The sequence below is a fragment of the Guyanagaster necrorhizus genome (genome assembly GCF_019112545.1).
Source record: "Guyanagaster necrorhizus MCA 3950 unplaced genomic scaffold BT62scaffold_68, whole genome shotgun sequence".
Taxonomy (NCBI): Eukaryota; Fungi; Basidiomycota; class Agaricomycetes; order Agaricales; family Physalacriaceae; genus Guyanagaster; species Guyanagaster necrorhizus.
The window spans coordinates 1-132,826 of NW_025064947.1; the positions used below are offsets into that span (position 1 = coordinate 1).

Here is a 132,826-nt window from a genome sequence, read left to right on the forward strand (position 1 = left end):
AGAACTGTATCTAATTATTTTAAACAACTTATCACCATCTACTAGACTCCAGTCCATGCTTTTGAACACTGATATAGTGGTAACGTAATTGTGTTTAGCTATGAAAGAGGCGAGGAGCCGGGATAGGGCACTTAAATGGGACTTGTTTCTCTCTTAACTATCCACCACCATCTCGTCTATCCTACCCCGCCCATACATCCATATGCTTGTACTGCTAGCGTCCATATCCACGAGACAACCACATTCCTTGCCTTGGCACCACATTCCTTCTAACACCCTACTGTCTTTTAATCAACGATGCCCTTATGTCTCTCATATCCTCCCATATTGATAAATCTCTTTTTTATATCTCTCCTAGATATTCGGGGAGTCTTACTGATGTCCTCAATTCGACCTGAAGGGCCACTGGGAGCGTAGGCGCGAGGGTACGGTATATTCGGACCGTATCATGTGACCGTTAAGGTAGCCGTAGTTTTAACCGTTTTCGTACGCAGATGTTTCATTGTCGACATGTTCCATCTTCCAGACACTGAGAGGGGTTACACTATCTCTGATGGCGTTACCCCTACTCCAGCACTCCCGGATGCCGAAACTCAGTATTCGCAGATCATGACATCAAACTCTCAGGACGATACTCAGGCGCCGTCGCCAACTCCAAGGTCGGATGCGCAAACCGAGGAGCCAACAAGTGCAATACCGACGGAATCTCATAGCAAGGATCCGACGGAGGATGCTATATCTGCATTCCTGGCATCGCCTACCACCAGGAGCTACTTGTGGCACTCGCCAAGCTATACCGAGTCGCCCAGTCTGACTCCGACACTGCAAGATGCGGCGAGTAGCATTTATATCCTATCCAGCTCATCTTCGACGGTACAAATGCCTAATAGTACCAACCCAATTCGAGTAGGACCGGGCCTGGTAATTATCTTAACCTCAGTATCTTTGGCGAAGCAGCAACACGACCTTATTACACCTACAACTCCTTCTGCCACTTCCGACCTTTCATCCCCAGTTTCTGTCGGTCCTTCGCACACTGCAACGCCGCAGACTTCACCTAAAGACTATTCTCTTCCGCGCCACCAGCTAATCGTCCTTGTCATTGGGTTCTTCAGTTTTCTCGGTCTGATTCTCCTTGTCTATTTCGTAGAAAGCAGGAACGCTTTCAAAAATGGTTAAATCGAGTACTAGGCATCAAAGAAGGGAAAGTAGTACGGTGGAAATTTGTTGAACGAGATAGCTTGACCGAGGAGAAAGAACAGGAGAAGCGCGAGTGTTCCTTCAGCCTCTGCATCATGCCGCCGACGCCCGAGGTACATCCCAAGGCCGAGCTGATGCCTACAGTGAAATCGCCATGGTTGACGCTCCCTTGGCAGATAGTTCCCAGTAATGACACCAAGCGATCTTTGTTGGGAGCAGCTGATATCAATGGTCGTGTTTCGGGGAGCCGATGGTCGGCTTACTCCTCGACGGGCACTTCCTCTGCCCCCTCTTCTGGCTCCTCAGGGTTGTGGTACGGAGACCACGAGTCAGTGCCGGAGAGAAAGAGTGTGCCTTTGCTATCGCCGGAGGTGTTCGTTACGCTTCCTTCGGGGTATTCGCAGTCTAGGAACTCGAGACAGGAAAGCGCGCCTGGTGACTGCGAGACCAGAAAATTGTTAACAACGATGTCGATGAGGGGCAAAGGCAAATATCGAACTTTGTAGGAGTTCTGACGGATTTATCATATGACTGATGTTCGTTTCTTTCTTTCTTTAGGGTATCTTGATCGGCGTATCCTAATAACGAGTAGCCTTTCTTCGTTCACATACCAGTGGTGGCGATACTTCCGTTTAAACACCAAGGGAAGACTTCACAATTAACATAATGTGGAGTGATGAAAGCTGAACCTGGCGCTAAGCATAGTAGGCGATCAGACTCGTAGACTTAATACACCCGCTCTCCTAGAACTAAGAGCGACTCCTAGTTCGGACGATGGCTGCCTTCTACACCCTTTTTGGAAGAGGCACTCTCCTACCCCAGACTGTAATGGTCGGGACAATTAAAGCCCACAAAGATAGGATCCGATATTTCGTTTCAAGCCTTTGGAAGGATACAACTATATAATATCCTTTGGTTATGTGATTCGTGTTTTTCCGGAAGAACGACTGCAGTAAAGAATGATTTTACAGGAATAGGCAAGGCAGGCTACACGCCAGCGCACACAATTTTCGGTCAAATCTGGCGATGATGTCATTCGAAATGAGGTGGGGAGCGGTACTCCTATACTCTGTATAATTACCAGTTTTGAGAATGCAGAGGTTGTATATATTTATATATTAAAATGTAAAAGTGTACTGCCACTGTGATTCGAGGAAATGTCCTGTGAACATGTCTGGGAATGACCTTCTGAGAATATTGACATCCTGAGAAAAGCTGTGGGTCTGCAGACGAACGGTTTTCAAGGCCGCACTTCCCTGAAATTCTTCATCCAGCTGGTTTAGGACAGGACCTCATCGTTCAGACAAAGTTTTAATCGCGTTGTCATTGCTCAGGCTGTTATTTCAGGGAATATCCAATCCGAACTATTTCAGATACAATGCCATTGGATTGAAGCATAAAAACGATACGGTGAATTATGATCTTGAGAAAACAAGGTTTTTTGAATGAGATAAATGTTGGAATGGATACTAAGAAGTTATAAGACCGATTGTGTACACATGAACTCGCCGATATTCTAATGACCTAGGGTCAAGCAAGTTGGCTTGTAAATGTCCAACGAAGGTGGGAGCTTAACACTGTAAAGTTTCTCAATGTTGCAGGGCTCAATGCCATCCCATCCAGGCTCACGAAGTTCGAATTTCTCTACTGCCGATCTATCAAACAACGATGCATCACTATTAGGACCCTGCAGGAGGAAATAAAAGCTTCGCAAATTCGGCCATACTATACGTGCCAATATCTCGGTAAGTTTCAATTTGTCTCTTTTCATGAAGCGGCTCCCGATCCCATACTCGCATTTGAAGTGGATAAAGATCGCACCGAGCCAGTATGTCGTTAAGCATGGCAGACCACATAGTAGATGATGTCGACAGATTCGAATTGCATGTTGAATATGTCAAATCGGGTGATTTAAGTGAAACATTGTTTTAAGGCTTGTGCAGACCTTTCCTTGTCTCTACCAGTATATGTCGAAATTTAAGATCAGAAACCTTATGAAAAGCTCCAACGATTCGAATACTCGATATTGGGAAATTGTCCGCTCTGAAGAGTTAATGGGGGTTTGTTCTCCATAGAGCCAAGTGCTGCGTTGCTGAGGTTCGCCGGAGTCTCAGACCCAGTTGCCACCGCGGTCCGTGGTATGCGTTCTGTAAATTCTAAATTTAAACGCTGAATGATTTCGCCACGCCTGACGTTTACTCACTGGAGGGTTAAAATCAGAATATCACTTCCATCTATCAGATATTTGAAACGGCGGTATCGTTCAATTCCGAGCCGAGACAAGTCGTCACCACGGTATGAAATCAAGACGGTGACTTCCATTTCGGGAAGGTCGCCAGTTCTCTTCTACCACCAGCCTTTTGTTCTGTTCAGACTTGGGATCGCCGTGGGCCCCACTGCATTCGAAGCAACGACCTCAGGCCGTCACGTCTCAGACGGTAAGCCGCGTGATATTGCAACCACCATAAATTTTTGTCTCACATGTACCCTCTCAGCGCATACAACAGTATGGTACGAATTGCCAATGAGTCATACAGCTCAAAACCAAGTCCCGGCCACCGAACGCTCCAGAAAAAAGTACGAAACTATAAATCATTTCCTGTTGCTGTCGTAAAAAAGGAAGGGCCTTCTGACAACGATATCATCTTCCCTCTTTCGCGCTCCCCCTTGTCGAAACTGGATGATATATATGGTTGGAGACACCCTGCTGAACTCGACTATCTCGACACCGTTGATTGGTCGAAAGCTGACATCATCAAATTCCTCGTCACGCATTGCTTCTCCGTTCCGGGTGGACCGCCCCACCGAGGCCGGTGGACTACCGTCACATTGGGAGACGGATCAACGACGGACATCCCTACTCCATACCGTATCCCTCTCATGTTCGCTGCCGACTTTCAATGGACATCTCTCCAGCTGGTTCTCTCTGTTGACGCAAAGTTTCAGAAGAAGGAATGGGATGAGTTGAAAGGAGGGATACTTCATGTTGCGCGGCTGTGCGATGCCATGCTGAGAGCAGCTCGGAGAGCCATGGGTGTGGGAATGAAGCATACATGGCGATGCAAGACGTTCGACAGGGCGCTCGTGAGATATCATCTGGGTTGGCTTCTTTCTGATCCAGGGAATGTTGAGGAGTTTTGGGATTCGTACGGAAAAGAAGAGTATGAGAAGGATCCCGTTAAGCTTGGTGCGTTCTAAGATAGTCCTTTCTGATAAAATGTTCATATGGTTGCATCTAGACTGGAAGAGATGGGTTTTGAAGGGGTATAAAGGATTTAAGCTCCACGAGGGGCAGATAGAGGGCGGTATCACGCTATACCACTGGACGCGTGGTTTGAAGGAACATCAGGGCGATTGGGTATGGGATCCGGCCGATGAGCTTCCATCATCTCACTCTGCCCTGAAGTATCTTGAACTTTGGAACAAAACAGGGATTTGGGGGAAAGACTTTGAAACAGCGGCATCAACAGATTTGAGCTCATCATCCCGCCTGCCAATCTGTCCTGTGATACTATGGATATTGATCCAATGTCATCAGAGATTTCTGTCCGTTTCCCCTTCTTACAACACTGAAACGCTATCACACGTTATACAGAGTTTGTCTCTAGACGAAATGCATATCTTTTCTCATGCCGAGTTCTTCGAAATTATTTATAGTCGCTTCAAGGAACAGGAACAGCAGATCTCCCTGCTCGAGATGGAAGTTCAGAACTTGAAGCAGGGGACTTTGAATATTACATTCCCATCGTGTCCCTCTCCTCTCCGGAAAACATTCGTACCTGCGCGAAATTTCCCTGATATCCGGGATAAAGATTGCAAAAGTTTCTGGAACCATCCACTTGACCGTTTCCTGGCCCGAGGCTGTTCAGAGGATCCGGAACCTGTAGTGATGTCGAGTTCACTCGCTGAGGGAGATATAGATGAGGCATCTTCAGCTGGACCAATAAAGTCATTGCGGAAACTCCGGAGGACCGGCAAATAGATCGCTGCGATGGGCTTAATTTATCTGTCGTGTGTTACAGTCTCTTCGTAATCAGACGTCATCATTTCTGCCATTGACACTTGGTTAGGATTACTTTCACAGCATTCTGTCGCTACCATAGAATATCACAGTCCCCCCGCTGTCGCAAACAGCTCTTTCATGGGGTCCTCTAACTCGCAAGCGCCGTTTCCGCTTTATCAGCCATTTTTTTCATCATCGAAAGTCTCTTCTCCATTATTCGACAGTCCTCTCTAGCCTCTACTTCCGATCTCCTGCTTTCCGCAAGCTCTCGTTTGATCGTCTTCATTTCATCATTCGAATCCGACAGTTGTCTTTTCATTGATTCGACCTCTGCAGCGAGCCTTGTACGTTCGGCTTGCATCTCCTCGGCAAGAGAATGGTAACCTCCTTTGATATCATCCAGTAATTGGTCGATTATGGAGACAGAGGCTGGGATTCGATTATGTATTGTCAAAGTACTCTCTTGTGAAGCGGAAAGTGGTAGTTCGCCAGAATCATCGTCACGGAGAAATTCAGGACCACGCAATCTTTGGTTGGTACGTGTCTCTTCCTCTCCTGCTTTCTCTTCCTTCTCACGTTTCCATTTGGTGGAAGGTGTGTGTGGCACTCGTCTCGACGAGGAGTTATTCCAACATTGCATTCCTGCATCCCAATCCCTAGATCGAGAAGCGATGCAGTATTTGCAGCGAAGTCCCTTGTACCTTTTGCGTCCTTCTGGGGAGTTAATCGGCACCCCAATCGCTTTTGCTTCGCAGCACAATCCTGCTATCTGGCATTTCTAACACTGTAGGACATGCTTAGCAATAAAACGTAAATGTACGGATGACGTACTGCTTCGTCGAACGTCGGAGCCTTGAGAGACCAATCACTGATATCTACAGGCCTATTCGTTCGACTATGTGGTTTCACACTTTTCTCTAAGGCCTGTACCCATGGGTACTCCAGATACAATAGTTGTTTGAATTCACCATTGGTCATAGCTCTCGCCGCGTAAATAATTTGGTCGCTCTCCTTCAACAATGCCTCTTTGAGAGGGACCAAGACTTCGTACGAGTATTTGTCCCAAGTTTCGTCACCATTCCATGGTCGATACCCAAGCCTCTTCTTCTCTCTATTCCATATTTTCTTGCACACAATATTAGAGAGCGAATGAGTCGAGACTGAAACTTACAATGCATTCCTTCTTATACAAATGGACTTCTGCTTTCTTTCTAGACAAATTAGATACCGGTAATGCTTTCACTGGGTCTATCTTTATATTTGGCTGAACAGTGGAGTTTGAGAAAAGCTGAACATACAACCGAGTAAGAATGAGCATCAGGGCGATTGGGAGACTCACTTCGTCAATATCTTCACCGTTCGAGATCACAGAATTCAAACGGGACATCGGGAACCAATTCTCTGGAATAACTTGGAGAAAGCACTCGTTGTTCTCCCTCTTTTACAAAAAGAGCTGGTGAGATGCGATAGAAAACTTTGCGAAGAAAATGTCGGGTCCATGAGAGAAGAAGCAAGAAGCAGTCCACGAGGGTCCGATCAAAGAGTCAAGAACACAAACTCTGGAACATTGAAATGAGCTCTTTGAATCCCGCACATCCAATGTTTGGGCAAACTCGATACCATATACGATTACCAATATACAGCAAGAAGGGGCTGCGCAGCCGAACAAAGAGGAAAAAGGGGGCCGTGGACGCATAGTGCAATGTTTTCCAGACTTCGATGCGTGAATGGCAATTCTGAAGCTGTTTATATGCATCGATGTAGTAGTAATCACAGCAAAAGATGACATAGATGCTGAAAATCAGCGGAAGAATACTACATCATAGCGGTTTGTCATGCATAGTGATGCTGTAGCCTTAGGTACGCGCGTCGGAGATGAAGTTCAGTGCTAGTTCCGAAATTTGATGGCCCGCTTTGGCCATCACCGCCTTTTTCTGCAACGACGCCTGTCGGATAATCATCGGACCTCTTACCTGACAGGCTCGATTTTGTCATAAAATAGAAACCTTCTGAAGATATCATGAACTCGAGATCGGAACACATTTAAAAGAATACAGCTTCGAATTAGAAATTGAAATCGGCAGGCCTACGAGAATGATTCCTAGTTTCGCTAATAGTGACCTCTATCGGACAGGAAGTATATATTCAGGGAATTGCGAGGTTCATATAGAGAGCCGATAATCCGATCTTTTTTGTCTAGCAAAATCCGTTTGCGCATCAGGTATGTACAGTATCTATTAAATATCTGCTTCAGAGTCGCATCAAAAATATTCTTTGAAACGAGTCGAAGGAAGTGGTTACACATAACATCTGTGGGTGAAAGGGGCACGGGGGTTCTAAACCAAAGGCCTTTATATAGGGTTGAAATAGCTCAACTGGGTTCGGCTCTTATATATCTAGAGAGAATGGAGTTCACTCAAATCCCGAAACGTTTCAGGATATGTGGGAGTTCTGATCTTTCGTTATAGATTCCCATGCAGTTTTGTACCTGATAAGTCATGAGCTGCCTTTAAAAATGAATACCATATGACGAGCAATATATAAATGCTCCGCATAGGGGAGTCCTCAGGGCAACGATTTTCACAGGTGAAAGAAGACGTTAAGGTAAATCCGATATCAAGCATCAGTCGTTCTATTAAAAAAATCAGAGCGACACGAGAATATCTATCTTAACGATATTCAGCTCCGCAGTCACCAATTGTAGTAATCATCCGACGGCCATTTGAACGCTCCAAGACGACATCGATGGCCGTGCGATCCTCTTCAGTCAAATTGAATTCGAAGACACGGCTGTTGTCCACAGAATGTTCGGAAAGACCCAAACGCGCCCCTGGAAGTTGGACCTGAGACCGGATGAAAGGGTAATCGGAAGAACATCAGTTACCGATGATCACAGCTCCAACAAACTGATAATCTAATACCCATCGAGTGGCCACATTGGCGATACTGACACCTCCATGGCGATCACCGATGATACGCAGTACTGAGAGAAGCGACTGGAATAGCGACCAGTCACCCCAGGCCTTCACAATCATGTCGAGGTACTATATTTCAATGGACGGGATGAGCCTGTGGGTAGAAGCGCGGAAAAAGACGGTACCTTTCGTTGAGAGGGCGTAAGATTGCCAGCGTAAGAATCTGGCTCTGGCTGATTAAGCCACTTGTCGGCGAGGAAACCGCCACACTGAATTTAACAAAGCCATCACGACAACGAAACAGAGATCAAGAAGATGCTCACCACGGTTCCATATGTTAAGAGCTTCAGGCCGTGTTTGTCACAAACATCCGACATGCCATGAAGAGGGCGTGTATCAATCAACGAAAACTGTAAAGAGCAACATAAATGGTTTACAGCTCAAATCTGCCGGCCGAAGGGGTATCACCTGAACTTGATTAGATACAACGACGCCCTGCCCCAGTTGAGCACAAATCTCGTCTGTATGAATAGCGTCGAAATTGCAAAGCCCGATCGCCGATATGAAACCATTATTTCGAAGATCTTCAAGGATTTGGAGTGTTGGAAGGTATCCCTTATCCCCATAATCTTGCCAATGGAACTGTGGAGGGAAGAATTAGGCAAGGAGGTGGTGTCAAGAGAGTCCAGCTATACCTGGAGAAGGTCGATGTAATCTGTTTTCATCCTTTCCATGCGCTCCCGCACAGCGGTCTCGACTACGTCTCGGGTGGGCGTGATGGTCTTGAATACGCACCATTTCGTTGCTCCAATGATGTCAGACGGACAACGCTGGCTTTGTCGAAATTGACCCTGTCCGAGGATTATTAGTGAGACATTGATATATCATCGGCGTGAGATTTCCTTACAAATACAATCTCCGCGCTTCCATAGTGGTCCGCTATCACACATTATGTGGCTCAATGATGAAAACATCATAGAGCAAAGTCTCACCCTGTAATATTTGGGGAAAGGGAAGACGGTAAGAGATATCAATAAAAGATCAGAAGAAATATTGTACCATGTCTGTGAAATCCAGATCACTCCCGGGTATCATGAACAGATGTGAAGAGACATACCAAAAGCGGTGTACCCTGATTCGACATAGCGAGACATCGCTTGCCGGATCTTGGTAGCAGACGCAGTTCCCCAGGCGTTACTCGATAATTGCCACAGCCCGGTCCATACTCGAGGAGCCTGGATGGGACCGAGACGAAATGTTTCAAAGGAGGTCATGGATTGAAGAGATCGAACGCAACGCCAGTGTTATAAGTATAGTCAGGGCTCCACGAAGACCGAGAATTCCGCAACTTTTGCGCCGTAAGTATTTATATGAAAAGGTCGGATCGGTCTGCCTCGGGCATGCTTGCTGAAACATCAAGAACAGGTAGGACAAGGGTGATAGTGTCGATTCTAAGAAGGCTTTATCGGAATAGAAGGGGCAGATTTTTGGTTCTGAGATGAATTGCAATACTTACGGTGATCAAAGATTTGGCCGGTTTGGCCTCAGTTCTGCCGCCAGATGATGAAAAGACCCATTTGGGAGGCGAGATCCTTGTGCTCCGGAAGGAGAACTCCGACACAGCGCATTGGTCAACCTTATAAGATGATATGACCCGTGGATGAAACGATATCGGATTCGCAGACTCTTTGAACGAGACAACATGCCAGCTCCAGATGCATCTCTGACCGTCCGACCAGCACTGGGACATGTGTAAGCATTGTTTCAGATGACAACAGGGCTGTGGCTGATGCTCTCGCAGGAACTTGATGGTGGACACGTTTATCGCAAACGCCCAGGTCGACGAGTCAGTACACTTTAATACGACCTCGGGTTAATGACGCTAACTTGTTAGTACTCAGCCTGCGTAGTATCATCAGAAATCTCGTTGGATCCGGAATACCGAACATTGGCTCCACCTTCTCCGAGGCCGCCCGTAACCGTTTGCAACGATCTGGTGCTACCACTGACCCAGTTCAAGGGCCCCTCTTCAACCGAGACGCTCACGATGGAAGTATATATCCATCGGAGTACCTCCAGGAGGCATTGCGTCGTGCTCGTTGCCTCTTTGGTGCCGGTCTTGGCTTCACAAGCTTGGTAATCCTAGCTGTGGTAGTCCGTGCGACCATCGGACTTAGATGGAACAATGAGAGCGAAGTAGCCAATATACTTGTAAACGTCGATGCGGATATTTGTCAAGCTATCCAAGTACGTATTCGTGTCGGAAGGATACACTGATGGAGATGCTGATATCACGGGCTTACAGAGTTCGAAGGAAGAGCTCGAAGGAGGACGTGTCGATGACTATGCCATGGCTTGCGAAGCGGCGAGAGAGCTCCGGAATGCTGTCAAGGAAAGTTTGTTGGATGTTGAATCCTGGGGTGGGGAATACCCTTTCGAGCGTGCCTCATCAAGTTTCGAGTACTGGAAAGTATAGATGGCTATGATATGATATCAGTAACGGTTGATCTATGAATGGTTTCATGGTATGCTCACAACAAGCAGCTGCTACCGGAAGATGCTACAGGCGTGATGATGGCGCCGGAAACGGGGAACATTCTACACACAGAAAGAAACATCTCGTCAGCAGGTTGCAGCACGTGTGATATAGTAAATATTCTACCTTAGGAAAATAGTCGAAGATGTTGAGAAACAATCAGACGGTACCACGATTTGAAACATCGTCGATATTGCAGCCGTTAGAAGCCACAATCTTCCCGGAAAGTAGTGGATACAAGCAGACGATCACATATTGGTTCATCTGAAATCGTGAATCAGCATTTGACAAGACCTCAACAGATGAAACTTTGCCACGCGTGATACTGCTCTCTGTCCATATAAGGAGGGAGCCTATTGACTTGTTCATCGTTCATTTTTCGTTTCGCAACGATCACACCCCCGGCTTTGTGCTTGCTGATCGGAGATATGCTATCTGTTTGCTTTGGTGAATTCATTACTGATAATCAGGTAGTCGCGCCGTTCCAGCAACGAGACGGAAAAAAATCTCCTGTAGTCCCAGTCTGTTGGAAATCTAGGAAGGTAAGGGAATAAGTAGGCCGGACTGTGTAAGCCACGTACTGCGACCTACGACAATAGCTCAGTTACAATGTACGTGCTTCATGTCATTCAAAAGATGATGGTTCCATAGTTTGTCCAGAATATATAGAGTGCGGAGAATCGCATCTTCCAGCACGATCGTGCATCATTTTGATATGCGATAAGAGGCTGTTCATTGATTGTGTCATTCCTTGACATGACTCACGCACGGCCAACGAAGATTTCACCGGAAGATTGATTTACATGTATAATCAAAACCTTAGATTTTAATGGAACAGAAATAGTCAGGTAACATCATTCGTACGCAAAATGAGGACCTACGAAAACAGCGCCGAAAAAAAAGCCACAATCATGAAAATGAATGGGTGATGCACACATTGACGAGTTCCCAATAGATTTGCTGCTGAAAGTTTTCTGTTCGAGCATGAAGTATCATGGATACGTGTGGATTGCATCTATGACTCTTTTCGGAAGGAAATCATTCCGATTCGGATGTATTGGGGACAGAAGAGAACGGCTCACTGGAATCCATCTGATTCACCTCTGGAGTCTGAATTTATCGATGGACATGTAAAATGGAGATAAACGTTATACTATGCGTTACGAGCGAGTCGGAGTAACAGGAACAGGAAGTAGTAAAGCCGGGTGCTAGTAATGCATCAAAAAGAGAGACGCCTTACATCATGTGCTCTGAGCCTGCCACCGGCAGTCACCGCCGGCCGTTAGCTCCGATACTATAATCACTTCCACGCACTTCTGCCTGAACGACTTAGCCTGCACCGCCTGATAAAATGCAAGCGACGGTGGAAGATAGTATTCCACGCCAGGTCTACCTTTGCAGACGAGGCTGCGACATGTAAGTCATTTATCATTTATGACCTTTGATGCTACAGCGCTTGCACTTCCTGTCATTGGGGGGGGGTTACCATTAATATCTATTACCATAGCTGGGGGATATGGACACGTAAGTCATTGTGCAGATGTAATCCTCGATGGTGATGACTGGATACCCGTCTCGAGTCCAAGGAAAACAATGTTTATCTAAGGGTTACCGTTGTACGCTGTATGGAGATCGAATCAAGGTGAGGTGAATCACATTTGGACCAAAAAAGTGAATCAGAAGGGGCGTAATTTTCCAAGAGAGAATTATCCGAGCATGTATTTGTATTGAATAGAATGTGAGGTCCGCAAGCGCCGACGCTGATCATTCAGATGGACGTAACTAGTACGGACTTCGTTGTCGGCGCAACTAAGGCATCTTACAAGATGGTGTCGCTGCATATCAGTTTCAAATCAAAGAAACTACCACCCAAGCATCTGATTACTCACGAACGTTTCACGAGGCTGGGAAATTGCTCAGTCTATGTTATTAAGATGGTTTTGGGAACAAAACACGCGGTTTAATCATCGCTTAATGAGGTAGCCTCAGTCTTGCGAACTTATTAGCATAGCGATGGACTAAGGAACAACGCTAACCGATCAAGAGAGATCTCTACGACTGGTCTTCTCCCGAAAAGAGGATCTTAGTACACAATAAGCTATACGTTTAGAACCAGGCAAAAACATCCACTTCCACCCAGCATAATAACAATAGATGTGGTATCCTCTTCTTCCTCTCGCGTTGGACCGCACTTTCGAAGTCCTTGATGGAAACGCTTTTGGCACCGTTGTCTCAGCGAACGGTCCAAAATATGCAGCCAATCGGAATCTGCGGACGTTGCGCCATGCTAAATGACCTCAGTTCCAGCCAAGAACTGCACAATAATATGATCGAAGGAAGAAAAGGACGAGGACTCATTCGAACTTTGAATCTGATTTAACCTGTTATATTCATACGAACCTGCCGCGGGCGTGAATCAGTAACGCTAAGACAATGAACTGCATATCAGATCTCAGTCGCGGCTCCTCTTGAGAGCTGTTATACGTGATACGCGCCTCTTTTACCAGGCAATGTAGGAAACAGGAAGAAGCGGAGAGACAAGAGACTTTTCTGCAATGATAAATATGAGGATGGATTAGGATCTGGATATCAGTTTACTCATTCCTGTGTTTCCTAGTCAGCGATACATTACTATTCGGAAAGCGGATAGACCTATTGGTGGACAATGCACGGAGTTTACCGACATTCATGAAAATTTAGCTCACTTCCATCCAATAACAATACTAAATGGAATTAGGTGGTCCATTGGAACAATGACTCGAACGTACGCAGACCTGAAATTTACAGCCATGGCTGCAGGTTACCAGCCCAAGTTGTTTATTTGCGCACGCAAGACACTTCGCCAGGGCATGAAAGACTTGCCCATGCATGGAACGAAGGATCAAGATGGCCTTGTCGTTGGCCGTATGCCAAAGAGTACTGCAAAGATTTGGAATGTGGAATGGAGGCCTGGAATATCATTTCTCGAATGAAAGAAATAGATTCAGGAGAAACAAAGACCGAGAACGACTCGGTTTCCGCAGAACAACACAAGATGCCCTCATCAGAGAGAAGAACGGTTATACAAAGCCGACAAATGCACTTGAGTCGTGACAGCGGTCCAAAAAATTAATAGTACGGACGTCACAGGGGCGGGTTCCAAACAATAGAATGAGAATGGACGAGATGGGACCGTATTGTCCGTTCCCGGGCGTTTCCTCGAAGGAAAAAAATGTTCCTTGCGTAGTTTGGCATAATAATCCTTCTGACGGGGCATCATGGCGCTTACCGTAATCATCATTGGTGAACCTCGGTACAAAACGAGATCTTGGAGAGGGGCATACTTTGGGCAGTTTCTGGAGCAAAGCATTAAGCTGTGTTCCTCGCATGCAGAAAGAGAACAGTACGCGATGGCTTCATCGACATTAACTTCTAATTAAAATCTATCCTGAGCTCCATTGTCTTCGTTATCTTCCCCACAAACCTATTTCTGCAAGTCAAATCCATTTATTTAATGAGACTCAAGTCCTGTGTTAGCTTTCAATGCTTCATGTGATACTCAAATCACTCAGAAATGATATCAATATAGGTTTATTCTCTCATCTGAAGTTACAAACTAAACTCAGAGGCTAGAGCACAAGGACATCATAACAATAGGGGTCAGAAACTTGTATACTACTCTTACCCTATGGTATTTAACTATTCTACAGTAGCATAATTTCATACAAACTAATATAATATTATTAACATGTAGAATTCCTTCTCAGAGTTCTACATGAGTCATTCCTGCACATGTCACAGTTTGACTCACATGTTCTGCTCTGACTCAAAATCAGATCCACTGTTTTCAAGTGACTTGACATTAGTTAGCTCACTCACATGTCTCTTTGTCTTTCTTATCTCCTCAGAGTAATTAGACCACATGTGGTATCTGTTCTAGACTGCCAGATTTATCTCTCATGATTGTCACTCTATCTCATCCTTATATCTCTCAGCCAACTGTCCAAATATTTGTGTTTACATTGCTGCACATTATTTATCTGGTCTAGAGCATGTCTCTTAGTGCATCAATGCTTATGCATCATCAGTCAATGTGATGTCAAGTTCTGATCAAAGTCCCAATCATAGTTTGATTGTATTCTTTTGATTATTAGTGTGCATCTCTGTGCTTGTATCAGTGTATTTAGTGCCAAGTGCTAGGACTTCACATGCAGCATGATCCTGCTGGTATCATTCTGTTGCTAAGTCATGCACTCTACCAATTGTCACTCAAGCCAGGTATAATAACAAGTCTTGTTCCATTATGTGCTAGTTGTATCATCTCTTGCATGTATAGTAGACATGAATACTGTTAAGCCCAAACTCCATGTGACTATCAACACGTGATAAACAGTTCAGAACCTCGCACTTCAGGTTAGACTGACTGAGTTCACTGATGTGATGATAGAGAGTGTGGTTCAAAGCAGTTGCAAGTCGCTCGAGATTGGATGGTGAAGAATAAACTTTAGCTCAAAGCTGGGGTATTACAGCAAGAGCTACACTACTTATATACTGTTCTGGTATCGTACTATAAATAAATGTTCACAAAAGATGACTCCTGCTGCTGCTGCTGTTACTGCTGTGGTTACTCAGCTCTCTACAAAGTCTATTGTCCTGCTGTGTGCTGTTACTGCTGTGCCGCAGTTGGAGAACAAAAAGAGTATTGTCTCTCTTTTTACAGCACACAGCAGTGCAGTAGAACCAAGACCGACTGGGTTGCTGACTAAGCTTTCCCACAGTTCTAAGCACTGGTCCTAAGCACCCGTCCTAAGTGCCAGTCCTAGATGCCCTGACTAAGCAAAGATAGGGGTCATCCCTGAGGAAAAAGAAAAAGAAAATAGGAAAAATTGTAACATTACCCCCTCCTTAAGACCATCGTCCCGATGGTTAATTTAGGGATAAGTCTTCTGGTCCATGGAGTCCTCCATGGCTTTGCTGGTTGGTATGTGTTGAACATTGGCCTGCTACAGGTTGCCTGTAGACTTGTCACTTGGATGGGGTTCATTGCTTCTCGCTGTATGTCCCATTGACATCCTGTTGTTTCGCAGTTCGTATTCATGGATGGTCTCCTCTGTGTCCATATAATTTTCATTGACCCATTGGTTTGATTTGGGTCCATAGCCTTTCCAGCTGACTAGGTAGTCAACAGTTGTTTTCATGCCTCTGCCTTGTGCTCTAACCCTTCATGTCTTGTGGTTTAGCACTTCATCAATTTCATAATGTTCTTCATCGTCGATGAGTTCTGGTGGCGGTGGAGGTGGTTGTTCTTGATTTGGAAAGGCCAGTGCGATATATGGCGTTAATAATGTCTCATTGAAGACATTATGAACTTTCCAAGTTGCTGGTAACTGCAACTTGTATGTGGAGTTGCCGATCTTGGCCATGACTTTGAACGGTCCTGTTCGTTTGTCCGCCAGCTTCTGTTTTGGACATGGCAAGTGAAGGTTTGTTGTATCCAGCCAAACCTTGTCATTGACTGAATACTCATGGGCTGGTCAACAGTGTTTGTCATACTGCTTTTTCATTGTCGCGGCGGCCTTTTCAAGGGCTGTCTTCGTTTCTTCATGGATTTTTGCCATTGTGGTTGCAAAATCCGATGATGCCGGGGTTGTTGTATGTACCCATCCAGTTTCTGCTACTGGTGGGTTCCTTCTGTAATTGACAAAGAATGAGGTCTTCCCTGTCACCGAATGGATTCTGTTGTTGTGCTGGAATGCTGCCAAGGCCAGCCATTCCGTCCAGTCATCTTGTCAGTAGTTGATGAAAAGTTGAAGATACTTTTCAATTTCTTGATTGGCCTGTTCTGTTTGGCCATCTGTTTGTGGGTGATATGCTGTCAAGGCATTCCTTTTGATGTTGAGGAGTCGGTACAAATCATCCAAGAATTTGGAGATGAATTGTGGTCCTCTGTCTGAAATCACTACTTGAGGCATGCCATACTTTGCATAAACCTCATCATGTAGTATCTTTGCCCATCCCTTGGATGTCAATTCTGTTGAGCAGGTGATCAGAATGATCGCCTTCGAGAAGCGATTGACTATGATGATGATGGCATCATAGCTGTCACTTTTGGGAAGTCTGGTTATCATATCCACCGAAATGTGGGTCCATGGTGATGAAGAGACCTCATTCAGGTGGAGTGGTGCTGCTCGTGGTTGAGTTGAGGATTTGCCCCATTGGCAAACCTTGCAAGCCTTGACATATCAGGTGATATCTTGGTCCATCTTGGGCCACCAGTATTCCTTCAAGACTAACTCCTTTGTTTTTGTGATCCCAGGATGTCTGGTGGTCGCATGATTGTGGCAGATGGTGATGGTATCACCATGAAGCTTTTGATCTCTTGGGATGTAGATCCGTCCATCGTAGCGGATCAATCCCCCTTCTTTCTTCAGCCCCCGCTCATGATTGAGTGATGGGGCAATTCTTTGATCCCACTTGTGGGGATCCCAGGTAGCACTCTTGATGCGCTCATGCACTTCCTCCTCAGTGGGCATTATCATTGCCTGGAAATGTTCCGGTCATAACAATATGACCCCTTCGTTGTCGGCTCCTCCTTGGTCATGGTCCGCCCTGTGGCTGAGGAAGTCAGCCTTCTTGTTTGCTACACCAGCTTTATGGTGCAGTGTGTATTCATATTTGGATAGTTCCATTACGCATTGCACTTGTTGGCGATTCAGTTTCTGTGGGAGTCAGAAATATCAGAGGTTCTGATGATCCATCCAGATTTCGAAGGTCTGGACCACTCCAATGAGATAATGTCACCACTCAGAGAGTGTGAGCATTATGGCAAGGAGTTCCTTGTCGTATATTTCGTAGTTGCATTCTGTCACTGTTAATGCTTTGGACATGAATGCAATGGGTTGCCATTTGCCATCTTGTTCCTGGGAAAGTACTGCTCCGATGGCTCCTTTGCTTGAGCTGGCCTCTACTCAGAATTTCCCTTTTTGACTTGGTATGGCCAGGATGATGTCTTCAGCCAATTGGCATTTAAGATCATTAAACGCTGATTGCTGTGAGAACCCTTAATTCTATGGTGCATTTCCGGTTAATTGCGTCATGGGTGAGACTATTTTGCTGTAGTCTCAGATGAATTGGCGATAGAAGTTGGTGAATCCTAGGAATGATTGCAGTTCCTTCTTCTTCGTCAGTTCCAGCCATTCAGTTACCCTGGCTACTTTGATGGGGTCCATCCTGATGGCTCCTTCACTGATAATGACTCCAAGGTACTCGGTCTCGAGTACCTCGAATTCACACTTTTCTGCCTTGAGGAAAAGGTGGTGTTTCCTCATCAACTCTAGTACCTGTCGTACTAGCTGTCGATGTTCTTCCTTGGTCTTGGACATGATGAGAATGTTGTCCAAATAGATTGTAACTTTCCCTGTGGCAATGAGATCTTTGAAGATGTCATTCATCATCCACTGGAAAGTCACCGGCAAGTTTGTGAGACTGAAAAACATTACCATCGGTTCGAACAAACCACAGTTTGTCTGAAAAGCAGCCTTCCATTCGTCTCCTTCTTTGATGTGCATGTTGTTGTACCCCCACCAAACATCCAGTTTGGTGTAGTACTTCACGCCTCGGAGTTTGTCCATCAACTCCGAAATTAAAGGAAGTGGATAACAATTTTTGATCATCATTTCATTGAGCTTCCAATAATCCTGTACTGGTCGGAGTTTGCCATCCTTGTTTTTGACAAAGAACAAGGGAGACGCCATTGGTGATTTCAATGGTCGAATCCTTCCACTGGACAAGTTCTCCTCAAGAAACTTGTCCAACTCCTGCTGCTCGTTGTTGCTAAGTGGATAAGTTTTGCAATCCAAATTAGTGTTGGTGTTGGGGATTAATTCAATTGTGTGGTCCCAGGGCTTTGGATTGGGTAATTCATCAAAACTTTCTTTTTCGAATAAGTCCTGATAATCCCTTGCCCATTCCGGCACCATTTCTTCGAATGTCTTTTCTTCCTTCTCTGCATTGGCCTTCGCCACCAAGTTGTTTGCATGATGTATGGCTCAAATATTGATGGCCCTTTGCAGATCCACAGTGAGAATTGTCTCCCCATCCTCGATTTCTTCATCCCACTGGTCTTCGGGATCTTCATCTGGTAGTTTGAATGGAATCTTTTGACATCGGCACCTAGCAAAAATGATGCATCCGGTCTTCCAGTTGATGAGCGGATTGTGTCGGATCAACCAATCATGACCAAGGAAGACTTCCTTGGTCCCTAATTCAGTTACTGCCAAGTCGATTCATTCGGAATGATCTCCGATGGTGAGCCTAAGCTCAACATATTCGGTGATCGAACTGGCTTGGTTCTTTGTTCCGTCTGCATTGTAGACTGGAATTGGTGCCACCATGGCTTGGGTTGGCAGCTTGTGCTTGTTGACAAAAGCATGGTTAATGGAACTCCCAGTGCACCCACTATCAACTAGTGCAGTGACTTTGTGAGCACTTCAAGATGTTAACGTCTCGATTTGAGCTTCGATCACTAGATCTTGTCCTGAAGCCTTGGATTGCCAGATGAACTTCCTCGGTCCATGTGGTTTGTCGAGCCATTCTAGGGCTCGACATCATTCAGCTGATCGCATTCCAGTGATCATGTCATCAATTACTTCTTCAGCTCGGGTCCTGTGTACCCAATTCTTGAGTATGGCCTTTGCTGCTTCTTCACTCCTTGCATCCTTGATGGCTCGCCAAGTCCATTCGGTGTCAAATGGTTTGAGCCATCCAGTGGGATCTGTTTTCCTTGTTTGGTTTGCCTGTTCTGGAAGTTTAGTTTGGCAAACTTTTGATGAAGACACACCTTTGGGGCTCACTGCCCCTCTTCAGCCCTTCTTTGGCGCTTGAGTTGTCATAGGTGGTTCTTTAGGTGATTCTTTGTCCTGAGTAATGGGGTCGGGTATATTCGAATGCACACACAATTTAGACATGAGGGTTATTTCTAAAGAAAAATTGTCAGTCTGTCCAGCAGTTGATGACCCATTGCTCTTGTCCTTGGCTGAGCTAGTGGAATCACTCACTGCTCGGCCTTGCCTTTTCCCTCCTCGGGTTCATCGTTTCTGAGGTCCTGTTCCTCCTTCATGAGTTCTGTGATCTGTGCCCAGATATCTTCCCTTGTGCGCTTGTTCTTGTTCTGTGGACAGTCTCGTGCTATGTGGTCCGGCTGGCCACAATTAAAGCACTTCCCCTCCTTTTGGAGGCAATCCACATCAATATGCTTACCCTTTCCAGTACTTGGGCCCTTCCCAGTTTGCTTCCCATTGTTTTGGGAAGTTGGGACTGAGCTGCCAGGCCTGGCAGACATGGTCACATGGGGTTTTGAGGGCTTCAGGCCCTGTTCCTGGTACCTGTGCTGTCCCCACAGGTTTGTTGCCTTGGCCTTCTGTTGCTGTTGCTCTTGCCACATTAGGATGATTCTGGCCTTCCATTCATCATAGCTGATTGGTATGCTGTGTCCAAGATCTGAAATGGTCTTCAAGTAGTGGGGTGGCAGTCCCAGCTTCATATACTCGACCATTCGTCCTGAGTTGACTATGTCCTCTCAGACTCCAGTGAGTTTTCCGAGGTGTTCCAACTCATCAAAGTAGTCGGGTGCCGCCTTGTCGCCCATCTTGTACTCCTTCATCTTGGCCTTGTGTACTTCTCGTATGGCAGGATCTGTGAACTTGTCATGGATCATCTGCTTTAGTACTGGCCATGAGGAGAATCAATGATGTTGTCATGTGGTTGACCAGAAGGTTGGAGCCAGCAGTACCCACCATACTTTTGCCTTGTCCTGGAAGTAGGTGGTGGCATAGTTTACTTTGTATATGTCAAGGAGGAAATATGAGGCAAACACCTGGAAATATTGGTCGCAGTCTAGAAGAAAATGGTCAATATCATCTGATGCCCCTCTAAAAGGAAGGGGGTCCCACCCAAAATTTGGCTTGACATTTAATACATGCACCTTCAGATCGAGAGGCGACATTGGATTCAGGGGTTTCCCCCCAGGGGGACCAACCCAATCTGTAGGGGGCCTTGGAAAGGAATGTAAGGATCCATCATTGGCGATGGGGCTTCTTGGCATTGGTGGTCCTTCCTTTCATACGATCTGCCCATCTTTGATAGTCCATCCCTGTGCTATTGCTTCGGGATCGTCCTTCTTTTGATTGGCAGAGACTGATCCACTGCCTTTGGCTTCATTGAGCAGCGGTTGCCCTCCCAATAGTTGGCTTCCTGTGCCGGTCCAGGGGTTCGGGTGATAAATTCTTGGCTGTCCATTGGATCGGGCTAGCCAAGATGCCATACTATGGATGGCTGAGGTGGTGACCGAATATCTTGAGGTCGCTGATCAGACTGAGGATGCCATGTATGCCGACTTGTTCGGCATCATACTTGGGGTCCACAGCATTGGGGCCTCTTGCTTGCCAAACCTTGGCCGATATGGTGGCATCGCCATCATCTGGTAATGTAAGAACCGCTGGTTGAAATTAAAAATAGCACACTCCATTGTGGCATACTGTAAAATTTCCTCCTTCTCAACCTGATCAGCGGTGGTGTACCTTCGTCCCAGGGACAATCGTAGCCAGTGATCATCCTGCTATAACTCAGCTACCTGCTCCTGGTATAGCTGAATAAACTCCTCTTCCTGTGCCTCTTGTTCCTGACGTTTCTTCTCCTGTTCTTGACACACTGTTATACTGACAATACTTCCCCACTCAAGGATGGGGTCCACCCAGCTGTCTTGGTCCTCCCTCTCAGCCTTGTCGTCCCCTTCAGCTCCCTTGTCAGTGGTCCCCTCAAGGAGGGAACTGTCTTGCTGGCCAAAGGTTTCTGGGGTGGGTAGGCTGGGGCTGAGTACTTGACTCGGCATCATCAGGTCTGGGTCAAGGAGTAGGCTCCCTGTCGGGCTGCTCTTCTTCATCTTCTGCTGCCAGCGCCATTGCTCTGTGATACCGGCAGAAGTTTCGGTAGAAGTGTGGACAAAGAAAGAGGGCAGTGATTGGCCTGTTGAGGTCCCTTTTGAGATCCCCAGTGGGATCAATATGTTTATCGTCGCCGCTGATTGTTCCCCGCTCTGATGGTATCCCATTTCCCCAGATGGGGATATCGTCAGTTTCAGTGATGGTATCGGTCCCATATGATAATGGGCGGTCATTGTCGAGGAGTGTCAGCTCCCTGTGGTGGTAGTCGTCGGCATGGATGACTCTGGCAGCTGACCCTGTCCAAGGGTCAAGCTCATTGGTGGGAGTGGCAGGTTCCTGGAATGGGGAGTCGGTAGTGCTGATTATGATGGTATGCTGTCAGCTGGTCTGGCGGCCAGTCCATGTCTGTCCCTCAAGGAACTCGGCAAGGGACTGGGGGGCTGGTTGTATTGTGTTTGATACCACTGGATCACATCACGGTATGTGTGAGGCTCCTCCCCTTCCTTGTTCCAGTCTACTGGCTGCTCTTGACACTTCTTGCCAGTATCGGATCTTGTCTCTGTTGGTGTCATCAAAGAAGGAATCAGGACTACTGACCCTTGTTCCCCTTCTGCTGCTTCTTGTTGATGAGGCATGTCAGGGTTGATGCCTGTTGGTACTTCTGGGGCTTGGAGCCATCCGAATGGCATCCAAGGAGTCTCTCACCCGGTGCCCAATTCCAGACTGGGCAATGGTAGTTCTTGACACAGAGATGCTGTGCTTGGGGGAGGGGATGGGGGTGTCAGGTCGGGTTCGTCGAAACCCTGTAGCCCAAGGGTTTTCAGGGTTTCGGACGATTGCTGATGGGGGTCTTGGGGGATACTCGTGTTGCCGCTGCTGCTGCTCCTCTTCCCTAGGACGTTCCTGATTCGAGCTCTCAGGCCTGTCTTCTGGTTTGGTTTCCTTGGGGTGTCAGAAGGAGTTTCAGACAGAGGCAGGGATGTCATGGAGGGGAAGGTCTGGCATGACATTTCGAAGGATTCTGCAGATACGTTGGAACTCTTGGTAATGTTGATTAGCCCAAGCGGTAATAGATTGGCATCCACAGCACAGCTGTATGATCACCAACAAACCGATCAGTGTTCCAATGATAGAAGCTAAGAGTTCGAAGAACTCGTGGGTGAAGTTTGGATCGGATGGATTTAGAGCAGGGGGCATTCAGTTTCTTGTCCAGAGGATCAAGAAGAGGTTGATGGAAAGCATTCAGTTCTTTTAGCCTTTTAGGCTTTAAAGAGGGGAAGCTAGAAGCTTCAAGCTAATTGTTAAGCCCAAACTCCACATGACTATCAACATGTGATAAACAGTTCAGAACCTCACACTTTGGGTTAGACTGACTGAGTTCACTGATGTGATGATAGAGAGTGTGATTCAAGGCAGTTGCAAGTCGCTCGAGATTGGATGGTGAAGAATAAACTTTAGCTCAAAGCTGGGGTATTACAGCAAGAGCTACACTACTTATATACTGTTCTGGTATCGTACTATAAATAAATGTTCACAAAAGATGACTTCTGCTGCTGCTGCTGTTACTGCTGTGGTTACTCAGCTCTCTACAAAGTCTATTGTCCTGCTGTGTGCTGTTACTGCTGTGCCGCAGTTGGAGAACAAAAAGAGTATTGTCTCTCTTTTTACAGCACACAGCAGTGCAGTAGAACCAAGACCGACTGGGTTGCTGACTAAGCTTTCCCACAGTTCTAAGTGCTGGTCCTAAGCACCCGTCCTAAGTGCCAGTCCTAGATGCCCTGACTAAGCAAAGATAGGGGTCACCCCTGAGGAAAAAGAAAAAGAAAATAGGAAAAATTGTAACAAATACTCTTAATGTATCATCAGATTTTACAAAATTACATGCATCAACACATGGGGTGTGTGTCACTGTGTTAGTCTCAAAATATTTAACTGGAATTTGCCATTTTTTAAAAGACCTTTATTCTGAATTTAATGTCAATTGAAAACATAACATCATTCAAGTAACTATTTGTGGTTCTAAAAAGACAAGAGATGATCCAACATCTCAGAAGCTACCTCTCTTATCATCTCACTTAATCACTTTCTGTCTTCTTGCTGATGTCTCAGACTTATATGATGATCTACTTTTCACTACAAGTCTTTCATGCTGCTTCTATGAATGTTATCAGTCTGATAAACACATTTATCAAATCCATTTTATCATGGAATCAGTATTCTTTTCATATGACAGAATATCACAGATCCTATTCATCTTCCATCACTCTATATTATATGATGAGACTGCATTCATAGTCTACTGACTCTACAATTTCTCCATGAAAATAGTGACATTCCAATCATGTCTGATTCAACAAATAAATTCTTTGCAGTCATGGATAAAGAATTCAGAGATCACTCAGCTAGAGCTGGAGGAGCAATTTACTATGCTTCTCTTGGTCTCTCTGAAACAGTCATACAAGCTATGAGATATTGATCATCAAAGGTCAAGACTATCTATATTTAAGACCACCCAGCATAATAAGCACAACTTCAGCTGACATATCTATGCTACTATTTTCTGGCACCCTAACAGTTTTTGTATTGTGATCTGTCCATACACATCTTCAAACCACCTCCACTCTCACTCCTGACATTACTCAACAGCACTTTCAGCTGTTCATACATCATAATGGGTTGAGGAGCATGATCTCTCTTTTGTAATGATCTATCCTCTCTTCTCAAGTAAGCAACAAAGGTCATCATGAGAGCAGATTCCAGGAGTAGAAAGCATTTGTATAGATCTCTGCATGGATCTTGAGACACTTGCAGTTTCTACCATTATAATGATAAGCCTCCAGACTCTGTACACTCTGAATTTAAGGATTCTTTACAAGTGAATCTCCATGGTATTTGCAATCCTACCAAGTCCAAGATTGTCTTGATTATAACTGACCTTCAGTTTTACCAATATATAACCAGACTTACATCTCTACAATCATATTATTCAGCCAATATAGCATCACCTTCAGACATTATATTTGTTGATCCTTTCAGATTCAGTCATTATGATCACTGAGCACAGCCTCTATTAATTACTATGATATATCATCCAATATGCATCACCAGTGCTATAACTGAGTATTCTCTGTGAACTTGTACAACTGGACTGAAAAAGGCTATATTACTAAAACTATTTAATGCAAAGCCATACTTAAGACTGATACTCTCATGGACACTTACTTTAGGATAGAATATTTCCACTCTCTATAGTCTCACAGCAGTTTCCTTTGTGATGTTCAGTGTGAAAATCCATGTACTAACCACCCTCTACAGTCACAGATCATATTGCTATTATCAGAGTAATTTTCTGCAAGCCATCTCTGTTAGACTCAAGCATCATGTGAGTGCTAGCACATGATAAGCAGAAGCTTCCTTGCACTTTGGGAAGTTGTCTGAGTTCACTGATGTGCTTTTTGTTCACTGTGTCACAAGGCTGTTAAGAGTTGGCTCAAGGGTAGAATGATATGAATAAACTTTAGCTTGAAGCTGGGGATATACCAGTGAGAGCAAGCCTCCTTAAATACTATACAGATCATGCTAATAATACTGCATACTTATTGTGTGTCTCTCTATCTGTTGTGTCCATTGTCCTAGAGCATTGCTACCATTCATAAAAGGGTTGTCTCTGTTGTTGGGCATCATTGTTGTGTCGAAAGACAATGACAGACTCGGCTGGTTTGTGATGACCAAGCTTTGTCTCATGGTCCTAAGCACTCATTCTTGATGCCTTGACTAAGCATAAATAGGGGTTTATAGAGAAGGAAATAGAAAAATCATAACAATCTCTGGTGCCTCTCATATTCATAGAAGATTTTTGATAACAGAGCAATGCCAATTGTCCTTTCCACCTTGATAGGTCAGACCTCTCCTGGCTAGTCAAGTCTGGATGGTAGTATTTGATCAAGGGTACTACATTGCAGACTGAAAAGTCACAGTGTATAGCTTGTGTTAAAGCCTGCCTGCACTGTCAACCATATGAAAGTACACTGAAAGCCCACTTGCAAAACTGAAGTCTGGATTGTTGGGGTTCTTGTTAAAATCAGACTCTTATGAGTTTCTATTTGGTATTGCCATGGATATCCAGGTCAATGAGGCACCACCTCATCTATGGAATAGAGCATCCATATCATCTCTGATTCAGTGCCAAGTCTCAGCTGAGGCTGATTCACAAGAGACATTGATGCAGTTCTCTCATTTTTATCCTCACTCCTATTCTGCTCCTTTAGCCTTACTCTGTTACTACTTAGTCAGGCTCATTCATCACTTCCAGGATTTGAGGCTTTGCTTCCACACTTTCTGTTAGCATTATTATTTCTTGTCTGATGAGGCTTCACCTCTCTCTTCATCCTGCAGAAACTTACTCCAGCAGTTTCAGCCTGTGGCATCACCATGTCTAATGCAGCTTTCTTTGAGTTCCTTCTTTAAGCCTATTATTTACCAAGTTCTATCAAATTACCAGCTTTTTATCACCCTCCCATCTTTCTCTTACTTTATGTTTAACAGTGTTAGCCATTCATGCATTTCCATTTGCACATCACAATGGATCAAGAGGCTTGGCCCCTCTTCTGTAGCTATCTACCCTCCCTTCTTGAGTAGGCAGCAGAGGCTTACACTTTCGGCCGAGACAGGTTGAATTCAATCTCCGATCGGATATTGCCGTCGTCATCGAGGCCGACATCTCCTCTACTCGACCGATCTACGCAAGGGATGACAAATACCATTTCTATCGGGAATCAGGTGCTTTCTGCTGACTACGAAGGACCCTGATGCTGTAAATGACTGGGAAGCGCGCATATAAAGCATCCTTCTCAGATCATAGAGAATCCTCAGTCGCTTCGATGCCTCCAATTCCCCTCGTCGAGCTTAACAACGGTACGAAGATACCCATCATAGGTCAGTACACCCGCATACAACGATATGTCGCTCATATATTTAGGTACTGGGGGTGGTCCGAGCGCGATGACGGTCGAGGCGTGTGATGCAACTAAGGGCTGGATGTTAACGGCGATTCAGGTGAGATCAACGAGCATTTCTGAATCGCAAACTGAACGTTACCCTAGGCTGGCTATAGACACATTGATACAGCTTTACTATATGGTGTGTTTCATCCCTGGTTTTCTTACAAGCATGAACGAGCGCCCCAGGTACGGAGAAGGCCATCGGCGAGGCGATCAGAGAGTCTGGTATTCCCCGGGAAGAGTTTTTCATCACAACTAAACTTCCGTGCGCCGTCTCGTCATGTTCTCTTTAAAGTTTAGTAACTCTTAGGAGCAGTTTTAACCGACAGGACCGTGTTGCGGAATCGTTCGACCTGAGTCTCCGAAACCTTGGAATGGATTACGTGGACCTTGTACGCTCCAATCCTTCTGAGAGGACGCCGTTCTCAGTATCCTTGACAGTACTTGATGCATTGGCCCATGGCCATCCCTTACCGAGGTACGCCACCATTAGCCTCCCTCACTCTCGCTGAATGACGGCTCTTATAGGGGCCTGGCTGGATCTTCCACGAGATGCCGACGGCTCCGTAATCACCATCGATTCTCCGACCTTCAATGAGTCCTATGCCGAAATGGAGAAAATCTATGCGAGCGGCAGGGCTAAGGCCATCGGAGTCAGCAACTTTTCCATCAAGACGTACATGCATTCCGCCTGTCCATCTATTCGTACTAACAGCGAAGCCCACAGTCTTGAAGAGCTATTCCAAACAGCAACCGTCGTTCCGGCGGTAAACCAGATAGAGTATGTACCGATTGGATCATTCTCTCTGCATTTCAAACATTCATGATTTAGGCGACATCCATACCTCGCAGAGAGCGATCTCATCGCGTACCACAAGAGAAAGGGCATCGCCACTGAGGCGTATTCTCCTGGGGGTGAGCGTGCCCTTTCGTGTCCTTCGACTCCGCTAACCAGATCCATACAGGGCACGGGAACACCGTCCGAGAAGATCTCATCATCAAAGAAATTGCTGCAAAGCACGGTGTTTCGCCCACACAAGTCATCCTCGCATGGCAAATCGCGGGTGGCGTGATCATCATACCAAAGAGCGACAAGGAACAGAGACAGAAAGATAATATCAACGTCAGTACTCACGGTTCTCTTTGATGACTTCCTTGATTGACCTCTTTCTTTAGCTTCCCACTCTAGATGAAGAGGATGTGGAGAAGATAAATGGATTGGACCGCGGTGAGAGACTGTGTAACAGGATCGACAAGAATGGCAAGTTTTGGGGATGGACGAAGGAGCGCCTTGGGTGGTAGAAGTCATGTTACTTCACAATGTGTTTCTTGAGTCTAGGTACGCGGGTTGAGTGATCCGGTCAGTATCCCTTTGCATGCGGAAATTAATATTCATACCTCGACATGAAGTATTGTGTTCGTGTGCATCTTTTATCTGCTGGTGATTCCGGTCCTCCTTAGCGGTGTAGACATCGATGTATGTATTTATTTTATTTTACCTGGGCGCTTTGGGTATGATTTCCTCCCATGGACTGGCTTTTACGGAAATCATTGGAGTCCACTTGGTTCTTAGGTGCTGAGTGGTGGATATGAGCACGTTTTCTTTCTGGATTGTCACGTCGTAACAAGTCTAACCTCACGCTTTCCCAAAGACTCTGTGTTATTCACATGACTGGCACTTCCAGTTGGCCGAGTTAGTCATGGAACTCACGGTACGGTTCGAATCCACGTCGTTCCTTTGGAATTGGGGATTGGATGCCAAATTTTTCAGCTTTTGGATCACAATACGCACTTACCTTGCTCGTTCCTCTATCATTCCTAACGACCCCGAAACTTTTCGACAACAAACTTCTTTTCCCATGGATCGAAGTGGATCTCCACTATGTGTTTTGTCACCATATCCGACTTGCAGTTCACATCTTGGCATACTGGTAGTGACCCGTGTTGTGGTCATTACGTGCATATATAATGGTTTTGATGCTTTTCACACCAGAGACGGAGTTTCCAGAATGTTGACAGACCCATTTGTGGTCATGCAATCCTGGCTTCGTGGCATATTCCACCCCGCTCGATAATGCACTTTGGGTCGAGGGAAACGTTTTTCAAGGATGGAAGGAGCCTCAGGGTTTGATGGCGCAGCGGCGAGTCTTGACCATCGCGAGGGTAGTTTTCTTTCATGACCGTAGATAATTACGTCCTTCCTCTGCGAAGGTGATTAATGAATGCCCTTTCTCCTGCGAATATTGCACCATACCCCAATTACTATGTGGCGGATTGCCCATGTGCAATACCAGAAGGTGTATGTTCAACCTTTTGTGAACGTCGCCTCCATGGGCAAAGGGTCCATTCGGGAGTATCGGTTCGAATCCGCACCCAGGCGATATATCATGGTGGTCGTTGTCCTTTTCTTTCGTAATAGCCACACGTATAATCCAGTACGGAATTCGACAAATAACTAGGTTTAAAAATTAAGAGGGAAGAAGTTGTGAATGAACCCGGATCTTCTAGAGCTTGAGCGGTACATTTAAGTTTTGAGATGGTAAGTGTATTTATGACGTCCGTGGCATAAAGGCTGTTATCGAGGCCTTGGTTCGATTCCGGCTATTGGCGTTCCTCGAGGACCGAAACTCTTTTTGGGGTGGGGTGGTTATCAGTCATCTACGTGCCAGAGGGCAAAGTTTGTCGAGCTTCCAGGCACTATTTGCTATTGAAAATCGATTCCACCTTAGCATAACAATAAAAACTGAGTTCAAGGAATGCCTGGGAAAGCTACGAATATGACGACTTGTATAATATTTAATATTACCGATATTCGGAAAATACTAGAAAGCATGATATTTCTGCCCGGTCGTTGCTGATCGAGGGTATGCCATTGCTGTTAGATCAGAGACTGATGCAACCTTAGGTAGTGTCACTGTTATCGTCTTGGCGGTGATAGTCACAACGAATATCTGCATCGATCGACTTACTGGGCTAGTCTTAAGCGTCCGCGTCAGGGCTTGATTTCGTCCTGATCATAGTGCAGCCGGATCCGAAGAATGGGGGACTGTAACGCGCGAGAGATAACTTTTATCTTGTTAATACGAGGGCCAACCTCCGGCCATAAATCATATGGAATATCAACATATCGTCCAGCGAAAACCTTCAAATCATTGTTTCGACCTCTTGGCAATGTACGGGAAACGCCTGTGAAGAATAGAGAGCAGGTTCTAGGCGTATCATGGGTTTACCATCATCGTTAACCTCTGAATGCTCACGTCGTAGAAGCTTGCTTCATCTTGACTGACAAAAACGGTGACCATGTCATCCGTGGCGATGATATACTTACGTACTCTTTCGACGGGGCTCCGCGCATAGTTGATAGCGAAGGAAGAGAAAGTGGACACGTCCCTCCATACGTGAGAGTGCTGTATATAGAGGGTAGGACAGGACTCTTGTTTTCTGATCTTATGATGACATGGCCCTCGGAGAAGGCTTCGGATAGACACCCATCAGAACAATGGTTATCGTAGCAGTACGAAGTCGATCGGTGCTCTCTGGCGTCTTCTAGGAAGTGCAATCAAGCTGAACTCGCCGCGTCACCGATCATCTCGAGAGTCAGGAAATCGAGCACAAGTGAAGTAAGAAAAAGAAGCGCACTTTGTTTGGTTGACCAAAATACCCACACTGCCATCTTTTTGCCACGTGTTTCGCCCTACCACCATCGCTGAGCTCAGATACGTTCTTTCTCGCCGCAAAATCCCACTTTGCGGATCTCATAGTATCAGAACACATTGTTATACAACCACTACAGGATTCTTTTACGTTAAAACTCGTCCTCAAAGTTTTCAATCCTTTTCGGAATCTCTCCGGGCCGCCTATGAGTCGGTCAAGCGCTATAAAGAACTCAACGCCAGGATCCTTTCTGAAAATTTCTTTTTGCTCAATCGAGCGACCTCATAGAGCGTATAACAGGTTCATCGGCATACCTCTCCCCCTCTTGCCCGCTCATTGTCTTCAGGCTCTCCCTCTTCGCACCGAGCCTTATGTCGAGAAACATATCCCCGAAATGAACGTATCAATCACATATAGTTCCTCACCCCGGTCCACTAACAATATCAGCCTAGCACGAATCAAACCTTGAAACTCTTCCTCCGCGTTCGGGTTCCACGTGCTATTGTTTTTTTGACGCGACCCTGGGACAACACGGTATTTAAGGATATAAAGTCTTCACTCCGCCAGGACCCTGTATTTGCTCTGACCATGTCGACTGACACCTCGACCACGTATGGTGCGGTGGCCATCGGCGCGCTCTCCGCCTCTTTGTGGCTTTTTTCCCCCTTCCTCCAGCCAATTCGAGCTAACAATTCCGTAGACTATCTGGCGCGGTGGCCATCCAAACGATCCTCTATTACAAGCTCTATCCCTCCGATTCCGTCAGAGTCAAAATACTCGTCAGTAACTCTTACACTGCCATTTGTTTCCTATTTAACCTCGCCACAGGTCTTCGCCGTATGGTTCGTGACACCAATCGCCCCCCAAACTCATACCTGACACACCATAACCCGACAGGCTGCTCGATACCAGCCATACAGGCTTCGTCTGGACATCGCTATGGTACATGGTCATCGGCCACTACGGTAATATCAACGTCATACCTTGGTGAGATTCATTATTCACACCTCCACCGCCACCATCACTCATGTGTTTGCAGGAGCATCGCGGTCAGTGATATCCATATGCAATTCAACCTTCGTGCTAATGGATCAGACAGGTGACCATCGTGATTACGGTATGGCACCTCGATCCCGCCTCACTGCTATCCATCCCTGATCATGTGTTCGTAGGCCGTCCTGACGTTTCTAGTCCACTGGTATGTTCAAATATTCTAATTTCCTGGGTGCTGCCTCGACTGATCGACCGTGCAGTTTCTTTGCATATAGGATATTCATGCGTAGGTCGCCATCCTGCTCTTGCGCGTTTGAACCGTCATAATCCGACATCCCCAGTTAGCAAACGAAATTGGTTTCTTATATGTCCTATAGTAAGTGCCCCTCCTTTCTGTTTCATTTTTCCTATTCTGATACTCACTCACCTGGGCAGATGATCCTGGCGGCATTCCGTCTCGGTGAGGGTCTATCCATATCGCATTGGTGCGGTATTGTTTATTTTGTTCTCTACACGTGGCGGCTAGCTTCTGCTTGCGGTGTGTTTACGCGATGCTTCTGCCGGGGATCTATGGTGCTAACATTGTAACCATTCAGTTACGACATCAGAAATGTATGGGTCCAATGTCAAAGCTTAAAATCCCTCCATTGATAATCCCGGGTAGGATACGTCTAAAAACGTACTCTACATTCAAAGAAGACTTTCGAGTAATCACGTTCATCCCACACGATATCCGCACACTACTGATGACCCACATACAGTGGGTGTTCACACTAGGCCTCGCCCTATCCTCCACAGTAGACATCCTGATCACCGGATCCCTCTTCGGTCTCCTGCACACAAGCCGCTCAGAAGCTGAGAAGTACACCAAAGCTCCTGTTCTTCGCCCAAATCTTACCTCCTCCAGCCTTAACGCCGTCATAGATTCCCTAATATTATACACCTTCGAAACAGGATCTCTTACATGGTACGAGCATCTTATCTTTCTCCGCGATTTCCGATGGCTGACTACGTGACTTTTACCAGCGCGGCAACTATCATCGACATGATATGCGTGAGTCCTCCCTCCCTCCCCTCCCTCTCCACATCCCGCGCCGCCCATCCTGATATCATCGACTCACGACAGTGGCTCACGATGTCGTCGAACCTCATTTTCATGGGTGTGCATTTCGTCATCGGTAAACGTACGTCTGAGTCTGGCGTGTTACCATACCAGCTGACATCCCCTCTGACAGTATATGCCAACTCGCTATTAGTAACGTAAGAGAGTTCTCTGTCCATCGTCTGTCGTCCGTTCACGACTGCGACTGGCAGGCTGAATACACGCCGTGGTCTGCGGAGAGGACAGACGTCTTCGTTTGGTCGGACGGGAAGTGCGATACTCCTCGATAGTCGTCGACCTCGTGTGGTGCGTTCTCTTGTTCTTCGGATCTAGAGGGAGGGAGGCAATCTGACGTGTTCGTTCTGGCTCTGGTTCTGGCAGGCAGACCTGAACGTCGCTAAACGCGCAGAGGTAAACGATTTGATCCTTTTTTCGTTGAGTTCAAGTTATTGACGGATCGATCTACCGATGGTAGCTTCAGATTAGCGTGGAGCGTAGCGTGCACTACTCGACGGACTGTAACGTCAAGCTGGGACCGAGGTACATGACGAGTCAGGAGAGTATCAGTATGGAGGGTGTAAGGTAACTTTGTGATGTAGACGTCTTCTCTGCGTGTTCCGTCTGGTCAACGGTTCAGCATCGCGCTATGTGAAATTAGATTTCCCTGTGCTCACTACCCTGTTCGTGATGGTTTTTTTTTTTAAAAAAACGCCGAACATGGTCCCCAAGGCAACTGTACCAGCAGGCCTGCGAATCTGGCCCGGCCCCATCTTGGTTAGGGTGACCGCCCGCCATTGCGTATTGGCCGAGAAACCCTTCAAAGCGGCCGACCCTCTTCAATCCCTTTAATCCTCTCATTTTCGACAACGCGGCACATAAATCGAGTCTTTGGCTTCCATCTTTTATCTCCCATGACATATATCTCATTGTTTTCCCTTCAGCGCCATAACAGCGAAGGACGGCATGTGCAGCGGACATTGCTGTGGCTCGGAGTTCGAACCCCACGTCCAAATAAGGCTTCTGACTTGTCGTTGGCAAAAGCAAATTTTTAAATACCTCTTTTCTCCTTTGGTTCATTTGCATGGTACGACCGCTCAATATCGGCCTTTTTCGTTCATGATCCTGCGATGAAGGAATGCGCAATGCGGCATAAACACTGCGGCCTGGCTCAGGGACGATTTTCGCATGATGGATAAAGTTTCGGCTGTGGCTTCGACCGGCAACGAAAGAAAATTGCTGTATGAAAAGCGGATGACGGCCGACCCCTTACTACGACCGACATAATTTTGCTATTCTTCACAGAGACTGAAAACTATTGACGCTCTTCGAAAAAAACCTCCTACTGGACATGTAAATTCGAGTATATAGCTGAGCTACGGCGGAGCCATTGAAATTCCCAAAACAATCTTCCGCCCAACGGTTTTCGAACTTCCTCTGGTGTAATTCACAGGCGGTTCATATTCGCGTTCGATTCGCCATCCATGATTTTTGATGACAGGTAGACTGCTATTGCTATGGTCAACTTTTTTTTTACCCCCGTGCGTGTGTGTATCTCGGTCGAAGAATTTATGAAACGCTCCCTTGTAAACGTCATGCTCTTCGTACTGTCCCCACTCTTTGGGGCTTTGGGTTTCACTGTGACGCTTATTGTCTGAGGGTTTTCCTTCCTGATAGAAGCAAATCGTTATAAGGCGTCAGGGCGGACCTTTGTCTTCGAGTTTATGAGCCCGTCTGCAACGGCTAAATCCAAAAGACAAAGAACTGTGGCCAATTTCCCTCTGACAATGCTCCTAGCACAAATACCCGTCGTTTGACCCTTTCGCTACCCATCGAGGTTGTCTGACGCTTTTCCCATAGTGCGAAAGGGACTGGAGCTGTAATGTCGATCCTTTGTCTCCCAAATCACTATGAATCTGTGATTAAGGACCGTTGCCGTTTAGCCTTCAAAGCTAATCGTCTATTGTCCGAAGCATGATCCTGAATTTTGAAGAACCTCTGGCTCAATAAACCCATGCATATGCAGAGATCAACGTTCTTTCATTCAGAATCAGGGAATATATCGATTGTATTTTCAATTTTCGGTAGAGACGTGACCGTCACATCTGCATGCTGGAGGAGATAGATAATTTTCCTGCTGAAAATTCGATGCCTCGTGGGTAACTGTGGTTTGATAGTGAAAAAGGCCATGCTTGGTTCGATTCCTCACCTCCGAATAAGTTCATAGAATCCAACTCTTTTTTTGGGGGGGAAGGGGGTTTTGAGAAATTGATATTCAAATTATAGATCTTTCATCCTCTCATATTTGCGGTGAATTCTGCACCTGTTAGAATGCAGGTTTGGACTCATTTTGACCTGCGAGAATTCCTCCCCTAGGCATGGTTGCCTCACTTGATGGCTGGCCTGCACTGCTTACCTGTGAAGGGATCAAGTTTGTAGATCCAACAGTATATGTAAGAGACTAAGTGTTTTTGCACCGAGGGAGTTTTATGACTTCCACCCAGAGTTCAGGGCATGCAACCGAGAATGTACTCTGAGTCCTAGTCTTTGCTTTGAATAGGAGATGCTTTGTTTTCTCATCGCCTCACGATGTGGGTAGCATATCGAGCAAGGTCTCCCATAAGTTAAAACTCGAGGTTCGATTCCTTGTGCACATGTGATGACAGTCATTATATATATAATTTTACTCATTTGATACATAAATGACACCTCTCTTGAATTGGAGGCGTACACTGAGAACATCTACCACCTAATGTGATGGCGTGATTCATCTGGGATGATTTTAAGTGGGAAATATTAGTAAGATAGTGGTATGAAGCTGATTTCCTCCTTTCTTCTTCCAGTACAATTATCGACTTCCTTTTTCCACACGGATATAGCTCAAGAGAAGACGTGGCTGTCGATGGTTCAATTCCCTATATCTGAATTAGAAAACTGGTCTAATACTATTTTTTATTTTAAATAACCCTTTTCCACCAAGCAACAACTCAGACAGCTATGCAAAGTTTCTAATGCTTAGTTTTCACAGCTTGATGAACCCCTCCTAGCTGTGATCCATCTCAATACGCTTATCTCAACTCGGAGGATGAGGGCCTTAATGTCGATATCAGCAAGGATCAGAATGGTAGTAAAGGAACTCTATTACGAAGGCTATAGCAGACTTACCTCTCCAACGCGCCCCACAGTATCAGAACACCCGGACATGAAAATAGAACATGTGGAGACTTGAAGATGAGCGGGGCGCGGCGAAATCAAAAGAAAATGCATGGAATCGGAGAATTCCAGAGAAGAATAGGCCGTAGTACAATTGTTTCCCTTCTTTCTACTGTTTCACCCACGAGTACACAAATGTGGTCTCGCATTGGTTCCCGAGCATGTCGGGTAGCTCATCGTGAGGAGTCGTAACCATATGCTGGCACTGGGACTGGAGGCAAGACAGAGGCGCTGATCATAGTCTGTAGAGTCGATAGTGGTAGTGCCGGTTCAGTGCCGATTGACCCATCGTCAGTCATGCATAACACTCTATCACCTTTCTCATCACGTCTCACAGATCGTATTGTCGAGGGACATATTGCAGTGTCGCGGGGTTTGATTCAAAGCCCTGTTCGTGATGGTGAAGAAAAATAAAACACCGAACGTGGTCCGAAAAGCGACTGTAACAACATGGTGCAATTCTGGCCCAGCCCGGTCGTCGTTAGGGTTACCGCTGGCAAGTGCTTACTGTTAACCGGGAAACCTTTCAAAGTGGGCCAACGCTCCTCGATTTTCTATAATACTACAACGCGGGACATAGACTAGGAGTTTGGGACCTTGACGTTTATCTCTGCCGAAGTATATCTGATAGGCTTGTCTTATTGTTTTCTATGTATCTCCTGAAGGACAGCATGTCCAGCGGCCATTGCTGTGGCTCGGGGTTCGATGCCCACATCCCATTGTCGAATGTCGAATGTCGTTTTTTCAACCTCTTTTCTCCTTTTGTTCATTTTCATGGTACAACTGCTCAACACCGGTCCTTTTCATTCATGGTCCTGCGATGAAGGAATAAACAAAGCTGCATAAACACTGGGGGCTTGGCAACTCCTGGGTGTTTTAAATTTTTCCTTGCAGAGGTCTCGCTTTCCGTTTTGGGCGCCAACGGTTTAATGCTATTCTGTGTTACCATTGTCAGCGATTTTCTTACGATACATAAAGTTTCGGCTGCCCTTTGACTGCAAATGAAAAAAAATTGTGTATGAAAAGTGGAGAACGGCCGATTCTTTACTAAGGCCACCATAATTTTAGTATTCTTCGCTGAGACTGAAAACTATTGACGCTCTTCAAAAAATCCTCTTACTCGACATGTAAATTCGAGTATATGGGTGAGCTAGAACGTAGCCATTGAAATTCCCAAACCAATCTTCCGCCCAACGGTATTCGAACTTCCTTTGATGCAATTCACAGACGGTTCATGGCAAGTTCGATTCGCTGAGATTGGCATAAAATTGTGATGACAGATAGACTGTTCCTGCTATATTCAACTCTTTTTTTTGCATGTACGTGCATGCATTTCGGTCGAAGAATTTATGAACCCTCTCATGGCATCGTGAGTCGTACTTTCCCACTTGGTGGAGCATTGAGTTTCACTGTGACGCTTATTGTCTGAGGGTTTTCCTATCTGATAGAAGAAAATGGTTATGATGCATCAGCCGTGGACTTTACCTTAGAGTTCATACAACTGCGAAATCCAAAAAACGAATATGGGTCGAGGGGTAAAACTGCCGTCATTGTATCCTCAAGCTTGCTATGATTCATGGATATTCTGTTCCAATGACCTCTGTGTTTTATGTAAATGATCGGGAGCCTTTGACGCTATGTTTCCCATAGTGTGAGAGAGGCTCGAGCCGTAATGTCGATCCTTTGTCTCCCAAGTCACCATTGATCTGTGAGTAAAGATTTTTGCCCTTTGGCTTTCAAAGCTAATGGTCTGTTGTCCCGAAGAACGATCCTGAATCGTGAAATAAATCTGGCCCAATAAACCCATTCATACCCAGAGGTAAATGTTATTCCGCTCAGAGTCAGGGATGTATTTAGATTGTATTTTTAATTTCAAGTAAAGACGCAACTGCGCCATCGTCATGCTCGACGAGTCTTAGAGAGAGAATTTTCCTCTTGAGAATTCGACCCTCCCGGGTAACTGTGGTTCAATGGCAAAAAAAGAATGCCAGGTTCGATTCCTCGCCTCCGAATGGTTTGGAAGGATACAATTTCTTTTTGCCGGAGAGGGGGCGCGTTTGATGGATAGATATTCAAATTATAGGAATTTCGTCATTACGGTGAATTCAGCCCCTGTCAGAATGCAAGGTTGGACTCATTTTAGCCTGCGATAATTCGTCACCTAGGCATAGTTGCCTCACTTGATGGTTAGCCTGCGCTGGTTACCTGCGAAGAAGAGATAGAGTTCGTGTTGGAGGATATCCGTATGTTTCATCTTATCTTACTTTTTGATCACTCGCTTTATTTGCCTTATATATACTTACACCTCCTGTCGTTTCCCGATCACCTATATAGTCCAGCCGTTCCTATCTGTATGCCTCAGTCGCTTCACCCACGTTGTGCCCGACTGAGGTATGTATATCCCTACTGTGCTTATGACTATGATACTTACACTCGTTCGTAGATACTCACATATATTCTTCTGTCAATAGTTCGTGGTCCCGACAGCATATGTAAGGGACTAAGGGCTTTTGCACCGAAGGTGTTTTATGACTTTTGCCCAGATTTCAGGGCATGCAAGCAAGAATGGGGTCTTGAGTCCTAGTGTTTGCTTTGAATAGTAGATGCTTTTCTTTTTCATCACCTTGTGACGGGGGTAGCATATCGAGCAAGGTGTCCTATAATTTATTAACTCAAGGTTCGATTCCTTGTGCCCACATGTGATAGCAGTGACCTGCCCGATTATATCTACACTTTTACTCATTCCATAGATAAATGCCACCTCCTCTTAAATTGGAGGTATACACCAAGAATATGTACCGTTTAACGTGGCAGTGTGATTTATTTTAGTATCTTGGTCGGGATGATTGTAAGTGGGAAAGATTGGCAAGATAGAGGTACCAATTATCGACTCCCGTCAAAAATTTCCACAATGCCCAGTTTTCACAGCATGACCATTGAATTGAAGCCCGATTGACATGTAACTCTATTCCAGGGAAACAAGTCGTCGTTTCATCAAAGGCTCGTGTCCAATCTCGCACTGATCTTCGTGCCTTCAAATTGGTTGGGTCATATTGTTTCCGCTATGCAACGGCAGGTACTCCAATTGTGAAGCATCTCCGAGACAATCAACAAGACGATGGTAAGACTTACCCTCGTATCATAGGGACTCGCGTCCATCATCACGACTACGATCATCACGAACTGAGATGTCCACGATGGAAACATTGAATTCTCCCCATCATCCCATGATAGTAACACATGTGGTCGGCATATGATGATTCGTTGTACGATAAGACTCTTCATCATAATCATTGAATCCTGCACCGCTAATTCATATCATGCATGACTGAAATTCTGTGTTCACTTCCAACCGCTCAGAGTCGGGTTCATGGGTCGCTCCATCCAAGTGTCGTCCATCGCTAACAAGGAATTCCAGAAGATAGTGCAATCGCTGCACTGGATATTATTTCCTTCCACACAAGCATGCTCTCATCCGAAGGCTTTGGCTTGCCGGAATACATTCTATTTGGAACCCTGTCAGCTCATGCCCCCGCGTATCATTCGTGATGTCTTTTATTAAGCTCTTCTGCAATGAGGAGGCGCAGGAGAAAGAGTAAGATGGGTCACGGTGCCAACCATAACCACTGAGTGAAACAAGGTAGCGCAATGCGGTAATTGTTGGCATGTATGAGAAGGATGAAGTATCAAAGTACTTGAGGAATGGTTTCCGTGACTTGAAAGTGGTATTGCTGTGTCGGCAGTCGTTGGTTTGCTGAAAGTCCGTCTAGTGGACAGTAACATTATAATCATGTAGAATTTGCAAATTCTGAGCGTACAGAGCCCAGAGGCTCACCATCCCCCTTAAACCTTTATTATGTTACTTGGGAACATAATTCCGAGTCTAGGGCAGTACCTTTCCCATGCAAAGTCTGGGTTTTGGACACGGTTGCTAGGGATTGCTGCGGTAACTATCAGATCCATCCTATATTGGAGATCGAAGTGCTTTAGATGCGTCTGGGATCTAAAAATAGTACCCTAATTGCTGATTGTAAGGCACATATTCTTGCGTATGTCTTCTTCATCATTGGGACTTCTTTCGTCTATTCTACAAAGAACAGAAGCCGTGGTCAACGCGCGACTCAGAGGGACTTAAAGAAAATTTTCTAAGTCCCACTTCTCCACTTCTTTCCAACACAGCCCATGCTCTAGCTCACGCTTTGCTCTCTTTCTCTTCGCCCTCCCTTACCTAAGCGTCTTCCCGAGTAAAGGCGCTATTCCTCCTGTATCTCTAGGTGAGTAACCTTTTCTTCTTTTCTTTTCTGGGCCACTGCTTGTTCAACGGGCGGTATCTCTTTGTGTTGATTACTGACTTGCACCTTCGGTTAAACTAAACGATTTCACAGATTTTTGCATCTTTAACTCCCGCCTCCCTTCTTTGACCATCAAATTGGTCAAACTATCTTACACGTCATCTGAAAGCAATGGCTGAACCCACTGAACCCCAAGAACTCGCGGTCGTGCAAGCCCAAGAAGCATACACCGTTGCTAGCGCCGCTTTGGAGGGACTTGAACAGGTCTCTCCCAACGATACTTGGTCTGCCTCTTGCGTTGATGACTGGCTTCGTGAAGCCATCGACAACTGGACGACTTGTAGTGACAATGTTTCATTGGCCGAGGTTCCGCTTCGTAGCTGGTACAAACTGGAAGGGAGTTTTTTTCAGTCCTTCGCCGCTGTGCCCATCGAGAAGGTTGAAGAGGCCCGTCGAGAGTATAACACCCTGGCTCGCGAAGCGGCATGTTATTGAGCTTTCTTTTCTTTTCTTATTTTTTAACCATTGTGCTAGGTCCAGTACGAACTCGAGGTACCCATTTTGACTATGAAATGCGTGGTTGCTCGTGTTACCACGCCTCCAAAGTCACCAGTGGCCTCAAGACAAGCTTCCGCGGCGCCGCCCGCGCCTTCGACTTCAAAAGTCACTCCTTGTCCAATTTCACTCCTTCGTAAGCCCGTTGTTAGTACTTCCACTCCGGCACCTTCTCTACCGTCTCTAGTTCGTGTTACGATGCCGCCGCCTGTTTTTCAGCTGGATCCTACTTCTCTTCATACGAGGATAACCAGGCCTTTGAAACCTGTGGCCGAGGTCTCAGGAGTTCAACAAAAACGTTCGTCTCCACTTACAGCCATTAATGGTGTGTCGTCATCATTTTAATTTTTCTTAAATCGTCCCTTCATTCTTGTTGTAGCCGTCTCCCGTCCACAAATGATCCCGGGGCTGAGTACCATTCAGGACGAAGGTAGTGTCGCCGGTCTTTGTCATGTACCATTATTCTTACCTGGTACAGATGACGAAGAAGAAGGCAAAGACGAAACCAAAGCTCGTGGCAATGTCGACGAACCAACTGACGAGGAGGACGATCATTCTCCCCGCCCCCCTCCGACTAAGCGTGCCCTAGAGGATGTCGAGGAGGTTGAAGAACTTGTGGCCGCTAAAAAGGCCAAGGTTCAGGCCGTCAAGAAGGTCGATGACGTTGGTGTGTTTGCTTTCACCCTTTTACTGTCTTTTTTTCTAACTTCATTTTCTTTCCTAAGTTCAAGTCACTACAGCGGTGAGAAAATGGAGTCCGGGGCCCTCCAAATTGCTGGTCAACCTGGGTGTCAGCGGCAGCGGTTTTGGTGAGGTCGTACCCTCATCTGCCAAATGTCCCTGCACTGTTGATGGGGAGGCAGGCCTTAATCCCGAGGACCACTATCGTCCAATGGGTGCTGGTGCATTTTTATTCGTCTGTCGTTTTCTTCTTCTGACGTGTTTTTTAAAAGCTGCCATCAATGCTTTCGAGGGGGAGCTAAACGCCTTGGAACAGAGTATCTCTGCCACTGCCTCCCTTACCCAACAATATCTCGCTGGCCTCAACGTTCTGGCCCATACTCAGAATGTTCGTGCTCAGGTATCACGTCTTCGGGAATGCCTTTTGTCTCCCATAGAATTTGATGAAGACAATGAGGATGAGAAGGACAATATGGGTGACAGTGGTTCTGGCAGCAGTGACAACTAGGGCTGGTGGTTGACTAGGTTTTCCAGCTGGGAGCATGGCTCCCCTTTTTGAACAATATATATATACCACTATTATACACCTTTGGGCAAAAATTTTATATAGCTTGACTATCCATCGCTCCAAAGTGGGCTGAAATTAATAAATTTGCGTTTTCTTGAATTTTTATGTGATTTTACTGAGTAATTTGAGGCCCATTTTGAACTTAAGAGAAATTTCAGTGGCTGGGATCATGTGCAATGGTCCACATGCTCTCCTGGCTGTGCATTGAATCTTGAAAATTCTACCAAGTCCAAATGTTGCAAGGTAGAAACTTGGTAAGAAGTGCAGTTGGCCATGGCTTTGTCTCTGCTGGCCTTTGGATTCATTGGATGCTATATCTCTAGGTATGAGATTTCATTACTGCAATGTAATTTTTGCTGATATCTCCATTGTACCTAGTCAAATTATCAGTGGAATATGATACTTTTGTGACTGATATCATAGTTTCCATGAATTTGATGGAGTATTTTATGAATTGTGGGATTGTTTCTTTCATGATTTCATTACTTTCTGTACAAAAATATTATGATGACTTTGAAGCATGTTTCCATCCTATGAACAACATGGAGACCATGTCTCTCCCCCCTAAACTTTTTAAATCATTGGTGTTGAAGACTGCAAAGTTTAAACCAAGGTTCAAAGATGCAGTATTTCAAAGTACAATGCTGCTGAGGCTTTGAAAAGCAAGTGCATGTTGGTATGTTTCCATGGTATGATCCATTAATGCATGTTATATTCCAAACAGAATTCCTGTGTAAACATAATGAGGTGAGATGTCTTTGAGTTTCTGTATAAGAAATGGTTTATTGAGTTTGTTTCTTCAGAATCCTAATATTTTCTAAATCATAATGTCTGCTGTCTCTGCTAACAACATTCCTACTTTCAATTCTCTCATTCAGCATGCTGATATCTTGCTGAAGAGTCCTCTTGATGCTAATGCACAGTTGCCACAAACTTCAGCATATTTCAATGTGGCTGCTAAGGTCCAGATACATCTGACTCATTGATCAAATTTTCATGAACCAATAACCTTGGAATAGTGCTTGCTTCAAGCATACTATCTGTCTGCTCTTAAGGAGCCTTTCCTTGCTAACTTCATTTCTGTTCTCAATGGCAAGGTATCAATATTTTCTAAATGATTAATGTTGAATAGTGTACTGACTGCTATAAAATCTTTCAGAGTATCTGGAGTGGCCTGAAAGTGTGGATTATCATGTAAACAGGTGGAGAGAAAAGGGAGTCAGCAAATACAGTAGATTGGGTGTTATGATTTTTCTATTTTCTCTTTATATTAACTCCTATTTATGCTTAGTCAGAGTGCTTAAGCCAGCACTTAGGACTGTGGGGAGAAGCTTAGTCATCACAACAAGCCAATCCATCATTGTCCTCTGACATAGTGACAAGCCCTCAATGATGGACAATAGTCTTTTGTAGATAGTAATGATGCCAAAGGACAAAGGGCACAAAGACTCAGATAAGTACAATAGGTAGTAGTATAATTATCTCAATGGATGAGCAGTATATAAGTAGAGCAGCTCTTGCTGGTATAACCCCAGCTTTGAGCTAAAGTTTATTCATATCACTTCACTCTTGAGCTTTCTTTCAAAGGCCTTGAAGCACATTGGTCAACAGACACAAACAGTAGACTCAGACATGACTGTACAAATACAATACAGCATCTGTTTATCACATGTTCTGATTATGTGTGACTTGAGTCTAACATTGGACAGCAGGAGATATGAATACAGAAGATGAAGAAGTATCTGACCATATGTAACCATATTTAAAACATAGACCTGCATTCTGATCTTTGCACTTGCATTATTGAGGCCTTAAAGATCTAGGCCCTGCTGCTTCCACTCCTGCTTCCACTGCTATGACTTCTGAATTTGAGCCTTCATTTGATTTAGAGAAGGTTGGTACAGTTGATGATGTCTCAGGTTCAGTGTTCTACACTTCACCTACTATAAGTGCTATGCTTACAGCAATTGAGGTGCCAATCTTGGCAGAAGCTCAGATTTTAATTATTGTAAGATACTGCTGCTATTTTTGCAGCAGGGAACAGATAATGACCACTTTGTGTCTGAAGAAAGAATTGTTGAAGTGGAACATTTGAGTAAGAATTGGAATTAGAGTTTTCTCCAGACATTCATGCAGAAAGAACACTTACCATAATGCATCCAAATCTCTTTGTTGATACAGAGAGCAATAGTTGCATCATGCAGCATGTCTGAAATACTTTGATGACATATTTATAATAAACTTTTAAGTTCAGCCTTACAGTATAGGTAAAATACTTGAATAACTCTTGTCCAGGCATCATATACTCTGCACTAGTTGGATTCAATTCTGATAGGCCTTTTGGCTAATGAGATGTCTTTTCTAACAATAGCATATCCTGCCATAAGCTTCTTGATCTCTTCATTATGGTCATACTCTCAGTCTATTAAGAAAAAAGATTTTGAGAAGTCAACACATTGGTCCTGAATATGTTGGCATCTACTTTGTTCTTGGAACAAAGGATGACATGACACTGAGAACAATGGAAAATATCAATAAAGTACTTACATTGTTTGCACAATATTTCCACTTGAATGCAGTATATAAAGTAGAGTAGATGACTATGCTATATTATTGAATTACACTCCACTCATCTTTTGATTAAGATATATTCTCTAGGTGTCAGTTTCTGAAAGAATAATATGATGCCAGAAAGGCTGAGTGATACATTGTGAAAGAGACTGCAAAACAGTGATGAGATTATCAAGAGACTTTATGATGGCATAATTTTGTCTGAGATAAAAGGTCTCAGAAAGATGAGAATCCAGGATTCCAGTGGAGATGATGAACAAAGGGTGAAGTGCTTGAGCAAGGATTATTAGAGGAATGGACACTGATTTTGTTCAGGCAATGTTGTCAAGCTCAAGAATGCCAGTGAGTACAGCTATGACAGATTCTGAGACTCATTAAGAGTTGGTGATTGGTAAAGGAATTGAAGCTTGAAGCAGAGAGTCACTCAGGCTGCTTCTTCAACCATATGAGCTATAGTGTTCTGGCACTGTTTGAAGGTGGCTTCAGTTCTCTCAGCTTGCTTTTTTTCACACTTCTCAATTTCAGCCCAAGACAGGTCCAGAGGAGTAATTACTCTATTGCATGTTGCTCCAGCATCTTTGTCATCATCATCCCATATGTCAGAGGATGTACTACTCAACCTTCTCAGGCCAGGTTGCTTGATTCATTCCTGCAGAAGTCTGACATAGCCTCCAACTGCCTCAGATGAAAGACTGAGCTGATAGAGCTTGTCTGTAAAGTCAAGAACATTAATAGTTCCTCTAACACAGTCTCCAATAAGATCTTGACAATGTTTGGCCAGTGTGATGACACTTTCAATATTAGTAGATGGATTTGAGATTATAAATGAAAATACAGATTTGAGAGAAAAAGGAAGATGAAAAAAAAAGCTCACTAGAGACTTGTAAAAAATAGCATAAAAACAAATAAGAAGAAGATATGGAGCCTTGAGGTCTGAGCATGGAGAGTGAAGGTGAAGACAAAAAACATAATAGAGACTTGTAAAATAACAGCACAACAGCACTAAATGAGATTTGATTAGCTGTGGTGAGGTCAAAAGCTGGTTGAATGAGCTATTAGATGGTGAGAAAGGAGGTGAAGCCTCACTAGGCAACAGAGATTACTGACAACAGAAAGAAGAGACAGAGCCTTAGGGCCTGGATTGGCAGTTACAGTTGAATGACATTGAGAGAGCAGTGCATATCTCATCTGGGGATGCAGGGTGAAAGTGAAGATGAAGATGAGACACTGACACTAATGTCTCTCATGAATCAGCATCAGCCAAATATCAGCACTGAGACAGAAATGGCACCAGCAATCCATCTTCATAGACAAATCAGAGCTCCATATCAACAGAAATAGTATGCATTCCAAGATTCATGCAGAGGTCTCTGAAAATGCTTCCTACCCTTGGATTCTGTCTTTATAATGAACACATCTTTTTAAATTGGATGCATACTCTGAGGATGTGTACTGCCTAATATGGCAGTGAGATTCATCTGAGTATCTGAGTCAGGATGATTGTAAATGGGAGATACTGGCAAGATAGAGGTACCAAGCTGATTTTCTCCTTGATTCTTCTATTAAAATTATTGACTCCCTTCAAAATATCCATCCAGATATAGTGCAACAGAAACCTTAGTTGTTGAGAGTTTGATTCCCTTCTATGTCTGAATTATAATAAAGTCATAGATTGTTTTTTGTTTTAAATAATTCTGTCCTACCAAGCAACAATTCAGACAGTCATGCAAAGTATCTAATGCCTAGTTTTCACAGCATGATGATGTTGAGCTGCATAGCAACAGTTGACCATAAGCAAACCAACTACAATTAAATCACTCATACATATCTTATTGCAACATCTCAGTGTTCAACTACAATCTTCATGCTGATCTGTACATATACTCTGCTGCTTTGTTTCCATTGCTAACCATAACTATAGATATACTAAGTACTGATTTACATTCAATAGTACTTTGTTCTCTGTCACAACCATGCCCTTCCTTTGCACACATCCTGATCCACTGCTCAAGGATGAAAACCTGTCACAATTTTCCTCCTCTCTAATCTCTATCTGTCATGTCTCTATCTTATCACCTAGGTATCAGCCCAATCTATCCTACATCATGACAACTTCATGCCTTCTTGTTGTGACCTTGGTGTGTACACTGCACCATGACAGTATTGTGTTGGTATTCATAGTTTCATGCATGGACAATGGATGCATTGAATATGGCTACCATATTGTATATTATATTTAGAACATAGGACTACAGTGTTTCAGATGAGCATGTACAGTCCTCTGCCTCAGCTTTCACCTAAAGTTCAACCTATCCTGCCTTTCTCTGACTCACTGCCTTCATAAACTACTTGACTTGCACTCTTACCTCTGCACTTGAGGCTTCACTTCATTGCTGATTGTCTGACCATGAGGCAGCCAAGGTGTTTGATCTGGTTTCTAAGTCAGTTGCTAACACCTCCTAGCTACTGCCCATGGTTATTTCTAATTGGAAGAAGCAATGCGTAATGTTGATGTCAGCAATGGTCGCAATATTAGTAAAGGATGCTATACTGAACTTACCTAGTCTCTAGCATGTCCCACGGTGTCCAGAATACCCAAACACTAAGATAGAACATATTGAGGCTTGAAGATGAGCAGGGAGTAGTGCAATCAAAAAACATCACGCATCAAAGCATAGAGTTCCAGAGAAGAGTAGCGCTGTGAATGAGCTATTATATATGCTATCCAGAAAGGAAGAGATCTAGGCTTGTCCTGCCGCAGTACGGTTTTTTTTTTCCTTTTCTCTGTATTGTTTCATCCATGAGCGCATGAAATTGTGGTCTCGCATGCGGCATTCATTCCCGAGTATGCCGAATTGCTCATCATGAGGAGTCATAACCCTGTGCTGGTCCAGGAACCGGGGGGGCAAGACAATGGCGCTGCACATATCGACGCACCCGAGTCGTCGTCGATAGTGGTGGTGCCGATCAAGTGCCGATTGACGCGTCGTCTCTCATGCATAATAACACTATCACTTTTCATCACCACGTCTCACCTCTAAGGGCATATTGCACTGGCGTGGGGTTCGATTCCCCATATTCAAATAATGAGATACTCGTTCCATTTTTGTTACAGGTACTCAAAAAACCAGACTCGTTTCCGTTTCGTTCAGGATGTGCACGTCCACTGAGACTCATTCGCTCTTTCATGCTGTACATATTGGTATGGCATGGTAATTCCACAAGGTCATGAATGACTCTTCCCCCACCTTTCCTCTGAGGTCATGCGCAAAAACCTTCTTGTCATAAATTGTGCACTTGCTGTGAATGCTACTGATGTATGTCAGTTAATTTTCAGTTCTGGCTAGCAAGATTAACATATTCAGAACCTACATGTACAGACTGGCAGTTTTCAAACAGATGCAAAATTACAAAGTACGACAAAGGTTTTCCCTCACCTTCTCTGATATTCAGAATCCAACAGCAGAAGTTCCCGAAACCGTCAGAAGCATAATCGTTTCGACCTCCTGTGGCTATTGATTTCCTCATCGAATGACCTTTCAATACATCCACAAGTAGAACTGTCGCTTCCTATTTCTATGCTTTCGTCGTCGTAGCACTGAGATGACAGCACCCCCATGAACCTTTTCACTTACAGTATGCTACCCATGTCGAGAGACTATGAGTAAAAAAAAAGCATCTACGATTCAAAGCGAAGACTACACCCAACTCAGAGTCCATTCTCGGTTACATGCCCTGAACTCTGGGTGGAAGTCATAAAACTCCCTCGGTGCAAAAATCCTTTGCCTCCCACATACGCTGTTCGATCTGCAAACTCTATGCCTTCAGAGGTAACCAATGCAGGCTAGCCATCAAGCGAGGCATATATGCCTAGGTGATGAATTATCGGAGGCTAAAATGAGTCCAATCTTGCATTCTGACAGCTGCAGAATTCACCGCAAATATGAGATGACAAAAGATCTATAATTTGAATATCAATTTCTCAAAGGCCCCTTCCCCCCCCAAAAAAGATTTGGATCAGACTATTTCATTCGGAGGTGAGGAATCAAACCTAGCATAGCCTTTTTCACCATTAAACCACCGTTACCTACAAGGCATCCAATGTTCAAGAGGAAAATTCTCTATCTTCTTGAGCATGACCATGGGACAGTCACGTCCCTACTGGAAAATTATAACAAAGAACGTTTACCTCTGGGTATGAATGCATTTGTTCATCCAGAGTTTTTTCGCAATTCAGGATCATGTGTCGGATGACAGGCCATTAGCTTGGACAGCCAAACGGCAACAATCCTTCATCACAGGACCAAAATTAGTAGGGAGAAAAAGGATCGGTATTGGAGCTCGCATCCCTCTCGAGTAAAAGTGTCGAAAAACTCATATTTGTACTAGGAGCATTGACGGAGGGAAATGGTTGACAGTCCTTTCTCTTTTGGATTTAGCAGATGTAGCCGGGCTTGTGAATGCAACCACAAAGGTCATCGGCTGACGCATCGTTGCCATTTTCTCTATGAGGTAAGAAAACCTCCAGCCAATAAGCGTCACCAATAAACTCAAAGCCCCAACAGGTAAGAAAACGTACGACGAGGAGTGTTGCCACGACACGGGAGCATTTCATAAATTCTTAGACCGAGGTATACACACGCTCACAGGAAAAAGAAAAGTTAACCAGATCAGTAGTAGTCTACCTGTTATCAAAATTTATTGGACGGGCGGAGCATCGAACGCGATACAAACTGCCTGCGAATTACACCAGAGGCAGTTCAAATACCGTTCAGTCGAAGATTGGTTTGGGAACTCCAACGGCGACCCGTATACTCGAATTTAAATGTCGCATAGGAGAATTTTTGAATTTTCAGTCACGGTGGAAAATACCAAAATTACGGCAGTCGAAATAAGCAGTCGGCCATTCTCTGATTTTTATGCAGAAATTTGCTTTCATTGCTGGTCAGGAAGCAGCGCCGAAAATTTATATGTCATATGAAGATCGCTGGCAATGGTAAAGCGTATTTCACATGGCATGGTGTTAGATGGACACCGTTAGCACAGAAACAGAAACAGACCTCTCCAAGATATTTCAAGCCACTGAGGAGTTGCCAAGCCCCAGTGTTTATACAATATCGCCCATTCCCTGAACACAAGGGTATAACAATAGCGGCCTTTCAGGATTCAAGTCATTCATTTCATGGACTCAGAGTTTCAGGCTCCTTGCAAATGACGGGTCACCGGAGGACCCAGACGCAATGATGGCTGGATGCATCAGTGCATCAGAGCAGTAGAATGTTTGGAGCTGTGTCCAGGGAAGATGTCGTATGCTACCCAACATGGCGGTATGCCAGGAGTCAAAAATAACACCCTATAGTACTGAAAAGATCAGGATTTGTTGTAGTAAGGTGAACGTATCGAACGTGTTGTTGTCTGTCGGATCGTCGGAAGAGAACCGGGAATCGGGCTGAAACCGCCGGCACTGGCGTTAAGCTCTTATGATCGCCATCTCTGCTCCTGCCTAGCCTGAAATATTTGATCCACAGTGTCACGTACTCGCCGTCGCCATGATACATAGTCTAATCCAGTTCCGTCTTTGCAACTGCCGCCGTGAAACTGACTGCTACCTCGTTTCGCCCACTGCTTATGGTCAGCACCATGACCCTTCTTACTCTTTCTCCTGCACCTCCTCGTTGCGGGAGAGGTTAATAAACGACATCATCAATGATACGCACTCGTGTGGAAGGAAACAATATGCAGTGCAGCGATTGTGCTATCTTCCAGAATCCCTTGTTGGCGATGGACGACACTTGGACCGGAGCGACCCATGAACCCGACTCTGAGCAGTTGGAAGTGAACAGAGTATTTCAGTCATGCATTATATAAATTAGCGGTACAGGATTCAATGATTATGATGAAGGATGTTATGGTGCAATGAATTATCATATGCCGACTACATGGCTCACTATCGTGGGATGATGAAGAGAATTCAATGCTTTCATCGTGGATGTGATTATGGATTCGTGATGATGGGCGCGCGTCCCTATGATACGAGGGTAAGTCTTATTTTATTCCGCTCATCGTCCTGTTGATCGTCTCAGAGATGATGTACAATTAGAGTACCTGCCGTTGCGTAGCATGAACAATGTGGCACAACCAATTTAAATGCACGAAGATCAATGCGAGATCGGCCACGGGCCTCTGACGAAATGACGAATTGCGTCCTTGCAATTGATCTAATCGCTCCAATGGTATGAGACTCATTGATCCATGGGCAGGCGCCCATCCTAATTTTGCGGAGACGGCGATATATATTTACCGTATTATCCCGCGAATCTAGACTGTATGCGAGTTCAGGCCTGATGGGAGTGTTTTCGTCGGGGCATTCGACGACGAGACGGATAGGTTGAATACAACACGCTTGCGTACAGGAGCGAGTCGCTTGGTGATGAAGAACATAATATTTCTCAGTGCTCCAACTGGTTCCAAGTCGTGCTATGTCGCATTCGATCACGCTATTGACATGTCAGTAGTATCCTGTCCCTGACATCGGTTATAGCTATCACCTGTAGAAAGCACGTCCTCAACCACTGCCGTCGTCCACGCAGTTAATCACCACTGAAAGAAATACCAATACTGGGGAACTAATACTAATCAGCATCTTCCATTCTTTCCATCACAACACAGCTTGTATGCGTACCCTGCCTAAGCCATTCAATGGCGAACAAGAGGTAATTGAAAGCAGGGAGAAGAGCAGCAGCAGTCTAGTGGTTCTCAAGATCCCAAACGCTGCCTCGGCTCTTTTGGAGAGAGAGGGCTGTACGCCGTCCGATACGGTGGATCGTCGTAGAGGTGCCACGCAGATATACCGAAGACGACCGTATAACCCTGATTTCCGGCAGCGCGTAATGGAACAGACTCACCGGTGTGACAAGCCCGCAAACTGTCGGGCCGTCATGGAATTGTTCACATCCGTTCGAGTACCTGAAAAGATCCGACGCCACGTCTCGTGGCGATGATCTGCGGTCTTCTTTCCTTCCTCACCAACCCTTGGACGCACGCTCCCCTCCTGCCATGCTTCTGTATGTCACCCCGCGTTGTTGAATTTCCTAATTGGAAGCGGTCATGGCATCTGTGAGTTCTGGGAGTGCCTACGCCACTGATATCGTCGCCGTTCAGTGGGTTTATTATAATCAAACATACAACTTTGGATGTAAGATTGCGCGTCTTTTCGTTTCATGTATTCGCTAACGTGGCGTGTGTGTAGACCAATGGATGGTGGTAATGTCCACACAGCTTATCACCCGCCGCTTCCTCGTGAAGCCACCTTCGATGCGTATGCGGCGTCTTTCAGTTTATCTTTCAACCCCCGTCTAATTCGATTTACTTTGGCCGACGAACCTGGTCACCTGTGCGCTCTTTAACACTTTGCATGCTCAGACTTATGCCGGTATCGGTACCCGCGGAGGTATTAGCCGAGAAAGGTCCATCTTCTATGTCTTCCTCGGTTCTTTCTCGTGGTACTTTCTGCCTCGCTACCTCTTCCAAGCGCTCGGCTACTTTTCTTGGGTGTGCTGGATCGTGTCCGACAATGTACCAGTGAACGAGATGTTTGGTTACGTGCATGGCATGGGTATGAGTCTCACCGCGTTCGATTGGGCACAGGTTCGTAGTGCTGGCGATTCGTAATAGTGTTGCATGTTCTCGAACAACGATTCTTTTTTAGATTGCGTATATCGGGCCACGCCATGGTGGGTTGAAGCCAACATCTTTGCCGGATTCATGACATTTTTCTGTATGTATCGATCGCTTCCCGTTCTATTTCGAAGAGCCTGATGGTATCCGTCTATTCTTAGGAATCCTTACCCCAGCGCTCTATGTATAAATGCCTCTTCCTTGTATTTGCCACGTGGCTGATGGTGCACATGTTGCAGTGTTCGAACGCATGGGATAGCAAATACATGCCGTCAGTGTTCATTCTGTCATGGAGGACCTTACGTGACCTAATTTTCCCGCAGGATTTCGTCCAGGGGATCATATGATCACTTTGGCGCTACCTACGATGTGACCAAGATCATGAACCTCAACGCCACGTTCAACGGGGGTGCATACAAAGCGTATAGCCCTTTGTACATCTGGACGACATTCGCCATCTCCTACAGCCTCTCACTTGCGAGTATTACTGCTACGATTACCCATGCCTTGTATGTTCATCTTTGTCGGTCCATCGATGGCGCCGATTCTGACCAACCACGAATCAGCCTGTACTTCCGCAAACAGATCTGGACACAAGCGCGCCGGGCGATGCATGAACAGTCTGATATCCACGCGCGTCTCATGTCGCAATATCGTCAGGTGCCGGAGTGGTGGTATGCAGTGATTTTCGGTGAGTCTCCTTCGTGATGTGATGTTGTCGTATGCTGACGTGTATTCTAGTCGTTATGTTTGCATTTGGCGTCATCTCTATTGAGCTTTGGGACACCAAGTTCCCGGTGTATGTGGTCGTTATTTCGTCTCTTCGTATCCTGTCGCTAATGATGGCGCAGCCAATTCTTTATTCTTGCGCTAGTCATCTCCTTCGTCCTTTTGGAATCTCAATATTCCCGGACACATTATCATTCACACCGCTTCGACTCTACCGCATATTAGGAAGTTATGTCTATGCCATTCGTTTGCCACGGCTGCAGAACAATGGACCTTGACTGCGAAATCATCGCTGTATGTCAGTGTGGTGGATTCTGGTGCTCGCAGATATGCCTAGACATAGTACGTGGAATCCGATATTTTCTTACCAATGATCTGCTGCAAATCTTGAATCCAGTTCTTCGAAAGCCATTTCACCGAGCCTCACATCTACAACATGTATTTTTCGATCATTATCCAAAATCCGACCAGGAAATGCTATATGAAGATCCAGGGCACGACTGCATCATTCGTGGCCTCATATTTTAACAACACAGTACGTCTTCACCTCGTCCTCATATTGTCAAAACTCAAAACAAAGGCGTCAGGATCTGTTGTTAAAGACAATTTTCTCCCGTTCATATTCCGACTTGGGACCTATAGCAAGATACTTGGCTGTATTCTGAAGCTGGACGGATTCTTTCCGCAAGATGAGCTCGCCTTTCGAACGGTCTGTGGACAAGGGAGCGACCCGCTATTTCAGCTTTGGTACCGCAAGAACCAAATGCAGCTGGGCGTCAAGGATCCCAAAGCTGTGAGCAGCACGATTACCTGCTTCACCTATCCTCCTGAGCCAGAGAAAGTATGGTATGGCACAGTCATCGCTCTAATATTCGAGAAAGACGTGTGCATCTGAAGGAGTACAGAAATCTGACACACCATCTCTTGGACATTTTCAGAAGATTTCTCAGGAGTTGTACCAGTCCCTCTTTCGTTTACCATATAGCAGCTAGTCCCTGTATATATCTTAGGTACTCATTCTTTCAGAGTAACCAACTGAAGCAGGCTTTTTTCATGCATATACCGCGACGCTGATTGAGGTTGAATATAAATGGTAAATATCTGTCCTGACCTTGCGCATTGTGGATATGATTCCTTTACATTATCCTATATTCTCTGCCTCGGTCCCAGTGCAAGCGTGTCCATGTTAGACAGCTTCCGACGTTGGAGAAAGGTTACGATATAGGGGACTTTGTTGAGATGCCTAGACAAGGATGTCAAGGTGTGCATCAGGGAATCCATTAGCCTTGATACGCTCAAGGAGCCACCAGAATGGTGTGGCATAAGTCATATCAGGGGATGTTGTCATACCAGAACCACCAGTAAGCATGCCACCAATATGGCCACGGATGTCAGCAATTACTGCACCTGAATCCCCAGGTTCTGAAAAGACTTCTGACTCGCTGTCATAGTTCATTATCCCCCACTCCATAGAGGTTTGGTTGATGGACATGTCTTGGAAATAGTCACGAACAATAGAGAAGACACCATTTGCACGGCCAATAGTGGTGTTAGTGGCATTGCCACTCTTGACAACCAACAAGTATGGTTCACCATTTGAGTCCCACATGTCAGGAGTGTGCATCAAGTCATCAGAAATGATGCCCATAAGTGGAAGCAGACGATTTCCAGGATATTCAAACTCCCAGTTGGGGTCTTCATAGGGAAAATATTTGCACATGAACTGGACAGGTGATAGCTTTGTTCCTACATATAAATAACAGTTAGATTAGGAGATGATCTTAGTTGGATAGTCAAATGCACCAAGGTGTATCTTATTTCCCTGGAAGCCATCACCAAGCTTCGCCCAGTTGACCTTGAAAATTCCCCAATCCTCTGTGAAACGTTGCTCACTGACACCAAGACTGATAGCTGGGGAGCAAAGGATATGGCCAAGGATGCGGTTGTCAAGTTTCTTCCAGTCCTTGTTGACCTCATTGAGAAACACTGCAAGTGCATCCATTGCCTCCTCTGTGTCATCCAGCCATCTCTGAGTCATAATCCGATATTCCTTGGCCTTCTCAACATCAACAGCATCAGTGCCCTTCTCATCCTCCTTGAACCATTCAATCTCCTTCCTCCAATACTCCACTGCAGTTCCACCTCCTCTGACCTTGAGTTTGATTGAATTGATGAAGTTGGTGAAGGCTCTATTGCCAAGCAAGATGACTTCTTTAGGAGGCCTACTAGGATGGCAAATATAGTCAACATTAGCTTCCTTTGATCCAATCAGGACATGACGGCAGGAAAGACCTAAGAGGTTATCACTGCCACCACCCTCAGCAAGGTAGAGGGCCATTGTTCCCTGAATGTCAGGTCTGGCCTTGGTAGAGATGCAGAGGCCAAGAGTGGGAGTGAGGGGACTAATGACATTGACAAGTGGGTTCAGGTCACTGACAGGTTTGAGAAGCTGAGGACTGGCCTCACGTGTGTAGAAGGACTGACGGAAGTCGACATCGACGTCGGTGATCTGGTAGTCCTTGAGAAGGGCTAGAATGTCCTGAGCTGCATCATGGGCAGCTGTGGTAGAGGTAGACTCAGGGAAGACACCAATCCAAATAGTGACAGGAGTGATGACTAGTTTATTGGCCTCTACTCTTTCTTCATCAGTATCTTCTTCATCCTCAGGTGGTTCTTTGAACTTGACCATCCTGAAACGAACAACATCTATTGTTGTAAAGTGGATCTAGAAATCCTAGTTAGCAAATTCTATGATATGATAAATATCTATCTATTAACTGACTGTGTGAGTGTCTAAAACCTTGACAACCCTCCAGCCCAAGTCATTGTTCCAGACTGTTGTAATTGGATGGTTGAAGACTGGGTGCAGCTCCTTCAAACGGCGATAGGCCTCAGGTCCCCTGGGTGGAAACCACTTCTTGCCTGTGCGGTATAGCAATCTGGGCTCAGAATGAAGGCCTGAATAATAGAATTCAGCCTCTTCCTTAGAGACAGCATGTGCATCAGGAGTGTAGGAAGTAGTGCTGTATGTAGCATCAGCACTAAGGCCCAGAGAGGAGAAGGTTGGCATGGTGGTGGTCAGAGAGATAGTAGAGTCCTGGTCAACAGAGCTCTGAGCCTCCACATAGCTTCTAGCAAAGCGAATGTAATCCTCAAGAACTTCAGCAGAAAGCACTGAATGAAGAGAGGGAAAATGAGATGGTTAATATGAGATACTCATAAAGAAACTAAGGGACAGACTGATAAATGATTCAAAAGATCAAAAATGAGCTGAGCGACTTGACTGTGTGATGTGGAGAGATGTTTGGTGAGGGACTGAAGAGAGGCCAAAGAGCTCTATTATATATCCATTGCCATCTGAGACTTGTCTCAAATTCACCCTCTGTGACGATGATGTAAGCTGAAACCATGCGATATAAGCCTCTCAAAATGAAAACCATCTCGCGATCCCCGAATATCCTGCCGTTTCCTCGAAAACATTATTTGTTTTAAGTACATAAAGCAATAATTTACAGATAAGTAAATTTTATTTTGGCCCAGCCACTCGTAATTAAATGAATTCTCTGCAAAGGGAAATTAGTCTCAGTGAAGGATTTGGTGACACCAAGATGGCTGGGAGCTCATAAATAATTTAAATGGGCATAAAGACACTAAGCGAAGGCGGATTCAATGGAATCCCTTGAGCGACACAGCTACCAATTACAGTCTAACAGTCTAAACAGTCTAACTTCGGCCTTTACCTCCATCCCCCTTTCTAATGTTCCGGGAGCCATCTGAAACCATTTTCCTAGACATCAAGTTTCATACATTGCATCGCCAGTCGGTCAGCAAAATTTGGAGCTGTAACTTCTTGGTGAAAAGGAGCCTAATATATATCCTACTAAACTAACCATTTCTAATGATGTCACAGAAGATGGATGATATTCTAAGCTTGTGGAATTTCATCCAGTGGGGACCCCCTACCGAGAACGATCGGTGAGACAGAATTCTCATCGCCAAGGCCAAGGTGGATCACGAAAATGTGGAGCATCATCAGGTATACAATACAGGGACAACGACGCCTTTAATCACACAAATCGCCAAACAACTTAGCTGAACAAATCATCTCTACAAGTACTGTTAAACAATGGCAAATGTACTGCCTGCCGAAATACTTGCCCAGACCATCGAGGAAGCATGGGCCTTTCCTCTTACACCCGTCGAATGTCTCTGAATGGCGACATCATCCCTTCTCATCAGCAAATCATTCGCTTGGGAATGTACTCGTGTGTACTGCACTGACGTACACATATTCACTCATTCCCACCTTATCCACGTCATCGGCCATATCCTACAACGAGACACCGTAGCCTTCCGGTCCGTCGACTCTTCGTTTTCGCCATCAAAGTTCTGCTGGTCCATCTCCTTCGTCCTCGAAGTCGATATCCGCCACCTCCATCCCAAAGCGCACCCGGCATGGCCAGATATCCACGATCTCATGCCAGTACTTCACAATTTATTCCCCAATGTCTCACGGACATCGGTGAACTACCACAACTGGTGGTACAATGACGCTGAACTCGCATGGCTGCAGTTACCGGAACAAATAACCGAGTTGGATATCGTGTATACACATAGCACGGTGCTCACACAGGAGCATCTGGAGAAGCAGACAATGTTGGATGTTATTCCTCCACAGGCCTTCACCGGAGTCAAAAAGTTGACAAGCTACTGAAGTCTGGAAATGTATCAATGGTTTAGAATCACACAGATGTATACTTTGAGGAAATGTACCTGTTTTCTGTGAACAACTTCACTAGTCGCTTGGATGCCAAAATGTATCTGAAACAGCAGCAGCTCCCGAATGGATGCCTCCATTATGATACACTCTCGCAGCAGTCTTACGAATGAAGAACGGCCACCTCGGTAAGAAAACGCAACAGTGAACTACAAAGATCATCAGGCAAAGAGAACTCACGAGTGAGGAACAGAGCACTCAATTGCATTTATAACGCATTCCTGCTTCATGAGAATAGCGAAAAAGATATTCACCACCGCGACCGATGGAAGCTGATAGCTGCAGATTGCGTGCGGAATGAAGACACTCATGTTCCTTAAGAACGCGACGGAGAATAGGCGGCGGTAAATAGAGAAGGCCTGTAACCGTAGGTTGCACACGAGGTGCGGCTGAGTTGTAGTGAGAGTAGCCACGTCGCCATAGTAGTGTGAGCAGGGGATGTGCGTGTGGTCCTCCTGAGATTGTCAATGCGACACGTCGATATTTCACCTCTAAATCATATCCGGCTATCTAATTGATTCGAAGGTACCGCCGTCGTGCACAAACCGATCTTGTTCACGAACACTGGTGATATGACAAAAGGTTACGGCCCCGCCGGGGGCTCCTCCAGTGCCTGTGATGATGTTTTTATCTTGCGACATGGTAAATCTCCTTATTCGATAGAAAGACCTGCCTTCCACCACACTGAAATGAATTACTAGTGTGATGGATCGACTGAAGGCTTTGATAGAAGAAGTCCTATATGTAGAAAAGGCATGGGCCTGTAAGTCAATATAGTGTGGGTATGTAAACCATTGCTTTGGCAGCTGGCGTTGAGGAACAATGTCGGAGAAGATGCTTGGGATCATACCTTTTTTTTATTAAAAGAAATAAAGTGCTCTGACCCCAAGTCTTGGGAAACACATCAGCGAAAGCCTAACCAGAAGGACAGTAGGGAAACTAGAGCAAAACCCATCCAGATCCAATGGATGAGTGATTATCCACTGGAAGAAATCATATGATTAAAGGTAATCCATTTGTACCATTTGAGGAGTGCCAGCATCTAAGGCCGGTCTGAGCGATGACGCTGAAGGGTATGGATGAATGTTAAGATATGCCAACTAAGTCCTACCACAAAAAGAAAGAGGTTATTTGTATTCTGATAGCGAGAATAAAACAGTCCATTGTTGCATGTTCTATGTCATGCAAAACAAACCACTGAAATTAAAGGCCCTGAAAAATGAATTCGACGATGCGGTCGCATTCCTTCCCAGACTATTCCTTGGTTTGTTCTTTTGCACTGTGCTTGCTCGCGGCCTCCATTCTCAACGATAAACAATCGACTGGGATCGACTTGGCTCACACTGAATCTGAATCATGGTTCGTTGAATTGGTCCCAGTGAATGTGTACATCTCTGATGTCCATATTCATATAGTTTTCCCAAATCATAATGCTCCTCATATAGCTACCGTTCCAAAACAATACCTTTGCAAACAGGAACTGACCGATACCTGCTATATGAGATGAATGAGGAAAAGCATAGGTTCCGAAGCTAATCTGCAAGGGCCTCATCAGTTCTTCTAAATCCAGATGTAGAGGAATACGATGTAGCAATTGTACAATGAGCTGTCATGGAGAGAATGGAATCAACATATAGAGTACTCTGAGTAAAGACTGACAAGGGATGCACAGTAGAAAAAGATAATTGTGTAGCAGACACGATAGTACTCACAGAGATATATTTCGGCTACAGGTGAACAATGGTAATCATTCCAGACCACATTACAAGCGCAACCCATCCAAGGTCCTCATCATAATACAACGCCATCCAATTGTCAAGGTTATTCTGGCAGACCGTGCGAACACAGACATTCTCAGTGTGGTTAAGCGGACCAGAGAAGACTGCAACCACGAGGGTCCCATAACTGTCCTGCTCCTCCCGATTGTGGTGATGGGAGCGTAGTGAAACCGCAGTGGCCTGCTTGCCAAGGATGATGTCAGGACATCAGGCAGATCGATGGAAGGAGGATGTTTTACTGATGAGCATTGGTGAGAAGGATGATAGGGAGTAGTGCTGGAAGGATTCATGCTGTGATCCCCAGGAGGTCATGTTATTGTGGATAAGGATGGATGTGGAGGTTTCACTGGCACCATTGACCCAGTGAAATAAATATTTAGAGACAAGCATGGATGATGGAAGGATGTAGAGAGTGATGGCCTGGGCACACAGGATGAGGACCATGGGTGGGGTTAAATGATTTGGAGGCAATCAGTGCATGCAATGTCAAGATGTATGCACTTGCTGGTATTCCAGTTGTAGATGATCATAGTGGAGCTGGGATCAGTTAGTGCTAAGATGTCAACAGGGAGGGTGACAAGGTGGAGGTTGATGTTGATGAAGTAGATTTCATGAAATATTCCATCATCATTGAAGTGCAGGAGCACAATTATCTGCAATCTATAGAAATTAGTGGTTGTTTAGCATATTGACAGATGCTCACAATGACACTGTAACACTGACTTCAGACTCCAGATTATCTTTAACTGTCACATCCCTGAATCCAATGTTGTTCCAGTGTGGAGACCATTTCAAGCACTTGTGCACCTCCATGATGTCTCAGATCATCAGGACTGACTGTGGCCCCTTGGATATGGTCAGCAGCCATTTGTGCTACCACCCTGAGATAAATTTGATCTCTGATACAGATGAGTCCATCAACATTGCCTCACTTGTGGGTCACATAGAACAGTCAGAGAGCCATTGTGACATCAGTCAGTATGTGTGCCACATGCACTGTTCAAGATCAATATCATTGAGGGGGAAAGGATAGTCATTAGACAGAATGTAGAGCTTGTGGGTGTTGTTTTATATGATTGGTAGCCTTATTAGTGCATCAAACTGTTTACACTTCTGAAAATTCAGCATCCAGGAATTAAGGCCAAAGAGAGTCTCACCTGATGGAGTCACAGAATATCTGGAACATAGAGCAATGCAATAGTGCAGATCAGCACATTGCAAATGAGCAGGATAAAGTTCATGTTCAAGTGCTGTGGGCTGATCTATCTCATGATCAAAGTGTTTATTGCAAATTGTCCTGATTCAGATTCCAAGAGAAGGGATCATTTTCAGAGGTCTTTGCAGGATCACAGTGTGCTATGACATTCACCATCAGCATGCATGCACATGCAACAGATACATCAATGCATTTTTTCCCATGCATGCACAATAATGCACATGTACACACATATTGATTTGACATGAATGCATCACACAAACACAAAATTAACCATGCCATGATAATACAGAGACTCACTCTGTATATGAGGACACAAAGACTGATTAGGATGCAGTTTGGATAATCTGATATTAGATCTAATTTTTGGCCTGTTCATGCTCTGTGTGCAATTTTCTGTTCCAAATGCAGAAAACTAGAAGGAAGAAAACTGATATTGCATGTATTACAGACATACATTTTCTTGTCTTTTTTCTCATTCTTGTCATTTCTGTTGCTAGGCATTGCCACAGCCAATACAACAATCTATGCCCTATAACAACAACTTGTTTGAAGCTTCTGAATGAGGCACATACATTGACTTTTGTATGTTCTTGCTACTATTGTCTTTCACATCTATTCTTATTGTTTCATACTAGGTCTTAATTACTTTGTTACAATAATGTTTTTGTTTGAACTTATCTAGCATATATTGCTAATGGAAAGTCTGAAAATAAAAGCAGCTCTCCTTAATGCACTAATACTATTCTTCTCTCACACTTTCTCCCTCTTTCAGAGATGCCATTTCTCTTGTCTACATGCTAGTGAGTCAGCACTTCTACAACACCTTGCTGCCTGAGGCTTACTTTATTTGATAGAAGCACCTTGCATGCATGTTGGCAAGGTGGCTACTTGCCAATGATGCCCAAGTCCCCATGCATCATTGTACTGATCAAATAAAGCCCAACAAAAGTGACACTAAACAAGTATCAGCATATATGGAGCTGACATCTCTTATAAATATGGATGGGTTAATTCCCTATTTGAATCTGATGGTGCATTAGTGACATGATCTATGATATGCTTGAGAACTTATTCTCTTTTTCAGGTCAAATCAAAGCACTCATTGATCTCAGATGAATGAATATATCATTCATACTTATTCTACAAGTGCTTTCTTATCCTGCAGTGCCTATTGTTTCTTGTCATCTCAAGAACAGATGTTATATTCTGATTGAGCAGAATACAACACCTTGTCAAAAAAATACTATAAATATTCTGTCTTAGACTAATGCTGCCTCTCAATCTCAACTATAGACTACAAAAACTGCTATGACAATGAAGCTAAAGCTAAATCCAAATCCTTTGATAACAAATGAGAATCACAATTTTACTTGTTGGCAGCCACTCAATCTGTCTGATCTAATACCATTAACTGTCTATTGTCCTATTGAGAATTCCCCACAACTAGAAGCCAGATGAGAAATCAATGAAGAAGTTGTCTTTATGTCTCTGAAACAAATTGAGGGTGGCTGGAACAGCTTGCCTTCAGATAGACTTGCACTTAATATCTCAGCTAAGGACTTTCATGAGACTAAGAATTTGATGGTTCATTGGTCCACCAAAAACAACAGTGGTGATATTGATGGACCTAAAGCCTCATCTACTGTGAATGATAGAAAAATCAGTAACAAATGATGTCTAAGAATCCTCAGATGTGACAATCCTGCCTGTTCTGCTGGTTATCATTTCCAAGTTACATTCCAAGGTCATAAGCAGCAGATCAAGGAATCTGCAGCTCAGAGCTAATGTACTTTTATTATGTGTCAAGATTGTATCTTATACAATGAAAAGCAGAATACCAATATATCAATAGAGAGCCTCACAGCTATTGCCACTTCAGCTATGTCTTAAACATGCCATGTACAGAGAAGGCAGAATTCTGTGAGCTTGTAGAATCACATCTGAAGCTAGGTTCTGTGATGCTCATGTTAGAACCTTCATGGTTGAATAGATATGGCTGTGATGCTGCAGATATTTCCCAAGCTACTTGACATCCAGACCAGATTAAATATGAATGTTGTCAAGTAAAGGCTAGGACAATGGCTGAAAGTGGCATCTGATACCTCACTCAGTTCTCTGACTGGCAGCATAATGATCCTGGTATTATGTAAACTTATCAGAATGGCAGTGACATAACAATTATTTCTATTCAGAGAACATGGATGAAAGATATGCTCATTTAAGATATCTACAATCTTCATAAGGATCCTCTCAGTGGATTCCTATCAGATACAGCATAGGAAGACTGGATGATTGGGCAGTATCTCCTTATTGTGACCTCAGTGTTCAATGATATCTTGGAATTCTGAGTTCCTGGTCTTTTTATAGTTTCCAATAGTACATCAGCAGAATATTATCACTATCATTTTAAGGGAGTTTTGAAGTTAATTGCTAAATTTGCTATTATGAAGAAGGTGGAAATCCATTATGAGATGTTTCCAGGTGTACATCAAATCTTTTATATGCTAATACTTAGAATATATAATGTATACTCATATTTTTTCTCATGGGTTGTCAATTTTAGTGAACCAAAGTGAATTGTTGAATGAGATATGTACACCCAATTCTTTTCCACCTGCTTATCTATATTTCACTTTCAGACCCCCTATACTTCATACTGTCTGTATATATATATCTTGTAGTTACTACTGCACTCTGTCATTTCACTTTTTACTGTGCCAACTGAGTTCTCATAACATTGTTCTTATCACTTTATAAATTGGGTTCAAGAAGATCTCCATCAACTTTTGGCTGCAAAGAAATGATGGATATTCATCTGACAATCTTGCTATAGTAGTGAAAACACTCTTTAAGAGCTGCCAAGAACATTTTTGCAATACTGCAATCAGTATCAGGTGACTAAGTGGTATTATACCATCTGGCCAGGCAGATGAATTTAAATACTTGATGAATCTGATTTATTGAAGTGAAGATGATAAAGTATTCCAGAGCATTATCACTGGAATTCAAAGCAGATTTCCTAAAATCTCAGTATGGCTGAACTGGTGGTTACATTCTGATCATGCTTTGATGATATTTCCATCTCAATAATGTATGAATGCCAACATGTTGGATACACTTCCAGATAGCATAAATGCTGAAGAAGTGATGCATTTTAAGATTTATCAGCTTGTTCACAAGAAGCATAATATTATGCCAGGTCTGGATAGTCTTCTTCAAGTTGAAAAGTACCATCATTCTCTGTATAATCAGGCACTTCATGAGTCCCTGTTATATTTCTATCATACAGTAATTTGATTGTATACTTGTGATATAGATGGTGCATCTATTCATCATGGAATATTACCACTATAATACAGAAAGAACCAGCAATTGCAATATGGGCATATCAAGAAGTCCTATAATCTAAAACATGCTTTGCAGCATAAGATCATGTAGCAAGAAGGACAAGCACTAGATCAGAATATTGATCCCTTTCCTCCTCAGCAGCAGAAAAAACAATTAAAGAAGCAGAAGAAAGAATCTGTTGAAAGTGAAGATAATGAAAAATCCCTCTCACTGCAGAGACTGCTGTATAGAGACTGCCCAAATCCCCTTGTCTATGACTCTAAGGAATCTGAAGATTGTGAATCTGAATCTATGTCTCAATCATTATCTGGTCTTCAGGCAAATGCTGAAACATCACATATCAATGCTGATGTCTGAGCAAAGGCTGCAAAACAATTCTTTGATGATATCTCACCTTTGAAGAATTACAACTGTGATTTAACTTATTCTGTTATCAACATCAGTCAGATAAAAGAGCTTTTCAGCTTTTCTTGGAGCCATAACTCTTTCTGGCTAAATGCATCTCTGAAGGCTCTATATACTGCACTGAACTATGGTGATTAGCCAATATTTAACTCATTGTTTGTTGGAGAGAGTGAGAGATCCACTCCAAGCTAAATCTATTACCTCTACATTATACTGAAAGGGCACCATGATTAGCCTCTTCATGATTTTCCTGGATCATTCATACCATCACAAGAGCTCTAAAATATCTGTGATGGCTTTTACTTATTCCTCTACTGCATCAAATTCATCACTAGAAGTGAGAATTCTTTCTAGGACTCATTAGTGAGTGACTTGAACCACTACAGATTATTATCATTCTAACTACTGACTGTTTAGATGTAGTTTCAAGATGTAGTAGCTCTAGGAAGACACTTATCAATGCTCACTGACTGTCAGAAGTTCTTTTCAGTATTTACTACTATTGTATTATTTGTACTTGTTTATCTGGTAGTTCTGGCTCTCTGATTCATGTTTTGATCAATAAACCTCACTCAAGAACATCAGTACATGATGGTCCATTGATTAATAAGTTCAAAACATGCAAAGACAGCATCAAAACTTAGTCCAGTAAACTCACACATGAAATCTGCTACATCTATATCACAGACAGTGTCTGACTGTTGGTGCACTAGTGTATATTGCACAAAGAGTTGTGCCTTTGATGCAATATTTATCACCTCAATTTCTATTATTCTAACAATAGAACCATCAAGCATACATGGTCAGATGCATCTCAGTGAAGCACTAGCCAACAGTGATTATATCTGAGACTTTTCATGTATGCTCACTCTATTGACACTTCAAGATGCAAATGATAATGATCTTGAGTATGTTCTGATCACACAAATCTTCAAGAATAGCAGTTATTTCATCACATGACTTGCTATTTTAATATGTAATAGGAAATTAGCTGTCTTTAAATATGATGGAATGAATCACTTTGGATACAGCCAGCTCCAAAATTCCACCTTATCTCTAATGCTGAATGGCCTTGGACTACTAAATACTCATCTGAGCCTCACAGCTGGGAGTTCTGTCATCTTATGGAGTCACTGAAGTCAAGTGAATCAAATACACAACAATAAAGCCTTCCTCCAATGTTACAATTTCCTCTACTTTTATTTCTTTTCTATGAATTAATCCCTATTTATGCTTAGTCAGGGTACCTAGACTAGTGCTTAGGACTATGAGACAGGATTAGTCAGTGCAATAAGCCTAGTTGGTCATTGTCTTGATGCAATGACACATGCTCAATAACACACAACAGATCTATTGTAGATAGTAATGATGCTCAAGGATAAAGGGCACAAAGGATATAGAAACACACAATAGATAGTCATATATTTATCTCTATAATATACAGTATATAAGAAGGCTAGCTCTCACTGGAGTAACATTAGCTTCAAGCTAAAGTTTATTCATCCTCATTCTACTCTCAAGCTATCCCCAAAGGCCTTGAAGCATTTGGTCACCAAAGCACAATAAGTGAACTCTGATGGATGACTCAAATGCAAAGTCACACTAGTTTATTATGTGTTTCAGATTATGTGCAGCTTGAGTCTAACATTCAATTGCTACACAGGGTGATAATATTGCTAGCAGTGTAAGTGATGACTCAGAAAAGGAGAAACTCTTATTTTCAAATGAGGATGACACACTAGAAGACAAAAACCTGCATTATCCATCTACAGCTGAAAATGAAATGTCTTCATTTTCTAGTTCTCCACTATCACTATCACATTTTCATATTCTCTGCTACTGCAGTACTGATTCTGATGGATATCACACTGAAGTTAAGAAAGATGCAATTGAATGTGAAGAGTATTATAACTATTTACATCTAGCCTGTGAGACATACTGTCACATACAGCACAATCTTTCAAAGATCTTTTGATATCACATGTGCATGCCTAGAAAGCTGTCATTGTCCAAAGATATGATATCTGACAGTAATCAAGTTACAACACAGTGGTCAAGACAAATGCATGTCTAAATTAATCTGTTAATGCTGATTATAAATACTGATTTATTTTCTTTGTTAAATAGCAAGGAAATTCCAAAGACAATTGCTACTGTTGGGCAGCATCTTTTGTATTTTATAAGCATTTATTATGATAAGAAGACTAAAACTGTTAACAACAGCTCAGGCAAGATGGCTCCTACAAAAATTAGAGAATTCTATTATTCTTACTGCCTCATAATTTATAATATTCAACAAAAAGGTTGGACTGTGAAATTCTGGAGAGTGTCATGATTTTACCTCTAAATCATGATGCCTGATGCTTATGAAAGCCTGACCACCCACCACCAGAGTCTGGCCCTGATCATAGAGAAGCAGAGGAGAAACTATGGATGATAATGTTATAACAGCACAATAACCATGCCTTACTCAGCAGCACATAAAAGACAGGAGAAAGCAGTGTGATAGTGGTTGCTGTCCCATGCCTTTGTCATAATAAAACACTGTGCCACCTGAAAAACCCTCTCCCACAGGAAGGCTTTGGGTTGGAAATAATGCACAAGAGCATAAGCACAGTCAATTGTCATCAAACAATGAGTAGAAGGCACAGCAACAGGACAATAACCATGAAGGAGACAAAGGATGATGAATGGTATTTAAGAAAATAGAATATAATGCTGTAACTCAGTCTCAAGCTAAGGTTTAATACACCTACTAAAAACTTTCTCACCATCTGGTGGAAATAGTCTTGACCACAACAGCAGACTATCTCTATCACTCCTGCTCTTTCATCTCTCTCACTCAAATTCTTATCACTTATCTCATCATTCTTATCATACTTCTATACTGACAAAACCAGAATCCAGAATCAGACCCCAGAAGCAGTGTCAGACAGTTATAGAGTGTTTGATAGTTGCTTAATAGAGAGGCAATATTCCTGCATCAGACTCAGTACACAGCCCAGGCAAATATGCTAATATTAATGAGTCTGATCTTATAGATGCACTGTGGCACTATTATGATTCTCTTCCTTTTTTTCTAATTGACTCCTATTCTTGCTTAGTTAGAGTGTCTAACCAAGTGCTTGGACTGTGGGAATGCTTATGCAACTATAATAGACAAACCCTGCTCATTGTCTATTGACATGCAGGAATCTCTTGATAATATAACAATACCTTGTTGTAACAGTAATGACTCACAAGGACAATGAACACTATAGTGTAGAAACACATAATAAGTAGTTATATATTTATCCAGAGGATGAATGAGTATATAAATAGTCTAGCTTCTGCTGTAGGAATCCAGCCTCAAGCTAAAGTTTATTCTATACCATCCACATTTGAGCTGACTTGTTTTTGGCCTTGTAGCACTTCACCAATATAGCACAATAGTGGATTCAGGCATGACTGTACAAATATAATACAGTATCTGTTTATCATATGTTATAGGTCATATGTAATTTAAGCTTAACAATGAGCTTGAAGCTTCTTGCTTTCCTTTTCTTATATGCACCAGCAGTGAAGAAACCAAATGCCATCTGTATCAACCTCTGATCTCAGCAATGATTTCTTTAGATTTTTAGCCTCAGTGATAGAAACTCTACTTGAGCTATTAGCTATTATTTATCTTTATTGAGGATGACAATCTATAACTGCATGGGTAGTCTGGCACTATCATGCTTTCTGAACCATCCAGCAGATCGTCTGCAATGTCTCTCCTTCTATGATATCCTAAAATCTATGAGAAACTTCTTCCAGCCTACACAAAACACTATACTGGGAATCCAATCTGGCAATTCAAATTCTGGACTTCTTCCAACACAAGAAAACACCAATACCCCCCTAGACCTCCTCAAAACCCCCTCTGAAACTGCAACAATCAACATCTGATAAACCTCCCTCTGGTCCCAGATCATGAAGATGAGAATCTCTCCTGGACTTTTTTAATGTGGCTCTATCTCCTGATCCTTCTACTGCTCCCACTGAATCTAGAATCAGCCTTGTCAAAGTTTCTCTGGGATTTTTTTTGATGAATTTGATCAGCCCAAGATGAAAAGACAGTAGTGAGATAGACTCATGCAGAAGGCCAACTGACCAGCCAATAACAGTTGAGTAATGAAAACTGAGAGAAATAAAAAGAGGACACATCAAGTAAAAGTAAGCCTGCAATACTGCATTAATCAAGTCACATGTGAAGGTGAAACTAGCCACCTCAAGGTCAAGATATGCTATGGTGAATAGATAAGTATCACAAAGATTGGCCATTGCCATAGAGACTACATTATAACAGACAATTACAATCATTTCTCTGACTCCAGAATCCAGTTTTGCCACTATCTCCAAGTGAGCTACTATCTGACACTCTACCTTTTTGGCAGCTTGAGAGCATGAATCTATGGGGCAATCTCAAACCCACAATTGTGAGAGAAGTATTAGCATTTGAGGATAAGAGCTCAGACCAAAATCAGTTTTTCAACCAGTATAAAGCATACTTTGAGTGTTATGATTTTTCCTATTTTCTTTTATATTAACCCCTATTTATGCTTAGTCAGAGCACCTAGACCAGCACTTAAGACTGTGAGACTGGCTTAGTCATCACAACAAGCCCAGTTGATCATTGTTTTTTGACACAACAGTATCATCTGACAACACATAATAAGACTTTTATAGACAGTAATAATGCTCAAGGACAAAGACCACAATGAACACAATGAACACAATAAGTAGTAGTATTTATATTGCTATGAGCAAACTGTATATAAGTAGGACAGCTCTCACTGGTATAACCTCAGCTTTGAGCTAAAGTTTATTTTTACACCCTCTATTTCAAGCCTCTTGTAACAGCTTTGATGCACAACACCAAATAGACACACAAAGTGGACTTGAGCATGACTGTATAAAAGCAATACAGTGCTCATTTATCACATGTTTAGATCACATGTAGCTTGGGCTTAACAATTAGCTTGAAGCTTTTACTTCTCTTTTCTTATGCACAAGCTAGAGACTCTCTTGATGCCCCTAGGGTGGCTATAGGCTCTAAACACAGCTTGCTCTACATGATGCTAGAAGAAAGTCTCAGATTATCTGACCATGGACATTAAAGCTATAGAGAGCTCAAGCCAAGCAGCAGTGCATAGACAGAAGGACCAATGTATAGAGACACTGTCAGATGATATGAGACCAATGTTGCAGACCTCAGACCTGCAAAAGTACTCTACACAACAGAAGAAGAACACATGAGGCAAGCAGAAGCTTATAAAGCTGACCAGTATGATACTGAATATCAACATCACCAGCAGGACCTCAAGGCTATCCACTGAGACTGTGATGACCACCAGTGGTACAGGCTCTATGCAGACACTCTTGAGTCCTCTGACACTCTCTTCCAGGAGCCAAGCTGGAATGACTCAGCAGAAGTCATCACTGCTAGTGAAGCTGAGTGCTGATCCTCATACCCCCTGCCACCAACTAGAAACAATACAGACATCAACCATATTCTTCCTGGTGGAACCAAACTCCAAACTCCCTCAGCCATACACATCAGTGACAGGGACCTCTGATGATTCCTTAATAGAAATGTTGCTGCCCTCTTTCTTAACTCTGTCTTTTACAAGCAGTTCTGTCAGTATTGCAGCAACCTGAAGAGGCTAAGAACAAGCAGCAAAAGCAGCAGCAGCAAGAGAAGTCCCAAAATTAGAACTTACCAACTTTGAATGCAGCCTACTCCTGAGGCTAGACTCAGCACTAGCAGGAATGAAGAGCAGCTCCTCTGCAACTCTGGAATCCCACCTTCAGTCCATCTTCAACCAGCCTGATGATTCCTCCATAAAGAGTGAGAAAGAAGAGGATGCTGACAGCAAGGATGATGAAGAGACTCCCTTTGACTGAGGAGAAGGATTTTATACTTTATAACAAGAAGAGGAGAGGGTATTGGCAGAAGAAATCCAGCATAAGAAGGAGAAAGAATTTACAAGGCTATACCAGGAGAGAGTACTTGCATTACTCCAGGATATAAGCTGGCAGATGTCACAGGAAGGGAAGGAGTATATAACAGCAGATGATTTGGAAAGGAGGGACATTTTACAATATGCAGCCACTGAACAAGCCATTTTCTTATATGACAGGTTCCACTCCAAAGATATCCTGAGTGGACTGCCAGAATATCAATCCCACTACCAGCAGCAACCCATACCAAATACTCTCCCAATACTTCTGAAGTGAGCTATATACATGGCTCTCTCCATCTGATCAAGCACCACCTATAACACTTGACATCAATCTCAATAAACTGAGATCCCAAAACAGGTCTGATACTCTTTCCAACCATGACACCATAAGCTTCTTAGTGTATAGCCACTCTCAGATGAGGTCAAATTCAGCAGCCAAGCTCAAGGGGTTGACTCTGAGGCCACTAAATTAAGCTTCACCATCAAAGATGGATGAATAGTCAGAAAGGAAGCTGCTCCCACTGGAAGTCCAATCACTGACAGCAAGTTGCTTTATTCATTCTTTAGACTGCCAAGAGAATAGAAATACTCCTTCTTCAGTGGATACTCAAACCTCATGAGACTATTGGTGGTTGATGCCTCTCTAATACAGTGTAAGACAGATCTCATATAAAAGCTATAATCCTTTAAAGAGACATTAGACAACATTGACAGATTTCTGATGGACTGTGAATAGTACTTTGAGGTATATTCAGCATACCTCATGGCCAATATCTACTGAGTTGCATTTGCTGCTTCATATTTTGAAAACAAAGTGAAGACTTGGTGGATCCTGAAATCCATGGACTTTTACTCCACAACCAGAGAGCATCACTGACTCCTGTCCTGATTCATTGATCCTACTGTCTAGGAGGTACACAAGAATAAGATGAAGGAACTCTGCATAGGTGACAAGCCAGTAAGTGAGTATTTTGATGAGTTGGAATGTCTTGGCAAGCTAGCAGGAGTTCTGGATGATATCAATGAGAAAGAATGGATGGTCAAAATGTTAAAGTTGGGAGTACTGTTTTTCTACACTAAGATGATCTCAGATATAGGCATTAACATTCCAAAGGAGTATGATGAGTGGAAGGACCAAATCACTGAAATGAATAAAGAATGCCAGTGACAGAAGGTGGCCAATGCCTATCAGAATAGCTAAAAGCCTAACACCCCCCATAAGACCACCTTGATCACTCCACCCTCAAAATCAGGATCTTCTAACACTGCCAGCTCCTATACTGTGCAAAAGATATGCACTGGCATCATATATACTAGAACAGGAAAGTCAATAGATATTGATCAGTTGAAGAAGGAGGGTAAATGCTTTAATTGTGGAGAGAAGGGCCATTTACCCAGGAACTGTCCAAAGAAGAAGTACACAAGAGAAGATATACATGCACAGGTTGCTGAATTACAGAAGAAAGCAAATGGACTCAAAGAGCATAGAATAAGCACAAAGATAGAGGAGGTAAAAGATAGGGCCAATCAGTGAGTGATTTCACTGGATTGGCTAAGAGACTCTATAGTGTATCTCATGTAGCTGCTGGACAGACCTATGTACCCTCTGTAGTAACTCTTATTTAGGCACATTCAAATATATCTCAATCTGCATCTACTACAAGACCATCCAAAGAATCACCCTCAACTAAAACTCAACTGCCTATGGGCTGAATAGGAGGAGCAATTCCTGCTGGCTGGCTAAAGCCATTTAATACCAAATGGACTTGGCATGCTATCAGAAATGCCAAGAATAAAGAAGAAGCAAAGGTGGTCCTCAAGAACTGGGTTCATCAAATCTGAGCAGAAGAAGTCATTGACAAAATAGTGGAAGGAATAAAAAAGACTGAATGATGTTAGGCTCTGAAGTGGCTAGATGAACTACAAGGATCAAAGAAGTACATCTGACAGCAGAAGACCTATGACAGGGACCTAACCATTAAAGCCCAAATCAAGACTCTTACTGCTAGGACTATGTTTGCTGTAACAGCCCTGATTGATAGTGGTTGTACCAGCAGTTTGATCAACTGTGCTTTCATCATTAAGCACAACCTCCTGACCCAAGCAATAGCAGCACCTACCCCTGTGTATAATGCTGATAGGACAAAGAACCAGGCCAGCTCTATTACTGAATTCATCAAGCTTCATTTGACTATTGGTGATCATGCTGAACAAATTGACTTGGCTATCACAGAACTTGGCACCAAGATCTTCCTTGGCCATGACTAGCTAATCTGACACAATCCCCTAGTCAACTGGAAAACTGAATGAATCACTTTTGCCTGGTGCCAATACTATAAATTACCATTTGAACTCTCTGATGAGAATCCAGAAGGCTGATGGGATGAAGAGATGGAGGATAGGGAAACCATTCTTGCCATTGAAATGTAACCTACTATACATCTCTGAGCTGTACACCATGCCAATGACTTGGCTGCAAGGGCCAATGCTGCAAAGAAGAAGACATTTGAAGAAATGGTACCTGAATAGGCACAAGATTACTAGAATCTCTTCAACAAGAAAAATTTTGATGAGTTGCCAGAGCTGAAACCCTGGAACCATGCAATCAAACTAATCCTCAACTTGAATGCTAACTTAGACTGTAAAGTCTACCCCTTTAGCTATCCAGAACAGCAGAAAATCAATAAATTTTTATATGAACATTTATCCAGTGGCCATATCCATCCATCAAAGTCACCAATGGCATCCCCATTCTTCTTTGTTAAAAAGAAGAATAGAAAGCTTTGACCAGTCCAGGATTATTGCTGGTTGAATGAGATGACAATCAAGAACCAATACCCACTCCCTCTAATCTCCAAGCTTATAGACAAGCTATGGGGTGCCTGATACTAGTCCAAACTGAATGTCAGATAGGGATACAATAACATATGGATCAAAGAAGGTGATGAGTGGAAGGCAGCCTTTAGGACCAATCAAGGACTCTTTGAACTAACAGTTCTGTTCTTTAGTCTAACCAATTCTCTGACAACCTTCCAATGGATGATGAATGATATTTTCAAGGACCTCATCACTACAGGAAAGGTAACTATCTATCTGGATGATATTTTTATCATGTCCAAGAATCAGGATGAGCACTAAAGACTGGTTCAACAGGTCTTTGACCTCATGAGGAAACATAAGCTGTTTCTCAAAGCTGAGAAGTGCAAGTTCAAGGTACTTGAAACAGAGTATCTCAGAGTCATTATCAGTGAAAGGAGTATATGGATGGATCTGGTAAAGGTAGCAGAGATGATAGAGTGGCTGGAGCCAATGAGGAAAAAGGAGTTACAGTCCTTTCTAGAATTCACCAACTTCTATCAGTGGTTTATCTGAGATTATAGCAAGATTGTGTGACCCATGACTCAGTTGACAGGTAATTCCCCTTGGTCATGGGGACCCTTGCAACAAGCAGCATTCAACAATCTCAAGAAGTGACTGGTGGAGGATGTGATGCTGGCAATACCAACACAGAATGGAAAATTCAGAGTAGAGACTAACTCAAGTGAAGAAGCCATTGGTGCTGTCCTATAATAGGAGCAGGATGAGAAATGGCAACACATAGAATGCAACTATGATATCTATGATAAGGAACTCCTAGCAATTATGCTGGCCCTTACAGAGTGGCAACACTACTTAATTGGCACTATCCACACCTTCAAGATCTGGACTGAGCATCAGAATCTCTGATACTTCCAACTGCCCCAGAAACTTAACTGATGACAAGCACACTGGGTCACAGAACTGTTGGAATACCAATACACACTTCACCACAAGGCAGATATGGCTAATAAGAAGGCTGACCTATTAAGTCAATGAGCCAATCACAATCAAGAAACTAGTGACAATGAGGAGATAACACTATTGAAGCCTGCACACTTTCAGGCCCTGATAATGCAGATGGAAGAAGAGATTCATGAGCAGATCAAAAGTTTGACAAGGAAGACCAGCCTATGAGACCAGTGGATTGCATTCTCTATCAATCACAAATGAGGAATGATGAAGAATAATAATTTGATCTATTATAATGGACAGATCTATATTTCTTGTCACCCTCATCTCTGAGAGGACATAATTGTAATGTATCATGATCATGCAACTGCAAGACACCCAGACATTGCCAAAACCAAAGAACTAGTACTCCAGGAGTATTGATGGCTGAAGATAGGGATGGACATTAAAAAGTATATAAAAGGATGCAAGACCTGCCAGTGAACAAAGTCATCAACACAAGCTCAAGTGGCACCACTTCACTCAAAGAAAGTCCTGACAGCACTATGGATGCACATCTCTATTGATATGATTACCAGCCTATCAGACTGTAATGGCTTTGATGCCATCATCATCATTGTCAATCACTTCTCTAAGACCATCATTCCAATTGCTTGTCCCACTGAACTAACATCAGAAGGCTGGGCTAAGATCCTTCATGATAAGGTCTGCCAAGTATGAGATGCTGCAAGTCATCATCTCTGATTGAGGGCTGCAATTCATGTCTAAATTCTTGGATGACTTATACCATCTCCTAAACATATGCAGGAACACTTCTACTGCATACCATCCTCAAATGGATGAGCAGACACAGCAAATCAATCAGAAAATGGAGAAATACCTTAGAATGTTCATTAACTACTGACAGAATGACTGGACTGAATGGCTCACCCTGGTGGCATTTCCACACAACAACTGCATCCACTCTGCTATGGGAAAAACACCCCTCTTCATAAACTATGGCTGACATTCTCACATCACCCAGACCAACCATCTTCAAACTATAACTCCCACCTCTTCAGAATTTGCCTCTCTCATGTCTAAAATTCATACTGAAACACATATCATCCTTGAAAAAGGTGCTGCTGCTGCTGCTATGAAGAACCAGTATGATAAACACCATTGACCTGCCCAACCTCCATATACCCTGATCTGAGTGAAAGCTAGCCAATAAATGAATGGGCTCCTTCCTCATTCTTTCTAAGGTTGAGGCCTCTGCATACCATCTCCACTTGCCATCCATCTGGTGCATCTATGATGTCTTTAATTGTTAGATCTAAGCATTATGTGAGCAGATACACATGATAAATAGAAGTCACCTTGCACTTCAGGTGATCAACTGAGTTCACTGATGCATATACTGATTGGTGTGTCATAACACTTTAGGATTGGCTTGAGTATAGAATGGTGTAAGAATAAACTTTAGCTCAAAGCTGGGGATTACCAGTGAGAGCAAGCCTCCTTAAATACTATACAAGTCTTTGCTAATTATACTGTTACTTATTGTGTATTGTTGTATCCTTTGTGTCCATTGTCCTTGGGTGTTGCTATTATACATAAAAGGTTGATTGTGCATCATCAGGCAATGCTGTTACATTGAAAGACAATGATCAACTCAGCCTAGTTGTGATGACTAAGCTTCATCCCACAGTCTTAAGCACTTGTTAAGCACTCTGACTAAGCATAAATAGGGGTTAATCATAGGAAAAAAAATAAAGAAAAGAAAAATCATAACATTAATGAATTGCTTCTCACCCTATATATTGCCCCTGCTTTCTCCAATCAACAGCAACTTCCTTCTCCAGAACCAGTTCTAGTCAATGATAAAGAACACTACAAAGTTGACCAAGTCCTTAACCACCACCTCTACAAAGTTCATACCTACAATAGTGGAAGTTACACCATAGTTGATTATTTAGTTAGCTAAAAAGGTTATAGCCTTTAATCTAATCAATGGATAAATGAACATCATATGAATGCCAATGACACTATTTGGGATTATGAATTCTCCCTAGAATAATCAATCAGGATAATAGTCTTATGAGAGGGGGTAATATTATGATTTTTTTTCTCTTTTCCTAGTTGATCCCTATTTTTTCTTAGTCAAAGCATCTAACCAAGCACTTGGACTGTGAGAATGCTTATGCAACCATAATAGCCAAACCCTGCTCATTGTCTATCAACATGTAGAAACCCCTTAACAACATGACAATACCTTTTTGTAACAGTAGTGACTCATAAGGACAATGAACACTATAGTGTAGAAACACATAATAAGTAGTTATATATTTATCCAGAGGATGAATGAGTATATAAATAGTCTAGCTCTTGCTGTAAGAATCCAGCCTCAAGCTAAAGTTTATTCTATACCATCCACACTTGAGCTGACTTGTTTTTGGCCTTGTAGCACTTCACTAACATAGCACAATAGTGGATTCAGGAATGACTGTACAAACATGATATAGCATCTGTTTATCATATGTTATAGGTCATATGTAACTTAGGCTTAACAGGCACAACTGTGCTGAACAACATTTAATCAAGGTATTGTTATGATTTTTTCCTTTTCCTTTCTTGAGTATCCCCTGTTTATGCTTAGTCAGAGCATCTAGACCAGTGCTTAGGACTGTGGAACAGGCTTAGTCACTATAATAGGCCAAGTCTGCTATTGTTCTCCAACAATGATGATGCTCTTCAATGATGGACAATACTCTTTTGTACATAGTCACAATACTCAAGGACAATGAGCACCATAATCTAGAAGTACACAATTAATAGGAATATATTTATCTAATGAATAAATAGTATATAAGTAGTGTAGCTCTCACTGTATATCCTCAGCTTCAAGCTAAAGTTTATTCTTCACCACTTCATCTCAAGCTGGCAGTCTTTGGCCTTGAAGCATTAGATCAATAAGCACATATAGTGAACTCTGATGTGACTGTATGAGCTCAATACAGCATCAGTTTATCATGTGTTTAGATCATGTGCAACTTGGGCTTAACAGGTATTAATTCTCACTTGCCAAGTTAGATAAACAATGGATTGATCAAATTTCTAGCTTAAAAAGTTTCTGCATGTGAATGAAGCTTATGAGTGTGAGGACTCTGAAGAGCTCCTCTTAAATCCTGAATCCCTACCATTCAACTTTGAGATTGATAAAGCTCTTTTCTCACACTTACACATTCTTTGTGCTCTGTGGATTTTAGCAATGTTCTTGTGAAGGCTTGGCTTGATATGGATAAGAAGAAGCCTCCTGTGATTCATTGGAATGGGACTCAAACACTTTGATGATCAAGCCCAAATTTATAACTATATCTATTGACATATTACTAATCTTAAAGATCAAGAAAAGAGCTGCTCACCATGTCTTTTGGTTGCTCATGCATGCACTCTCCTAATCACATACCAGCATTGTGATATGTTTTTGAGCCAAGAGAATTGTCCAATAGCCAACAATAAAGATAAGAATGTGGAAATATTTGTTCTTTGAAGCACATAAGAATGGCTGGTTCATTATACTGAACTCACTATTTAAAGCCTTCTCTATCTGCGTATTATGCATCAAGACCAAGTCTCCAGATTGAAAATCAAAATCCTAAATAGAAAATATGTAATGTCATTCAAATTTTATTGCAGCATTTTGTCTAGCCTCATAAAATTTAGATCTCAAGCACTTGAGATCTTGTGAATGCTTTTGAAGACTAATAGCTCAATGTGCAATCAAGGATGTAGTAGAGATGATATTTGTCAGGTGGCAGCAATAGCCACCTAGATTCAACTATATCCATTGGGAGAAGGGGTTCTATTCTGGTTGCAGTGAAGTATGATGAACCACCCATATGCTCTCTAACAGTTATTTAGTCTGCTCAAAAGACAGAATATGCATTTTGACTCCATTTATTTTAATCTCTATCTGACACTTTGAAAAGTCCTTGATAGACATCAAAATATAAAATCTAGATTGGTGATGATATCTAATTGGAAGACAGTTTTGAGACATAGATCCTAAGCTAGTCATTAGTTATTGAAATATAGAAAACAAATAATTACTCACAAGATGTGTGGATTAGAAAGGTCTATTGAATTGGGGTTAGCTAAAAAACAGAGAAAAACAAGCATGCTCTATCAGTAACTACTAAAATACAAAGGCCCTCCACTCTCATTCATATTAGTCTCTGCCAGCTCAATATCTCTGCTAGTATAAGGCTATAGCAAAGCTACTTCAGATTCAAACAAGTTCAGTTTGAGTTTGTTGGTGGCAGTATATATGATAGCTGCACATCATCAATTGACAATACTATATCTGATGATCTCAGTCATGGGTTCAAGGAGATGAAGCCATAGCATTGGGTTAGGATTCTGGCTCTGCAGATGTTCAGTCTGGACTCTGGCACCCTATCTTTATAATTGTGAGTATATTGAACATGATCTGATAGACATGTTCAAGGTCTCAAAGCAACACTTATTCATTGGTCATCTGATGACATGCCCACTGCATGTCCAAGCATGTAATTTTGCAAATTATGACAATACAGTAACTGTATCACAGTCTACTATGTGTGCAATAAAGAATATGGCTAGAGCACAGTGAAATGAGACTTGTATCACAGCTGGCTTGAGTGACAATAGGTGGAGGTCATAGCCTAGCAGTAGAATGATACCAGAGGAGGGTCATACTGCACATGAGGTCTCAGCACTTGACACTAATTGTGCTAATACAAGTATAGAAAGTCCCACCAAAAATAAAGAGCACATGATCAAAATATGATCAGAGCTTTGCACATGACTTCATGTCATATTGATCAATGATACATAGGTGTTAAATTGCTGAGGGACATATTCTAGAACAGAGCATTGGTGCACAATGAGATAAATCTGAATATCAGAGTGATTGGCTAAGAATGGGAAGATTTGATGAAAGAAATCACCAGAAATGATCCCAGGAGTCTAGAACGACTCATGTGTATAGATTAATTGCCCCAGAGAGATAATAAAGTGAAGAGACCAGTGGTCAGGCCACTAACAGAGCTAACCAGTGTACTGCACCATGGTTTTATGGGCACAAAATTTCTGATTTTCCTAGCTCTAGAAACTGCCAGAGCATCAAGAGTGCTGAGCAGCAAGCAGCATCCCACCTTCAGAATAGGAAACCATCTCCCAGCTATGGCTCAAGCAATGGAGCACTAATACAACCTGTCCAGAGATCTGTTGTGCAATCAAGAAGCTGCACAATAATGACAGATGGCTGTCTGTTGTCCACCTCTTTTGTGTCTGGCATGCTATGTTTTAACACCATACTGGCATTTAGGAGCAGATGCCTGTCAGCTGTGATCTGCAGGTGGATGAACACACTATTCAATCAAGAATGGATAGCCTTAAGAGGCTATTTGGTGAGGCACTGAATATGAAAGGTGTAGCTGATTCACTAATGGATAACAGATCTGCAGAGTGGATTGATAGCACCATGCTGGTATGAGACAGATGGGAGCCAAAAATGGGTGGCCTAGGCACTTATTGGAGCCATAGCTGATAAGGAATTAGACTCTTGGACTCTCAGTATAAAAAGGGTTAACCTTGTAAATAAAGAAAGACCAACTTTTATGGTACAAACCAAAGAAATAAATTTCTGATCATCTCCTATGAGCTGAAACCTGAAGCATACCTTTGAGCCTTTGTGCCTGGTATTGCATGAGCAGATAGCTTGAAGCACATCTTTGTGATCTCTCTCTCATCTCTCTCACATTCCACTTGTATCTTGTGCATCCACTCTCAAAAGTGGATGACAGAGCATGTTCTACCAATGAGCCACTTGCTCCAGGCAGATTCTGTCAGATCTGCTCTGAACAGCTGGATTTCCCTCTTGTGATTATAAAAGAACTTGCAAGAGCAGACACAATCCTTCTTGCACTAGGGAGTTTGCAAGCCTTACACCAGTGTCAGGTTGCATAGAAACAAAAGGCAGTTCTGATCTGGAGCAGAATTTGCATGTCAAACTGTGACATGTGCACAAATGATATGCTAGAGACTCCAGGACAGAGTTCTGAGCATTAAAACTACTATATTTGGTGTCTCTGAGTAAGTACAGTAGTAGACTATTTAAGTACTGCATTATAAGAGTAGTAGATAAGTTTCTGACCCCTCACAGTTATAGTGTATTGGGTATAGAAAGCCTTGAACCATAGCTCTGGGCTTGTGTTTATAACTTTGAGTGAGAGAATAGACTCATTATTGATATCACTGACAGAGATTTGAGAACTGCACAAGGCACAGAAGCTTGTAAGGGACTCTAATTTGATTTGATAAGAGGTTTTGAATTGCACTCTAGCCTGAGAATAAGAGAGCAGTATCTGAAGGGCATTATCTTGAGTTTTTGAGGTGTTTGTGATGCAAGGCACTACAGGTGGCAGAGGTTTGAACCCTTTGGCTTGATTAGTGTTCACTTTTGGTTATTTCCGCAGATCAGCAAAGGTTCAAACCCTTTGGGTCTGTTGGATGGTGTTTTACTGTGTGTTGTGTCTCTGAATCACATAGGTTTGAACCCTTTGGTACTTATGGACTTGTTTACAAAGTGTTTCTGCTTAAAGTGCAAATATTTGAGTTGTGTAGTGTGTGTTTAGAGATTTAAAATTGATCTGAGCTGTGCTTGAGAGTTTTGAGAGTTTTTTGAGAGTGTTTTGATACATTGTATTGAAATACAGTACCCTTTACCTTAAGGTCTAGCAACTTCTATTGCCACCTCTTGTTTTTATAAATAAAAAGCTTTAAGACTTAGAGAGATCTGAGACTGTTATACATATGCTATTGCTATTTATGTACAGTGGAATCATTTGAGAAGACAACTGTACTTGCTATAGCTACTCTATTGCATTATAATCCCTCCAACAAACTAAGAAGTATTGTATGTGTGGTTGTAATCAGTGGATATCACTCTGCTGTATCTATTTTCACCTTGTGCACATGCAAAACCTCTTCACCAGTGATATAGCAATCAAAGCTATCCTTGCCTATGCATATACTGATTCATCAAATCTGAGTATAATATGACTCAGAATGCTATAGGATGTCACCAACCAGAGAAGCAAGCCCTAGCAATAGCATTAGTCAAGGTATGCAAGGCAAATTATCACACCAAATCTGAAAGTAGGGTCTATTTGTGACTTCTGCTCCCACATGATCCAGCATTATCATAATGCACTTATTGGAATCTCACAACAGAAATATGTACCTTTGTATTATCACCCATTATTGAATGGAGGTTGTGAAAAAACATCATTTAAAGTATTCATGTATGTGATATTTACACTGACACACTGGATATTACAGACTAATTCTTCTTCCCTAAACAAAAAACAAAGTCAAATGTGTTTTCTTCCTTATCTCCTAAAAAGACTGATACTGAAGTGTACATGAAAAAAAAGTAAAATCAGTGGGTAAAAAAAAATTATAGCAGACACAGCCAAAACAGATGAAACCTATAGCTTGCTGATTAGGTTCCAGCAGGAATGTGTCTTGGAGATTGACTTTAGAAGCTAAAATCCATCACTGCCCAAGTCTGCCTCCAGAATAGTTTAAGCTCCATCTTTGAGTTGAGAGCTGTAATAAGGCAGAAGAGCCTCAATAATAAATTCTTTAGAAGAGCACAGTGAAATCTTAGAAGTTGCTGTCCAAAGTAACATGATATCCCAAAAGACAAGTGGATGCAACCAGCTGATATTTACATAAGCAGAAGTAAGTGGAACTGATCACTGAAGGATTTAATTTGTTCATGAAGCAGAGAATATTATTAAAAGTGCAAGAGCAATGTATGAGTCATCAGAAAATGACCCTGAGAAGAGCCAGCAAAAAAAGGGTCTACTAAGAACTCAAAAGCTGTGAGAAATCAAACACTGTAAGAAGCTTGTCAGTATCAGTATTATGACAAATAGAGTATCAAACCAGCCTTGTGTCTTCAATATGCTCTTTACAAAGCTGGATATTTCTATAAATTTTAGTATCTGAGAATAATGCAGTCATTTGATCATCTTTGTTATTAGTGTATTTAGAAGTGCTTGGAAAAATTTCAGGAAATATTCTAGGAAAGACTACAACCAAATATATACTATTACTGAGATAACAGCCTCTTGATGTTTCTCAGCTATTGTGTGGTAAATAGACCTCATGTCAGATACCAATGTGTAGCCTCAAGAGACTGACCATATATGTTGACTGAGATATCAATTGTGAACTAGAAGATTACAGACATACACATTAAACTGTGAATGACTCTGAGATACAGAATTAAGTTTTTCAGTTAGTTCTGCTGAACTCAAGAGTTGATATTCATTGTGGATACCCTCTGAGACAACAATCCCACTCAAATATATAGTACATATCTCAAAGCCTGAATATATATGTTTTATTCTTAAATTTAAGGTAGTTATTGGGCAAATAAACTCACATCCTGCTGGAAAACTATGTATCACTTTGTTGTTTGAAATACTGTGGTCATTCTGGTAAGTCACAGCATTCAGAAATTTCTATGACATAACAAAAATGTCATATTAGAGACACATAAGTCACAAGCATAGCCAGTGCTACAAATGAGATTATCACATCACTTGACATGTAAGAGAAAGAAAGAGAAAAATGTGTCTGTATATAGAAGATATTGCTGAAGGCTTGCTTATCTGTCAGGGAAATTCACAGAATGCAGCAATTCTACTTGACCATAAAGTGTAAGCTACACAAATTAGGTCATTCAATCTTGTTAGTCATATAGACAGATTATGTAAAAGTACACTTACATCCAAGTCATTCATTAAATCTTTGTCATGCAAGCATTCTATGATATGTACTTGGTTATCATATGAGAATTTTTTGAGGGCAGTATTTTCTGCCAAACAATATTGTTCTGTCATGCTGAAGAACTTGTGCTAGCCTAAGATCTGGTGAGAAAATTGGAATGTTATTCTGCATCTGGCTGCTGTGCTGATGGAGATGCTTACTACTTCAATAGCTATATCTTCAATTGATGTCCAAAATACAGCTGCCTACTGTATAAATTAACAATAGAGATTGAGTGTACTCTGATTATGATAAAAATTTGGCATTATTTCAATACATGACAAAGAATGACATACAGATATTGTTTGTCTCCTACCACAAAGCTACCATGTTGTTTGTGTTTATCTGTAGAAAGGTCCAGATGAGAAAAGAGAACAGCAATGAAATTTTATGATGATGCTACTGATAAAGGGAGTAGCTATATCAGATTCTGAATTGACTGGAACCAGTAACTTAACATGATCTCACCTAGCAACTATTATGCTTTACTTTTTTCTGAATACTGCAAAGGCTTGTCTCAACTTTATGTGACAAACAGATTCTAAAGAAAGAGCATCTCAAGACCCTATGATTGTATAATAGATAATCTGCAGCCAGTGGCTTTTTAATTTGGTTAACAATCCATTTCACATGCTGTGAAAATGGACTGATATTACTGTCTGACTCTCAAGATAGTTCAAAACTTTTAGATATGATCATAGATGCTGCTTCCATTCTTTCTTCACAATCTCAGAAATATGACCTTTTTAAGTTTTGAGATTGAACCTCAGGAGGAAAGTCAATGACTCACAGAATAGTTCACAGTGAAGAAAGACATCTAATCCAGAGCTGCCAAGATACTCAGCATTTTAGATATTTTCTTGTATTCTCTCACTGTAGTCACATTCTAAATGTTGCTATAAAACACTACATATAAAGAATATGTGCAACACAGTTTCAGAAAATATGTTGATCAATGTCCAGTGCTTCTAGTTTCCTTAAACTTCTCTATATCATGTCCATCATCTAAATCTAACTTATAACTCCAATTTTGACCTGTGATCCATAGAAGGACTTATACTCTGTGTATATATAAGTCACAGTCCTTTCCATTGATATCTTTCTGTTGATGTGAATGGTAGGAAGAAGATATCACTCAAGGTGATGAGAAAGTACATAAAATACATTACAGCACCTCAATAGTGTCTATTATGTGTTAGTATCTTTCATCCAGCAACAACAGTCAGTGCTACAAGTAATATACTTGTCTGTGCACAAACAATCATCTCTTGGAGGCTTAATGTCCCAGAGAAAGTTGATAGATTTAATGCGTGTCTGAGAAAGTAGAAAAAGCCATTAGTTCCATCTACAGCTAATGGCTTGTTTCACAAGCACCAGAGAGCATATATGAAGCCTTGAAGCTCTTCTGAATGGGATATCACTATGCCTGAAGTACCTAAAAAATTCTTTATCACAAGAATGAAATATGCAGTCAAATCAGTTACTAACTGTCCAAATCAACTTCCACATTGACTTATACAGTCCTGCCTCTGAACAAGTACTGTTCAATCTATATCAGTATTTCAACTGACATGCTCCCAGCTATTTTTGAGCTCATCATGCTGTCTAAGAGCAAGACAGCACCAGTGAGAGACATGTTGAATGTCAAGTGGCTTAATATGAGGACCTTTCAATTTTGGCTGCAATTTTGCCCACTTTTTGTCCACCATCAACTAAGTGTCTTTTTCTTGCTGTGACTATCAGCTCTGGTTGCTGCCAATTTATCTCTGAGTCTCTGTCATCTGAGCTGTAGCTATACAGAAGTTGAGTAGGCATAGCTTTGTTGAGATTTGGGATTGAGATAAGAGTTGTAGCTGAGTTTAGAAGAGTTGTAGTACACAACTGCAGTGGGGTTTGTAACAAGTCTCTTCCATATTGGAAAACTTTCAGCTACATACATACTACAAGTGATATGTTTCTATAATATTCTAGTATATTCCTACACTACTCCAGAGTCTCTATGCTCAGTCATCAATAGACTAACTTGAGTACTTGGATCATCTCAAAGTTTCCAGACATTTCTGAATTAATGCTGAGTCTCACAAACTATATTTGATACAATTGATCATGCCTGATCATGTTTGATTCCAACACTCTCTATCAATCCAGTAAAGTCTCAATCCCATTGTAAAGTTCTCATGCTTGAGTCTGTGCAGCTATCAGGTCCTTGATTGAGTAATATTCCAGCTTAATAATATTGTTTTCAATCTTCTCTTATACAAAATAGTTGTGCATATCAAAGTGCTTTGATCTAGCATGATATGCAGGATGATGAGTGATGGAAATAGCAGACTGGTTGTCCTCATAGAGTACTGTAGGTAAATGTTGGTTCTACTCTAGCTCTGCCAATACTGTTACTATAGTCTTTTTTCCATCAATAACTCATTTGTAGATACAATCATCAGCCTATAGCTTTGAGAATCCAATTTCTGACATTTTTCTATTGAATTTATGTCCTGACTGTTTGAGACCATATAATGTCTTGTGTAGTCAACAAACATGGCCTATACCATCCTTATAACCATCTGGCTGCTGCATATAAATTTCCTCCTCAAGTTTGCCATTTAGATATCCTCCTCTGACATCCATCTCTGCAATTTTGAGGGTCTCTATGGCTGCAATTACAAAGGCTGCTCTGACATATTCTAGGCATACTACTGGTGCAAATGTCTTGAAGAAATCAATTCCTTGGATCTGAGAATATCCCTGTGCTACCAGATGTGCTTTGTGTCATAAATATGCTTATTCTGATTGACTTTCTTTGTGAAAATCCACTTATTGCCTATAGGAGATCTTCCTGGAGGTAAATTCTCTATGGTGTATGTCTTCATTACTTCTATAACACCAATCCCCTCATCCATAGCTTCTTCCATTTCAGCCATTCCTTTGATGCTTTAGCTTTATCTAAGGTTCTCTGAAGTCATTTCTGTATGTGTTTTGGCTTTTCTGCATATAGATGGATGCCTGCAATCAAGGTTCCCAAGGACCCTATAATTATGGTCATCTAAATTTTGAGGTGAGCAGCAAGGTTTTTCTTCTTGCAACTTTATGTTTATAGATGCAGTAGAGTGTCTTGATAGTATGGATTGCCTCTGTACATCATTGGGATGCTTGGAATATACTTCTGTTGAGTCAGAATGACTATCAGTGTCATTTGGATGTGTTCCTCCTTTGCCATTCAATTCCTGAAGTTCAGAGATGAGTTGTGGGTTGTTTTGACTCCCATTCTCCCCCTCGAGCCGTGACTTCTCCCTGCTTGTGAATTCAACTGTCTTTGGTTGTTCTGCGAATATCAAGTTCCTTGATACATGTATGGATCGACTTTTGGGATTATAATAGCCAATTGCTTTTTGACCATCCAGAAAACCAACAAAAGTGAATTTCTGTGATTTGGATTCCAGTTTTCATAAGTTCTTGCCCTCTGTTGCCATCCAGACATCACATCTAAATTATTTGAGGTTAGAGACATCAGCTTGCTTCCCTGTATTCTCTTCCTCTGGTGTTGTTGCACCCAGCCCTTGTGGTAGTGCCAAATTATGAATATAAGCTGCATATTTGACTGCTACTTCCCACAAGTAGGATCAGAGACCTCTAGCTATAAGCATAGTTCGTGTAAGTTCCATTACAGTGCAAGTTAATTGCTCTACTACTTCATTTGATGAATGTGCATAAGGAGCAGTTGTTTCAGCAGTTGTTTCCAGCTTCATTCCCTTTTCTTTCAGTCAATCCTTGACTTTCCTGCTCACCAATTCCATGGCATTATCCACTCAAATGACTTTTCATGTCAAGCAATACAGCCTTTCAATAAAGGTAATATACTCCTTGATTTTATCCAATGTCTTACTTTTCTGCTTCATAAACTTTGGAGTACATTGTCAGATTGCATCACCAGTAAATTCAATATGTCAATCCCTGGAGTGAAGTGATGCATGCAGGCCCTCAAATATCACATTGAGTGACATCTCCATGCTTCTGGCTTCGATTTTTTCCCTCCTATGGGCATGGATGATGTGTTTTCTTTGTTTGTATGCATGCCTGACATTCAGATAATGGTAGTGAGTCTTGATCAACTGAGATGATACCATCCTTCTGTAGTTGCTCTAATCCCTTCTTTCCAAGATGCATATATCAAAGGTGCTATGAATTCCAAGTGTTTTCACTTCATTTAAAAATATGTAACCTTTCTGGATTCATTTGCACTCGCATTTTCATGGGGTAAAGCCAATTTACTTTCTTTGCCTTTGCTAGCAGTAGACCAGTGTTATGAATGAATGTTACTTCTCTATTGAAGAATTTAGCATTCAGTCCAGCATTATCAAATCAGCTGATGGATATCAGATTTTTCATTGTATTTAGTGCATATATGGTGTTTTTTAACCCTTTATTTCACAGTAAATTTTGCACATGACATTTATGTAGGCAGCTCATCTGTTTCACAGTACATGACCAATTTTTTATTTATGGTGATTCTGGTCTTTCTCAATCATGTAGAGAGCACTTCCAGTCTGTGGTACATGACCAATTTGCTAATTATAGCCATTCTTGTCATTTAGATTCTTGTAGAGAGCACATTCAGTCCATGGTACATGACTAACTTTTTATTCACAGCTATTCTTGTCTTTCTCAGTAGTGGATGCTTTTGTGAGCACTTCCACCATCTGAAAGACAGTTCCAGGTTCAACAATACTTCACTTTTATGTGATTACATGGACTTATGATAACTTACTGTATCACCATTTAATCTTTTCTTTCTTGCATTTCAGATTCATCAACAAGCAGCAGTTGTATCTTATACCCTTCTATTCCACACCTTTATATATTCTTCATGTTTTCAAAATTTAGCTATGACTCTGAGGTCCTTATGTTTATCATCTACCTTTAGGGCCCTCATACATAGCAACAAATATACTGAACATTTAAAACCTTATCTTCCCCTCTGCAGACACCTGATATAGCTCTATCACCTTCTGGCCTGGTGCCTGGCTTCCACATGATCAGTTAATTTATGGGATAGCATCCAAATGGACCCTACTGCTCTCTCTGATTTGACTGTTCTTATTCTTTGCACCTCATATTCACCTCCCTATGTTGAAAAGGATTTGGGGCAACATATATATCCACACCCACATGGCATCCTGGAGTAATTTCACTGACAAATTTAGTACTGAATGGTAAGAGTTTACCTTTATGTAAGTACTGCATAATATGCATATACAAGCATCTTTGACACATTACAGGCTCCTGTTTTACTCTCTGCCGATGTTGCTTTCCTGGCCATTCTGAGCATCAATGATGCTAGTGCTGATGGAGGATGATTGATGATTGTCAGTATTGGTAGTATTATCTTAAGCACTCATATGAATGCTCATGATTGGTCCAAATACTTGGCAAGTGAATGCTCCTTTCACCTCAGTGTAAAGTGTAAGGAATTCATGTCTTTCTCAGTGGAAATTCCTGTGCTTGTGAAAACACAACCATAGAAGTATGGAGATCCTTGCCATTATGTACAGCTTACCTTATCTACTGCCATACTCATGTGGGTGTAAGTTTCTCTTCATTTGGTTTTTCCCATACTCTGACCTGAAATTAAGTATGGTCTCCTTTCTGGTTGCATTCAGCATAGTCTGTTTCACTGCCTCTAATTTATCCAACTGAATGCTCATGAGTGGTGCATGAATTCTTATTGACATCCTCATATTCTGGTACAGCATTGTATTTTGAGAAGTGAAGCATGTGCATGTTCCTTACATGTCCAAACTCACAGTACCAGTCAAATATTAGGACCAGTTGCCTGTAAATCCCATGAAGAGATTTCATATACATCAGATGAAGACACAGGCAGCAGTGGATGCTCAATGCTCAAGGGAGTGGAGGAGCTGATGATTCTGTACCAGAGTCCCATAGCATTTGGTAGGTTGTAATTATATGATCATCCTATGCACTGATAAGAAATTCATGTATATCCTGAGCTCCAGAATAGCCAGCCCATATTAGCATTGCTTCCAAGTCCAATTGAGCCATATTCTGACTAGGTGACAGCTATTAGTAATCAGAACATTTAGGTTTTGGTATTGTTTGCAGTATTTTTATACTGATCTCTCTACAGGACACATTGTATGTTATTGCCCAAAGGCTACTAAAATTGCCTCAAGTATCTACAGCTTAGCCTCTCTGATGCCATCAGATAATTCTTGTCAAAAAGTGCCTTGGCTTCAGTCCATACTTGTGTATTCTCCTGGTCAGGAAGCTGGAGCAAGGAGAGAAAAGGGGCCAAGCTGAACTGCTCCAAGAATTCACATGGAAGCAAGGAAGGGAGGTAATCAATAGATAACCACTGAAAGTGGCAGATTTTCAGTTCTGGAAATATTAACTGGTCAAGATACAATGATATCAGAGACATATCTGTGTAAAAAAAAAGACTTCTCATTGGACATCAACAGATACTATGAGTGAAAAGAATGTTGTGTTGATTATATATATGGGAATCAGGTTGAAAGAGTTCATAGTATCACAGCTGACATCAACAACTGTCAACAGCTGTAATCCTATTCCTGTGGAGAATGAGCTGTTCACATGTCAAGAACAGAGAGCCTCTTGGAATTCAGAGAGATGTAATTGATGAAGATGTTGACATGAAGAATCTCAGAGAAGGGGCCACCCTTTGCAGTTTCTGCCATATTCCACATGAGAATATCATCCCTGAGCACCAATGATCAGAATCTTGACACCTTTGCCACTACCACCTGAGGCAGTCTTTACAGTGTTAATCATAGCATCTTCATCATTGAAAGACATGAGATGCCCCAAGTTATTTCCTCTTTCTCTGTAATGCATGGGTAGCTGCCCCTGTGAAACTAACATTATAATCAAAAGCTGAAGGTTCACTTCATCTGGCTGACCAAGATGAGATAACAGCAGAAAGGTTAAGCAATTTTCAAAGAGCACAATATAGTCCTGGAACCAAAGTTCATAAGTTGGCCAAGTGCTATCACATATGAAGAATGTCCTCTGAGGCAACATCATCTTGCTGAACCCATAAAGATTGTGTTCTAGTGAGCATTGATGTGCAGTTAAAGATTTTGATCTAATGTCATAGTGGGTCCTTGGGTACTGATCCACACACCACTAGCTGAAGACATATTTAGCACATGCAAATGAGGAATGAATAAGTGTTACATTTATTTTACAATCTGAAATTCCTGAATTCATTTCTTAGGTCTCAAACACTTAACACTTTAGTCTGTCCATAACAGTTGTAAATGTATTTAGGGATCAAAGACTTTCTGGTGCAAATATTTTCTCTGCAATCATATGTACTAACATATACTTTTTATGTCATTGGTAAGAATACAAATGGTCACCAACAAAATGCAAATCAATGCAAGCAAATGCATATATACAAATGGAAAAAGCAAAATTCATCTGGCCCAATTTAATTAAGCTTAATAACAAAAAACTTTTATAGGTCAAAAAGTGCTTTGGCCTTGAATGTATCTCCACACTACATAGTCAAGTCAATCAGCTTGCCTTTGATCTTCAAAGCATACACCACATGGTGAAGTCAATCAGCTCACCTTTTATATTTCAATGAATACATGACACAGTGAGGTCACTCAGCTCACCTTTAATCTTTCAAATAATAAACCACACAGTGAATTTGTTCAGCTTGCCTTTCATCATTTGAACAATACATGAGTCTGTTTCTGAGTTTCTTTATAATTATCCCATACTAACCATCTCATTTTCCCTCTCTTCATTCAGTGCCCTCTGATGAAGGTATTGAGTATTACATGCACTTTTCTGGAAGTTCTGAGGAGTCTCAGAGCTCTATTGACAAAAGAAGAAATATTTTCCCATCTATCACCTTGTCAATCTTCTCCTCATCCACCATCACATTGACCTTCTCCTCTCTGGAATTTAGCAGTGAAATCATATCCAGCACTGCTTCCCACTTCTGATGTGTATGCTGTCTCCAAGGTGGAGACTCATTTCTACTATGCACACCTCCATTCTGCACCCACATTGCTTTATCACACAGGTAAGGAGTGGTCCCCACCCAGTGGACCTGAGGCCCAGCACCATTTGAAGGAGCTGTGTGAGGTCTTTGACCATCCAATTACACCTGTCTGAAATGATGACTTGGACTGGAGGGTTGTCAAGGTTTTAGACGCTCACATGGTCAGTTAATAGGTATCCATTATATCATAGAATTTGCTAACTAGGATTTCTAGATCCCATTTACAATGGTAGATGTTATTCATTTTAAGATGGTCAAGGTCAACAATGCATCTGAGGATAAAGAAGACACTGATAAAGAAATGGTTGAAGCTAATAAACTGGTTGTCAGTCCTGTCACTATATGGATAAGAGTCTTCTCTGAGTCTACCTCTGCCATGGCTGCCCACAACATAGCTCAGGATATCTTAGCCCTTCTCAAGGACTACCAGATCACCAACATCAATGTTGACTTCCACAAGTCCTTCTACATGTGCAAGGCTGATCCTCAGCTTCTCAAACCCATCTCTGTCAAGAACCCACTCATTGACATTGTCAGTCTCCTCACTCCCACCCTTGGCCTGCACATCTCTACTGAGGCCAGGCCCAACACTCAGGGAACAATAGCCCTCTATCTTGCCAGAGGTGGTGGCAGTGAGAAACTCTTGGGCCTTTCATGCCATCACATCTTCATCAGATCCAAAGAGGCCAACAATGACTATGTTTACCACTCCAGTGCACCTTGTAAAAATGTCCTCCTGCTTAGCAATAGAGACATAACTGACCTTGTTAATTCGATCAAAATCAATATCAGAGGATATAGCACAGTGGTGAAGAACTATAGAAAGGACATTAAAGGGTTTGAGGAGAGAGAGAAGGGCACCAATGCTACTGATGTTAGAGAGGCCAAGGTGGCCCAAATTAAGATTCAGGTGTTGCTAGATAGTGTGGAGAAGAAAATAGATGCACTTACAGTGTTGTGCAATCAGCTCAACAACAACTGGAACAGACTTCAAAATTGTGTCCTTGGACATATTCTCTGCTTTCCACCCATCAGTGTCAGTGTCAGTGAGCAGCATCTCATGGAGGACTGGGGTGTTTTCAAGATCAACCAAGCCAAGCTTAGTGATGGCTTCCAGGGTAATAAGATTGATCTTAGTATATTTTTACTATCTAACTAAGACTATCTACTAATCTAAATGTTATTTATATCTAGGAACAAAATTAACACCTGATCAGTTTAAGGAAAAATGTTTCATCCCTGGAGACACCAACTGGGAGTTCACATATCCCAAAGATCATCTGCTTCCACTTATGGGCATCATTCCTGACAACATTCTGTGCACCTCCAACATGTGGGACTTGGATGGTGAACCATGCTTGTTGGTCATCAAGAATGGCAATGCCACTAGCACCACCATCGGCCATGCAAATGATGTCTTTTCTATAGTTTGCAAATACTTCACTGACATGTCAATTGACCAAACCTCTATGGAGTGGGTGATAATCAACTATGACAGTAAGTCAGAAGTATTTTTGGAACCTGGCAATTCAGGCTCAGTAATTGCTGATATCCATGGCCATATTAGTGAGATGCTTACTGGTGGTTCTGGCAGGATGTTATCTTCTGATATGATCTATGCCACACTATTCTGGTGGCTCCTTGAGCATATCAAGCTGAACAGATTCTCTAATATGCACCTCAGCATTGTCACCTATGCATCTCAACATCCATAACAAAATCAAAGACTTAGTGCAGATGAATGCTTTGACTGCTGATGGATCACTGTTTAACTTCATCTTTATTTTTTGTCTTGTCTTTTCATACTTACAACTAATGACCTTGACATCTAGGGCTTGGACTAGTGGACTTGTCATATTGTCTCTCTCCTTGCAAGGGGTAGTTGTCATACTGAGGAATGTGCATGAGTTTAGTTGGCATGATAAGTCTTGGAACTATAACAGCTTAGTAAATGCAGTTAGTTATTCATTGCCATGCAACTGAATGAAATCCTACAGAAACTATGTCACATAGCAAATTGATCAGGAAAGTGACAACTTTGTGATGTGGTAACTGTTTAGTTAGGATAATGTCAATCAATTGATCAGTTTGTCTTTCCTCCTCATCTTCAGAGATTTGAGCTATGACTGGGGGAAAAGACAGTGAGTGGCACTGCACATATTGATGCACCTGAGTCATTGTCAATAGTGGTGATGCCATATTATGTATTCATTGAAATATAAAAGGTGAGCTGATTGACTTCACCATGTGGTGTATGCTTTGAAGATCAAAGGCAAGCTGATTGACTTGACTATGTAGTGTGGAGATACATTCAAGGCCAAAGCACTTTTTGACCTATAAAAGTTTTTTGTTATTAAGCTTAATTAAATTGGGCCAGATGAATTTTGCTTTTTCCATTTGTATATATGCATTTGCTTGCATTGATTTGCATTTTGTTGGTGACCATTTGTATTCTTACCAATGACATAAAAAGTATATGTTAGTACATATGATTGCAGAGAAAATATTTGCACCAGAAAGTCTTTGATCCCTAAATACATTTACAACTGTTATGGACAGACTAAAGTGTTAAGTGTTTGAGACCTAAGAAATGAATTCAGGAATTTCAGATTGTAAAATAAATGTAACACTTATTCATTCCTCATTTGCATGTGCTAAATATGTCTTCAGCTAGTGGTGTGTGGATCAGTACCCAAGGACCCACTATGACATTAGATCAAAATCTTTAACTGCACATCAATGCTCACTAGAACACAATCTTTATGGGTTCAGCAAGATGATGTTGCCTCAGAGGACATTCTTCATATGTGATAGCACTTGGCCAACTTATGAACTTTGGTTCCAGGACTATATTGTGCTCTTTGAAAATTGCTTAACCTTTCTGCTGTTATCTCATCTTGGTCAGCCAGATGAAGTGAACCTTCAGCTTTTGATTATAATGTTAGTTTCACAGGGGCAGCTACCCATGCATTACAGAGAAAGAGGAAATAACTTGGGGCATCTCATGTCTTTCAATGATGAAGATGCTATGATTAACACTGTAAAGACTGCCTCAGGTGGTAGTGGCAAAGGTGTCAAGATTCTGATCATTGGTGCTCAGGGATGATATTCTCATGTGGAATATGGCAGAAACTGCAAAGGGTGGCCCCTTCTCTGAGATTCTTCATGTCAACATCTTCATCAATTACATCTCTCTGAATTCCAAGAGGCTCTCTGTTCTTGACATGTGAACAGCTCATTCTCCACAGGAATAGGATTACAGCTGTTGACAGTTGTTGATGTCAGCTGTGATACTATGAACTCTTTCAACCTGATTCCCATATATATAATCAACACAACATTCTTTTCACTCATAGTATCTGTTGATGTCCAATGAGAAGTCTTTTTTTTTACACAGATATGTCTCTGATATCATTGTATCTTGACCAGTTAATATTTCCAGAACTGAAAATCTGCCACTTTCAGTGGTTATCTATTGATTACCTCCCTTCCTTGCTTCCATGTGAATTCTTGGAGCAGTTCAGCTTGGCCCCTTTTCTCTCCTTGCTCCAGCTTCCTGACCAGGAGAATACACAAGTATGGACTGAAGCCAAGGCACTTTTTGACAAGAATTATCTGATGGCATCAGAGAGGCTAAGCTGTAGATACTTGAGGCAATTTTAGTAGCCTTTGGGCAATAACATACAATGTGTCCTGTAGAGAGATCAGTATAAAAATACTGCAAACAATACCAAAACCTAAATGTTCTGATTACTAATAGCTGTCACCTAGTCAGAATATGGCTCAATTGGACTTGGAAGCAATGCTAATATGGGCTGGCTATTCTGGAGCTCAGGATATACATGAATTTCTTATCAGTGCATAGGATGATCATATAATTACAACCTACCAAATGCTATGGGACTCTGGTACAGAATCATCAGCTCCTCCACTCCCTTGAGCATTGAGCATCCACTGCTGCCTGTGTCTTCATCTGATGTATATGAAATCTCTTCATGGGATTTACAGGCAACTGGTCCTAATATTTGACTGGTACTGTGAGTTTGGACATGTAAGGAACATGCACATGCTTCACTTCTCAAAATACAATGCTGTACCAGAATATGAGGATGTCAATAAGAATTCATGCACCACTCATGAGCATTCAGTTGGATAAATTAGAGGCAGTGAAACAGACTATGCTGAATGCAACCAGAAAGGAGACCATACTTAATTTCAGGTCAGAGTATGGGAAAAACCAAATGAAGAGAAACTTACACCCACATGAGTATGGCAGTAGATAAGGTAAGCTGTACATAATGGCAAGGATCTCCATACTTCTATGGTTGTGTTTTCACAAGCACAGGAATTTCCACTGAGAAAGACATGAATTCCTTACACTTTACACTGAGGTGAAAGGAGCATTCACTTGCCAAGTATTTGGACCAATCATGAGCATTCATATGAGTGCTTAAGATAATACTACCAATACTGACAATCATCAATCATCCTCCATCAGCACTAGCATCATTGATGCTCAGAATGGCCAGGAAAGCAACATCGGCAGAGAGTAAAACAGGAGCCTGTAATGTGTCAAAGATGCTTGTATATGCATATTATGCAGTACTTACATAAAGGTAAACTCTTACCATTCAGTACTAAATTTGTCAGTGAAATTACTCCAGGATGCCATGTGGGTGTGGATATATATGTTGCCCCAAATCCTTTTCAACATAGGGAGGTGAATATGAGGTGCAAAGAATAAGAACAGTCAAATCAGAGAGAGCAGTAGGGTCCATTTGGATGCTATCCCATAAATTAACTGATCATGTGGAAGCCAGGCACCAGGCCAGAAGGTGATAGAGCTATATCAGGTGTCTGCAGAGGGGAAGATAAGGTTTTAAATGTTCAGTATATTTGTTGCTATGTATGAGGGCCCTAAAGGTAGATGATAAACATAAGGACCTCAGAGTCATAGCTAAATTTTGAAAACATGAAGAATATATAAAGGTGTGGAATAGAAGGGTATAAGATACAACTGCTGCTTGTTGATGAATCTGAAATGCAAGAAAGAAAAGATTAAATGGTGATACAGTAAGTTATCATAAGTCCATGTAATCACATAAAAGTGAAGTATTGTTGAACCTGGAACTGTCTTTCAGATGGTGGAAGTGCTCACAAAAGCATCCACTACTGAGAAAGACAAGAATAGCTGTGAATAAAAAGTTAGTCATGTACCATGGACTGAATGTGCTCTCTACAAGAATCTAAATGACAAGAATGGCTATAATTAGCAAATTGGTCATGTACCACAGACTGGAAGTGCTCTCTACATGATTGAGAAAGACCAGAATCACCATAAATAAAAAATTGGTCATGTACTGTGAAACAGATGAGCTGCCTACATAAATGTCATGTGCAAAATTTACTGTGAAATAAAGGGTTAAAAAACACCATATATGCACTAAATACAATGAAAAATCTGATATCCATCAGCTGATTTGATAATGCTGGACTGAATGCTAAATTCTTCAATAGAGAAGTAACATTCATTCATAACACTGGTCTACTGCTAGCAAAGGCAAAGAAAGTAAATTGGCTTTACCCCATGAAAATGCGAGTGCAAATGAATCCAGAAAGGTTACATATTTTTAAATGAAGTGAAAACACTTGGAATTCATAGCACCTTTGATATATGCATCTTGGAAAGAAGGGATTAGAGCAACTACAGAAGGATGGTATCATCTCAGTTGATCAAGACTCACTACCATTATCTGAATGTCAGGCATGCATACAAACAAAGAAAACACATCATCCATGCCCATAGGAGGGAAAAAATCGAAGCCAGAAGCATGGAGATGTCACTCAATGTGATATTTGAGGGCCTGCATGCATCACTTCACTCCAGGGATTGACATATTGAATTTACTGGTGATGCAATCTGACAATGTACTCCAAAGTTTATGAAGCAGAAAAGTAAGACATTGGATAAAATCAAGGAGTATATTACCTTTATTGAAAGGCTGTATTGCTTGACATGAAAAGTCATTTGAGTGGATAATGCCATGGAATTGGTGAGCAGGAAAGTCAAGGATTGACTGAAAGAAAAGGGAATGAAGCTGGAAACAACTGCTGAAACAACTGCTCCTTATGCACATTCATCAAATGAAGTAGTAGAGCAATTGACTGTTATGATTTTTCACCATTTTCCCCACTCTAACCCCTATTTATACTTAGTCAGGGCATCTACACTCACACTTAGAACTGTGGGAGAAGCTTATTCATTTAAGGTGAGCCAATCCATCATTGTTCTCTGATGTAGTGACCAGCCCTTGAAGATGCACAATTGACCTTTTGTGTACAGTAGCAATGTCCCAGGACAATAGGCACCAGGACTCAATGACATACAATAAGTAGTCTTATATTCAATCTTACAATATATAGTATATAAGCAGGCTCACTCTTGCTGGTAATCCCCAGCTTTGAGCTAAAGTTTATCTTCATACCATTTTACTCTTGAGCCAGTCATAAGGCCTTGTAGCACACCAATCAATATTCATATCAGTGGACTCTGCCATTTCACTCAAAGTGCAAAGTGATGACAGTTTATCCTATGTTTATAATCATGTGCAGCTTGGGTCTAATAATTAGCTCAAAGCTTCTTCCTTTTCCTCATGCACAATAGTGTGGAGGAAACTAAATGTCATCCATCAACCCAGAATCTCCAAACTTTGACCACAGGTTCTTGGAACTCCTTGCCTCCATCATCAGAACACTGTTAGGCTTACTGGTGATCATCCAGCTTTGCTGAGGACAACAATCCATCACCACTTGGACAGTCAGACACTACTAAGAATTCCAGAACATCCACTGCATTCTCCAAAATGTCACATCCAACCTCCCCCTCTATGACATCCCAGTCACTCCCAGAACCTCCTATCAGTCCATGATGAGAACTGTACCCCAAACTGAGCCTAAGAGAATGGATTTGCAGAGCACTCCACAAGAAGAAAGACACTAGTATCCCTCAGGACCCCAACAAACCAACAGCCAAAATAGTAACCCTTGCATCACAGGATTCAGGAACCCATGGGTCCCACTGCAGGTCCCTAACCATGAGGATGAGGACCCCAACAACTTCTTCAATGACATGCTCTCTGATAATTCTGCCTCTGCAGAGCATGGGATTGAAAACTGTGCCTGGGACTCCCTTGATGTCACTAGGGTGGCTTCAAGACCCCAACCCATTTCACCCACACACTCCAGACATGACTCTCTCTACACAACCCTGCAGTCCAGTCTGCACCTCCAGTCTGAAACCCCATATACCCCAGACATGGAGCCAGGAAGGGGACACACCAGTTGGGGACTGACCATCCAAGATATCATTGACAACTTCTCCAGAGATTTCACCAAAGAAGAGCTCTGAGCAGCCAGCAAGGAGGTCCTTGCAGACCTTAACTGGGGAGCAGAAGAGCAAGCATGGATGAAAGCCCTCCATTACAACAACTTATATGATGTGCAGTATCATTGACAACAGCAAGAGCTTGAGGCTGCTGAGTGGGGCACCTCAAGCTCCCAATGATGTGCTTGATAACAGCTAAATAACTAAGAGAGGTGAATGAGAAATGAACTCTCAAACACCAACATCTAACCATTCAATACACAGTCACCAAATACAGTTGAGGTCGGTTGTTTTGAGTATGATAGAAGCACTCTTGCAGTCTTGAGTAAAATCAAAGAAACAGTCAATAAAGACAGTTATTTAACTCTATCTTGCTTTCAAAGATGCAATACTCATAAGAGTAGTTTATAGCAATGTTTAAGTATAATTAGGACTTAGAACCAATGCACAATTGCACTCCAAATCAACTTAGAATATTCCAAAACCCAATAAACTCTAAAACCCAAATACTAAGTCTATCAAGCACTTAGGCTTGACTAGCTGCACTCTTGGCTGGCTAGCAGTCCTCAAAACCAAAGAACTTGTATTCTGATACTGAAACCCTTATAGTTTGGAACCCAAATTAATCCAAAACCCAAAATACAGTTATTATTCCAATCCAATCCTCTCTCTAAGTGACAAAGCAACTTAAATAAATTGCTAAGTCAAAGCAGAACTCAAAATCCATTGTCCCAGAGACTAGCTACAGTGGGCTAGAAGGCCTGAACATGGGGGTGGGTCGCTTGCTTACTATTTCCCCCCCATTCCCTTCTTTTATACATCAACAACAGGTACAGAATCTATAAATAAAGTATTCAAAATAATATTTCTCCTGTTTAAAGCGGAATCACGCCATTATTCCGGAATGGCAGCACTCCTGGACTCCCCTAGGCTTGCCCAGACCCACCTGGCCACCGCACAGCTTTATTTTAAGCCTACAGTGCCTGTGGGTACCTAACTCCTTTCTGTCTACTCAGAGTTTTAATCCTCTGAGTTATTCTTAGTAGCTTGATCGATCAGGCCCAATCAGGCCCGGTCAACCGGTCCTATCCACTCTATTCCTCTCAATTCTAAGTCCCTTAGGTCACCTGATACCTAGAAAATTTGGACTTAGGCATTTGAGTCAAAACTCAGAGTGCTAGCCACAGATGATTGGGTCTCTCTTCTTACTGCTTCTGGATGATGCTATTGTAGGTAAAGACTTGGCTATTACACTTTAAGATTTGGATGGACACCAGAGAAGATGAGAGGAGATGGATTCCATTGGCACCAAGTAGCTACATACTTATACTATTTGTAGAGTGGCATGTAATAAGACAAGGGTAACTGGCAAAGACAATGTAAAATATTGAAAGAAAGGGGGAGGCTAACTAATAGTGATAAGTAAACACTGTATAGACAAAGAAAGGTAAAAGCAAGATAAGGTAACAAAGGAAATGGTCAAAGAAATGGTCTAGAGTGGGTGAATCCTCTACATCCCATACAAACTTCAATTTTCAGCCTCTGGGCCAAAACATGCATCATATTGTGTGTCATTGATGTCATCATCAAAAATTCCCATGAGGTGTGACATGTCCATGAACTTGGTGACCTTGAACTCATTCCTCAATCTTATATAGTAGGGTATGAGCCAAAAAGCTGCAAATTTAAGCTAAAATACTGTGCCATCCAGCTCTGCAAGATAGTATGCTCCTCCTTGGATGTGCTGGACTACAACTATAGGACCAAAGTAGCAAGGACAAAACTTTCTGTTGGTGCCAACTTCGATTTTCTTGTTAAGGACAAGGACTAGGGCACTGGGCTTGAAGTTGTAGTCATGGATGATGTTTATAAATTGCTGCTGAAAGTCCTTAATCAATTGGAATCTGGCTCTGATGATGTGGTGCTCAAGGTTAGCTAAGTCTTCATCCCATTTCTCAAGTTGACATGTGCACATGTACAACAGCTTGGACTCAGATACTTTCCTGGTGATCTCAGGGAATAAGAATGTCATAAGCAGGATGTCAAATGGGAGGAGTGGTTTGACACCATGGGCTGCAAAGAAGGGAGAAGTATGTGTGTGGTGAGATGTCATGATTCAGTCAGCCCAAAAGACCAGGTGAGCCTTACTTGGCCAGACTTGTTTTTTCTCTTTACACAGCTTCTTCAGTGCATCACGAATGGGCCAGTGTGCAACCTTGAGGAGGCCATTAGCTTGAGGGTTGTAGACTGAAATATGGATGTGGTGGATGCTGTATGTCTTCACCAGGTATTCCACTGCAGTGACCATTGGAGGTCCATTATCTGTGACAAGGATCTCTGCAATACCACCCTAATAACACAAGATTTCTTTAAAGATGAATCAGCCAACTGTTTTGCCTGTCTCAGCTGAAAGCATCTGGAACTTGGGCCAGTGAGTGAGGCTACACCTCCCTTGAATGATGTATTGATATCTGGAAGCCTTTGGTAGATGCATGATGTCAATATGGCACTTCTGGAACAGGTCTGCAGGCATGGATATCTTCAGAGGTAAGCATACATGTTCTGTGGACTCTAGTTGACACTCATAGCATGTCTTCAGGTATCATCATATGTCATCATTCATTCCTAGCCACCAAAAATGGTCTTAGAGCTGTCATCAGGTCAGGTAGAATCCCTTTTGATGACCTAGTTTATCATGGCCAGCACAGAGGATTGCCAGCCATTCAGAATGCAGAATGACAAGCTGATGTCAACCTCCTGGATTATGGTGGAACAGTTTCTCCCCAAGAATGAAGAACTAGCAGGCCTGCTGCTGGAGTGCTGGGAGTCTTGTTTGTGAGACTGATGGCAGGCATTCAAGCTTCATGAGATAGTGCTGAATGTGGGCTATGGCAAGTTCCCATGGTGCATGCTTCTCATTCCATGAGGGTAGGTCTTCATTGTTGATTCTAGAAACAGTTGCTGCAAATGCCTGTGAAGGCAGGGTCCCCTGTGATAGACCATTGGATATACTAACTTTCTCACACAGAAATGTCACTACCCAAATGCTGCAACCTAATATGTCATCATTGATCCAGTCTTCCACTTCATCATCTGGTATGTCCTCTATGTCCTTTGTGTGCTTGCACCTTGACAAACCATCCAGTCCTTTGAAGCATTCTGCCAGGATGTGGATCAAGATGAAGTTGAACATGAGAATGGCTGCAATCCATCTGTTGACTGACATGTTTTGGTGTAGGTCAGGATTATTAAGCATACTCTTAATATACTTAGCATCCATTTCCACAATAAAGTGCTCAAGGCCAACCAGATAAATTCATACAGCATGCAAGGCATGCCACAGCCCACAAAGTTCAATCTTTGCCTGTGAGTAGCATAATTCAACATTGGACCAGGCTAATGATCCAAAATGAGTGATGCATCAACAGTCATCAATCTCTTCTTGTTGTAGCAGAAATCCACAAGCAATTTCCAACAAGTCCACAGAGAGTATGACATTTCAACCAGAAGTGTAGTTGATAGGATGTATTGCTGGGCAGGTGGCAATGGCAGATTTCAAGGTATTCATAGCATCTTGCTGCTTCTGAGCCCAAGTGAAGGGGATGTCATGGAGAGTGACCCTGACAAGTGGCCATGCAATAGCAGTGAAGTCCTGAATCCATATCTGATGACATGCTCTCATCATGTTCAGGCATGTAAAATTGTGAAAATTGTGAATACATGGACTGCATTCCAGTCCAGTAAGCATGTAACAGAAAATAGGACTAGAGCACACAGAAGCCTAGCTATCATAATGCTAAACTGAAGTAACAATAAGCAGAGTGCATGGCCTAGTAACAGACTAATACCAGAGGGGTTAGGTTGCATGTGAGATCCCAGCACTTGGCCCTAAATGCACTAATACTATTATGAAAGGACATGCTAAAAATAAAAAGACTATGATTGAAATATGATTGGCAGTCCTGATCACATTGATCAATGATGCACTGATGGAACATGCTTTAGAACAGAGAACTGAGACCCAAAGAAAGGTATCTAAATAATAGAGTGCTGAACAGAGAAATGACATGATGGCAACAAAGGAATAGATAGAGGAATACTACCCTCAGAGATGAATAGCATGTGTACTGCTCAGAGACTTGCATGCATACTTACTGTGCCTTAGCATGCTGAACATAGTGAGGGACTCCACATCATACTGTGGTATGACACTTACCATATTGGATAAGTTAATTAATGCATGTCAGGCCAGAAGCAGTGCAATTTTTGAGCCAGAGGGAATTTTGAGACATGAAAGAAGAGAACATAACTATTGTGGCTGACTCCAGACATGAGAGATAACTCCAGGGGTCCAGAACAGTTTACTGCTGTCAGAGATGTGTCACTAAGGCAAGAAGAAAGTGAGCAGACCTGGCAAGGCCAGCTAGCTGATGTCAGCTAGCAAAGAAACAGCAGGCACAGCCCTCACCCAGAAGAGAATAAGCACAGTGACTGCGATATGCATGCAAATAATACCCATGGGATCTGGCATGGAGTCCTGTGCTTTGAAGATACCATAGTAGGATTGTATTAATAAGTACCATAGTAGAGTATTTAAATATGGTATTGTATGAGTAGAAGAGGCAAGTTTCTGACCCCCACAGTTGCAGTGTATTGGGCACAGAAAGCCTTGCACTCTAGCTCTGGGTTTGTGTTAGTAACTTTGAATGAGAGAATAAACTTATTATTGAATATCCTTGAGAGAGCTGTAAGAACTAAGTGAGGCATTGAAGCTTGCAAAGGACTTGAGCCCAGTTTGATAAGAGGTTTTTGATTGCACTCTAACCTGAGAATAAGAGAGTGGTGTCTGAAGGGCATCATCTTGAGTTTTTGAGGTATTTGTGATGAGTGGTGCTACAGGCAGCAGAGGTTCAAACCCTTTGGTCTGTTGGATGGGGTTTTATTGTGTTTTGTGTCTCTGGATTGCATAGGTTTGAATCCTGTGGATCTATGATCAGTTTGGAAACCTGTGAACAGAGATCTGTGCTTTTGGTCACTTGTAGACATGCTTGTGATTGGTTTTTGCTTAGGGCACAAAGCCTTGAGTTGCGTATTGTGTGTGTTAGGGATTTGAGTTGATCTGAGCTGTGCTTAGAACCATTTGAGAGTTTTGAAGGAGTGCTTCAACATATTGTATTGAGTTGTGATACCCTTTGCCTTGAGGTCTGGCAACACCAGTTGCCACCTCTTGTTTTGATAAAATGAAAAGCCTTGAGACTTAAAAAGACCTCAGACTGTTGTAAGCATGCTATTGCCATTCGCATGCTGTGATCTCATTGAAGAAGACAATTATATTTGTTGAATACTACTTTTATCACATTATAATCCTCCTATGAACTAAGAGTTTTGTGTGTGTGTTAGTGTGAGTGTGGACAGTGGATAATGCTCTGCTATATCCATTTTCACCTTGCATGCACTCAAATCCTCTTTAACATCAAGGCCATATTCTTCTGCCAGATCCTGGTGGATGACCATGATTTCAGAGCTCTCATCTAGCAGGGCAGGTTCTGATTGTTTTCCAGCAATGGAGACATTTATGGTGCACAATAGCATGGCATATTTGAGTACAGGAGGAGTGGAAATGGCCTGAGTAAGGGTGGTTGTTGCCTGAATTGGTACATGACTCATCTTCTTGTGCATTATAGCTTCTTTTGCCAAATCTTTACTGATAGCATATAGGTCTTGTACTGGGAGTGTGATGGGTGTGTCCAGGATCTTCTGGTATACTCAAAGAATGGCTGTTGGGTCATCCAATAGGGACTTGTTTCTGTATGTAGGCTGGTATTCATTCAGTAAGGGAGCTTCTTCTTGTATTTTCTGATCTGACTTTCTTTCGGTAAATAAGGCTTTTTTGTTCTTCTTCTTCTGGGTTGTCATTGCCACTATTCCTGTGCATTCTTCAGAATCTTCTATATTGACATTGGTGCATTCTATCCTAAGGAAACCCCACCAGACATCATCACTTTCTTTGGTGAGTATAGCAACATATGCAATGTCAGGCTCATTATTTACTTCTTCTATAAAAGCCATCATGGGGCACTCAGAGCCTTTGTCAATCACTGTATGGTCTAAAAATCCCATGAGGCAGGCTGAGCAGTTGGAGGATTGGGAGCAGACTGGGAGGTAGTTGGAGAGGGCAGCAGTCCACCAAAGACTCCATCAACAGTGGCCTTCAAGCATGTGTGCTGCTGGGCATGACAGATGGGGCTACTGTCACAGAAACAGAACCTTTGGTTTACAAGGATGATATGGCCAACCTTGATGTAGAGTGGGACCCAGATGCAGTCAGCTATGAAGTGGTTGGGCTTGCCACAGAAGAAACAGCTAGCAGGTTGTGCAGGAAAGAGGGATGTGTTTTGTGCCTGCAATGCAGGATTCTTGAACTGGTATATTGTTGCAAAAGTCAAACCAGTCTGGGGGGCTAATGATTGAACCAGAGGCTGCAAGGGTGCCTGAGTGAGCAACAGTTTCTCCAGAGCAGCTTGAAGGTCATCAACAGTGACTCCAGCCACTTTCTTGGTGTGGGTATCTGAAGAGTTTTTGACTGGAGCAGGGCTATCACTGTCTGAATCTGAGCCCTTGCTGTCAGAGGCAGTGGCTTTCTTCCCTTTTCAGTGGTGTGAATGAGTCAGAGAGCTGTCTGAGTCTGAGTCAGTATCATAGATGGTGGATCAGAGCACCCAATGGCCTGCCTCCATTACATTCTTGATGGAAGAGGGTTCATCATAGTCCCAGCTGGAATCGACATGACAGATGCAGTCCTGTATATGCTCCCTAGTGCGATGGTCAAAGCCCTTTCAGAAGATATGCTGCTCTTCATTTTCAGCTATGACTCCCTTCTTGCACAAGGCTTTGGCTATAGGTTTGAACTGGCAGTGGTGGCACTCCAGATCCTCAATTTTAGACATCTCACAGTGGTGCCATTTTTTGGCAAGGTCCTGGAATTCATGTAGGGAGTGTTTATGCTGTCAGGAGGTGTAGAATTCCTCAGTAAGGTCAGCTTTGAACATGCACCAGTTACATTTAGCCAACTCATTGTCATATCCATCAGATGTTTTCCACAGGCATTTACCTTCTGAATCAGCATAGGATAGGATTGTGTGGACATGTTCATTGTCTGTGAGGGCATGCAGCTTCACAAGGTGATCAAATTCATCCAAGAAGTTGTCTAGCTCATCAAGATCCAGTGATGAGAACCTGAGAGCCTCTTTGGAATATGGTGCTGGCATTGCACCAATCCCAGAAGGTGTATGTATAGCAAGGGCAGAGGCAGCAGTAGCAGTGGGTGCAGTGGCAGTAATAGGTGTGGTCATGGTAGTGGTGGTAGGAGCAGCAGGTGGCATTACCAGCAGTGGCAGTACTGAGAGGGAGGCAGGTGCATCAGTGAAACAAAGGTGCTGTAGTCTGGCTGGAAGGGCAGAGGGGGTGTCCACCACTTTAGCAGTTGCTGGCTGTACCTGTGTGCGAGTGGTGCATAAGAGATGCTCTGGGTTGTCTATTGGGGTGGTGAGATTCATGTCTCAAGCACAATGACAGGTGGAAGGAGGACCAAGTGTTGATGACATGGTGGATGTGTTAAGGGTCTGTAGGTGAATGGCTGTTCAGGTTGCAGTGGGCTCCAGATGTAGGTAAAGGCTTGGCTATTACACCTTAAGATTTGGATGGACACCAGAGAAGATGGGGGGAGATGGATTCCATTGGCACCAAGTAGCTATGTATTTATACTATTTGTAGAGTGGCATGTAATAAGACAAGAGTAACTGGCAAAGACAATATAAAATATTGAAAGAGAGGGGAAGGCTAACTAATAGTGACAGGTAAAAACTGTATAGACAAAGAAAGGTAAAAGCAAGGTAAGGTAACAAAGAAAATGGTCAAAGAAATGGTCTAGAGCAGGTGAATCCTCTACACTATCTTTACTCAATACTCCACAACTGGCTATGGTATTATGCCTCTAGCTGTCTTAGAATATACTTGTCTTAGTGGTATGTAGAATTAGCCCTATTTGAGATACTATTTCTAAGTCCAACTTGGACTTAGTATTTCTCCAGATGTGGTGCAGAACTTTTCTAAGTTCAAACCTGACTTAGGATTTTTATCCTTAGGCCATGTTATTTTACAAAGTCTCTTTTGGACTTAGTATTAGTGACTAACATGACTATCAGCTCAAAGCCTCAGCCATAGTCCTCTACTGGCTAATGATTCTCAGTTACTAGTATATTCTAGTGTGTTATGCAGAATTTGCAAATTATAGGGCTAGGCAGGTACCCTGCATATCAGTGGTGATTAAGAACTTGATCTGTTTCATAATATTCCTCATCATCAATGAGGTTGGGTGGCAGAGGAGGTGGGCATTCCTGATTTGGGAATGCAGGCACAATGAAAGGGGTAAGGAGAGACTTGTTAAATATGTTATGGATCTTCTAATTGGATGAAAAACAGAGCTTGTAGGCAGAATTTCCAACTTGAGTGAGATTGAAAAAGGGTCCTGTGCATTTTTTGGCAAGTTTCCATTTTAGGCATGAGAGATGGAGATTGGTTGTATCCAATCAGACTTTGCCATTAATATTATATGTGTAAGCTGAGGCATGATGTTTATCATACTGTTTTTTCATAGAGGTAGCTGTCTTTTTAAGGGCAGTCTGGGTTTCATCAGAGATCTTGGTCATGGTAGATGCAAAGTCTAAGGCAGTGGGGGTCATAGTGTGGGTGTATTCTATACAGGAGATGTTGGAGTGTCAGCTATGGTTGATGAAGAAGGGGGTCTTGCTGATTGTGGAATGGACATGATTATTGTATTGGAAGGCCACAAGAGCAAGCCATTTCACCCAATCATCTTGGTGGTAATTAATAAACAGACAGAGGTATTTTTTGACCTCTTGGCTGACCCTCTCTGTTTGGCCATCTGTCTATAAATGATAAGCTGTAGATACATTTCATTGGATATTGAGTAGCCGATACAAGTCATCAAGGAATTTTGAGATGAATTGTGGTCCCTGATCTGAGATCATGACTTAAGGCATGCCATACTTGGCATATACCTCATCATGAAGTATTTTAGCCCATCCTTCTGATGTCAACTCCATTAAGCATAGATTGATCACCTTTGAGAACTAGTCAACAATGATGAGGATTGCATTATAACCATTGCATTCCAGTAATCTAGTAATCATATTCACTGAGATATGGGTCCAGAGTGACTGAGGGATCTTATTCAGGTGGAGTGGTGCTGCTTGTGGTTGTGTTGATGACTTGCCTCACTGACAAGTTTTGCATCTCTTCACATACCATTCAATGTCTTGCCCCATCTTTTGCCACCAGTACTCTCACAGTACTAGCTCTTTGGTCTTGGCTACTCCTGAGTATCTCACAGTCACATGATCATAGTATGTGGCAATAATCTCACTTTGAAGTTGTTGGTCCCTGGAAATATAGATCCATCCATCATAGCAGATCAAATTGCCCTCCTTTGTCATCCCCCACTCATGATTGAATGATGGGACCACTCATTGGTTTCAATTACTATTGTCACATGTCAAACTTTTGACTCATTCATGAATTTCCTCCTCTATTGGCATTATCATTGCTTGAAAATGTTTGGGCTTTAATAGCACCACTCTCTCATTATCATCTCCTCCTTGGTCATGGTTAACCCATTGACTGAGCAGATCTGCTTCCTTGTTGGCAACCCCAGCCTTGTGATGGAGGGTGTACTCATACTGGGATAGTTCAGTCACCCAGCAGGCTTAGGTCTGAGCTACACCAATTAGATAATGCTGCCATTCCTCCAAAGTGAGCATTATTGTGAGTAACTCCTTATCATATATTTTATAGTTCCATTCAGTGATTGTAAGGTCCTTGGAGAGGAAGGCCACTGATTGCCATTTCTCATCTTGTTCTTTGGATAATACAGCACTGATTGCTCTCTCACTTGAGTCAGCCTCCACTCAAAACTTCCCTTCTTGGGTCAGAATCACAAGAATGACATTCTCAGCAAGTTATCATTTCAGAGCATTGAATGCCACTTGCTGGGAGGTTCCTGAGCTCCAGAGTGTGTTACTGGTCAATTGGGTTATCAGATGTATGATCCTGCTGTAGTTCCAGATAAATCACTGATAAAAGTTGGTGAACCCCAGGAACAACTGTAGTTCCTTCTTTTTCTCTGGTACAGGCCATTCAGTTACACTGGCTACTTTTACCAGATCCATCTGAATGCTTCCTTTGCTAATTATCACCCCTAGGTATTCTGTCTCCAGTATCTTGAACTCACACTTTTCTGCCTTGAGGAAATGCTTGTGCTTCCTCATCAGCTCAAGTACTTGTTGTACTAGCTTTTGATGTTCTGTTTGATCCTTCAACATGATGAGGATGTCATCCAGGTAGATTGTGACCTTTCCTGTGGAGATAAGATCTTTGAAGATATAATTCATCATCCATTGAAAGGTTGCTGGTGAGTTGGTTAGTCTGAAGAACATTACTGTCAGTTTGAACAGGCTCTGGTTAGTGTGGAACACTGCTTTCCACTCATCACCCTTCTTGATTTGAATGTTATTGTAACCCCAGCAGATGTCCAGCTTAGTATAGTACTGAGCTCTGTGGAGCTTATCCATCAATTCTGAGATTAGAGAAAGGGAGTAATGATTCTTGATTGTCATTTTATTTAACTTTTGATAGTCCTGGACTGGACAGAGTTTCCCATCCTTCTTCTTGATGAAGAATAATGGTAAAGCCATGGGAAACTTCAATAGTTGGATCCATCTGCTGGAGAGGTTCTCTTTCAGGAACTTGTTGAGCTCTTGCTGCTCATGGTTGCTGAGTGGGTAAGTTTTGCAATTGAGATTGATGTTAGCATTAGAAATCAACTTGATCACATGGTTCCAGGGCTTGAGTTCTGGCAGTTCATTGAAACTTTCTTTATTGAATAAGTCTCAGTAATTGCAAGCCCACTCTGAGACCATCTCTTCAAATGTCTTCTCCTCCATTTCAGCATTGGCTTTTGCCACTAAGTTGTTGGCATGATGTACTGCCTGGAGGTGCAACACCTGCTGCATATTGACAGCAAGTATTGTCTTGCCATCTTCCATTTTCTCACCCTATTGGTCCTTGGGATCTTCATTGGGTAATTCAAAGGGAATCTTATAGCATTTGCATCACATGAAGGTGATCCACCTGGTCTTTCAGTTGACAAGAGGATTGCATCTGATCAGCCAATCATGACCAAAGAACACCTCCTTCATTCTCAGATCAGTGACTGCCAAGTTGATCTGCTCTGAATGGTCTCTGATAGTAAGTCAGAGCTTCACAAATTCAGTAATGAAGCCAGCCTGATTTTTGGTGCTATCAGCATTGTACACTAGAATTGGTGCTGCCATTGCTCAGGTTGGAATTTTGTGCTTGTTGACAAAAGCATGATTAATAGAGCTACTGATGCAGCTGCTATCAATCAGAGTGGTTACTACATATGCTAAGCAATTGGTGAGTGTCTCAATTTGGGCCTTAGTTATCAGGTCTCTGCCCAGGGTCTTGGTTCATCAGACATGTCTTCAAGGTCCCCAGAGTTCATTGAGCTATTCCAATGCTCAGCATCACTCAGCTTGTCACATTCCTTCCACCATTTCATTAATTACTTCTTCAATCCTGGTTTTGTGCACCTAATTTTTGAGCATAGCCTTGGCCTCCTCCTCTGTCTTGGCATCTTTGATGGCCCTCCAAGTCCACTTGGTATTGAATAGCTTGAGCCACTTAGTGGGGGTTTCTCCTCCTGTTTAGCCTGTAGGTATTTGAGTTTCAGTTTTTTGTGATTCAGGCAGAGTGTGTTTGGTAGTGGAGGATCAGGGTATATTCAAATGTGTGTTTAAGTTAGACATAGAAGTACCTACAGAAGTACTATTAGTCCATTCTGTGGCTACTTGTGACACACTGTTTTGTTTCTTAGCTGACCCAGTGGAATTGCTTACTGGTCAGCCCTGTCTTTTACCTCCTCAATCTTCATTTCTGCACTAAGCTCTTTGGCTTTCTTCTGTAACTTGGTGATTTGTGGCTGGATATCCTCATGGGTTCACTTCTTCTTTGGGTAATCTCATGATATGTGGCCTTTCTGGCTACAATTGAAATATTTGCCTTTCTTTTTGAGGCAATCAATGTCCATTGGTTTGCCAGCCCTGGTATATATAGTTCCTGTCCTGGTCTTCTGTGTTCCATGACTGGCCATGCTCATTGTTGACAATGTGTTAGCCTTAGTGGTACCAGTTTGGTTACTGGGATTTGAATTTGATGATGGAGCCTGTTTGTGATATTCTTGTAGATTGGTTTGCTCCATCTTCTGCTGCTGCTGCTCCTTGTACATGTCAATGATTCTTTCCATCCAGGCATTGTACCCCTTCAGAATATCCATTCCAATATCTGAAATCATCTTGATGTAGGACAGTGGAGTGTCCTGTTTAAGCACTTCCATCATACAGCTGTCATTGGCAACATCATCTCTGATTCTGGCAAGCTTAGCAAGTCACTCTAGTTCATCAAAATATTCTGTGGCCATCTTGTTGCCTATCTTGTAGTCTTTGATCTTGGACTTGTGGACTTCCTGCACTGTGGGGTGAATGAATTTCTCATTAAGCATCTGCTTGAACACTGGCCAGGATGGCAGTTGATGGTGCTGCCTGGTCATTGAGTAGAAGTTTGGAGAAATTAGGATCCACCATGTTTTTTCCTTGTCTTTGAGGTAGAATGAGGTGAATGCAACCCTGTTCATATCAGTCCCAAGGAAGATAGCATAAACCTCAAAGTACTGCTTGCAGTCAATGAGGAATCAATCAATGTCATCAGATATGCTCTTGAAGAGGCAGGGTTTCCTTAATAAGTCTGGTCAGCATTGTAGAACAGTGGTGTTCTCAGACAGAGCATCCATTGGGTTGGGCCACTAGTCAAAGAGGGAGTGATGCCATTCAGTCAGTGGTCTGAAGAATGAGTGTAGAGAGTTATCATCTGTGATGAGGCTCTCTAGAGGGATGGCCTCCTTTTATATGATTACCCTATTTTGTATGGTGAAGCCTAACTTGACAGCCTTGGGATCATCTTTGATCAGTTCCTTTCCACTGCCTTCAGCCTCATCCAGTGGCAGTTGTCCCCCAAGAAGCCAGCTTCCCTTGCTGGTCTATGGGTTTTGAAATCTGATGAGCCAGATAGTCAGCTGTGGTCAGGATCTAGACAGCCAAGTTGCTGAGGATTGAATTAATAGTGTGGTGTAGGAGTATTGACTCCTATTGGTTTGGATTGATGGAGCCATGTAAATGACTCACTTCAGAATTGTAGACAGAGTCTATGGCATCAGCTGGATTTTGTATTTTGACTTGTACCTCAGCAGCTTGCTGAAGTGGTCTTCTGAATGCCTTCTGTTATAAGAATCAATAGCATATTTAGTGACAGAATATTATAGAATATTCCATCACTTCTTGTCATCTGAATGAATATGCTTCTACTCCATCTCCAAGGCTAACCACTAAGCATCTCTCCATAGGAAGGCTACTCCTTTTCTATATAGTTCTTTGTACTCCTTCTCTCTGGTTTGTTGTATTTCCTTGGCCAGTGCTTTATCATCAGTTTCTTTCTCTGAGTATTCCCATTGTCTCCACTTAAGAGAGATGTCTCAAATCCTCTTCTTGCTCTCATCCACATCTTTCTCTTCCTCACTGTCCTTCAGGTAGTTGTCATGCAGGTCATAGATTGGAGGGTCCTGCAGCCAAAGGGTCACCAGGAAGCTGGTTGTCATCATTGATAGTGGTACTGGAACCAGGCCAAGCAGGAGGTTGCTCAATAGATTCAGCTCTAATTCTGATATTATTCCTATAGCCACCTTGTGTTCTGTGCTCCTCCAATTTGTGGTGATATCAGCATAAGTTTCTGTAGAATTGAGGATTAAGGAAGAGAGCTGCAATCTTTCCTCCAAGGAATCTTTGGAGTCTCTGATCAGAGACATGGGCATTGAGAGGGACTTGAAGCCCATAGACATTGAGTATAGAGTTTGTTAAGCCCAAATTCCATATGACTATCAACATGTGATAAACAGTTCAGAACCTCACACTTCGGGTTAGACTGACTGAGTTCACAAGTTAGTCACAGTAGTGGTTCAAGGCATGGCAAGAAGCTTGAGCTCAAGAGTAGATGGTGAAGAATAAACTTTAGCTTAATGCTGGGGCTACTACAGTGAAAATGGTGCTACTTGAATACTGTTCTGTTATCTGGCTATTAATAACTGTTCACAACAGCTATTGTCCTGCTGTTGTGCTGTTACTGCTGTGCTGCAGTTGGAGAACAATAAGGCTATTGTTTCTCCACAAGGGCTATTGTCTTGCTATTGTGCTGTTACTGCTGTGCTGCAGTTGGGGAACAAAAGGAGCATTGTCTCTCCCTTCACAGCACACTGCAGCATGATAAGACAATGACTGACTGGGTTGCTGAGCTAAGCATTCCCATGGTCCTAAGCACTGGCCTAAGCACTCTGACTAAGCAAAGATAGGGGTTATTTCCACAGGAAAAAGAAGGAAAATAGGAAAAATTATAACAGAGTTGGTATGGGAAGGGATAGTGCCTGTGTCAGTGATGGTAGATGAACTGGGCTCTCTTCTGGTAGAGAGATAGGTGTGCCACCTAGTGGCTTCACTAGAGATAATGGCTTTAGCTGACCCTGCCCACAGATCAGTACTGGTGGGAGTACTAGGCTCTTGGAAAAGAGAGGGCTCAGACTCTGTTCATAATCCATACCATGTAGAGCTTGCTGATCCCCATGCAGCTGCTTCAAGCTCACACTGTCACTGTCTAAACTGGCAGTCATACTGCTCTTCATCATGTAAGTTCTGTCATCAGGCTTGCTCAGCCTCAGCCCACTTGAGGTCAGCCTGTTCTCCAGCTGCATAGATTTCTTCTTCTGTGAAATCCCTAGAGAAATGGTCAATGATGTCTTGGACAATCAGTTCCCAGAATGTATGTCCTCTTTCTAGCTCCATGTCTTTAGTGTATAGGTCCTCATTCTGAGAGGAGTTTGGGCTTGACTCTGGGGTTGCATATAAGGAGTCATGTCCAGAGTCTATAAGCAAAATGGGTTGGGATTCTGAAGCCATTCTAGTAGCATCAATGGAGTCTTGAGCATGATTTCCAATCCTGTGTCTGATTAGGACTATAGAAGAGTCAGGAGACAGGATGCCATCAAAGAAATTGTCAGAGAGGTTCTGATCCTCATTGTTCAGGACTAGAGGGAACCCTGGCAGGACCCATGCATTTCTGAAACCCATGAGTTGATCATTCTGGTGTCTGTGTTCTGTTCTAGCTGGTCTAGGGAGGTATCAATGTCTTTCTTCTTCTTTTTGAGTGCTCCTCAAATGTGTTCTCCTAGACTTGGCATGGGGTATGAGTCTGAGCAGGGGCTGGAAGAAGACTTGGGTAGAAGGAGGAATATCATAGAAGGAGAGGTCAGGTGTGACATTGCAAAGAATCTGTTGTACCTGTTGAAAAGCTTGGTAGTGCCTGACTACTCATACTGCTACTGATTGTCATCCCTGACAAAGTTGTATGGTTGCTAGTAAGCCTAGAAGCATTTCAATGATGGAAGCTAGAAGCTTGAAGAAGTCATCAGTGAGATCAGGGGTTGTAGTGGATGCTGGTGGCATTTGGTTTTCTTTGTGCTTATTGTGCATAAGAAAAAGGAAGCATAAGCTTCAAGCTAATTGTTAGATCTAAGTTGCACATGATCAAAACACATAATAAACAGGTGCTGTATTATATTTGTACAGTCACACTTGAGTCACTTATTGTGCTTTATTGACTAGTATGCATCAAGGCCATTTGACAAGAGGCTTGAGATAGAATAGTGTGAATAAACTTTAGTTCAAAGCTGAGGTTATATCAGCAAGAGCCATCCTCCTTATATACAGTTCATCTATAGCAATATAAATACTACTACTTATTGTGTCCTTCATGGTTATTGTGCTCTTTGTTCTTGAGCATCATTACTGTCTACAAAAGTCTTATTATGCATCACCAGGTGACACTGTCACATTGAAAGACAATGACCAACTGGGCTTCTTGTGATGGCTAAGCTAGTCCCATGATCCTAAGCACTAGTCTAGGTGCTCTGACTAAGCAACAATAGGGGTTAATACAAAAGAAAAATAGAAAAATTGTAACAGCCAGGTTCTTTGTCCCATCAGCATTATACACAGGGATAGATGCTGCCATTGCTTGGATCAGGAGGTTGTGCTTGGTGATAAAAGCACAGTGATCAGACTGCCAGTATAACCACTATTGATCAGAGCTGTTACAGCAAATGTGGTTTTAGCAGTAAGAGTCTCAATTTGGGCTTTAACAGTTAGATCTCTGCCATAGGTCTTCTGCTGTCAGATGTACTTCTTTGGTCCTCATAGTTCATCTAGCCACTCCAGGGCTCAACATCATTCAGCCTTTCTCATCCCTTCTATCATTTCATCAATGACTTCTTCTGCTCAGATTTGATGAATCCAGTTCTTGAGAACTGCCTTTGCTTCTTCTTTATTCTTGGCATTTCTGATAGCATGCCAAGTCCATTTGGTATTGAATGGCTTTAGCCAGCCAGCAGGAGTCTCTCCTCCTATTCAGCCCATAGGCAGTTGAGTTTTAGTTGAGGGCAATTCTTTGGGTGGTCTTATAGTAGGTGCAGATATGGAGTATATTTGAATGTGCATAAATAGGAGTTACTACAGAGGGTACATAAGTCTGTCCAGCAGCTACATGAGATACACTATAGAGTCCCTTAGCCAATCCAGTGGAATTCCTCACTGATTGGCTCTGTCTTTTACCACTTCTATCTTTATGCTTATTCCATTCTCCTTGAGTCCATCTGCTTCCTTCTGTAATTCAGCAATCTGCACATGTATGTCTTCTCTTGTGTGTTTCTTCTTCAGACAGTTCTTAGATAAGTGGCCCTTCTCTCCACAATTGAAGCATTTGCTCTCCTTCTTCAACTGATCAATATCTATCAGCTTTCCTGTTCTAGTATACATATGCCAGTCTTCTGCACAATATAGGAGTTTTCAGTGTTAGAAGATTTCAGTTTTGGGGGTGAAGTGGTCAGGGTGGTCTTCTGGAGGGTGTTAGGCTTTTAGCTATTCTGATAGGCATTGGCCACCTTCTGTCACTGGCATTCTTTATTCATTTCAGTGATTTGGTCCTTCCACTCATCATACTCCTTTGGAATGTTAATGCCTATATCTGAGATCATCTTAGTGTAGAAAAACAGTACTCCCAACTTTAACATTTTGACCATCCATTCTTTCTCATTGATATCATCCAGAACTCCTGCCAGCTTGCCAAGACATTCCAACTCATCAAAATACTCACTTACTGGCTTGTCACCTATGCAGAGTTCCTTCATCTTATTCTTGTGTACCTCCTGGACAGTAGGATCAATGAATCAGGACAGGAGTCAGTGATGCTCTCTGGTTGTGGAGTAAAAGTCCATGGATTTCAGGATCCACCAAGTCTTCACCTTGTCTTCAAAATATAAGGCAGCAAATGCAACTTGGTAGATGTTGGCTATGAGATATGCTGAATATATCTCAAAGTACTGTTCACAGTTCATCAGAAATCTGTCAATATTGTCCAATGCTCCTTTGAAGGATCATGGCTTTTGGATGAGATCTGTCTTACACTGTATTAGAGGGGCATGAACTATGAACAGTCCTATGGAGTTTGGATATCTACTGAAGGGAGGGTGTTTTCATTCTCTTGGCAGTCCAGAGAACAAATAAAGCAACCCACTGTCAGTGATTGGACTTCCAGTGGGAGCAGCTTCCTTTCTGACTATTCATTCATCTTTGATGGTGAAGCTTAATTTGGTGGCCTCAGAGTCATCTCCTTGAGCTTGGCTGCTGGATTTGGCCTCATCTGAAGATGGCTATATACCAAAAAGCTTGTGGCATCATAGTTGAAAAGAGTATCAGACCTGTTTTGGGATCTCAGCTTGTTGAGATTGGTGTTGAATGTTTTAGGTGGTGCTTGATTGGATGGAGGAAGCCATGTATATGGCTCACTTGAGGGATATTGAGAGAGTATTTGGCATGGGTTGCTGCTGGTAGTGGAATCAATATTCTGGCAGTCCACTCAAGACATTCTTGGGGTGGAACCTTTTATACAAGAAAGTAGCTTGTTCAGTGGCTGCTTATTGTAAAATGTCTCTCCTTTCCAAATTATCTGCTATCATATACTCCTTCTCTTGCTGCAACATCTGCCAGCTTATGTCCTGAAGTAATGTCAGTATCCTCTCTTGGTATAGCCTTGTAAATTCTTTCTTCTTCTCATGCTGGATTTATTCTTCCAATGCCCTCTCCTCTTCTTGTTCTGAAGCATAAAATCCTTCCTCCCAGTCAAAGAGAGTCTCCTCCTCATCCTCACTGTTAGCATCCTCCTCTTCTTCACTCTCTGTGGGGGAATCATCAGGCTGATCAAAGATGGACTGGGGGCAGGGTTTTAGGGTTGCAGGGGAGCTGCTCTTCATTTCTGCTAGTGCTATGTCCAGCCTCAGGAGTAGGCTGCATTCAAAGTTGGTAAGTTCTAATTTTGGGACTTCTCTTGCTGCTGCTTTCACTGCTTGTTCTTGGCCTCTCCAGGCTGCTGTGATACTGGCAGAACTGCTCATAGAAGACAGAGTTAAGAAAGAGGATAGTGATGTTTCCATTAAGAAGTCATCAGAGGTTCCTGTCACTGATGTGTCTGACTGAGGGAATTTGGGGTTCAGTTCCACTGGAAAGGATATGGTTGATGTCTGTATCATTTCTGGTTAGTGGTAGGAAGTATGGGGATTGTTGTTTAGCTTCACTAGCAGTGATGACTTCTGCTGGGTCATTTCAGGTTGGTTCCTGGAAGAGAGAGTTGGGGGGCTTGAGAGTGTCTGCATAGAGCCTGTACCACTGAGGGTCATCAGAGTCTCAGTGGATGGCCTCAAGATCCTGCTGGTGATGTTCATATTCAATGTCATGCTGGGCAGCTTTGTAGGCTTCTGCTTGCCTCATGTTCTTCTTCTGTTGTGTAGGGTAATTCTGCAGGTCTGAGATCTGCAACATCAGCCTTGTATTGTCTGACAGTGTCTCTATACATTGGTCCTTCTGTCCATGTGCTGCTGCCTGGCTCAAGCTCCCTATAGTTTCAATATCTATAGTCAGACAATCTGAGACTTCTTTCTGGCATCATGTAGAGGGAGCTGTGTCCAGAGCCTGTAGCCATCCTAGGGGCATCAAGGGAGTCTCTAGCTTGAGTGCCAATTTCAGGTTCAGTGGAAGCAGTGGCAGAGTTGGGAGATAAGGCCATATTAAAGACATCCAGAGGGAGATTGTCAAATGTTGATTGTCATAGTTTCAGAGGGAGTTTTGAGGGGGTCTAGAGGAGTATCAGTGTTCTTCTTGTGTTGAAAGAGGTCTAGAATTCAAGTTGCTAGATTGGGTTTCTATTATAGTGCTTTGTGCAGGCTGAAAGGAGTTTCTGGCAGATTCTGGAATATCATGGAAGAGGTGACATTGCAGATAATCTGCTGAATGGTTCAGAAAGCATGATAGTGCTGGACTACTCATGCAGTTATGGATTGTCATCCTCAACAAAGATAAACAATAGCCAATAGCCCAAGTAGAGTTCCTATCACTGAGGCTAAAAGCCTAAAGAAATCATTGGTGAGATCAGGGGTTGATACAGGTGGCATTCAGTTTTCTTCACTGCTAGTGCATGTAAAGAAAGGGAAGCTTCAAGCTTCAAGCTAATTGTTAAGCCCAAGTTACACATGACCTATAACACAAGATAAACAGATGCTGTATCATGTTTGTACAGTCATTCCTGAGTCCACTATTATGCTATGTTGGCAAAGTGTGGATGGTATAGAATAAACTTTAGCTTGAAGCTGTTACAATTTTTCCTATTTCTCTCTTTGATTCACCCCTATTTATGCTTAGCCAGAGCACCTAGATCAGCACTTAGGACCATGGGACAGGATTAGTCAGCACAACAGACCAATCCATCATTGTCCTCCAATATAGCAATAAACCCTCAACAATGCACAATGACTTTTTGTAGATAGTAGTAATGCCTAAGGACAACAGGCACAAAAACCTGAATAAGTACAATAGTCAGTAGTATATTTATCTCAACAGATGAGTAGTATATAAGTAGGCTCACTCTCACTGGTATAACCCCAGCTTTGAGCTAAAGTTTATTTATATCACTTCACTCTGGAGCCAACTTGCAAAGGCCTTAAAGCACATTGATCAACAAAGCATAATAGTGAACTCTAGTGTGACTGTACAAACATGATACAGCATTAGTTTATCACATGTTTTGATCATGTGCAACTTGAGTGTAACAATTAGCTTGAAGCTGCTGCTTCTCTTTCCTTATGCATAATAAGCATAAAGGAAACTAAATGCCACCTGCACAAACTACAACCCCTGATCTTACAGATGACTTCTTCAAACTATTAGCAGCCATCATTGGAATACTTCTGGGTCTACTGGCAATCATATAACTTTGCTGCAGATGACAATCAGTAACAGCTTGGATAGTCAGACACTATCAAGTCTTCTAGCAGATCCAACAAATTCTATAAAATGTCACATCTGACCTCCCCTTCCATGACATTTCCACCTCTACTAGATTCTTCTTTCAGCCCCCACTCAGACCCATACCTCAAGTCAGGCCTAGTGGAATACAATTGGGGAGCACTCAGGAAGAAGAGGAGAGACTCTAATATCCTTCTTGATCTCAGTGAACAAGCAGCAGAAACAGAAACTATTAGAACACAGGATTCCAAAATCCATTGAAGTGGATCTGAGTGCACACAAGGTGAAAATGGATACAGCAGAGTGCTATCCACTGACCACACTCACACCAACACATACACAAAACTCTTAGTTTATGGGGGGATTATAATGTGATAAATATAGTAATCAACAAATATAATTGTCTTCTTCAATGAATCCACAGCATGAAAACAACAATAGCATAAAAACAACAGTCTTAGATCTCTCTAAGTCTCAAAGCTTTTTGTTTTATCAAAACAAGAGGTGGCAACAAGTGTTGCTGGGTCTCAAGGCAAAGGGTACTGCAGCTCAATACAATATGTTGAAGCACTCTCACAAAACTCTCCAAAAAGTCCTAAGCACAGCTCAGATGAACTCAAATCCCTAACACACACACAATACATGATTCAAAGCCTTGTGCTCTAAGCAAAAACCAATCACAAACACATCCACAGGTGCCAAAGAGCACAGATTTCTGTTCACAAGTTTTCAAACTGATCATAGACCCACAGGATTCAAACCTATGCAATCCAGAGACACAAAATACAATAAACCACTGTCCAACAGATCAAAGGGTTTGAACCTTTATCACCTGTAGTGCTGCACATCACAAATACCTCAAAAACTCAAGATAGTGTCCTTCAGACACTGCTCTCTTATTCTCAGGTTAGAGCACAATCCAAAATCTCTTATCAAATCAGGCTCAAGTCCTTTGCAGGTTTTGATGCCTCACTTGGTTCTCAAAGCTCTCTCAATGATATTCAATAATGAGTTTATTCTCTTGCCTGAAGTTACAAATACAAACCCAGAGCTAGAGTGCAAGGCTTTCTGTGCTTAATACACCACAACTGTGGAAGGTTGGAAAACTTCTTTTTCTACTCATACAATGCAGTATTTAAATACTCTACTGTGGTACTTACTAATACAATCCTACTATGGTATCTTCAAAGCATGGGACTCTGTGTCAGATCCTGTGGGTATTATTTGCATGCATATCACAGTTGCTATGCTTATTCTCTTCTGAGCCAGGACTGCTCACTGTTTCCTTGCTAGCTGACATTGGCTAGCTGGCCTAGCCAGGACTGCTCACTTTCTTATTTCCCTGATGACACATCTCTGACAGTGATAAACTGTTTCAGACCTCCAGAGTTATCTCCCATGTCTGGAGTCAGCTATAATGGTTATGTTCTCTTTTCCAGTATCTCAACATTCCATCTGGCTCACAAAATGCACTGCTTCTGGCCTGACATGCATCAATTAACCCATCTAATAGATATGTATGTGTCATACCTTGGTATGATGTAGAGTCCCTCACTGTGTTATGCATGCTAAGGCACTATAGATACACATGCAAGTCTCTGAGCAGTACATATGCTATTTATCTCTGAGGGTAGTATTCCTCTATCTATTCCTTTGTTGCCATCATTTTATTTCTCTGTTCAACATCCAGTTATTCAGATACCTTTCTTTGGGTCTCAGTTCTCTGTTCTAAAGTGTGTCCCATCAGTGCATCAATGGCTGTGCATCTTTGATCAATATGATCAGGATTGCCAATCATATTTTGATCATATTCTTTTTATTTTTAGCATGCCCTCTTGTAATGGTATTGGTGCATTTAGGGCCAAGTGCTGGGACCTCACATGTGGTCTAACCCCTCTGGTATTAGTCTGCTACTAGGCCATGCACTCTGCTCCTTGTTACTTCAGTTTAGCCTTATAATGGCTAGGTTTCTGTGTTCTCTCATCCTATTTTCTGTTACATGCTTACTGAACTGGAATGCAGTCCATGTATTCTCAATTTTTGCAATTTTACATGTCTGAACATGAAGAGGGTATGTCACCATAGGTTCTGCCACACCTCTCTCTGGTCTAAGATCATGAGGACAAGAACATCCCCAACAACTTCTTTCATGACTATGAGTCATTCTCTGGCCCTTCCACAGCTCTAATTGAGCACAGGATTGGAAACCATGCTCAGGACTCTTTTGATGCCACTTGGGTGGCTACAGGATCCCAACCTATTTTGCTCATGGACTCTAGACACAACTTGCTCTATGCAACACTGGAGTCAAGCCTGACCCCTTTCAGACAGAGGGCTACAGACCAAGGAAGTGAGGGAGGAGAGTTCTGGAGACCAACTGTTATGATTTTCTTTACTTTTATGTCTTCTTTAACAGATTAACCTCTATTTATGCTTAGTCAGAGTGCCTAGACCAGTGCTTAAGACTGTGAGACAGGCTTAGTTATCACAACAAGCCTAGTTGGTCATTGTCTTTCAATGCAATAGTGTTGCCTGATGATACACAACAAATCTTTTGTATACAATAGCAACAACTAAGGACAATGGTCATAAAGGACTTGACAATGTATGATAGGAAGTAGTATAATTATCTTCAATCTGTACAGTATATAAGATGGCTCACTCTCACTGGTAATCCTCAGCTTTGAGCTAAAGTTTATTCATACCATCATTCTCTCAAGCCAGTTCCACAGGCCTTGCTGCATATGACAAATATTCACATTAAGTGAACTCTGTTGATCCACTTGAAGTGTGAAGTGTCAGCAGTTTATCATGTGTTTATAGTCATGTGCTACTTGGGTCTAACACCAACTGTCAGTGACAAGATTGACCACTATACAAGAGACTTCACTAAAGAAGAGATATGTGCAGCCAGAGAACAGGCTGACCTTGACTGGACCAAGATCAAATAGGTGTGATGACAGAACTTACATGATGAAGAGCAGTATGACCACCAGTTTAGGCAGTGACAGCACAAGCTTGAAGCAGCCACCTGGAGCTCTCTGAGCCTCAGCTGGTATAGACTACAAACAGAAACCACCCTTAGCTCCTTATTCAGAGAACCCAGCACTCTCATCAGTACTGACCTCTGAGCAGGATTAGCTAAGGCTGTCACCCTCAGCAAAGCTGCCAGATGGCACACTTATCCCCTTGCCTGAACAGCTAATATCAACATCACCAACACAGATACCATTCCTCTTCACACCAACTCTGTACTCAACACCTATGGGCTTTGAGTCCCTCTCAATGCCCATATCTCTGACCACAGACTCTGAAGATTCCTGGGCAGAAGGATCACAGGCCTATTCCTCAATCCTTAGTTCTATTGAAACTTTCACTGATATCACTGAAAACTAGAGGAACACAGAATGCAGGGCAGCTATAGAGGTGATATTGAAACTGGAGCAGGACCCATTGAGCAGTCTCCTGCTCAGTTCAGTTTCAGCACCACCAGCAACAGTGATGACCAGCCTCCCAGCCATCATTTGATCTCAGGATCCTCCAACCTATAATCTGCATGATGACTACCTCATTAAGGACAGCAAGAAAGAAGAGAAAGGCATGGATAAGGGCAAGGAGAGGGCCCAGAACATCTCTCTTAAGTGGGGGAAATAAAAATATGCTGAAGAAGATACTAGTAAAGAAGTGCTGACAAAAGAAATATAATGAAACAGGGAGAAGGAGTATACAGACCTATACTGAGAGGCAGTGGCATTTTTGTGGCAAGATGCTAAATAGTTAGCATCAAACTTAGGATGAAAGTATATTTATGCAGATAACACCAAATGGCAGGACATTTTACAATATTCTGCCACTGAAGTGTTAAGCCCAAATTCCATGTGACCTAAACATGTGATAAACTGACACTGCCTCACACTTTGGGCAATGATGTCAGAGTTCACTATATGTGTTATTTGGCTTTGTGTTGTCAAGGCATTGCAAGTCACTCAAGATTAGATGGTGAAGATGAAACTTTAGCTCAAAGCTGGGGATACTACAGTGAGAGCTATGCTACTTATATATTAGTCATTATCCATCTAAAGATATAACTATCTAATTGTGCACCCTAGCATTATAGAGCATTTTTTCCAGTGTTATTAAGCTACCTACAAAAGGGTATTGTCTGTTGTCAAGTGGTTACTGTCATGTCAAAGGACAATGACTGACTGGGCATGTTGTGCTGACTAAACCCCAGTCCCATGATTCTAAGCACTGGCTAAGCACTCTGACTAAGCAAAGATAGAAGTCAATCTCTCAAATAAAAGAAATAAAATAGAAAAAAATTGTAACATTACCCCTTTCTTAAGACCATTGTCCCAATAGCTAATTTAGAGGTAAGTAGGTTAGTGTAGGAGCAGATAACCTGCCCTTCTTCTTGTAAGATTCATGAAGACATTGACTGATAGATGATCAATTTATCCTCTGTTCATAATTGTGGATAGCATCCATTGCATTCATTCATCTCTCATTGACCCATTGGTTTGATTCTGGGCCATGCTCCTTCCAGCTGACCAAGTATTCAATGGCCATTGTCATCTCTCCTCCATACACCTTGACTTTTCATAGTCTGTGATTTAATATTTGATCAATTTTATAATGTTCTTCATCATTGATCAAGTCTGGTGGTAGAGGAGGTGGTTGTTCTTGATTTGGGAATGCAGATGCAACATATAAAGTTAATAAGGTCTTGTTGAAGACATTATAGACCTTCCAGTTGGATGAGAGTCATAATTTGTAGGTGGAGTTGCTGATTTTTGCAAGAATTGGGAAGGGGCCAGTCCACTTGTCAGTGAGTTTCTGCTTAGGGTGAGGGAGATGAAGATTTGTAGTGTCCAGCCAAATCTTGTTGTTGACTGAATAATCATAGGCCACTCTGCAGTGTTTGTTGTACTGTCTTTTCATCATGGTGGCAGCCTTTTTGAGGGCTGTCTTCATTTCTTCATGTATCTTTGCCATCATAGTGGCAAAGTCTGAGGAGGCAGGAGTCATCATATGCAGTCATCCACTTTGGGTGATAGCAGGATATCATCTGTAATTGATGAAAAACAGAGTTTTGCTGGTTGCTGAGTGAATCTGATTATTGTGTTGGAAAGCTGTGAGTGCTAACCATTTAGTCCAATCATCTTGATGATAATTGATAAAAAGTCAAAGGTATTTTTCAACTTCTTGATTCACTCATTCTGTCTGGCCATCTGTTTGAGAATGGTAGGCAGTTGATGCATTCTGTGTAATGTTTAAGAGTCTGTTATGATTTTCATGATTTCTTTATTCTTTGATTAACCCCTATTTATGCTTAGTCAGAGTGCCAACACAAGTGCTTAGGACTGTGGAACAAGGCTTATTCAGCACAACAGACCAAGTCTGTCATTGTCTTTTGATGCAACAGCATTGTCCAATGATGCACAATCATTCTTTTATGTACAGTAGCAATGCCCAAGGACAATAGGCACAATGAATATGACAACACACAATAGGCAGTAGTATAATTAACTAGGACTTGTACAGTATATAAGGATGCTCACTCTCACTGGTAATCTCCAGCTTGGAGCTAAAGTTTATTCACATACCATTCTATCTCTGAGCCAATCCTAAGGCCTTGTGACACACCAAGCTGATAGCATATCAGTGAGCTCAGTCAACTTCCTGAAGTGTGAGGAAGCTTCTGCTCATCATGTGTTATAGCTCACATGATGCTTGGATCTAACAATTAGCTCAAAGCTTCTAGCTTCCCTTTCTCAAGCCCAATTGTGCTGAGAAACTGAATGCCCTCCATCAACTCACCAGATCCTAACTTCAACCACAAGTTCTTTGAACTCCTTGCTTCTATTGTTGGAACATTGATAGCCTTATTGGTGATCATCCAGCTGTGCCAGAAATGCCATTCTATCACTGCTTGGGCAATCAGACATTATCATGAGTTTTAACACATCTGACAGATCCTACACAATGTAACTCCTGACCTCCCTCTCCATGACATCCCAGAATCCTGATGAATGTTCCACCAGCCCATGACAAGCATCATACCTGAAGCTGGGCCTAGCCACTCACTTTAAGGAAATGTTCAAAAAGAAGAAGGACACCAATACCCTCTCTGACAACCAGACAGCAGAAACAGCAACCATCACATCACAGGATTCAGAAACCCCTGGATCCCACCCTCGATTCCTGACCATGAAGATAAGAACATCTCAGAGAACTTCTTTAGAGAGTCTCTCTCTCCTGACTCTTCTACTGCCTCTCTGACTCATGGGATTGCTAACTGTCAGAGATTCCCTCAGTGCCACTCAGATGGCTTTGAGACCCCACACTACACTCCCTAGAAGCCAATCTCACAGCTCTGCCTTGGCCCCCCACTTCACAAAGACCAGCACTAGGATGGGGTGGGCACCCTCAGACTGACTCAATGACAAGTGACAGGCCTGAGAAAACTGGAATGCAGTCATCCACTGCCTCTTCCCAGCCTGGGACCTTAACATCTCTTTCAACTATGATGAGGCTCTCCAACAAGAAGAGCAAAGACAGTGAAATGCACTGTGACCAGTCTACAGTGAGCTTGAGGAGTGCCTCATTGAGAGAGGTCACCAGAACCAGGAAGCTAGAGAAGTGGCTGAGTATGACCATCAGAACCGAGACCAACAGAGAGAAGTTGAGAGGGCTTGAATTGCAAGAGCCAACATCTTGAACTGGTATGGATTACATCCCAAGGTCACATCTGTACTTGCACTAGTATGAGCTGACTGATCCCTCTCAACACCCACTTTTAGAGAACCCAGCACAACTGAAACCAACTCATAGGCCCCTGAGTGCTGAGTCAACATAGAAGCCCTCATGGCCAATGAAGCCTGAGCCCAAGAAAATGATGATGTCACTCCTCCAGCTTGGGATGATGTCTCAAGAGCTCTCTTGCACTCTCTAACCCCCCAGTATCCCCCTCTCTGATATACCCCTAGTGCTGATACCACCTTCAAGGATGATGAGTCTGTCCTCAGGCACTATGGACTATGAGTACCTGATACTGCCCACATCTCTGCCTGTGCACTCTGAGGCTTCCTCAGCAGCTGGATGGTTGGATGACTCCTTAATGACAGGTACTGAAGCAATGTCTGCCTCTATCATAAGTGAGTGGAGGCAGTGCAAGCAACAGGGGAAAACAGATATGACTCAACTATCAGAAGTAGCCCTGCCACCATCTATCTTAATGCCTCCAACTTTACAGGCCTCATTGCTGGGCCCAGTACCCAGCTAGAGCAGTGGGTTAACAAAGACAGTATGACCACAAGGGGATGAGGAGAGTTTTTATGATCTGCTCACTGGTTCCCTCCTCAAGGAGGAGGAAGACGATGATGTGCTTGTGTAATGGACAGGCCCGTTCTACTTCCTTTTTCATAACATAAACCTGGACTTTATTTGAACTATGCTTATCTATGCACTCCACTCTTATTTACGTATAAATACTTGGTCATGCCTAGAATTATGCCAGTCTTTCTTACCTTTTCCCCCTGAATTGAGGTGTCTTCAACCCAGTCCTTGATTCATCCTTGTGTGCCGCTACTGACTATCATTGCTAATGTCACATATTTTTGACCTCAGAACAAGAAACCTGGCTTAATCGACTTCTGAATCGATGGGCCTAACCCCAGGAAAGCACTGGACTGATCACCTGGTTCTCTCTTGGCTTTGCCCCATCACCCTACAGACTCTGCTTTGTTTACTACCTCTTTCTGCACTCGACCTTCTGCTTTCTTCTTTTCTCTCTTGAACCACTAGACATTAATGTCTCGTTATCAGCTATGTAGCCAGGGTCCCTTGATGACTCCAGTGCCTCCAGCCCCTAATGTCGCTGCTCAGGTGCAGCAGACTGAACATGATGAGTCCCCTTTGACTAGCTCCAGGGATACTGACTCTTCCAGAAGAAACCTGGCTATGCTTGAGGATCGCTCCATGAGCCTGAGTATTTGCACTGCCCTGCCACGACATCATGCTGCCAGCGATGCCAGGGTTATGCCGATACCCTCTCATCTTCATGGGAGTGGTGGACATACTTCTGCTTCATTGGAGTACAAAGATGCTGTGGAGTTCTCTCTCTATACAGCTGAATGTGATGGCCAAGCTGGTCAAGCATATGACATGAGTTATGACTCGATACCAGGGGAATGGCCAGATGGCAATCCTGAAGATGGCCTGCCCGACGACCGATCTGAGGGTCAGAACACAGTGCATGGCCTTGAACATGAGCGTAGACATACCTTACATGTAGATGAAACTAGTATTGCTAGTACTGAATACAATGAAGCCAATAACGATGAATTTGCTGAACCTGATTGGACTGATGAGCAATTGCATGCATTTGAAGAAGCTGAATGCCAGCTTGAAGAATCTGAACACACCACTCTTGAACAGCGTAAGGCTCGTATGGAGGAATATCGTCACCAACCTTCCCTCATACCCATCCGAGTTCTGCCAGTGAAACATAAACCTGAATATGAGCCAGAGAGTGGTCCCTCTGGTCCATTGACCTTTGCCAAGGGGAAGACTGTTGAATTTCATGGTCATGGTATACCTGGCCTCAATGAAGAAGAACTTGACCCTGATAATCAGCGTCGAGTTTTGGAACACTGGCAGTCCATTCAGAATGAGGACCCTGCTGTTCAAAGGGCAATATACGAAGGCATTGTGGCTTCTGAACTTTGGTCTAAATCTAATAAGGATAATGAGGAGAGTTTCACTACCTCTACCCCTTACAAACCAGAGAAACATAACGAAAAGCCTAAGCACAGTCGTACTGTTAGGATTGAGGATATCATTGATTATGATGACCCAATACCAGAGAAGTATGCAGATGCTGAGTGGATTGGACCTATTCCACCTGAACATAGTTTAATTGGTTCACAGGGAATTGCCTCTACAAGTAATAAGAAGGGCAAATCTAAGTCTGTGACACCACCATCAGCTAGCACAACCTCAGGTAATGTGCATAGCACTCCAATGGGTGTACCGGCTGACTTTGAACAGCCTCATCAATCATTGACTACCCCCATGAATGAACCATGGTGTGCTTCAAGCCAGGTGCCTCCCAATAGTTTCCTGGGATGAACTCTTCATTGAGGCAACAATGGTGAAAGAAGAAGGGGACAGGCAGTGCCATCGCCATCGCCATCTGGGTCTTCATCATCCTCCTCGTCTGATAGTGGTTCCTCTTCGGACAATGAGAGCTCATCTACTTCTAATGGAAAGAAGAAGAAGAAGCATCACAAATGTAAATCTCATTCACATCGTAAGCATAAAGGCAAATCGAAAGATGTTCATTTACGCAGGCCCATTGATCCCAAGGTCTATTCAGGATCAGAGGATGTCAAGAAGGTTAATAGATTCATGCAAGATTGTGAATCATACCTTGAGGTTCTTGATGATGATCCAGTCCGAGATGTGTACAATATATCTCGTTTCCTTGATGGTACAGCCTGTGACTTCTATGATGTAGTTGTCAGTGGAAATTATGAGAAGTGGACATTAGGCACCTTCTTCCGAGAGATGTTTGACTATTGTTTTCCTATTGATTTCCATGAAAAGATTTGGAAGGAGATTGAGAACTGCCGTCAAGGTGGACAGTGAGTGAAGGTGTTCACCCATGAACTGGAAAACCTGTACAACGTCCTGGGTGATGAATCAGACCGTGCCAAGGTTGTTAAACTGTGGAAGGGCCTTAACCTTGACATCACTGATATCCTGTCTTGGAAGAGTTTCTCCCAGGAAGTTCACTCTTGGGCTGTCATCGCTCATGAGGCTGAGCTAGCTGAGGTGACCTTGAATCATAGGCACTCAGCTATGCATGCCACTGTTCTGCATAACCATAGAGCAGACTCTCACCATACCAATTGGACTACCAAAGAGAACAAGTATAATGATGTTCCTTGTAATCATCAGGATTATTCACCTCAGCCCATATGGATGACTCCTACAGATGAGGCTCATGTTATTCGTGGTCAACCAGCAAGGAAACCATGCCGATTTGAGCCAAGTAATCATGGTGGACCACCATGATTCAAGAACAGCCAGCCAAATAATCAGCCAAGGCCACTGAAGCCATCCTCTAGTGGACAGAGCTCATCTGGGCCAACAAAGAATGAGCTAATAGCTGAGGGTCGCTGCTTTAAATGTCATGAGAAGGGCCATTTAGAACGCAATTGTCCCCGAAATGGCATGGTCGCTTCTGGGAGTTGCTCCCGCCCTCCTGGTCTTGCCTCCTCTAGCATCCGATTTAACTTTAGAGAGGTGAATCAGGCTACTAGTGCTGCTTCAAGGACTAAGGATCAAACCTCACTGTCTATTGATAGAGTGGGTTTTAATCTACTGGATCCTGTACAAACACGAGATCCTTCTATCTTGCAGCATGGAGATCCTTTTGGGCTCCCAAGTGAGGTATCAAAGTCACAAACTTGGACCTTGAAGTTTGCCCAGAGAATTGTTGAATGTCCTATTGGCCGTTTCCTTGAGGATTGGTGTGAGAAGCGCTTAGATGCCTGTGGACCATATCCTGGGGATCCTGTAGAAAGGTCTGATGATAAGACATCAGATCGTTTTACAGTTTATCGCACATTGTCTCACTTTGTGTTGATTGATGAATCTCATACCTCTGACTCATGGCCACAGGATGAAGAAGAGGTTCTGGTACCCTCAATTGTTGCAGAAATGGGAGATATTGTCCACTGGTACAAGGAATATTGTGCCTGGAAATTATCCATACCATGGTCCTCTTCTAGATCACAAGTAACAGACAATTATTGTGACTTGATTGAGGAGATGCTGAATGATCACCTTGGAACTGGATGTATCTCTGGTGTTGATGATCAGTTCCATGTTTGGAGTGTTGACTCAGACTTTGCAATGATTCATGATACACATCATGGGCACAAGGTTCAACTACCGAAGCGCCTATTAGCATATCTGAAGTTCCAGCTTTTTAATTGGTACCTCTGTCAGATTCAAAAGAAGGATCAAAGGAGTAACTCCTGGTCTATATGGAAGGCCCACTGGGATGGTCTCTCTCATGTCTTTGACAACTGGCCACAAGCTTGGGATGCTATTAAGCCTCCTTGCACTAAAGGTTTATTCTCTGGTCATGTGGGTATTGAACCTACTTTGTTGACTGGCTTACAATGTAATGCAAGCTCAACTAGAGATTTTAATCGCCTGGTCCCCATGCCCATGGTGATAGAGGTCCTTATTAATGGTCACAAGAGCCGTGCTCTTCTTGACTCTGGGTCTTTGGATGATTTTATCTCCACAATGCTAGCAGATCAGCTGAAGTTGAAGTGAACTGAGCTTGCAAAGCCTATTGAGTTGCATTTTGCTGTTCAGGGCTCATGCTCAAAGGTTAATTATGGTACACAATCTGATTTCAAGTACCAGAATATTAAGGAACATCGATACTTTGATATTGTAAACCTATCAAATTATAATGTGATTCTTGGAACACCATTTCTGTTCCAGCACAAGGTATCCTTTGGTTTGAATGAGGAACATATCATAATTGGAAGTGAGACGAGCCTACCTATCCGTGGTGAGAATGTTGCTCAAATTGACGCTCGGGCTGTTGATATAGCAGAGGAGCAACTAGGACATGTCCGAGAGCACTTGTTTGAGTATGCAGCACCATTGTTTGTTGATGCTGCTAAGACACCGTTACCTCCGTTTCGAGCAATCAACCATGAGATTCTAATTATAAATGAAAACCAGGTCTATACCTGGCATTCATCTAGATGTCCTGAAGCATTGCGCCAGCAGTGGGTGCAGAAAAAGAAGGATTATCTTGCAACAGAATGTTGGAAGATAACCACAGCCTGTAATACTGTTCCAATGCTGTGCATATATAAGCCTCATAGGCCAAAAGGTGCACCAGAGCTATGTACCATGTTTGATCTTTATGAACGAAATCGGAATATGTTAGGAACGTGCCAATCGAGTGGGCTTGAGTGCACGCGCAGAGTCCGGCGGAGTGTGTGGGCGTTGACGAAGCTATTGGCAACGTCACCCTTGAGTCGGAGCCTAAGGATCTGGATGGACAGAATGGAGTTCTGTCAGAGAAGTGAACAGGAGTATCCTTCGGAGCGGAATCCGACGGATGAGATAGGGAGGAGTGAGTGTGAAGTGTAGATGGCTTATCCAAGTTGATATTCGAACTGAGTAGTTACGGTGATATACACGGCTTTATATACTAATGGTAGCTAATTCCGAGTCGGGTTCCATTGGGTTCCGATGTGAATATTCGCTACCGAGTTCAGGGTCTAGGTATTACAATGTGAAATACAGATGTGAAATGATAATGGTGAAATGAAATTAGTAGGTAATGGGAAGCGGCCGGAGTCTGGTGGGTAGTGTGATAGAATTCGTGGTTGGTTGAGGTGACATGGAGGCCGGCGGCATGCGCGTAACAGTATCCCCCCCTTAGCATTCTTGCTCTCAAGAGCGCTGATCCTGATGGCCGGTGGGGCCACATGGAGGATTGTTGGTGGCCATGGGAGTTTTGTATCTTGATCTGAAACCACCATCATCACCTATGTCGTCGCTCACGCACTCCTGAGCCTCTGGTGAGGGGATCCACCCCCGATGGCCCTGAAGAGGCCAAGGAATTGTTTCGTCTAGAATGGGAGGCCATGGAGGAAGAATACACGGAGGCTGTGGAGAGTCATTTGGAATGGCAAAGGGAGCAAGAGCGGGAGGAAAGGGTCCAGGCGGACCATGTGGCCCAGGAGGCATGGAAAAAGGAGCAGAAGGAGGAATTGGAGAGGAAGAGGGAGGAGGTTCGGCAAGCCACAGAGAGGTGGGCTAAGGAGGCAGAGGAGGCATTGAGGGAGGTGGCTCAGAGGGTGGCTGAGGAGAGGGAGGCCGCGGAGGTGGCGGCGAGGGCTGAGGCTGAGGAGGTAGAGCCAGAGGGGATAGTTATGGAGGATGGGTTGCTGATGACCCCCACGGAGGCCACTGATTTTCAGCTGCATCAAGTTTTGGTGGAACGGTATGGTCCTGGCCCTGGTCTTCGCTTCAAGAAGGTGACTCGCCATATGCCTCCGGAGTCCGATGATGAGCAGACAAAGGGGACTGAGGGGGACGATGAGTCCGAGGAATCCGAGGGGACCCTGGAGAGGAGGAAGAGGGTGCGGGAGGGGAAGAGAAGGGCAGCGGTTCCGGCAGAGAAGGGACGTAAACGCAAGTTCAGGTCGAGGGGCGTAGTGGATGACAGTGAGACAGAGGCGATCATTAGCCCCAAAAAGCGGGTGAAGTTGGAAGTGGCGGGGCCGGCGGAGGGCGAAGAATTGTTGGATGGTGAAAGTAAGTGTCTTGGTTTTCTTCCATGGCTTAACTTAGCTTTTGTTTTCAGGGAGTTGTGTGCGTTGTCGTCAAGATGGCGCACGGTGTTATGCATGACTGGTAACCGAAGGCGCTGGTTGAGAGTGGACTTGCTCTCGCTGCAAGGTCAAGAAAACCGCCTGTTCGTTCAACAAGGGCGTCACCGTGAGTGAGGTGATCAGCAGTGTGAAGGTCTCCGCCGGTCTCCACCAACTTTCAAAATTGATACGCAAGTTGATGCGTCGCATGGATGAGTTGGCGGACGAGGTGGTGGATGTTCGTGGTACTGTGGCAGGTCTTCAAGATGACTACGGTTCCGATGATATGTCGTCTCCTTCGGAGCTGTTTTCGGAGTCTGAGGTGGAGGCCTGGAAGAAGGCCCGACTGATTTTCAAGGATGAGAGGGATCAGGAGGTGGAGGATCTTTGGGAGGTGCTGTTGAAGGGGCTGGACGAGGATATAGAGGAGTTGAAGGAGCGGGGGGAGAGTTCGGGTTCCGGTGCGGGCCCTTCGGGTTCCGCTTCTTTGTAATATCTTTTGTATGAAATGTATATAGAAAGGGCGTCGGATGTTGGTAGTGGAGAAAAGAAATGTAAATACAAGATTTCGATTTGAAAGTGTAAAAGTGATTGAAATGGTAAGGTG

General features: G+C 42.8%; 21 protein-coding genes across 21 annotated transcripts; 11 read left to right on the forward strand and 10 right to left on the reverse strand.

The window, feature by feature from the left end:
* The first annotated feature begins 409 nt into the window (after window positions 1–409).
* BT62DRAFT_698797 (uncharacterized protein) lies at window positions 410–1,284 on the forward strand. The gene is made up of 2 exons (XM_043181925.1): window positions 410–462; window positions 527–1,284. Exon 2 carries the CDS (start codon window positions 610–612, stop codon window positions 1,177–1,179), a length of 570 nt encoding a protein of 189 aa, XP_043033049.1. The 5' UTR covers window positions 410–462; window positions 527–609; the 3' UTR covers window positions 1,180–1,284.
* Window positions 1,285–2,750: 1,466 nt separating this feature from the next.
* Window positions 2,751–4,998, forward strand: BT62DRAFT_998230 (uncharacterized protein; the record flags this gene model as incomplete). Its single annotated transcript, XM_043190713.1, has 9 exons — window positions 2,751–2,763; window positions 2,802–2,945; window positions 2,976–3,028; window positions 3,165–3,260; window positions 3,442–3,495; window positions 3,574–3,638; window positions 3,696–4,387; window positions 4,440–4,705; window positions 4,858–4,998. 9 exons carry the CDS (start codon window positions 2,751–2,753, stop codon window positions 4,996–4,998), a joined length of 1,524 nt encoding a protein of 507 aa, XP_043033050.1.
* A 353-nt stretch (window positions 4,999–5,351) lies between these two features.
* On the reverse strand, window positions 5,352–6,590 carry BT62DRAFT_998231 (uncharacterized protein; the record flags this gene model as incomplete). The annotated part of the gene is made up of 4 exons (XM_043190714.1): window positions 5,352–5,981; window positions 6,035–6,328; window positions 6,375–6,491; window positions 6,543–6,590. 4 exons carry the CDS (start codon window positions 6,588–6,590, stop codon window positions 5,352–5,354), a joined length of 1,089 nt encoding a protein of 362 aa, XP_043033051.1.
* Window positions 6,591–7,872: 1,282 nt separating this feature from the next.
* On the reverse strand, window positions 7,873–9,392 carry BT62DRAFT_913156 (Aldo/keto reductase; the record flags this gene model as incomplete). The annotated part of the gene is made up of 8 exons (XM_043183879.1): window positions 7,873–8,033; window positions 8,088–8,247; window positions 8,304–8,387; window positions 8,442–8,528; window positions 8,587–8,760; window positions 8,814–8,969; window positions 9,026–9,057; window positions 9,236–9,392. The coding sequence occupies 8 exons, from the start codon at window positions 9,390–9,392 to the stop codon at window positions 7,873–7,875; spliced, it is 1,011 nt and encodes a 336-aa protein (XP_043033052.1).
* A 340-nt stretch (window positions 9,393–9,732) lies between these two features.
* On the forward strand, window positions 9,733–10,619 carry BT62DRAFT_938856 (uncharacterized protein). The gene is made up of 4 exons (XM_043187612.1): window positions 9,733–9,870; window positions 9,920–9,964; window positions 10,020–10,365; window positions 10,424–10,619. The coding sequence occupies exons 1-4, from the start codon at window positions 9,821–9,823 to the stop codon at window positions 10,592–10,594; spliced, it is 612 nt and encodes a 203-aa protein (XP_043033053.1). The 5' UTR covers window positions 9,733–9,820; the 3' UTR covers window positions 10,595–10,619.
* A 15,834-nt stretch (window positions 10,620–26,453) lies between these two features.
* On the forward strand, window positions 26,454–27,875 carry BT62DRAFT_913157 (Aldo/keto reductase; the record flags this gene model as incomplete). The annotated part of the gene is made up of 11 exons (XM_043183880.1): window positions 26,454–26,512; window positions 26,571–26,628; window positions 26,676–26,712; window positions 26,760–26,838; window positions 26,890–26,965; window positions 27,015–27,051; window positions 27,102–27,249; window positions 27,301–27,354; window positions 27,406–27,488; window positions 27,539–27,696; window positions 27,750–27,875. The coding sequence occupies 11 exons, from the start codon at window positions 26,454–26,456 to the stop codon at window positions 27,873–27,875; spliced, it is 915 nt and encodes a 304-aa protein (XP_043033054.1).
* A 1,458-nt stretch (window positions 27,876–29,333) lies between these two features.
* BT62DRAFT_1081508 (uncharacterized protein) lies at window positions 29,334–29,969 on the reverse strand (the record flags this gene model as incomplete). The annotated part of the gene is made up of 3 exons (XM_043179676.1): window positions 29,334–29,782; window positions 29,831–29,855; window positions 29,906–29,969. 3 exons carry the CDS (start codon window positions 29,967–29,969, stop codon window positions 29,566–29,568), a joined length of 306 nt encoding a protein of 101 aa, XP_043033055.1. The 3' UTR covers window positions 29,334–29,565.
* A 696-nt stretch (window positions 29,970–30,665) lies between these two features.
* Window positions 30,666–32,942, forward strand: BT62DRAFT_699078 (uncharacterized protein). The gene is made up of 20 exons (XM_043181926.1): window positions 30,666–30,877; window positions 30,928–31,006; window positions 31,056–31,069; window positions 31,125–31,214; window positions 31,267–31,276; window positions 31,327–31,344; window positions 31,400–31,425; window positions 31,481–31,506; window positions 31,562–31,596; window positions 31,656–31,680; window positions 31,747–31,758; window positions 31,817–31,832; window positions 31,885–31,927; window positions 31,982–32,082; window positions 32,128–32,187; window positions 32,247–32,404; window positions 32,456–32,480; window positions 32,535–32,628; window positions 32,704–32,733; window positions 32,798–32,942. Exons 1-20 carry the CDS (start codon window positions 30,816–30,818, stop codon window positions 32,906–32,908), a joined length of 1,035 nt encoding a protein of 344 aa, XP_043033056.1. The 5' UTR covers window positions 30,666–30,815; the 3' UTR covers window positions 32,909–32,942.
* Window positions 32,943–33,416: 474 nt separating this feature from the next.
* Window positions 33,417–34,152, reverse strand: BT62DRAFT_1013781 (uncharacterized protein; the record flags this gene model as incomplete). The annotated part of the gene is made up of 3 exons (XM_043178111.1): window positions 33,417–33,591; window positions 33,700–33,989; window positions 34,126–34,152. The coding sequence occupies 3 exons, from the start codon at window positions 34,150–34,152 to the stop codon at window positions 33,417–33,419; spliced, it is 492 nt and encodes a 163-aa protein (XP_043033057.1).
* Window positions 34,153–39,637: 5,485 nt separating this feature from the next.
* Window positions 39,638–41,655, forward strand: BT62DRAFT_938861 (uncharacterized protein). Its single transcript, XM_043187613.1, has 7 exons — window positions 39,638–39,806; window positions 39,918–40,307; window positions 40,359–40,704; window positions 40,759–40,809; window positions 40,858–41,046; window positions 41,105–41,281; window positions 41,333–41,655. Exons 2-7 carry the CDS (start codon window positions 39,996–39,998, stop codon window positions 41,566–41,568), a joined length of 1,311 nt encoding a protein of 436 aa, XP_043033058.1. The 5' UTR covers window positions 39,638–39,806; window positions 39,918–39,995; the 3' UTR covers window positions 41,569–41,655.
* Window positions 41,656–50,360: 8,705 nt separating this feature from the next.
* Window positions 50,361–51,200, forward strand: BT62DRAFT_1013783 (uncharacterized protein; the record flags this gene model as incomplete). The annotated part of the gene is made up of 3 exons (XM_043178112.1): window positions 50,361–50,432; window positions 50,522–50,706; window positions 50,840–51,200. 3 exons carry the CDS (start codon window positions 50,361–50,363, stop codon window positions 51,198–51,200), a joined length of 618 nt encoding a protein of 205 aa, XP_043033059.1.
* A 106-nt stretch (window positions 51,201–51,306) lies between these two features.
* BT62DRAFT_1013784 (uncharacterized protein) lies at window positions 51,307–53,500 on the forward strand (the record flags this gene model as incomplete). Its single annotated transcript, XM_043178113.1, has 12 exons — window positions 51,307–51,394; window positions 51,449–51,552; window positions 51,622–51,846; window positions 51,908–51,932; window positions 52,038–52,060; window positions 52,116–52,147; window positions 52,200–52,385; window positions 52,443–52,567; window positions 52,618–52,675; window positions 52,728–52,761; window positions 52,831–52,947; window positions 53,003–53,500. 12 exons carry the CDS (start codon window positions 51,307–51,309, stop codon window positions 53,498–53,500), a joined length of 1,515 nt encoding a protein of 504 aa, XP_043033060.1.
* A 348-nt stretch (window positions 53,501–53,848) lies between these two features.
* On the reverse strand, window positions 53,849–55,777 carry BT62DRAFT_1055711 (uncharacterized protein; the record flags this gene model as incomplete). Its single annotated transcript, XM_043178563.1, has 3 exons — window positions 53,849–54,351; window positions 54,409–55,330; window positions 55,388–55,777. Coding segments are annotated over 3 exons (1,815 nt in total), but the record flags the coding sequence as incomplete, so codon positions are not given.
* A 3,835-nt stretch (window positions 55,778–59,612) lies between these two features.
* Window positions 59,613–59,973, reverse strand: BT62DRAFT_924639 (uncharacterized protein; the record flags this gene model as incomplete). The annotated part of the gene is made up of 2 exons (XM_043184641.1): window positions 59,613–59,820; window positions 59,864–59,973. 2 exons carry the CDS (start codon window positions 59,971–59,973, stop codon window positions 59,613–59,615), a joined length of 318 nt encoding a protein of 105 aa, XP_043033062.1.
* Window positions 59,974–77,323: 17,350 nt separating this feature from the next.
* On the reverse strand, window positions 77,324–77,518 carry BT62DRAFT_913161 (uncharacterized protein; the record flags this gene model as incomplete). Its single annotated transcript, XM_043183881.1, has 1 exon — window positions 77,324–77,518. A coding segment is annotated over one exon (195 nt), but the record flags the coding sequence as incomplete, so codon positions are not given.
* A 112-nt stretch (window positions 77,519–77,630) lies between these two features.
* Window positions 77,631–77,786, reverse strand: BT62DRAFT_913174 (uncharacterized protein; the record flags this gene model as incomplete). The annotated part of the gene is made up of 1 exon (XM_043183882.1): window positions 77,631–77,786. A coding segment is annotated over one exon (156 nt), but the record flags the coding sequence as incomplete, so codon positions are not given.
* Window positions 77,787–88,907: 11,121 nt separating this feature from the next.
* BT62DRAFT_1055716 (uncharacterized protein) lies at window positions 88,908–89,637 on the reverse strand. The gene is made up of 2 exons (XM_043178564.1): window positions 89,230–89,637; window positions 88,908–89,161 (listed from the first exon to the last, which is right to left on the reverse strand). Exons 1-2 carry the CDS (start codon window positions 89,293–89,295, stop codon window positions 88,928–88,930), a joined length of 300 nt encoding a protein of 99 aa, XP_043033065.1. The 5' UTR covers window positions 89,296–89,637; the 3' UTR covers window positions 88,908–88,927.
* Window positions 89,638–90,816: 1,179 nt separating this feature from the next.
* Window positions 90,817–92,523, forward strand: BT62DRAFT_1055719 (uncharacterized protein; the record flags this gene model as incomplete). Its single annotated transcript, XM_043178565.1, has 3 exons — window positions 90,817–90,915; window positions 91,023–91,944; window positions 92,003–92,523. Coding segments are annotated over 3 exons (1,542 nt in total), but the record flags the coding sequence as incomplete, so codon positions are not given.
* Window positions 92,524–126,610: 34,087 nt separating this feature from the next.
* Window positions 126,611–127,930, forward strand: BT62DRAFT_1013793 (uncharacterized protein; the record flags this gene model as incomplete). Its single annotated transcript, XM_043178114.1, has 1 exon — window positions 126,611–127,930. One exon carries the CDS (start codon window positions 126,611–126,613, stop codon window positions 127,928–127,930), a length of 1,320 nt encoding a protein of 439 aa, XP_043033067.1.
* Window positions 127,931–128,141: 211 nt separating this feature from the next.
* On the forward strand, window positions 128,142–128,611 carry BT62DRAFT_1055722 (uncharacterized protein). Its single transcript, XM_043178566.1, has one exon. The coding sequence runs from the start codon at window positions 128,210–128,212 to the stop codon at window positions 128,447–128,449; it is 240 nt and encodes a 79-aa protein (XP_043033068.1). The 5' UTR covers window positions 128,142–128,209; the 3' UTR covers window positions 128,450–128,611.
* A 236-nt stretch (window positions 128,612–128,847) lies between these two features.
* Window positions 128,848–129,535, reverse strand: BT62DRAFT_699315 (uncharacterized protein). Its single transcript, XM_043181927.1, has 3 exons — window positions 129,443–129,535; window positions 129,159–129,380; window positions 128,848–129,099 (listed from the first exon to the last, which is right to left on the reverse strand). The coding sequence occupies exons 1-3, from the start codon at window positions 129,477–129,479 to the stop codon at window positions 129,011–129,013; spliced, it is 348 nt and encodes a 115-aa protein (XP_043033069.1). The 5' UTR covers window positions 129,480–129,535; the 3' UTR covers window positions 128,848–129,010.
* Window positions 129,536–132,826: the final 3,291 nt, after the last annotated feature.

Excerpts from the sequence above, each read along its gene's own strand:
- BT62DRAFT_698797 (XM_043181925.1), top strand. The coding sequence starts at position 610 with ATGACATCAAACTCTCAGGACGATACTCAGGCGCCGTCGCCAACTCCA.
- BT62DRAFT_699315 (XM_043181927.1), bottom strand. The coding sequence starts at position 129,479 with ATGAGTCAGAGGTATGAGATTCATCAATCAACACAAA. Across the intron at positions 129,381-129,442 it reads GATTCATCAATCAACACAAA|GATCCCCAGGATATGGTCCA; the intron begins GTGAGACAATGT and ends ACCTTTCTACAG. Across the intron at positions 129,100-129,158 it reads ACCCACTCTATCAATAGACA|TTAAATCGGATGCTAGAGGA; the intron begins GTGAGGTTTGAT and ends ACCTCTCTAAAG.
- BT62DRAFT_938856 (XM_043187612.1), top strand. The coding sequence starts at position 9,821 with ATGCCAGCTCCAGATGCATCTCTGACCGTCCGACCAGCACTGGGACAT. Across the intron at positions 9,871-9,919 it reads CGACCAGCACTGGGACATGT|GAACTTGATGGTGGACACGT; the intron begins GTAAGCATTGTT and ends ATGCTCTCGCAG. Across the intron at positions 10,366-10,423 it reads ATATTTGTCAAGCTATCCAA|AGTTCGAAGGAAGAGCTCGA; the intron begins GTACGTATTCGT and ends ACGGGCTTACAG.
- BT62DRAFT_1055716 (XM_043178564.1), bottom strand. The coding sequence starts at position 89,295 with ATGAACTCTTTCAACCTGATTCCCATATATATAATCAACACAACATTC. Across the intron at positions 89,162-89,229 it reads TCTTTTCACTCATAGTATCT|TTAATATTTCCAGAACTGAA; the intron begins GTTGATGTCCAA and ends TATCTTGACCAG.
- BT62DRAFT_699078 (XM_043181926.1), top strand. The coding sequence starts at position 30,816 with ATGTCGACTGACACCTCGACCACGTATGGTGCGGTGGCCATCGGCGCG. Across the intron at positions 31,426-31,480 it reads CTGACGTTTCTAGTCCACTG|TTTCTTTGCATATAGGATAT; the intron begins GTATGTTCAAAT and ends TCGACCGTGCAG. Across the intron at positions 32,083-32,127 it reads AGCCGCTCAGAAGCTGAGAA|CCTTAACGCCGTCATAGATT; the intron begins GTACACCAAAGC and ends TACCTCCTCCAG.
- BT62DRAFT_938861 (XM_043187613.1), top strand. The coding sequence starts at position 39,996 with ATGGCTGAACCCACTGAACCCCAAGAACTCGCGGTCGTGCAAGCCCAA. Across the intron at positions 40,810-40,857 it reads GAGTACCATTCAGGACGAAG|ATGACGAAGAAGAAGGCAAA; the intron begins GTAGTGTCGCCG and ends TACCTGGTACAG. Across the intron at positions 41,047-41,104 it reads CAAGAAGGTCGATGACGTTG|TTCAAGTCACTACAGCGGTG; the intron begins GTGTGTTTGCTT and ends TTCTTTCCTAAG.
- BT62DRAFT_1055722 (XM_043178566.1), top strand. The coding sequence starts at position 128,210 with ATGCAAGATTGTGAATCATACCTTGAGGTTCTTGATGATGATCCAGTC.